Source organism: Epinephelus fuscoguttatus, linkage group LG5 (assembly GCF_011397635.1).
Source record: "Epinephelus fuscoguttatus linkage group LG5, E.fuscoguttatus.final_Chr_v1".
NCBI classification, from domain to species: domain Eukaryota; kingdom Metazoa; phylum Chordata; class Actinopteri; order Perciformes; family Serranidae; genus Epinephelus; species Epinephelus fuscoguttatus.
Genome location: NC_064756.1, coordinates 34,462,812 through 34,600,072, shown reverse-complemented (window position 1 = coordinate 34,600,072; position 137,261 = coordinate 34,462,812). Strand labels below are relative to the sequence as shown.

Genomic DNA, 137,261 nt, shown 5'->3' with positions numbered 1-137,261 from the left:
AGGGATGCACCAGACAGAGAAGCTGGAAGTCTGAGCGGAAAAAAGCGCATCACACAAAAACGGTGACCATCCTCCAGACAGTGTGCACAGATCCACACATCCTTACCTCCTCAGTCTCCATCTGGCATCCTTCAGCATGCTCTTCTTCTTGCCCATCTCCCGCTGCAATAGCAGCTGGCAGCGGATAATGATGTTTTGGGACGCTGCTCGCCGGGATACAACTCCGTCCAGCGGGTGACACGGAGAGGAGGATAGGAGGAGGTGCTACGCCACTGAGGCACAAGTGACATGAATTCTGGGAGTATGAGTCCGGATTCAGAAGTGACCTGCTGTTGCCTGTTTTTCTGCCAACTCATGAATCCACCTCCGTTTGCGTGCAGTCCCGACGTAGGGCCGGAAGGTGGCGACATTGTACAGAGAATTAGGCTTGTATCTCTGTACATTGATCTCCAATTTTGGCTTCAAAATGAACAATTAGTCTCCAGTTTTAAGGGAAAGATCACTCCCGGTACCGTTGTAACAGTGCTATGAACTACTCGGAAAATTGAGATCGTTTCTATGTGATATCAACACGCCAGTATGCCAGAGAGCTGCTGGATGACTAATGTTAACTGAACGACTGACAAACCTATTTTAAGCCCAGCCTTGGCCAGTTTGAAATGTTTTAACTTACTCATACTCGTACACAGTCATGTTTTAAGCTAGCGCAAAGGTAGTGCTATTATAATTCTCTCTCATATCTTGCCTTCCATCACCAGAAGGGCTTAAAAGCAGTTACAAACCATATTGGCCTTAATATTCTCTGGTCAAAATGTAATTCAAGGTTGTAATTCAACCAGACACGATGAAGAAACGAAGTTCACTCAAGATTTTGCAGTGTAATGTCCATCCCGCAGGACACGCCTGTCCCCCGAACAAAGATGGCGGCGATCTCGGTGACTTCGGTAATTAGCCTTAGCTTAGCTTAGCTAATTAGCAGTTATCATAAGTTACAGTGGCATCCCCTGACTCTTTACTAATGGTCTAATGCACTTTGTTGTGCCGCCATCTTGAAATGTAATTAAAACACACTAAAGAAAATAAATGCTATCTCTAAAAGGCCATAAAGTATAGTTAACATTACGCTAACTAGTTACATTGCTTTGCTAACAATGGCATAAAGTTAACACTCACCACAGAGCAAACTAAGTCATTCATTACAAATACAAATAGCAAGTAAGTAGAAAGAAATAGGCTAATTAACCTTTCAGCTCTCCCATGCCATTTTAATTTCACAGAAAAGCTCATAAGCTCATAAGCTCTTTTAAAAGCTCATAAGCTCTTTTAATTTAATTGCTTTCGGTTTCTACAAAAAATTACAAAATAAAAGCCTTAAAACAAAACACATTAGTCACAAAAAAATCAGGTATGGGCAGTGTTACATATTTACAGTGGAAATGCAAAGGCTAAAATATAATGGTGTTAAATTATATTAGTGAGGGCCACCAGCCTTTCTATTTTTTCAACACGTGTCAAATGTCTTTAGATTTACCAGCTGAGTTGATTGCAGCTCTTCCTTTTTTACAGAGCTATTGCTTAAGATTACAGTAAGATTACCACACTGCCAGGAAATAGCATCAAATACTTTTTTTTCTTCTATAACATGTCAGTGTTCCCTGTTGAAGTCATTCAATGATCTGCTTTCTAATGCAAATCCAAATGCATTTTTAGGTGTTTTGGACTTGGCGTGCATTGACTGCAGGATTCCTGCTCTGTGCATCTTTCCCTGCTTTTGAATGCCATATCGTCTACTCTCTCTGCCAGCCAGTCAGCTTCCTGCAGCAAAGAAGCCACCTCTGCAGACTTGGGGACATTAATGTCCCCTGTTTGGTCGCCTCTTCCTCTTGGTGTGTTAAAACAAGGATGCCTTTGAGTCTCCCTGCCCAGCTGCACAGCCACATTCACAAGCACAAACACTACCTCCCTGTGTAATCACTTGCTACCCTGAGAAATGACAGAGGGAGTTTAAAAAAGAGGGAAAAATCAGGGTGATAGTGGTGATTTGGGGAACACTGGGGACCCTGGATAAACAAATCTAGGAGGGAGGCACGTGTCAGGATTCAGCAATGTTGTAAGATATCTAACGATTCCTTTTCAGGAACTGATTCTTCTGCCAAGTTCAGGTGATGCCCCAGAAAACTGCATCAAAAAGTGACACTGAGGTGTGGCCTATTTTTTTCTCTCTCTGTTGATGCTCTGAAAAAAGAACCGCAGATGTCGCTTCCTGGAGTACACTGATGGTGTTCAGATGATTGCTCATCACTATCTCTCTCTAGCTCTCCTCCTCCTTCCTCTATGGGTACTGCATTTGTGTTCACAGTTCTCTCTCTCTCTCCTCTCCCCTCCCCCTTGAGCAAGCACACACATACACACAGAAACACACACACATAGAAACTGATGTGAGTTCCCCTATCTGTCAGAGCCAGTTCCTCCATTTAAGATGCTGACTTGTTTATGTTGAAGGGACAAGTGAATGACTTTAGTTAGCTCTTTCACTCTACTTTGAAGCTTGTTCGAGGCTTTTTCTCTCAGCATGTTTGCTTTTTTGTAGGCGATGGGAGCATGAAGTCTGTTTTGTTGCTGATTTGTGGTTGATAGATGTCTTCAGATAGCAGAGAGAGAGGGAGGTTGATCGACACACAGAGAGGTTTGATAAGCAGGGTTTTAGGTGACTGTCGATGAGTGGTAGGTGGGCAGCCCTCAGCCCCAGCAGCTTTCCGTCCTGTGCCCGTTCTAGCTGTCCTGGGCACATAAACACTTAGAGGACACAGAGGAAGAGAAGGAGGAGGAGGAGGAGCAGGGTCAACCATGGAGCTGTAGGGACATGCTCAGATGCCCGTGCGGATCACCAGTGGAGGAGGAGTGCCGCTCAGGAGAAGAGCTCTGCGATGAACAAGACCAAGAGGTAATTTAAAAGAAGAGAGTGAACCAAAACTGAGAGTCTGGTGCACTCAGACCCACTTGCAAACTCAGTTTCTGAGTGAGTATGTGTCAGCAGCAAGTGTGTTGTGTGCAGCGAAGATGTGTGAACATTGAGGTTATGAGATGCAGTGTGGTTTGTGCAAAGGCTCTTGACAATTCGAAGAGAAATGAGGGCATTTAGATTTATTTTCCGCTTGGTGTGTGTGTGTGTTTTCTGCAACTTATTTAAAGCTAGATAGTGTGCAATGAAAAAAAGAGAGAGTCGTTGTGGTAAGTTGCACATAACACACATACACACTCACAGACAGTCACAGCTAAAATGTTTGACCTGCATATCAGTTAAGAGTATCAACATCTCACATTATTTGTGTGTACTGCACACAAGCGAGCTCTGACATTCAACAGTTACACGTGCCTGTTCAGTGCTGCCTGCTCACCTTTCCATGGAAATGTGTTCTGCTTTTCTGTTATCTTCAGCTAATCTCAATTTACATGCCACAGTTATGCTTTTTTTTTTTTTTTGCATTAGATCTTAGATACTGATGAGTATCAACACGTTTAGTGGCCCTGTGTTTTTAGTGGTACTTTTTTACTGCTGTAGATGTGACCACAGCTCTTATCAGATTGCCTGGAATGAAAGGGTTGGGTGCCGAATGTTAAGGTAGTCAGATGCGTGTTGTGTGTGATTTAGCTACCTGAGTTTAAGGTGGACTGCTAGAGAGGCCACATCACTGTGCTTCCCCTTCAGTGCGGAGGTTATCTTACAGTTTGTTTGTATTTTACAATTGGTAACACGCATTTCTCAAACTGAGTTCACTTTTTAAGAACTCTCTTCACACAGTCAGCACAACAAAGTCAATGCATTCAGTGACACATCTCTCAAAATCCATGAATTGTCTTATCATTCTAACTCAAAAATTTGCATTCAAGAAAATAAAAGCACAAAAATACATAACAGGAAATTACCTAAAACTAGACTACAATATATGCTCTGTTACATCTATATCTAGAAAAGAAATTTTAAAAATGAAATGCATAAAGCTCTAATTGGGACATACAGCACTGAGCGTTATTTCCTGTGATGACCGCTATAAAAGATGAGGAAAGACAGCAGGTGAGGAAGAATCCAGAAGGTGCTGTAATTGTATGGGACAGTTATTTCCCTGTTAAAAGTTTTATTGGGAGGGGAGTTTCCAAGGACAGAGGCCTCTTTGGTAAATTGTGATTTGCGGTATTGGGCTTTATGAATAAAATTGAATTGAACTGATGCTTGTCCTCTCCCACTCACAGAGTGGTAAACAGCTCATCCTAGGAGGGCTTCACTTTCCCTCACCTTACTCTCCATTCCTCAACCCCACAGAGGAGTTCTTTTCTTTTAAGACCACCAGCCACATGATGTGATGTCCCTCTAGGATGCAGATGTCTGGGTGTCTGGACATATCCGCCAGGGATGGATCAGGCATACATAAAGATTCCTTCCCAGTATTGTTGCAAGAGAGGACATAAGGTGTGATATAGATGAGGCCTTGTGGCCAAATGCAGAAGACAGAGATTTCTATGTCTGTAGCTGTCCTATACAAGAAGTCACTATGTACAGTTTTGTATCACATTACTGGAATTACTTTAGTTTCACTTTGTGCACGTGGAATTACAGCAATCTGCAAAAATAGCACAACAAAGCCTATTGAAGCACTTTTTAATCATTTCTGTGACATACACTGTAAGGAATCACAATAACTGCAGTGAAGAAGTTACTTTTGTTGAAATGGAATATTTCAAGGACAATAGCAACACATATTGCAAGGCACCTGTTGTTAGTTTCGTTTGCGTCATTGTGCGATGAGTGTCGTTCGTGTTGCTGTTTTGGTTGCATTTGTGCATTTTGGAATTAAAATTAAAAACAATAAACTGTAAATCAGCAGTTAGGGTTACTGGAATGCAAAAGGCGATTGATGATGATGATTACTGTATGGTTTGCTAAGATGTGTGTGTGTGTGTGTGTTACATCAAAACATGACAAACTAAATTAATTCATCCTGCTGATTTAAGCAAAGGGAAATAAGAATTACTGATCGGCCAAGTGCTTGTGTGTGTGTGTGTGTGTGCGTGTGTGTGTGTGTGTGTGTGTGAGATACTGACGGTGTGTGTAGTTGCACAGGTAGCCCATTATTAAATTGTCTAACAAATTCAAGGCTTCAGTCTTAAACAGTCACAACATTTGCTGCCATTTTTCTAATGCTAACTACAGTGGTTGTTACAGTGGCCTTATTGTTGCACCAAAAGGATGAATGGCTCAGTGCAGTAGATGCAGAGGGAACAAGAACGCAGGTTGTGAGAGGGGAGAGAGAAAAAGAGCAGCTCACAAACAAGGCCTTCAAAGGGCCCTGGCTTCAATTAATCAATTAAGGAAAGAAAGAGAGGAATTTGCATATCCCCCCGCCAGTGTGAGAGTGAGAGAGGGAGAAAGGGGAGGGGGGGACTGGATCTGTAGCCAGGAGTCTTGACACGGATGGGAAAGGAGAGTGAGAGGGGGATTTCCAAACAAAAAAAGGAGAAGCTGTTTCCTGAATGCTTTGAATAGAGCAAGGATGAAGGAAGAGGAAAAATGGGCGAAGAAGTAGTCAGAGAGGAAAAGGAGGTGTGGAAGGTCATCCTAAAACTAAATCAGTCATATGACGGACCCAGACCCAAGTTCATTAACACTTAAAGAAGACACTTGTTAGGTTTTTCTCCTCATTGTCATTCACTATCAAGTTTTAGCAGTGATGTGTTTCCATGGATGCAGCGGTACACAGAGGGGGTAGTTACTATGTTGTGTATCTCACTCCTAGGAAAAGGTAAATGCAAATACCCAAACAGTAACTCCTGTTGTATTCAGATTTGCATGGCAGTCCACCACACGCTGACTCTATTTACCAACAGCTCTCTGACTCTTAAGATGGCCAGGCTGATTACACAGAAAAGATACCACTGCCTGCTGTGCCGTGCATTACCTGCTCAGCACTCTGGGGGAAATTCCCTGACAGACGTCATGACATGAATAACATTTCCCCATCAGCACTTCTGTTTGTAGTAGCGAGTGTGTCTCCTCATATGTGCGGCCACGATGACAGACAGAGCTGGATTCACTCTGAGTCAAACAGAAAGATGACAAGTCGTAAAGGGCATTGAGATAGGAGAGATATCGATCAGAAGTCAGGAAATTAATTGGCCAACTGTACGATAACAAATTAATCATTTAAGGTTTTTTTATTTCTATACATTTACTTCATTAGTTTGCAAATTATTAAAAATAAATGTAAAAGATAAACATGGCGATATTCATACATTTTACAGGACACAATAAAGAGATTAAAATGGGAAATTTGATTCATCAAGCAAAAAAATGTTCCAGCCTCACCTTTAGTTCTGGGACATCTGGTAGTCATTCACCCAATCTATGATATTTTTAATCTTAAAAGGATGTAATAGATTACTCAGTAAAGACTGATAATTAGTTGACAACCTCCAGTCATATATTAATGAGTGCATATGTTTCATTTCTGCATTGGGGGTGACACATAAAACTGGGGGGTGGGGGTCCTCCCTCAGAACATTTTGAGCATCAAACACTTAATTTCCTGCATTCTGGTGATTTTTTGTGTGTCCATTTTGGTCTTTTCGGCCTTAATTTATGGTAGAAATGTCTTTAATCTTGTCAAAGTTTAAAAGTCCTCTGCTACTTTCATGTTTTTGTTGGAGGGGACAAATGTACAGGCTCTAACCATTGAGGGGCATGTGTAACCTGCATCTCCCCTGAAATCTACACCAATGTACGTTGAATTTTATGAAGGCACCAGCCTCTAGAGGTGGGAATTGTGGGTTCATCCCTCCTGAGTATGTCAAATGATGTTTAGTTTATACTGTACTTATTTGAAATTTCTAGGAATCAGCCAAATGCTGTTGCACTGTTGTCAGATGAACACCGTCTTAAGGAGCTTAGGGAAAAAAACAAGCTTTAAGCTGCTTAAGTCTTTTTGACATTGTTTACTGGTTGGCTAATTCTCTCAACTACCAGAGAAGTCAAGTTAAGTCAGTATTATTTATATAGCCCCAAATATCCCAAATTACAAATTAGCCTCAAAGGGCTTTACAGTGTGGACAGAACATGACAAACTGAGGGTCTGAGGACAGAGAGAGACACATTTAATCTTTCAAGTTATCTTAAATCAAGGACATCAAAAACATGTGATGAGATACAAGTTTTGCACTGGACAATAGAAGTCTAACAGGTGGCTGAGGTATAGATAAAGTGAACCCAGGAACCTCCATGTGTCATGAGGCTTACCTTTAACAGTAAAACAGCTCACAGTGGTACATACTGTGCTGTTTACTGTTAGTGTTTTGAATGCAGTAGCCAGCTGGTGTAATGAAGCGAAGAGGAGGAGGAGGAGGAGGAGAGGTGGGGTTTTGTCCAGCAGGTTTCCAAACCAGCCATTGGGAGCCAGACTACTGGGATGTAGAGACATAGGGTTGTCACTCACACAACCCTCCACCCCCCCATCAGGGTGTCTGAATTCAGGCATGGCTGATGGGGAGATGTGTGGTGTGACAACTGTGATGGGCTGGATAAAACAGCAGGTACAGGCAGGAGAACAGCTTGTGGTATAAATAGATGAGTTAATGTCATCACATACGCCTGTATGAATCTGTGCATCCATGAGTGTCCATCAGTGTTAGAAGAAGTACTCAGTTATTGTATCTAAGGAAGATTGCAAATATAATGTGTAGAATTACTTTGTTACGAGCAAAAGTCCTGCATTCAATTTTCAAAAAAGTGCAAAAGTATCAGCCTCAGAATATACTTAAAGTCACTAAAACTGAAAGTACTCATTCTGCAGAATGGCCCATTTCAGTTTAATGTTTATACTGGATTATAATTATTAATGCAATAATGTGTTTAATGTTAAAGCTGGTAAAAGTGGACCTAACTGTCATTACTTTATGTACTTTACATGCTAAGTAGTCTGTGAATCTCCCCAAGGATCAATAAAGTTTTGTCTTAATCTATAATTTTACATAATAGTTTATTTGTTTATCATATTTTGTAACATTAATCTGAATCTGCAAAGTAAGTAAAGTTATCGAATAAATCTAGTGGAGTAAAAAGTACAACATTTGCCTCTAAAATGTCGTTTAAGTAGTGGAAGTATAAAGCAGCAGAAAATGGAAGTACTCTGTAAAGTACAAGTTACTTTCCAGCACTGCTGTCCATTTATATGTTGTACATAAAGCAAAAGGTTTTGTGTGGCTGGAGTGAGTGTGGTTGCACATGTATGTTGAATTATGCTTTATGCTGTGTGTGTGTGTGTGTGTGTGTGTGTGTGTGTGTGTGTGTGTGTGTGTGTGTGTGCGTGTGTGTGTGTGTGTGTGTGTGTTGCTGGGGAAATGGACTGTGCTCGCAGACACGCACACATACGCACACACAGGTTGAAAGAAGGGGATGCAGGTCTGGTCATTCAGGGAACTTGTCGCCAGTTCTCTGAACTCAAAGTGTTTCCTGGTATTATCATGACATTAGCCGCATAGAGAGCGACAGTTTCACAGCATTACACGACACACACTGTTTCTACATGAGGACAAAAACACTCAAGCATGACAGCTTTGCAACCTTTTTTTAAAGGAGACAAACAATAATAGGGTTTCATTTAGACTTAAGCTTTATTTCAAATTTGGCAGGACTAATGCATCAAACCCTTTTCTTCCAACTAAAGCAAAGATACCAGTTTAAATGTAAAAATATACAAACAGGGTCAGTTACTGATTATTGTGAAATACACTCAGACGTTGCTAAACGGAGCCCCTGATGTGAAGAGGAAGCATTAATCGCATCGTGAAACGAACGAGTCTCATTTGTCTTTTTAAGGGCGTTTGAAAAGCCCTTAAAGAGTAAGTCCAGAAAAGAAGTGCTGCTCCCTGACCTCCATTGGTTGAAAGTCACTCAGTATCAGTCCAACTTCACAGATGTGGTCTACATGCTACCTTTGACCCTCTGTCAATCTTTTTAGATATGGGTCTGTAAATGGGTGAGTGAGTGATATTTACTTCTTAAGCCCTATTCGGACGGGATTAGTTTTATATAGGGACGTGGGGTAAAGTAATAATTACCAGAGATTTTAGTCCCGTCCGAATGTGCCATGTCAGTAATCATTACGGCACGATGTCAGTAAAGATTACCGCGACTTTTACCTTCTGTAAAAGGGTCCCGGACGATTACCCCAGGTAATACTAATCCCGTGCGAATAGACCAGCAGTAAATATGTGTGTTAGGGCTGTCAAAAAAAAAATCGAAGTTAGAAATATATTCGAATATATATATATATATATATATATATATATATATAAGTTCGAACCTAAATTTGATAATTTGAATATCATGAATAATTAATTTATGCTATCAATAATGTTGTATATCACGGCAAATCCCGTTCGGGACGCAGAGGGAGGGAGAGGCGCCGACGGAGGAGCCCGCTGCGCCAACACCACCCACTGTGCTGTTCGCGATGTGTGACCTGTTCGGGGAGACATACAGAGAGAGAGAGTGTTGCACCTGCTGCCTCCCTGCCTACCCTTTTGAAGAAGAGATGAAACGTTACCAGAATGAGACACCACTACGAGCCGACCAGGATCCACTCTTGTGGTGGAAAACTACGCACTGAAGTATCCAAACATTGCTCAGATAGCGAGGCAGAAGTTGATCATACCTGGCACTTCAGTGAGGTCAGAACGGGTGTTTTCATCCGAGTGTCACGTTCATATTGCAATAAGCATCTTATTTTTTGTGGGGGGGGTTTTTTTGTAAAAAAAATAAAATAAAATAAAATACTAATACTAATACTAATAGCCTACTAATACTAATAATAATAAATTCTAATATTATTCGAACTCTACTAAATTAATTCGAAAATATTCGAATTCAATTTCATGGTGCTTTTGACAGTCCTATCATGACGGCAGGAGGGGACGGCGGTACGTGAATAGATTTACCCCTTCCACTTGTGGTAGTTTTACTGATATTTCTTATCCCGTGCGAATCGGCCATTAATATTACTGACGTCCTGTGGTAAAGTGACATTACCCCACGTCCCTATATAAAACTAAACCCGTCCGAATAGTGCTTTTGACAGTTTTAGAAACCTAAGGAGGAAAAACCATTTAATGTTTAACGAGAAGAAAAGAGGAAAACAATTACAAAAGTGTAAGAGATGATCAGTGTACTAAACAACCATCACACAAGGTGACATTTGCTTTCTGCAGCAGATGTTTGTCTCCTCGACACAGAGCTGCAGTAAATAATAGCTTTAGCTACAGTGTATGCCGCAAACGCTGCTGCTCTTTTGTGACTGCATACAGGTGCTGTAAGGAACTGAAAGACAGTACAGTGCAATATTGTACTTTTTCAGCCTGACTTTCACATTTTTAGTGTAAACTCTTTAAAAGCCAGCATTAAAACTACAAAGGCAATGGCCAAGTATTGGCAACTTAGACCAGAAATGTTCTCAAAAGTTCTCAAAAAAGTTGTCTTAAATTTAAAACCATTTAATAAACACAACAGTGTTGCTATGTTTTTACAATTCATTCTTTAAGATTCAAGGACTTACAGTAGTCACTATAATTGTAGGCTACATACCCTATTAATTAGGCCTACTGTAAAGTTCCAAAGAGTGTGTGTGACCAAACAAATATGCATCAAAACTCTTCAACAAAAAGCTTTTGAAAGAACAGAGCAAGTAGAAATACAGTCCACCTGTCTGCAGCAGGGCCAGTTCTTCTTTCTTCTGAAACCTGCAGCACTTACAACTGGACAAAATGTCTGTGGAAGTACAAGTGTTTAAGCTCTTTGACAAATAATGAACACTTTCTGGACTGTTTTACCACTATACGTCTGCCAGGCAGTTTCAGGTGGAGAAATACAGAGCGCTACTCAGTTGTTTGCAGTTGTTCTGGCAGTGCGTGATGGTTCAGACAACTGCAGCGCTGTAGAACAGCTTATCAGATGAAGGGAGCTGCATTTCCTCAGATGCTGACCTGCACTACCTCACCACACTCTGCTGAACTTATTTCTAGGTTACCTATTCTCTCTCTCTCTCTCTCTCTCTTTCTATCTCTCTCTATCTCTCTCAGGAAGTCCAGTGAGAGCAGGAACGTGGTCCAGCGGCGGAGGTATACATGTCCCAGTCCTCAGGACATCACCCGCGCCCTGCAGAGCCCCAGCTCTGCTCCCAGCGCCAGTGCTGCCAGCCTGGATGAGCTCATACAGCGCTGCCTGAACTGCTTCGGTCAGTCTCTGTCCCTACGTGTTGGCATGCGTTCCCAACGTTTGTCATGTGTCTTTACTCTTCATCACAGCCAGGTTATATAAATGAGGGATGAGGGAGAGTCGGGGGGGGGGGGGCAAAGGGCAGTCTCATACAATCAAGCTTTGTTCTGCTGAGCTGCAGTGGCCAACTAGCTATTCCCATGCAATGCTAAACTATACAAATGTCCTGGTTAATCTAGATAATCAAACATTTTGTAGGGAACATTTTTAATCCAAGGTGATTAATTATTATTATTACTATTATTATTGTTAGTATACATATTTTCTTAATGTTTGTCTTTACCCTTGTTTTTTTAAAGATAGCTATTCCCCTAAATTCATACTGTCTTTCTCTAATTTCAAACAGCCTCTAAATTAGGGAGCGTATTATTTTTTTGTTTTATACAGTATCAAAGATGTATCTCATATAATAAGCAAAAGGCAGGAAAAACACCCACGGCAGGTTGTTATTTCATTGCAAGTTTAACATAATCTGATACTTAGACATGCAGGAAATTTAAGAATGTCCAATCTTCCTGAGCTGCATGTCTCGGAGGTGTGATAGAAAGACAAAGTACTTGGAGAAAAAAAACATAATGAAAATGTAAAACCCACTTAAAAGAAATAGACTGACTGAAATGACCCAAAATGAACTGAACTGCCTGACCTCTGAACCACCGTGCAGCCCATAATTTTTTGTTGTTGTTTTTAACCACATTAATCCCGTGCTGCTGTGTATTGGTTGCAGATTCAGAGGGGAAGCTTTCCAGCCCCAGAGGGTCCCAGCTGGTCCACATGACTCTCATGATGCACAGTTGGGTCGTGCCTTCTCAGATGTTCGCCCAGAAACTTCTCACCCTATATCCTCCACTGTCACTCAGTGCAGCACTGTGGTCCCACCGGTGCACTGCTCCCAATCACATGTCCACGTTCATTAATCAGATCAGCAAACAGGCATAGCTTTGTTTTGCACTCATTGTCGGCAAAGCAGATTTGAAGTATATATCCCTGCTGGTGTTTAGTTTAATGTTGTGCCATATCTGCGCAGTTTGTTTAGATCCTTGACTCTGTTTCTCACTTATAAAGATTGTCCCTCAGACAAGAGAGGAGTGAGGCGGACACAGATCTGCCACCTTATCAGGTGAGTAGGGGCACCAGGAACATGAGCATGCTGTAAGACAAACTGCAACAGAACTGGTTATCCTGCTCTATTTCCGGGTTGTAAGCATATTTTCTGTCCTGCTTCGTGGCAAGGCAGTGGATCAGCCAGTTCCCAGCGGTATTCGAGGCAGACCCCCTCCTGGAGCAGACAATGGGGGACCTGTGGGAGCTGGTCCGGTCAGACGGAGAGGAGACGCACTCGCAGCTCATCGACACTTCCTGCTTGTGAGCCATGTTGTGATTTGATTCAACATCATGCCCTGGAGGGATTATAGTTTGCTTATTTGGTTACAACTCAAACAAGTTTTCCTATAAATGGAAAATTGAGTTTTTATATAAATAGAAAAAATGTCCTTTTTTTGATGTGTTGCCTGGCTTTCTTTTCCTAGAAGCCCTCATGTGAACATATTCCAGGCACCCTCACCCTCTGTGAAGAAGAGGAAGGTGTCTTTGATCTTCGACCACATGGAGCCAGATGAGATGGCCGAGCACCTCAGCTACCTGGAGTTTAAGAACTTCTGTAACGTTTCAGTAAGTTCAGTGAACAACTTCTCACTAGTTGCTGTTCTCACTCTGCTTAATGAGGACTCGACATGTTGCCATGGCTTGTAGAAATGTTGCTCAAACACTGACAATAAGTCAAAGTGCATACAATGAAGATTTAATAATGCTTAACTGACCAAATACCAATAAAATGCCAAATGTCATAAAATATATCGTATAATATAAAATCACGTGCTGTAGTCAGTTTAATGGCAACATCTTCCATGTCCTTTGAAAATATCTTTGGCATCAGTAATAAAACTTTTGAGTTGCACGATTGTGGGAAATCCCTTTGGGTGATGAGTAATATCTACAGCAGTATAAGTAGTTAACTTAGTGTTTTGATAAACTGAAGCATTTCATCTGCAAGATCCAATGGACAGAGCTGCAGAGCACCTACATTTTATCAAGGCTTACTTAGTTACACATAATTAAGAGCAACCGCTTTGAGTGACAGGTTGTCTGCCAATAGCATCCTCTGCTTCCCGGACAGATTCACCCCTTGCTCTTCCACAGCACCAGCTTCCTACCCAAATATGGTCACTACTGGCTCCAAAAAACTAAGATGGCAGAATGCCAAATGCAAGGCTTCAAAACAAGAGTTCACAAACCAATGGGTCTATGGTCCTCTTCCACGCATGGATGTATAAAGAAAACTGGATACAGTGCTGGAGACGAGTCCCTGTTCATCCCTGTGAAAGCTGCTCAGTAGTGCATGAAGCCAGAAAAGCTCAATTTCCATGGTATAAATTACGCTGATCTTCTGCATTGCAGGGCCCATAGAGCAAGAGCATTAGAGACTTCTGCTAGCCAAGCAACTAACTTCAGATTTAGTGCTCCGCTAACTTGAATGGGGATAAAAATAATTTAATCATGCGACTCCTCTAAACTTTAAAAATGTTATCGGATCAAATGAATCAAATCCCGATAGTGAAACAAGTAATATCGTGGGGGTTGTGACTGATTTACAGTCATGTCTTTCACAATGTAAGCCTATGAGGAAAAGTCTTTTTGGACCATGTGGCATCATGTGATGGACCCCGAAGTTGTAATTCCATTTTTGGCCACTATGTAAAATTGGCTTCAAAGCAAGGCGCTGTTTCAGGGGGCTTGCATCCACAGAGTGTCCCATGTTGCTCTTCCAGAGCCCAGAATAGACAAACCTAAAACTGACTCTACATAGGTCCATTTGCGTCCGCCATCTTAGTTCCTACACATCTCAGACTCAGACTCTTTTTTTTTCTTTCAGTAGAGAAACAAAATGTGATCAGCTCTTGCAATCATCTGGTGACAGATTTCCACCCTGCTTGAACACCTGAGTGATAACAGTGCTTAAGTTGTTACCTGCCTGACCACTGCAATCTTATTGGCCAGTTCTTGGACTACCGCAGCTACGTGGTGCGAGGCTCAGTGAGGGACAACCCTGCTCTGGAGAGGTCAGTCATGATGTGTAACGGAGTCTCCCAGTGGGTCCAGCTGATGATCCTCAGCAGACACACGGCCCAGCAGAGAGCCCAGGTCTTCACTAAGTTCATTCATGTGGCTCAGGTAATCTAACTGAGGGATCAAACATCACAAAAACTAAGCTAAGCGGCTCAGACGGATTTTTGTTTGGCTGCCGATATCTGGACTTGTTTGTTTTTGGTGGAAGGGAATTTATGTGCTGTCACTCTGCTCTTTCCTCTACAGAAACTTCGAGCTTTGCAAAACTTTAACACTCTAATGGCAGTGACTGGAGGCCTCTGTCACAGCTCAATCTCCCGCCTCAAAGACACCTCTAACCTGCTGCCTCCTGACATCACTAAGGTATTTCAGATATTACACATATCCATGAGTCAATCTGGTAATGACTACCTCACTACAAAGATACAGAGATGATGCTTTTCTTTCTTGAGCCATTCTCCTTCTTGGACTTTTTTTGGGCTTCGGTGTCTCTGTGTCATAGTCATTTTTTTAACCAAGAAAATTATTTTGTCACCTCTACCTTCTCTGACTGTGAAGATATATCTATATATATTTTAGCCTTACTGTTAAACTAGTACAGCATGTGTGCAAGTCTCAGAAATCAATTTAACTTGTAACATAAGGGAGAGGAATAATAACAACAGTGTAGGTGACATTTAAACACTTGTTTCCTTTTGGAGGACAGTACTTATAACTCTCCTCTTCATGTTTCTAAGTCTTGTCCCACTGAAAAATCTGATGGGTTGATCTTGCTTTAAAGAAATCTAGGAACTCAAAGTAAATATAACTATTAGTCTTAGTTTCGTTCACTTTATATCTAAATGTTAAGTTAAAATTTGTTGTATTTACTTAGCTTTTTGAAGTTGTTGCAATTTAAAAATTACGTTAACTTGTTCTCTCTTAGTGTTAGCAACTTAAGTAAACCAAGTTAGTCTGACTTAACTGAAGAGTTGTATTAACTCAATAGAAGTTAGGAAACTGGTTGCCTTAGATAAATAAACTCAGCAAAGAATGATTATTTCACAGGTTATTTTTCATTTTAACAAAATGCCATTCTGAACATCTTAAGATGAGGCCAGTGGAAACAATTGAACTCCACAATCCGGACAATCTACTTTGATATATGGTTGGTTGGCAACGTTCCATCATACTATAGATATCATGCATATGCTCTGAAGTAAAATAAACAAGACTACATTATAGGTGTTAACATGGCGATATCTATATCTCTATTCTGCTGATTGCAAACTAGTCAGTCACGTTTGTATATTCTTAAATATGTTACCAAACCTGAACACAAAATACATATTTTACAGGCATATTTATCTCAGGCAATCAGTTTACTAACTTCTACTGAGTAAACACAACTGTTCAGTTAAGTCAGACAAACTCAGTTTAGAGCTGCTAACACTGAGAAACAACAAGGTAGTCACTTGTCATTCTTAACTTGCAACAGCTTCTCAAAATGAAGGAATTAACTCAGTTTTAACTAAACTTAACAATTAGACATATTTTAAACATAATTCAAGAACAACAGTTTTATTTACTTACCTTTTTTTAAGGCAATCTGGTTCCTAGATTGTTTGTTTTTTGTTGTTGTTTTTTAAGTAAGATCAACTTGTCAGATTTTACGGTGTACATTGTTACAAAAAATGACACCACTGATTCCATTAAACGCATAATTTAATTCAGTGTAATGCAAGGCAACAACTATGTTTTCAAACTCGTTGGCTATGTGAACATTGCTCACATGATCCAAATTTACTGTTTATGGGCTCAAACAATAAAGTAGGGTCGCCTGAAAATGTTGGAACATTTTTGTTTTTTATGTATTGACATCAAATTTTTGGACCAAATGTTCTTATTAGTTTACTTAAATTTTTGTTTTTATTTTTATTGCTACACCTGAGTCTTAATAACTAACTACAGAGACACATGACAGTCTCATTATCTCTCTTGATCTTTATCTTCTCTCAGGCCCTGAGTGAGATGACAGAGCTGCTCTCCTCGCGGAGCAACTACATCAACTACCGGCGGGTTTATAACGAGTGCAGTGGCTTCAAGGTGCCCATCCTTGGGGTCCACCTGAAGGATCTGATCTCGCTGAATGAGGCCCTGCCGGACTACATCGACGATGACAAGATCAACCTGAGCAAGCTGCAGCACCTGTACAGTAACATCAATGACCTGTTGGCCATTCACACCTGCACGCCGCCCTTTGAGGCCAACAAGGACCTGCTCCATCTGCTCACGGTACGAGACAGAAACCAGGAGATGATTTCTGACAATTCAGATGAAAAGATTCCACGAGGAACATCTTAAATTATGATCTTTTAATGCTTCAGCTCTCCTTAGATTTATACTACACTGAGGATGAGATATATGAACTTTCATACACCAAGGAACCGAAGAACACCAAGATCCAGGTCAGTAGAGCTACATACTCTCTTTGAAGTTGAGCTCTATCTAACTCCATCAGACTCACACTTGTTTCAGCCTCTTTTCACAAGAGGAGGGACATTTGTGTGCTCTCTGTGGGTGTAACATCTTCTTCAAAACAAAAGCACAGACTCGGTGCTGAAATACATCAGACTCAGCCACATCAAAGCGCTGTACGTTAGGGAAGCATGTTATGTGGTGGGTGTGCTCTCTTTTGTCTTGTTTCTCACATGTGCAGTCCTTCGTGTCTCATCACTGCATCTATCGGTCCACAGCCTGTAGCTCCAGTTAAACCGCCTGCAGTGGCAGAGTGGGGTTCAGGGGTCACCCCCAGGCTCGACCCTGACACCATATCTAAACACGTCAAACAGATGGTGGATGTGAGTATGTGACACTGCAACAACCTTCTGTCTTTCACTTCCTTATTACTCGGCAGGCTAAAGCAGAACTAACCAACTGCTCCCTGTCAAGTGCAACTGAACGTCTGATTGCTCTGTTGCCCCCTGCAGTCCATAATGAAAAATTACGACCAGAACCAGGATGGTTACATTTCACTGGAGGACTTTGAGAAAATAGCAGCCAACTTCCCCTTCTCCTTCTGCACTCATGAAACTGACAGGTGAGGAAGCTGCAACACGCACAAAGGCCTCTCACCATGACGTGGCTGCAAAGACAAAGAAATAACAAGGTGTTGAATGGTTTATGAAAACCTCAACTCAGTTACTCACTTTGGTTGTTGCACTTTGGAAAATTTTCTGCCCAGGGAGGGACAAATCAGCCGTGAGGAAATCACCTCTTACTTCATGAGGGGAATGTCTATATGTGCCAAGCTGGGCTTCAACTTCAATGCACATAACTTCCATGAAACCACATATAAACGGCCAACGTTTTGTGAGACTTGTGGAGGCTTTGTAAGTATCCACTGCATCCATGTTTGTTTTTAATACAAATGGCCAATCAAACTGCAATGTCACATGTGTTTTGTCTGTCCTCCTGTAGCTGTGGGGAGTCATCAAACAGGGCTACCATTGTAAAGGTAAGATCGCAATCCATGTCATTTCGTCCTTCATCAAAGTGTAACCAGGTTTTGAGATATCTGTGTTTGAAATTTCTGCAGCCACCTGCAATCCAACCAGAAAAATGTTGGCATTGTGTGTTTCTGTAAACCAAAGATATGTTACATTTGCACATACTTATGTAGTGGATATGCTGAAACTTTAGGTTTTAACATAACACTGTGGTTAATGTGTGATTATGTTTAGGTACGAAGACCACTTGGGTATGAGTAAGAAAACATCATGTTTTGGCTTAAAATATGTGGTTTTGGGGTCACAATCCCAGCAGGAAATGCAGACAGGTCTCAGTAAAAAACATTAGATTTTCTTTGCCACTATCCCAGCAGGAAAAGCAACGATGTTTCAGTAAAAGAACAACCGATATTCATGCCACAAGTCCAGCAAGAAAAGCAGTAATGGTTCAGTAAAAACCAATCAATTTCCATGCCACTATCTCAGCAGAACAAGCAGTGTTTAAGATTTTTGTGTCACTATCTCATGAGGACAGGCAGCAACGTCTTACCAAAAAACAAATTCCAGCAGGAAACGCAGCAATTATCTTAGTAAAAAACAACCAATTTTTTTTCCACAATCCTGCAGGAAGAGCAGTGATGTCTCAGTACAACAACCGCTCTACATGTCACTATCTCACAGGAAATGCAATGGGGTCTTGTGCCACTTTCCGTGCTGAAAAAACAGCAACTGGTCGCTACAAAACACCCATGTTTGGTGTTGTTTGTTGGTTTTGAACAGTAGTCCACTTGATAGGCGTTTCATCCAGGTGACGAGCCATCCACTCTTCTCTTCACCTCCTGATGACACAGTCAGCTCATTTGTTATGTCACTTTGGAAATGATGATATGATTAATATGACACATGCAAATGTAACATACTTGTGGTTTGCAGAAACGCACAACGCCAACATTTTCCTCTGGCGACTGGACTGTCTCTTGTAATGTAAAAGTAGCTCAAAGCATTTAATCAACAGACCTTTAGTAATTTGAGTGAGCTGATGTTTAAGTAGTAGTGCTTCTTTAAAGTCTCAGAATGTTTTTCTGTCTCTCAGACTGTGGGATAAACTGTCACAGACACTGTAGAGATCTGGTGGGGATGGAGTGCTTGAAGAAACACAAAAACACAACTGGGTCCTGTCCGTGCACTCCGGCACCTGACTCAAAAACCAAGGGCAACAGCTGGAGTACGTCCTTTCTCCATCACAATGCCACAACAATATTCCCTGCCTATAAAATGACCTTGAACCCAGTTCACTGATGTCTTATTGCTCCCTCTCAGGTTCAGAGGAGGAGACCTTTGTTTTCCCCCAAGGTGAAGAGACAGAAAATAACCAGGGCACCCCTCCTTGGAAAAATAACAGCGGTGATTCAACGCTGTCGGACCGCTCCACTCAGACAGATCCTGGAGTGTGGACGCCTGAGAAGAAGGACAAGAGGGGAAACCACCACAACTTACTCGTGCATGCATTTCCAGACAGAAGGGTAAGACAGGACGAGTCCCTGCAAGACGATTATATAGTAGGACAGAGTTTCTCAACCTGTTCTGTTTTCTGCTCTTATGGGACAATCGATTAAAGCCTGTATGTGTAGAATTTCTGTGTGATTATTGCATCTCTTATTCTGATAGTTCGTTCTGAAGTTGTGATAACATTTCTTAGAAAATGTAAACACACTGTGGCTATGTTGTTTTGCAGCTCTTTACTTTTTTAAAGCTCCTACACAGGTGTCCTCACTTGACCCCGACTTGAAATGACCTCCTTTTCAAAAAGCAAATCTGTCTCATTTACAATAGAGAACTGAGAAAAGTCGCCTCTGTTAACTCAGATAAGGTACAGAGCCCACAGTTTGGGTTTTACAGAGCTTTAAAGTACAAAGGAGGTGAAGGGAATTCTGATTTTGCTTATAAAAGAACTCAAGACTTAGATTTGACGAATTCTGAGCTGTAATGTTAGCTAGCTCAGTGGTGCTAGGTGAGCTAGCAGTAGATGCATGCTTACTTCTGCACAGTGATACGGTTGGCAGGTGTGGTTCGGTAGTAAGAAAATAGTTCCTATAACAAACTGCTCACAGCAAAGTCTGTGGATTATTTTACATAACCACGTCACGATTTCTGGAAAGAGATGTTGCTGTTGAGTTTTTCTAATGTTTTTTTTTTGTGTGTGTGTGTCTGTGCTTTGAGCACCACAAGCTTGAGTGCCATCTAGTTCCATTATATGGGAGAGAAGGCAGACATCTCTACGGCTGATATCTCCAACACTTGGCAACTCACACTAAAACAATCTAGATTGATAAATAGCACTACAGTAAAAGAAAAAAATGTATTTTTGATTTTGGGGTGGAGGCGGCACGGTGGTGTGGTGGTTAGCACCGCCGCCCCACAGCAAGAGGGCTCCCGGCTCGATCCCGGGCGTGGGAGCCTCCCTCGGACCCTGGGGTGATCCGTCCCTGTACATACCCTCTCAGCAGATAAAAAAAAAAAACTTTGCATGGCTCTTTACCATTAGTGTGAAGTCAGACTTTATACAAGTTTTCCCATTAGAAATGAAAAGGTTTTTTAACAATAAAATATTGTTTCTGAAATAGAGAACTTAAGAATTTTGTTGATGTTAAATTTGTCATGTTTTCCAGGTCAACACACTGCCACACAGAGCCCGAGGCTGCTCCATGCCTGTTTCCTTCTTGCAGGAGAAGATGGAGGAGCTGCATCTCTACAAAGACAAGAGCAGAGAGCCGGACTGAGCGCTCCATCTTCTGACATTTCCCCCTCATGGACAAAAAACATCCAGACACCACCAAGTCTCTGACAAAGCTGTGTCTGACTGGTGTTGAACTGATGAGATTTTACTGGCCATTCACATCAGAATGCCAGGAATTATATGTATGGACTCCATCCTGTTTTAAGTGTGGTTATGAAACGCTTTTATTATTTTATTTTTGTCAGTCTTGTTAGTTTGGCAAAGTGTTTAGGCTTCAAACATCAATTGTCCTTCTGTAATTTATGAACACCTCATTTTGTTTCTAGAATAGGTGCCTTGGTTCTCTGGTGCTAAGATTCAACTCCAATCCATACAATCATTTATGGCAACAGACATAAGATTTTCCTGATCATATTTACATATAACAAAATGCAGGGTGGGAAATTAACACTAACCTTGTGGTGGCGAAAAGGCTGAGAAATACTTGACCCTTAAGATCATGGTAGAAGCAACAACAATTCTGGTCAATTTCAACTTTGGCAGCTATATGAAAACTCTGCTCATGAATCTGGACAGTAAGGTGGCAAAACATTTTTTAGACGACTATTAGTTTGGCTTTGGGTGATGTGAAGATATATGCATGAGACAATTTATCAACCAGTAGATATTCTTATACCATTCATGGAGGTATCTATGCCTTTAAAGGGATAGTTCAGATCTTTTGACATGGGGTTGTATGAGGCACTTATACATAGTCAGTGTATTACATACAGTAGATGTCAGTTAGCAAACTCTGTTTGGAGAGTTTCGCTCAATTTATTTGTTTGTATTATTGTGTGACTTTGCTGTATAATAGGGTTCATTCAAATTCACTTAGGTCAAACAATAAAACTAACTGATTGAGGCAGCGGTAGACCAGCAACTCTGTTCAGCAAGCCAAAATGACTGTTTTTGACAAGAGCATGGATGGTAAATGAAACCATGTCAGCTTCCCCGTCAGAACAGGCTGTCTGGTGGCGAGGTTAAGTGCCGAAATACTCCAAATATTGCATACGCTTTAACTGTTTTTTTCAAGTGGGACTTTTTATGGCCAAAATACAGTTTCTTGTTTCCCCCATCTACAGCAGTATATTGCTTCACTTCAGCGTTGGTACTTCATCTCCATCTACTGTAGGTAATACAGTGATGAGACAAGTACCTCACACAGCTCCATTTAAAAAAAATCCAAACTATCCCTTTAATATTTCTAGTTATATTAGGCAACCATTTTGCAAATCACTGAAGCCTTCCTAATGGTAATATTGGATTAACTGAATTTTTTACATGCTTAACTACTTTCTCATTTTCACCTGGTCAGAAAATGTTTATCAATATTTAGATTGCTACCGCAATGTAAAACTACATATTGTGATATCAGACTTTGTCCATATCACCAAACCGTTTAGTTAGTAAATAGTGAAAAGAGGTGGTTAAGTCTGATCCATAAACAAATGCAACAAGCAGTGGAGAATGTTTATTTCCTGCCCTGACTTTCAAATTTCTCCAACAGTTCATTCAAGGTTCAACAGGACTGCACTGGAATTATACGTATGCTACAAAATTGGCAGTTTTTTTTTAGCTAAATGCTTCCTTGTTTTGTCCACAATGTCAATCTTGTTGAAAATAAGAAAGATACAAATCACTCAGTATGTGTTGTGTCTGACTTTACTTTCTGGCAGCAAACAAAAGATATTAACATCTCCAGGCGTATACAACTGCATTTATTGTATAAAGACAAGACAGCTCAGGATAACTGGTCAGATTTTCATTTTCAGGTAAAAAAAAATGAGTTTGACATCTGGATTTATCTACTGGACTCAATGAACAGCAATCACAACGGGATAAAAAAAAAAAAAAACCTGCACATACATCTACTCAAAAGTGGCAAAATATTCTTCTCAATCAAAGACTGGATTAACGCTTAAATACTACAGTATCAACACCTATTAAAAAAATGTTCCTTAATGTTTGAATTCTATTGGGAGTAAATAAAATGTGCTCACTCAAAAACTGAAAAATAAAGAGCAAGACAGAGGAAAGGGTTGTGAATGTAAAAAGCATGCATTTTGTTCTTTGTTAAGCTTCTCAAAACAAGCAAAAGTATTCAGGCCTTGCAGTATTTTTCCTGCCTTGTCATGTTTTCGCACTATGCATCCTATAAAATATACAATAACCTCTTCAATCTGTAGGAAATGTGGAGTTTGCAGATCAACATACATCCACATTAAATGCATAATAGATAACATTCATTAAATGTTTTGATATCTATCATCTACCACCTCACGGTCACTGCTTAGAGTAAGACTTCATTCAGTTAAAAAAAACTGAAAGGACAACAAACTGTATACAGTTTTTGTGTACATGATGAGGGATGAAGATTACGGTGTTAACCCAGACAGAGACAGTTATGGTTGGGACTTAATGTGAGACTGTACAAAAATCGATTTGCCTTCGAGGTCAGAGTGTTTAGGACACAGGTGGATGCAGGTGCAGATACAAAGCAAAGCTACTGGGAACCAGAAGATGAGCCTTGGCTGCCCTGTCCAGGGTAGCTGCCATACTGGCTGTAATACTGGTTCCACTGGTTCTGGTTCTGGTAGTACTGCTGCCACTGCTGCGCATACTGGAGGGAGAAATAGAAAGCAAGCAGTGAGAACATGTTTACTTTTTTTTTTTTAACTTCCCCCAAACTGACCCTGTATTTATACTTTTGCACCTCCTTATGGCACAGTGGTTCATTTTCAGAAGATGGAATACCTCACCCCAAGGCCATCTCATGAGCGTCACACAATTAACACCTCCTGCACAATTTTAAGTGGCTTCAAAAAGTTTGTGGTTTTTCTCCTTTGTGCAGGACAGTGGCTGTGGTGATTCACATTTATATCTGTACATTTGTCTTGCAATATCAGTTGAACTCTACTAGTAACCTAGCACAGGTCCACTCTCACTGACAGCTTCCTAACTCCCCCACCCTCTTACGCTTGATTTTCAAATGTGTATAAGAGGCGGTGTTTGAAAAGTCGATGACTACCTGCTGATATTGCTGGTTGTAGCTCTGTTGCTGCTGCTGCTGCTGTTGTGGCTGCTGCGGCTGTTGCTGGTGGTGGTTGTACGTCTGTGCAGTGGCAGGTGCCTGACTGTAGCTTTGGCTGTAGCCTGGGTACTGACTGTAGTTGCCATAGTAATTTTGGCTGTAGCTGCCCTGGTTGTACCCTTGACTGTAGCTCGGGCTGTAGCTCTGGGAGGTGAACCAAGACATGAAGGAGAACACATTAATTTTTTGTATTTATTTTAGTTTGTTTTCCTCAAACTTCATACATAAAGATCTTGTTATATACCTGGTTGTATGCTCCCTTGCTGTAAGGAGCCGGGCGGTTGTAGCTTCCACCTGACTGCTGGCTGCGGTTATATCCACTGCGTGCATCAGAGCCTCCATCACGGTAGCTGTTGCCCCAACGATTCTGGCTATAGCTGCCACGATTATAGCCTGCCAAGAAAACAAAAATTATAGCAATATACACCACTTTACTGCAAACATACTAGCCTTAGTTGTGCCTGTTATGTATTATTACGTTTAAATCACAGAATATAGCAAGCGATCATACTATAGCTTTAAAAAAAATCTAGATGAATACAACGTATAAGGTATGCCGACAGCTCCGCTCACCTCCTCTGTATCCACTGCCTCCGTCTCCACTGCGGTTCTGGTAGCCACCGCGGGACCCATCACGGTTGTCATACCGCTGGAAGCTACCTCCACCGCGGCCACGGAACCCGCCCTGCCTGTTGTCAAAGCGTTTCTCGGGGGGTGGGCCAGCCTTGCGGCCCTCCTCATTGTATTGCTTCAGCAGGCTTTCAGCCTCGTCGCGCTGCAGCTCAATGAACGTCACTGCCTCCAGGAAGTCGCAAGCCTCAGGGAGAGTAAAGTTGGCTTGGAGAGTGACAGAGGTGACCACAGGATGAGGAGAGAGAGACAGCCCATCCAGCAAAAGATGGATGGAGAGGCAGAGAGAGAAAGAGAGGGGGGCAGGGGGTTGTAGTGAAGACCAGAGCAGTCACACCACCGGAAGACAAAATGAAAAATAATTATGACCATACAGAGGCAGTGGAAATCATAGAGAAACTAAGAGCAGATAGATGAAAGCAGATGGCAGGGTAGAGGGAACAAACATCACCTCCAGGGGGAACATGGAGGAAACATTTGTTTAAGCAGACAAAGTAGAGGGAGTTCTGTAGAGGTGGGGAGGGGGACAAAAAGGACAACTAGAAGGTTGGTGAGAAGAGGAAACAGCACTGCAAACCAAGCACAGCTGATGCAATGCGGTTACAAATTAACTTCCAACAATTTCAGCACGTGACTGCTTGTAAGTTTGCTATTTGGAAATGTTCTTTTCAGGGAAGCAAATTGTGCAATATTAACTTCACTATGACTTGACCTCAACAAGGCCCATGTCTCAGTTTGCAGTGCATTAGAAGTAAGCTGTATGGCAAGTGGCAGAAAGAGGGCAAAAATAAGGAAGAATCAAATTCATTGTGACTGTTTTTAAAAAAAATAAAAAATAAAAAAATAAATAAATGTCCAGGTCTGATATCTGGCCAAAGGCTATGATGGGGGAAGGGGGGGAGGGGGCATCTTCCAAGTTTGATTTTAGAGACAACACATAGAAAAGTAAAAAGTAGATCTGGTGTTTTATTTGTTGTTTCCACAGCATTCCTACCTTTCATTTCTAAAACAGCATGATCGGGCACATCCTTCCCCTGCTCATTGGTTTGCTTTAATGTTCGTTCTTTTAAATCCTCGTCCGTGGGACAAATTACAATAGCCTTGCGTTGAAAACCTTCAAAAGGACGCATTTTTCGTCTCCTTGCTGATCCATATACATTTGTCTAGCAATGGTGACAAGAAAGAAGTAGAAGCTTGTTTGTTATTGTTTACTTGTAATGGCTTTCCACTGGAAGGAAGCTGGAACCCTGTAATAATGAAGTGAGAGAGGTTTGGCTTGGATGTCAGTCTACGGTTTTACTCAAGTCCTAATGGCCTCTCCTCACTCCACAGACTTACCTCACAGTCTCTGCATCCAGGTGCCCCGTGGCTGCTGAGGAATGTTAATTACTGACACAAAGAGGGACCCCACAATTATTCACACTGACGACACTGCACAGTTGCTCAATTACTTAACATTTACGAGTTTCATACCATCTAATAAAAAGATATTCAAATTGATATTTAAGTAGTTATTGTGCTTAGCGATGTCTTCATGCACTGACAATGTGTTGCTGTAAATATGTTTTTAAGTGTTAATACTGAATTCCATTCCATTGCAAGAAATTGCTAATGCAGGATGCGTGAGCAATTTGTCGACCATCTAAATCTGTATCGATTATCTATGTCACATGATACAATGTGTGTTGCCCCTGCCACATATTCCAAGTGTGCCCTGTCGCACTGTCACTAAAACGTAATCAATATTGATTCGGCTTATTCATTCAAACTCAGAATATTGGTTCAAATTCTTTGCATATTATTAGATAAAGAAAAAACACATGGTGAAAGCAATCAACACCAAAGGCAAATGTAGACTGCCATAAACTGTAATTTGCAATACATTAGAATAATGGGTGATTTGCATGCGTTAAATGATGGAAGCTATAAATATTCTATATCGTGCCATGTAATACTCGAGTTAGTAACTCCAATATTAGCAAATTGTGAGGGCATTATGGCAACTGGGAATATAAAAAAAGCAGCATAAAACAAATCTTTGCATAAAAATGATTTGTGATTATATCTGTTCCATCACTACTGTCATTTATCAGCCTTATACATCAGTAATGTAAAGTTTGCTACAAGAACATTTGGCTTCATACACCAATATCTTTAAGTTTAAATTTGTATTTAAGAAGGCCCTAAGAGAAGTCTGTCAGATTCACGATGTGTTCTTGAACAGCAAGATTGTTTGCATCTGTGTTCTTATAAGGATGAATCCTATGGTCCTTGAAAGTTGAAAGGGCATGCCAGCTGATCTTAATTAGCATAGGTAGCACCCTGCCACTCCCATATAAGGGCATTAGACTGCAGGGCCGTGTGCATATCCAGAAACTGCAGAAGAGACTGAGAGATTTTAAGTCAAGAAGTCCCAAATGAAAGTTTGAAGAGGGAGGAGCATCGGGAAAAAAATGGTTTTAAATGAAGGTGCTTCTGCAGAGAGTGAACACCAAATGAGCCATCTTATTTAGCAGCATCAGGAGTGGATATAAAATACTCAAAAGGATGCACGGGATCCTAAAGAAACGTTAATCAACCACCTGACCCGCAAACTGCAAACCCCATGCATTACAGTAGCAATAATTTCTGGAAGGATCAATTATACATTAATAGATGGCATGGTTCCATTATCATAACTAGTGTGAACTGCAGTGTTAGTGTAGTGCTTGTTTTAAAAGACCATGATATTTAAAAAAAAATAATAATGCAAATAACTTTATAAATTCTACAATATATTACTGTAATATAAATCCTATTATATTACACAACTGCGGAAGTGGAGAAAACGCAATAGCCAACTATTGTGCACAAATATGTCGGCACAAAATGTTCTTACAAAATGCTCTTGAGTGTGATTCTGTTCTTATCTAAGAACAAATCCCAAATAAGAAACACCGGTGAATGTCAGAATTTTTGTGAAAGCTGCATAAGTGAGCACAAAGTACCTGCTGCAAACATCACTGTTCACTGAACGGTAACCAGATGTTTCTACATCAACCAACAGATAATCAACACTACAACATTAATCATTTTAGTATTTCAGTAAAAGCTGTTCTGTAGTCATGTCATGACTAATGTTTTTATCATTACAACACTGTAATAAACTGAAAATAGGATATGAAATTTTTTTTTTAACATTACAAGTACTGCATACTCCTATGACTTTCTCTCATTCACCATCATTTCATTAACATCCACATCAACCACATTCCTCTGACTATTCTTACTTTTTTTTTAGCAGACAATTCTTTCTGAGCTTCCCAAAGTAAATCTGTGAAACACTACAGATCTCATACTTATTAACAAAAGCATGCTAAATCAAAAACAACTTGCTATTCTGAGGGGTCCCCCACACTTACCTCGACTTACCTGATCTTCATACGGACTCTAGTCCCAGTCAAGACAACAACAGACAGATATAACCTACCTGCGTATACTCACAGTGTCCATGGAAAAGCCAGTATGCCACCAGACCTACCTACCTTTTTAATCACATTTGCTGAACCAAGGACCTGAAAATCTAAAGTCTGTTAGTCATTACTTACCTTCAGGGTCAATTTATAAAAAAACACACTCAAAAGTTCCATGTATCTCACTTAAAAATAGCTTTTAAAAAAGCTATCAACTCTGTCTTATTAAATTAGCAACAGAAGGTGTTTTTCTTACTCACCAGTCAGAGCTTACTTGTTTCTCAACATCTTTACATAGTCATGGTTTACTTGTACATTGTTGAAATTCACAAGACAAACAATACTGTATTATGACAAGAAATAGCAAGTGCAAATATACTGAGGGATGAAAACATGAAATATTCTGTCACTTATGAGAGCCATTAATCATTTTCTTTTACAATACATGACAAGCAAGTGACAAGAGGTTGATCAATGCTTCTTCTACTCTATAATACACAGAGCCTCCCTGAAAGATAAATAAATAGTCCATTAGAGAGAGTGATCATCAGGGCACATTGACTGACTGTGGCGAGTATCAGAGCATAGTGTGGGTGAGAGGGCAGTACCTGATCTAGGATGTAGTTGCGTCTCTTGCGGGCAGCAATCTCAATCAGCCTGTTCAGACACTGGGTGGCCTGCTGAATCAAAACATCCCAGCGTCCGGAGTAGTTTCTTTGGCGACGCAGACCCATCACCTGCAGAACAGAGTCAAATAAGACAACAATGTACTGAAAAACCATGTGAATGTTTGTTTAGTTCAGGAGGTGGTGCCCCAAACCTACCTTCATCTTGTCCATGATGGCATTTGTGCCCAGGATGTTGTACTTCTTGTCAGGGTTAGTCTCCGCATGCTTTATGGCCCAAGTGGTCTTTCCGCAGGCAGGCAGGCCAACCATCATCAAGATCTGAAAAAAAAAAGAAAAAAAAAAGAAAACCAGTGAAGTTTTACTTTTTAAGTCCAGTTTTATTAGGCCTGGGATGACATGCTTATCTCCAAGTCACATTTCATGTCAGTTAGCAGCATTGTGTACTGCATAGGAAAATGGTAAATACACAATTAAATGTTTTTATGGTCAGATTTTTAACAATTTTATTCCAGACACTTTATGTCCTTGCTCTATGAGAGGTGCTATAGTAAATAAACTAGTGAATAAACTTACTTACTAAAATGTACATGTAGAATGGATTAAATAAAAAATATATTGAGGTCGAAGTAAATTTAAACTGCTATATTCAGCTATCCCTCTTCATCAAGCTACTTCAGTGTTTCCCACACACTGAGTGATTTGTTGGGGCTGTCACAATATCAACACTGACTAAGTTATGATCTAATTTTTTTTTTTTTTTTACTATTTAAAACAGGTCAAATTTTATTCCATTGTAGAGCTGTGCGCAGTGCACTAATTCGCTCAGCCCCTCATCCTGCTCTTGCTTTCTCTCTGTTTATCCGACCACAAATGAGACAAGAATTAGCTAGCTAGTCACCCCAGGGTCCCTCTGCCTCTCCCTGCTGCTAGGTGAGCAGGCAGAAGCTCCAGACATGGCGCTTACAGTAGCTGCTGTAGCAACTCCACTTCAGCCACAGCAAACCCCAGCACTGGGATTAACAGCGGTTTGGGTCTAATCTGTCTAATGGCAGCAACAGAAAGTTTGCTGATCCAGCAAGAAGTTTGCGCTTGAAAGTTCCATGTCCTTGGCATCCGCCACTTTTTGTTTTCTCACTTTGACTTTGTTTTTCTTGAAACTGACATGACGTCATGCTAGCCCTAGACTGCAACAATAAAGCTGGTGTCTTATTCCACCTCTGTGTTTAAATGATGTCAATTCAGGCATTAAAAAATAGATAAAAAAAAAAAAAGAAGATCAATTTTTGTCTCCACCTCTAGTTTCTATTAAATTCCACTTACAGCCAACAGGATGTATCATATAAATGTGGAAAAAAGGAACGAAAAACTAAAAAAGTTTGAAAGAGTGATAAATGCATTTTATATGAAATGTACATCATTATTGGGCTGAATGTGTTACAATTACAATTTAACTTTTTGTGAGGGAAAAAAAACATATTGTTCTGTAATTTCAGCACTTTCTTACCTCACATTCAGATTTGCTGGCAGGTCCCTTAGTGCCTCTGATCTTGTTTTCCATGCCAAGATCGTGGATGTAGGTGTATCCCTCTGGTGGGGGGAAGTATGGCTGTCGCTTCTGTCCAAAGTTGAATTCAACAGCACAATTCTTCACAAGGACATGAGGGAACAGGGCACGGCCTGCCAGTGCCTCCTTGGTTGTACGGAAAGCCACGCCCAAGGATACTCCATTCTTGGAATAGCTTATCTCCACCTCGTCACCACTGTCAAAGTCCTAAAATGATCATGTGGCAGAAAAAGGCATCATGAGTTTTGATTGTTAATACAAGGACAAAACAACACAAGTAGTAAAAAAAAAAAAAAAAATCAGCCATCAATCAATCAAAATGTGGGCCTTTACACCAAATTGCTTTGTAATATGAAGGATGATAAATCTGTCATTTCAAATGATCCATACATGCTATTAAATGTTGTAACTGAATTACTACTTACAATAAAACAGCCAATGACGTCGTTTTCACCAAACTTCTCACCAAAGTCTGCGAATTTACAGTCAGCAGACTTCTTTCCTGTTCCTCCATAGCCAAAGGAAAAGGCCTCCTCACCTAAAAAAAGACAGAATATTTTTCTTTTAAGTCAACCCTTTCTTTTGCAGCATAGTATCATTTATGTGAAACATCATATTGATTGACTGGCCAATCACTTCTCTCACCAAGCTGAGTGCTGCAGTGGTTGAGTGACCATCCGATCCTGACCACATGCGGATCTGGCTCACTACTGGGCAGGTGCTTTACAGGAATTTCCTCATTGATCTGAGGAGCCAGAGACAAATCAGGTCAAAAAGAAGTCTAAAGAAGACAGTCAGGAAATATCCAGTTCTGTATAACAGCAACAAGTCATCACATTGGAAAGTAGTTCATAAACAAGGACTTAAATGTCACTGGTGTGGTTTTTTGGACAAATTCCATAAAATAACCAGGTTATAACTGAGTTCAAGATTAGGCAGTAAGGAATTTTGGAATTTTAAAATCTTCCCCAATGTTAGTATTGTGCAAATACATGGTGCTTCTACTGACATCAAGAAGGCCAAAAGAACAATGTATTAAAATGTAAAAAGATACTGTATGTTTCTAGGATAAACAAAGAAGCTGCTCATCCACTGTTAAAATAAAATAAACAGAACCTGTTTCATGTATCAGGGACCATTATGTTACATGTGGACAAAGAATACAGAAAAGTTTATTTATAGTAGTTCAATCAAGCTCAGCAGAAGAGTTTGCATCAACATCTTATTGGTTGTATGCATGAAGGACAAGTCTATCTAGTTTTAAACCACCTTGACATTAAAGGAAGACACTTATTACAAATTACCTTCATCTCATAACAAACACGGCCCTCGGTGACACCATGTGTAGCTCTTGCTCCAGCCCACAGGTAAGCAAACCCTTCGATGGTCAGTGGATAACCGCTGTAGCGATCTCGGGACACTTTGAAATGCAGATCACAGTTGTCTGGGGGACAAAATAAAAGCCAAAACAGATTTTTAAGAACATTTTTAAAGCTGGTTTAACAGCATCAAGTACTTTAAATGCAAAACATGATTTAGACCATAGACTGTATAATAAAGATGACATGTCAGCTCCCCAAAAGTCAAGCCAAAACAACTCAATCACCCCCTGGTGGTGGCTGCAGTAAAGGTCATAAACCCATGTTAGCAGATGGGACACTGGCCAAACTAAAAGACTAAAGTACACATCACACAAAACAAACATTTTAAGTAGTTCTTGCTACGTTGATATAAGTTCATCTTTCTGAAAGTTTGGTTTCAATTGTTATTTGATGCCATATCAAGAAGATTTGACAGCTGTGTGTTCCTAACAGTGCTTGCGATTAATGCCTTTGCTTGCGATTGGTCAAATGGGTGTATGGTCGGGATGTTGACCCCATAGATCAACACTGAACAGAATCTGGCTCCAAATTATGTCACCATTGCAAGATGGTGGCAGCTGTAGAGCTGTGGAGTGGGAGGAAGTGGAGAGCTGTTGCACATCTTGATATGCAGTCGTTGATATAGACATGCATTCATTGCTATAATCTAAGCTGCACAACTGTATGACGTGAACATATGAATTGTCATTTAAAGCAGCTTTGGCATTGAAATGCTTCTCGTGCATTAAAATCAGTGCTTGCAGTTCCAAACCAGCAGCCTCTTTGGATTCATTCTTCTGAGACTCCTCAGTCTTTGGCATACACCTAACTACTAACATGTCTAGCTAAGTGACTAACTGAAATAGTTGAACTGAAACAGAGATGCTCATGGCGAATGAAAGCCAGCCAGCTCACATTCAAAGAGAAGCTGGGATGCCAACTCTTAAGAGATGTGACTTCATTTTTCACAAGTGGTCATTGATTGAGCAGAGATGCACTTTATCCTTTTACTTACATGTATCGATCGTCACAAGAGTGTCATCTATGTTCTCTTCCTCATCTTCAGCAGGGGGCTGTGGTGTGCGGGATCTGTACAATATCAGCACAGTAAGAAGTCAATGCTTTCACTGACAAATTTAATATTTATAGACCAGTCAACCACTGTGCATGTCCCTTATTATAAGCCTGAGGAAAAATAACACAATTTTAGGATGAGCATACCTCTTGTCCTCACGGTGCTCATAGTAGCCGTAGCTCCTGCCCTCCTCATATGGTCTCTTGCGGCCGTAGTTTCCACCTCTATCAGATTCTGTTTTGACTTGCTCAGCCTGACCTGCACCATCTTGTCCTCCCTGTTGCTCTGTCCCATGACTATCCCGCGGTGTGTCTCTATCAGCCTCGGGTTCATCTTCCGTTTTCACCTCCACTTTGATTTCTGAAATGATAAATGGACATGAAAATGAGCTACACTTTGAGTGTCACAACTGTTCAAATCAAGCTTGGTTTAAAAAAAAAAAAAAAAAAAAGCTTTAAAATAATGTGGTAGATGTTTGTAATATTATTTCCCATAGTGACTGTGACTTGGGCTGGACAAAACATACATTACCGCACTAACTACGGTTGAATATAGACCTCCCTGACAGCGTCATCAAAAATATGATGTGGTTAAGTGATTATTACAAACCTCCCAAACTATTAACCATGAGCTACTGCACTCCCTTAGACTGTGCAACTTTACCTCATAAATTGATATATTTTGATTTATCACCACACATATTCCATATCCAGTTGTCAAAGCCCTGCCCCTGTCTCATCTTCTGCTGACACCATTGTACCATCAATGAATTAGCATGATGGGTGTCACTATTAAACACTTGTATATCTATGTGGTGTCTACAGTATTAATCTCCTTCAACTTCATTTATATCCTCACTACTCTCATGGCAAACATTTCATGAGATAACCAACAATGTGTTTTGTAAACTCACTGAAAGTGACAATTTGAATTTACAACATTCCACAAAATGCATATGTAGACTAAAACATTCTACTGACCATGCCTCAAATTATTTATTTAGCTGAAAGAAAATGCTGAAAAGTCACCTTGTTTGTTCTCAACGCTTTCCTGTAGCTCTTGCACAGGCTTGGTCTCGTCCTCAGACCTCATGTCAGATTTTTGTATATCCACATCTGCTGTAAAGTCAGGCATGCTGTGACCTGAGTCTGAAGCTGGTTGACTTTCATATGGCTCGCCTTCTGCCTCCTCGTCCTCGTAGTAACCACCTGAATCTCGACCTTCATCTTCCTCTTGGGGGATATCACCTTCACCATCACCATCACCATCACCTTCACCATCACCATCCCCATCTCCATCACCTTCGCCGTAGTCCTCAGCTACTTCTGCATCTGAAAAGGGGAGATCCCAAGCTTTAGTTCTCAAGCCCGTAAGGACAGAATCTAAAGCCATGCACTCTGGTTGAAGCAAGTTCACTCTGACCTCTCTAAATTAAAGACACAGAAAGGGCAATGAGATTGGAAGCAATTGGTGAAATAAGCTTCATCAAATCATCTTCATCTTAAAGATGGGTCTGTCGCAAGTTTATAGGCCCGTTTCCACTGAAGAAGTTCCTGGTACTATTTGGGGGGCAGGAACGTCCTCTCGCTCGGCCCTCTCAACCGCTGTGTCTCCACTGAGAGCGGAGTACGAGGAAGGTTCCTGTAAAGTTACAGGCTCTGGATGTGACATAATCGTTGCACGACCATTTACCGGGGCGACGTAGGGATGCCGTTAGCTGTTAGCCCTTAGCGGTGTCTGTAACTCACTAAATGGCCCGTGAAAAAAATATTTTTTCCAGCGGATGTCTTAGTTACAACATGATTGAGCTAACTGGAGTAGTTTCATGTCGTATCTGACAACGGGAGGCTTTTAACTGTTAGCTGTTAGCTGTCCCTGTCAGCTGATGCTTTCTAGACATCGTGATTTCCCAAAACTGAATAAATACCACACACATCAACACAAAACTGCTTTGCTAGCTCAATCATGTTGTAACTAAGATATCCACTGGAAAAAAATATTTTTTTCACGGGCCATTTAATGAGTTTTTTTTACATGGCGGCGGATGCTGTATGAACGAGCTAACCCTCGTCTGCCGAGTTTTAAAAATGCCGGCTATTTTGTTGCTTTCTGTTGACATCACATCCTTTCTTGAGTATATCCAGTCAGCACCAAGTAATCCTTCGGGGCCGTTCTGAGTACCTACTCCGACGCAGGGACTTGTTTAGCTCCCGTAAAAGTTCCGGAACTCTGTCCTTCGGGGATGGTTCCTGCGGTGGAGACATGCACAAACAGCCCCGGCCCTGTAAAATTACGCCGAAGTTCCTGCGGTGGAAACGGGCCTAATGTGGGTAGAGGGTGCACATAAGGTCAAATCAGAGATAAAATGCAAGACCTATTATTGATATCAGAATAAGCTTACTTTATAAACATTATACACTCAAAGCCAATGATTTGAATACCACACCTGCACTCCAACTGTCTTTGCCTCACTGGCTCACACACACACTACCAAACTACTGCACAAATACATTTACTTAATTGCAGTATGTACACTCTCCATACCCATACATGTCATACTACTCACCTGACTGTATATACTGAGCTTTAAAGTATTCCTATTTTTACCACTGTCTATACTGAACATATCGGATCTATAGTGTGTGCAACTTATTGATATCATGCCTCCACTTGTTAATTCTGTGTATATATATTGTCTAACTTATAGAGTTACTTGTAAAGAAACTCCACTTACTGGTGCATTGAACTCAATGTTAACTAAGACCAGAAATCTCTGGAGAATAGAAGACTGTGTCAGTTTTCTAAACTGCACTCATGCACTGCTTTTTACACCACACACTCAAATTTAACACAACATAATCATCAGGTTGTCTTCTCTCTCTCTCGGAAAAATGTAGTGATTGGAGTTATTGTTTTTGACAAAAGGCCAGCAGTTTAAGACACTCGAGACACCACACACACTTCACATGCTGTGTTCATCAGGGTGTTCTCTCTCTTTTACAATATAAAACAAAAGTGCCTTGACTTAGGTTTTTTGACCACGCTACCTACCACGGCAAGTATTGGATGTGCACCTCTGCTAAATCTCTATGAAGCTGACTGCCTGACCAAGGACTCACTCACCATGACAAACTTTGGCTGCAACTAGAGACACACAGGTAACTTAGATCAGCTATTAAGTGCTAGCGGTGGGAATCACCAGAGGCTACACGATACTATCGCAATACATAGGCCATGATACAACGTTCCTGCAATTTTAAAAGGTGTTGCAATACGCTTAGTATTGTGATAAGATTTGTTGCGGTATCGAACCTTCTTTTGTTTTAGAAAACTTTAACAGTTTTATTTAATAAAATAAAGTAGTTTGTCTCTTCATCTCACTGAGTCCTTTTTATTTGTAGCTAAATTTATCTAGTAAACTGAAAAAGCAACTGATTATTTTATTCTAGTAGGCTACCAAAGGTTTGAATTGTATTGTTAATAATTTAAATAATTAAAAAAAAAACTATACTAGGTGTACGTGTATGATGTTGCCACACAAAAATATTGCAATACTGTGCTGTATCGATTTTTCCTCCACCCCTATTAAGTAGAGTTTGATACACAGACACATTCAAAAGACTTTCAGACATTTTCAGTCTTTTTAAAAGAGTTTTTCATGTCTTTTCCACTTATTTATACTTATAGGTAGAAACTCAAGTCCAACCTGAACATGTTATTATTCAACTTTGAAGCCAGCAATTCAGTAAGTAAGTAAGCCCACCCCCACCTACTTATCTATTCCTACTAAATCACTGTCTTTTTGCATATTTAAACCTGAGATACAGAGATACATCAGCTTCTAAAAAACGTTGAAATATTCTACAATATTAATATCATTCAACTTCTCAATGACATCTCTACTAATAGACCCTTTTCCACTTTCTTAAGCTATTCCTATGACTTTCCCGTATCCTAACAAATTAAATCTAACAAGTCATTATAGTGTCAGTTTTTCAACAACCTTTGAAATGTTCCACATTCTTTGTAAAATATTGGTGAAGTCAACATCTAAAGCCAGCTTTGCAGTGCAGCTTTAGCTTATCAGCAACCAGCATTCACTTATTCCCTAAATCTGTACAGTACTTTGTACATTACTGTGCATTTTCCTGCGTTCTGCATGTCTGGTTAGATGCTTGTCTGCATTTTGTTGTCTAAGCACCTGTACTCTGTGCAATGACAATAAAGTTAAATTTTAATCTATAATCAAAGGCAATGTCTGGCAAGAGAGCCAAATATCTATTTAAGAAACAACATCAAGCGGGCTTACCTTGTTGTTCTTGAGCCTCCTCTTCATCTTCGTTTTCTTCGTTGTCCTGGTAGTCCTGGCAGTAATCATCCTCCTGCTCCCCCTGCTCTGAGGCATCCGCCTCCAGAGCGGCTTTCAGCCTCTCCACTAGGTCTGCCTTCAGGCCTCTGGTGTCCAGGCCGCGGCGCTGGAGCTCCTCTTTTAGTTCGTTGACTTTCAGTTTCTTCACGTCAATACTCATTGTGTCTGTTGTCTGTTTGTTGTCTTTATTTGTTTGCTAACAAAACAGGGAAAGTAACAAATAAATGCAAAATACAACTTACAACACTGCGTCTAACTTTCAAATCAATATCTAATGGCGGCAGTGTCTAAGCCAAACAGGCTACATTAGCTGTTAGCTTAGCCGGCAGCGCTAGGTTGATGCTGCACCATTTTACCTGGTTCCTCTACATGTCTATACAAAATGTAATCACGGTGTTGTGATAGCTTATGCCTATATAATTATTTTACACGTGGGCATATAAGCTAACTAGAATATTTGTTATTCGCTTCAAGTTGTCGCTACGTAGCTAACGTCGGCAGCCGTATTAGCCTAACACTAGCTAACGTAGCGACAACCGATGCCGGATAAGTAACTTTAACTTAGAAACTATCCAAGCTACGAGCGTGTCTCTGATTTGCGTGCAATTCTACAGTCAGTGCATAGTTGGCTCAGTGTATAATATGGTTATGATGCAAAATAACCACAAAATAAGATAAAGGCCTACCTCCTCTCACGCGAGTTGCGCGGGTCATCCGTGAGTGAAAGATGAGAGTGTCGCTGCTGCCCTCTAAGGGTAGGAACCTAGATCGAAACCTACCACCGGAAGTAAACAAGAATGCACAGGTTTAGTCAAAGATACTAGATTACGTCTTTGGTTTAGTCTACCACTATTTAAACACCGAGGGACACTTGTTGTATCTACCAAAGACCGTTGCTGTGATGCCGTGTAATACTTAAAAAGACAGACGTGAGGAAATACCTACACACTGGCAACTTGGACCACTCCAAATTAGGAGGTAGTACGGTGTTTGCATTGACTGAATTGTGGGTAATGTAGTGTTATAAACCTACCAGCCTGCTGAGCATTTCGGCGTAACACCTCAGTGGTGGCAAGTAACTAAGTACATTGACTTAAGAACTGTTCTTAATTAAAAGTTTAAGATACTTTAAAATAGGCCTACTTGTACTCTTTATTGCGGATTTTCATTTTCTGCAACTTCATACTTCTACTCCACTAAATGTCAGAGGGAAATGTGTACTCTTTATTTCACTGCATGTCTATCATATTAACCTACATTGCAGATTCAGATTTTCAGAACTAAATACAATCAGCTGATAAACTATGATGCATTATTGTACATAAACTACCCAGCAGTATTTAATGTTGTTAAAATCAGTTCCACATGTACCAGCGGTAATAATAAAGTGATGAACACATGATTGCATCACAAATTATAATCCAACAATACAACATAAAGCCTGTTATTCTGAAATGGGCCATTCTGCATAATGAATAGGTTTACATCACACAGGGTTTTTTTTTCTTCTCGTATTTATACTTTTACTTCAGTAAAATATCAGAGAACTTCATCTCTGCATATATTATTACATATATGATAGGTATTCTACATTTTAAGTACTTTAACTTTTTGTACTTTAGTATTTGCTGATGCATACACTTTTGAACTTTTACTTGCGTAAATGTAGCATGTAATGTGAGTATTTCTACATTGTGGCCTTACTCCTTTAAATACCCAAGTCCTTCTCACAACACTGCCCGACTGTAGAAAAGTAAAAGTCATGAATTAAAAATGTTACTGAAGCAGAAAATAGAAATTACCTCAAAATTGTACCTAAATATAGTATTTGAGTAAATGTATTTAGTCATTTTCCACCACATAAATAGATATCATATAGTTTACAGTTTACTTACATTAAATGAGGTACCATGTAAAGAAATAATTTGGAATGATACCACCTGGGAGTGATTTGGGCTCAATTCCTAATTTTCAGTAAAGTTTGTATTCTCTTTACTTGCGTGTAAGGGGACAAAAAACTCTTGTTACAGACAGCATACCATTTTATTTTACACCATACTTTGTACAGTTGTCACCACATCCAATGCATATGAACCATAAAAGTGATTTACAGTGTTAATACAATATGGGGACTGAAGGGCCAGACAGTCCTAAAAATAATCAGAGCGTGTGACTTGATGTTTGTTTGTTTTTGTTGTCCATTTTTGGCCTTCAGTCAAATGCACAAAATATTTCTCATTTGTATATATCTCATTAAGCATGAAAATCAGAGTTTCCTATGAGATTAATGTCAGTGAGGATCACTGGAGCTGTCATAAAATATATTAACTTTAAGGATGCCATTACATTTTATAGTAAATCTTTATGTACAATCAACTTTATCATGGTCATGCAAGATCAACCATAGATTAACACTATGAATATCATAGTAATACCCCTTTACAACTAGCTGCTCAAAACATGAGCTAATGTAATGGCACCCAAATCCACAACGCACTGATATGCTTATTTCCACCTCTTCCATCCAACTTAATGGGCAGAGGACGGTGTGTGAAGCAGGATCATACTCCAGCTGTACATGGCAGTACTACGTTCATGCACACTTGTCCCTTCACACACAGACCAACAAACAGGATCACACCATGTAGCAAAGAACTAATTTAATCACTTTTTGTTGGGAACAGGAAAGGACAGCAGGTGCCTGTTGATCTCTCTCAGCTGAGCATCTAGAGTCTCTGTAGTTAGCGTTAGTTCTGCTATTTGAGTCTGTAAGCTTGTGATGGTCTCATTCTGCTCCTCTTCTTTGCGACGAGAGTTAGCAGCCTGCCTGCTGTACTCCAGCACCATGCATCCACCACCAATAAGGAAGATGACTGTCTCTCCCAGCAACTCTGCACCCAGCTCTGCAGCCGCCTCCTCATTCAGGGGCTTAATGGTGGAACCCCGGAAGCCCATGATCCGCATCTTCGTTCTCATCTCAACCCAGTGGTAAACTGTGAGAACAAAGAACAAACTGTGTGCAGTTCAATTTTGACTTTTGATATGTTATTTGAATGTTTGCAATTTTGCTTCAGATGATATCAAGTAAATAGTTTGAAATACATGTGAGAATGCAATAAGATGCATTTGTTCACATTCTGTTGGGAGTGTACAGCTGACTGTGTAGTGAGCTTAAAAGAACACTAAACCTCTCCAGCACAGTTTATTGGCATTAATTCAAATAAGTCAGGAATCATTTTGTAGTCTGTAACTGATGCCAAGCCCTTAACAACCACCACCAGCTGTAAAATATAAGATAAACTTCGACTGATCCCTAGCACAGACATTTGGTTGTTGCAGCAACACAAGGATAGCAATACAGATGAATATAGAGAGTATACAAAATAAATAACGAGATGTATATTACACTAAAATGAAGCACTGGAGGCAAAAATGTCAAAGTAAAGTCACAGTAGTGTGATTACTGATGTAAAACATTTACATTAGTATATAATAGTGCACTATGATAAGTATGGCTTATTAGACATAGAGCAAGGTGAAAGGAAGCTATATATATATATATATATATATATATATATATATATATATATATATATATATATGCTATAAATATTATGATAAAATAAAGTACAGCTGTATAAAATAATATGCCAGAATGTAATATATAAAGTATCGTATGGGTATAAAAAAAATAGTCTATCTCAATTTTTACAATGAGATAGTTCTTCGAATTATCAAATCCAATGTGTCTCAGTTTAAATGAAACTGAAAATGACTAGCTAGAGAGAAAAAGGCTTTTGTATTCCGTGCTCTTGAGACAAGCTCTCTCCTAAACATACAGTTTGAATAACATTATATCACATTAGGTTTACCTTGTATTTAAGCAGCGTTTAGTACGACTTAACTGACAAGTGTGTCTAAACAAGAGGGCACAGTGCCTTTTCAAAAGGCATTCAGGGTGCTGGCTTCATACAACCTGTTCAATGACACACAAGACCCGCCCTCTTCTAGCTTGCCTGGCTACTACTGGTCGAGCCGATGAACCCGTGAAAATGATTGGGTAAGCGGTCTCGACAACTACAATCTCATTGGCTGGCGTAGCTCTCCTCGCTTTATCCCTCGTCCGGGTGTCTGACACTGCAACTAGCGGTCATTGGTAGCCGTTAGCTCGGTTACTCACTCTGTGCCGGCGGCAGGCAGATGTAATTCTTAAAGAACTCGCTTCTCCGAGCTCCTGCTTTTATTCTGTTCGCTACAGGCTTGCTCAGCTGCCTCACTCCGAGGTAGAGGAGCTTGGCGATAGGGAAGGCACCAACAACCATCTTGGCGGAAACAACTCGCCAGCGTAGGGCGGGACACGTAGGACGACGCGATGACGTTAAATGATAGACAAACCCACCCACGTGATAATGACGTTTGCACCAGCCATAAGCAGTGCCGTAGAATACAGGCTAATTCAAGGGCTCTCGTCACAAGAAAAATCTTTGTTTTATCTCGGCAAAACACCTCTGAAAGTATATTTTATGACAGAAAAGCTTCACTTATTCATTTTTTATGAATAAAAAGAATAGTCATTGTTATTATTATTATCATTATTATTATTATCATTATTATTATTATTATTATTATTATTATTATTATTAAAACTCAACATATTTGTCTGAACTGCTAAACCCAGTTTGCCCTCTGCCCTCAATGTGTACCAGGCCAACACTTTATTAGTTGAGTCACTTTCTTTAAAAAATGTGGACTTACTTGATAGAGAACCCAGGCAGACACTGATGTTTCATGGGTAAAGGTCATGTTGATTTTTGATTTCACAATAAGTAATGTAGCCCGGTGACAGGGTACCTAAATATTGGGTAAGCTTTGGTCCTTATCTGATTTTAACACCAACATTATTTAGTGGTATAGTGGCACTGTATTCATTTTAATAATTCTTTAAATGCAGTGGTGGGAGGCCATATTGGGATCTTTTATTTCAGTAAAAATAGCAATTCCCCAATGCAGAAATACTCTGTTAGAAGTAAAAGTCCTGCATTCAAAATATGTATCAGCAGTAATTTTACTAATTTTACTCACGGCACAAAAAAGGTTTCATCATGCAGTACGGCCCATTTCAGAATAATGTATGTTAATTTACGTATAGTTATAATGTATAAATGTGTATCATGTTGCAGCTGGTAAAGGAGGGGTTTGTTTTTTGTTTTATGCTGGGTAGCCTGTGAATTTCACCAATGGATCAATAAAGACTGATCTTCATCCATACCAATACATCAATTTATTTATTGATTATATTTCGTGTTAAAATATTTTGATGTGGTCAAGTAAAAAGTACAATCTTTGTGTCTAAAATGTAGTGGAGTAAAAGTATAAAGTAGCAGAAAATGGAAATACTCAAGTACATAGCCAAAAAATGTAGTCTAATGTAGTAGGCTATAGTACTTAAATAAATGTAGTTTACTTACTCTCCATCATTCCTAAACTCCTATCTGGTCCAGGCATTAATGTATGACATATAAGGTTTCAGGTAAAACAAGAGCTGCTGAATATTCAATATAGGCCTACTGTAAAGACACAACCATAATCTATATCTAATCTCCACTACATCCTGTATTGTTGTGATGCTTGTAGCCTACCACAGCCTACCACTGTATAGGTCATACTGCACATGCATCATGTATTACAACCATTTAAACGTGGTACTGTACAGTTACATGGTCAGTGTTTCATAAATCTTTATCAAAGTGTTCATGATAATGTAAAACAAAATAAATTTGTGTTCATGGTTATCCATGTCCATAGTTCAGTAGGCCTATATTTTAGCATATGTAATAATAATGATAATAATAATAATAATAATAATAATAATAATAATAATAAATGAATTGTATTCATAGGCGCATTTCATAGCACTCAAGGACACCTTACAGGACATGACCTTCATTCAAACTCCTAAGTAAAAGCATCTAAATATAGCCTACCAAAAATAAGAGTACTGATTATGCAGAGTGGCCCATTTCAAAATAATATCTGTATTATTGGATTTTGATTATTGGTGCATTAGTGTGTTAATTAATGTCATTGTTGCGGCTGGGTGGAGCTCTTTTTAATTTCTTTATACACTGCGTGGTAAATTAATCTAGCCCATAAGTCTGCCACCACTTATAATGGATACCATTACCGATGAAGCTGTATGTGCCTGTGGTAAATTATGTAACGTCGCCTACAGACTACGTCTTCTTTACATACCCGTCAATTAAAAGTGTTTGCTCAAATGCGATGGTATGCTTCACCTGAGCCAGCTGTGGCAGAAACACCTGGCTCGGGTTACAACAGCGCAGAGAGCCAGAGGGGCTGGACTCTGAGCCAAAATAACTCCGCTCAGTAGCTGCGGAGCTATGACTAAATGTCTGGAGCAATCGCCACAAGAGAGAAACACAGAGCGAGCAACCCGACTTCAGAATCAGGAAGACAAGGAACTTTGAACAGTGCTGTACTTTCCTCTCGACTTTGGGACAGAAAATCATCAAGGTAAGGAAGTGTTTTAAATCACTCCGTAGCGTGCGCACCTATCTGCGTGGGAAACACTGTTAGAGGTGAAGAAGAATGTTTGTCTTAAGATCTGCGTTGTACGACTTTGAATAGGTCTTTGGGTGTAGAGATTTTAAAAAGTCGAATTTGTTGGTGTTGGTAATCTCAAGTTCAGTACAGTCGTGAAAACGCCTTTTTCCCCTATGAATGGTTCTTTCCATGGTTCTCTCGTTCATTGTGAGGGGTCTTGAATGCGAGGAGGAGCTTGTTCTCAAACTAATGAAAATCAGATGTTACCATCCCTGCCTGGCATGCCTCGCAGTCTGCAGCCACAGAGGGAAAGCTTCAGTGCAACAGCCAGCTGCTGGACATTGATTGACCGATGTGCAGCTCACCAGTTAACTGACATCACATACAGCCAGAGCAGTGATTTATGGGGCTTTGTGACATCATTAATAGTGATTTAATAGTGATCTTATCAGAATGGTATCTTCATGATTTTTATGCAATATTATCTTTGAATGTTCCCCTTATTGTTGTAGAGGAATGCTATTTATGGTGATTTGAAGTTGTGCTGTGATAAAGAAAAACATCCTCACATTAAGAGAGTTCCTTATGCATTGAATCTTGTGACTGCAAGTTAAAAGTTCAAATGTGTCAGTTATTTGCTTAACCTATTAGCAGTGCTGCTAATCTGTAAGTAGACCAAACCTTCCTGCTGGAGCAGGATTTAAATGGCCTCTATCCAACTTGTGTGTGTTGCTCTGGGTCTCAAAAACCAGCTGGGCTGCATTGTGTGATGCGCTTGCTGTAACCTGTCTCCAACAAACTTTTTCTGCTGTCACCAAAACACCTGTAAGTCAGCTTTCTTCGAAGTCATCAATGCATGCTCATACATGCAAGCAGGTAAACCACCTGTCATTCCTTGGTCATGGCCCTGCTTTGTGCTCTTTGCACCTTGGTGTGAGCATGGCACAGTGCAGGCACCAGACTGGGCATGTAACTTGCCAGAAATGTCTGTTATGTTGTGTCGCACTGAGAGATTCCAGAGGCACATCACATGCTGTGGAGAGCAGTTTTGCTCTAGAGGTGGAGGGTAGCTGGGATCGTGCTAGAGGCTACTATTCCAAAGGAGAGTCTGCAGAATCAAGAACCAAAAGAAGACTTAAGACGACTTGTATTGCTCACATATTAGTTGTTATCATGTCAAAAATGTCCTTTGGTCCATTGTTTGTGTACCCTTAGTGTCTGCAGAGACTGATTGTTATTCTCAGCTTGAGAAGGTCACAAGAGCTGCAGGTTGTCTTAGGCATGTTGTTTTTGGCAGTGACAGTTGCTGTCTTGAATAGGATGTACTATGTGTGTTTGTGCTTGTGCGCATGCATGCTCATTTGCTTGTTCGTGAAAGCAAAAGGCATTTAAGTGACTAACTAGGTCAGAGGTGCGGGTGTATGCATCATAAAAGTATTTTGGGTGGAGTTCTTGTGTCTGAGAAGCTTACTGTTGTTGGAGTGTGTAATTAGATGATATGATTTATCTATAGACGTTTATGGTAGGTATATTTCAGCATGGATTTCAGCACTCAGCATTAGTCATTTAATTAAACAGGTCATGTAATTGGGAAAATGTCAATACAGCTCATTACTGCATTGTAGTTTGGTCATAGTTTTATAATCTGTCAGATCTGAGGTGATGCAGTTAATTTTTTTAGGAAATCCTCTTTCCGTAGTTGAAAGATAAAAACCATTTACAGTTTGATCCCCTTCCTAGAACACCATGACACCGAATTACAATGTTTGACACAATAATTTCATAATACTTCCAACTTGTTATTGTACAATTAGCCTTAATCTCCTGTCAAAATCCAGGAATGTCCACAGCCCATTGCAGATGATTCCCATTACATGAGATAGTGGTGAGCCAATGTAAACATTTACTCCGATTTTATCTTTGACATTCTACTCATGGCATGACAGTACCATTAAGGGATTTCAGACCAATGACACTGTGGATATTGAGGTGTACGAGAGCTGTTCAGAAAGCGTCTGGAAATTCATTTTTAAGTGTTTTTCACTGGAACCAGAGAGAGTGTGTGTACGGTAAGAGGTTCATTCTCCTGTGGGACATTAGTTAATTTGTGTTGTCTGAATGATGACACACAGCCAGATTTAGTTTTTTCTTTTTTTCCAAAGAAAATTGAAAGCAAGCCACAGAGGGAAGTGTTTCATTGTGTCTGAGGATTTTGTTTCTAATGTTTAGTCTGAGCCAAGTTCCCTACCAGGAGTGGACAGAGACAAGGCCTGAAAGTTCTGAAGGAAGGATATGAAGGAGGGACCAACAAGAGGGGGAGGAAATGAATGCATGACTTGTAGAGTTCAGCAGAAACTAGAGAAACAGTTAGATGTGTAATCTGGAATTGTTGGAGGTCATAAAAGGAAAAGGAGAGAGGGAGGGGCCACTTGTATTCTTGGTCAGACACACCCTGGCATTCTGCAAAGCTAATGATTATTGTCTTCAATCCTTAAATGTCCCTGATGCTTCCCGCAGGATCTCTCTGCTTTTCTGACTATCCGTTTACAAAGTTTCTGAGTTCCCAAATGCTTAAAGTCCAGTTTGCAAAGGCAGTTTTGTTAAGTGCTCCTTCGTGGTTTCATCTTGTGGCTTCCATCTTGGCTCTACCACTCGAGAGAGCTAATTGTTGCATGTTAAAATGGTTGAACCAGCTGGCACTATAATCACAGTACTGGAAAGGAACTAGACAAAAGTGCACATGACGTTTTCCAAGAAAGTTCTCTTTAAGAAAGCGACCAAAGTGCAGCTGCAGATCAGCAAGCCTGGAATAGACAACAGCACCGCTGCAGTGGCCACAAGCTGTCAGTCCACTTTAAATTTTCAGATGATTTATGTTTCTGTGTTTCAGTACTTCAAGACCAACACACGCTTTCTACTGTGTGTGTACTTTAAGGTATAGGCTAAGTTGCCTCTGTTGATACTCTTTGTGATAACTGCATGTATAGTGCCTGTTCTAAAAAGATATTTAGTATGTGTTTTTTTTTTTTAAATATGCTTCTCTTCTTGAAACCTTTGTTTTACAAGGTCAAGCCCAGGCTAAGTTTACCTTACTGCAGTTTGTTTGCTCAGTAATGAAATATGCTGATAAGTAAAGCAAACAAAGTCTGGATGCAAATTGCAGGCACAAGCTGTCAAATTTTCTTTTTTAAAAGTAGACATAAAACAAGATTATTTAAAGATTCTAATCTATCACCCAAAACCAACATCTAATGGCAACAAAAGGTAAATCCAGAGTCAAAATGACAACACAACACAATATAATGGGAAATAATAGAACAAGAAGTATAAAGTGAAATGGGAAGTGTAGCCTATTCGCTGTGAATGATCCATTTAAAATAAACTGTAAGCTGACAATAACTCAGTTAGCCATTTTGAGTATATGCTTATACACCTGTTCTTTTAGGAGGTACTTACTGTTAAGACACATTAACAATGGAATAAGGCTTGAGTAAAGAGAAGAATAAATTTGATAAACAAGTCAAAAATATGTATTAAATAAATAAATAAAATATAGTTTTGATGGTGTATTGACAGTGTGCCAGTAAAAGTAAAAGTTGTCACAGTACCAGTGAAGAGAAAACAAGGAAGGGGTTTGGTGAATGAATTGCTGGGCAGGAAGGTGAGAATTCAGTGAGTGAGTGATCGACATTTGTGAGTCAGTTAGAGTGTAATCTCTCTTTGCGTTAGTTGCTCATGACAGAGATAAGCGTCTCAGACTGTGTGTGAGGTGAATGTGTCACTGGGAGGTGTGGTGAGGAATGTGAGTCTGTGACCAGGCCCAACTGAGACATGCCAGTTTCCCGCTACAGTACAGCTCAGCACACAGTGTGAAGAGTGTTATGTCGCTGTGCTGTTCACCTTAATCTGATGACCCAACATAACAAACGTTTCACTGTGGCCCTGGCTAATGTTCAACTGCTGGTGGGGGCTAAGAATGATGTGTTATCGAATGTTGTTTGAGCTTGGTTTAGTTTTGATGATGTCTTTGTCCACTAGTTGCATCAGGTCTAATAACAGTGAGTCAGGTTCATCTATATTTTGCCAACAGGTCAGTGCAAGTATTAAGTTAAGAAATAGGTTCAGTGTTAGGTTTAGAGATTAAAAGTTGGATAAATGAGGTTAGAAAAAAATGTTTGTGGCAATTAACACCTCACAAATTTAAATTGAAGACTTCTGAATGGCTTCTTCTTCTTCTAAGGCCTACTGCAGACTCCCTGTGAAAGGAGCCTGCTATGTCTTTCCCAAAGTAAGATCAATAGCAATGTCATCTCTGTTCATCTTGTACAGATAGAAACGATACAGTCTGTGATGTATTTAATGTAATTTAACAAAGAGCCACAGGTGGAGGAAACACCATTGAAAGGAAAATAATACCTTTCAAGCAACTACAAATCTGTCATACACTGGCCTCCTATGTGTAACATGTTTCCTTTTCTATATAAGAAAGACACAACTTAAGAAGACAGCTTTGGAGTTGTCGGAAGGTGGTGTGTGTATATCTTTTTTATGGTTTAAGACATACAGCCTATAGTAAATAAAGGTTACTTTGGTATCTCTACCTGAAGAACATGTACACAAGGCACGTTAAGGCATAATGCGTACAAGAAAACAGTAAATTACAACATCTTCTTTCAGAGTAATGTCTGTAACACAATAAGCACAACAAATCAACAGTATAATACAGTTTAAGAGTAGCCTTGGTTTGCTTTTGAAGTAGGAAACATACCAAAATAGCTCACTGAAATGTTGAGTGGTCACACAGCAGGCCCAGCAGTTGAATCATCAGCAACAGTAGATTCCTTGTTCTGCATGGGCCAGAGACTGACCTCATCTCTGTCTGTCTGTGAAAATATACCTGCATGGTCATTAAACTGGGGCAGGATTGTAAATGGTAGACAGGTGTGTTAGGGTGGCTGAACACACTTAGATAAACATACATTTAATTTTTCTATTTGCCCGAACATGCACATATGTATTGTCTAATGGAAATAACATATTAGGTTTAGACTAACCAACGAAAGGTTCTCCAAAATATTAAGGCTTTACTGTATTTAAAAGCGATGCACTAATATTTTGTATTTTAAGTTGATGAAGAAGATGTCATGGAGCAGTTAGCTTTTCTTGTTTTATTTGGATGTTATAACACTGGGAAATTCATCAAGGTATTGCACTTAATTTTAAGGTCTCTACTAAATCCCAGATGAGCTATGTCTCTGCCTAAAGTATTTATTTTTTCAATATCTGATAGCTATTGCTGTCACATGTAGAGTATATTAATAAGCAGAACAGCAAACCAGGAATTTTTAGCAGTGACTTATTATTTCCCATGCATCTATTTAAAGTGATCATTAGGTATGCAGTGATTCTCTAGCCTTAACACATTATTTGTTTACCATTTTGCATCCAGTTTGGATTAACTAACATGCTGACATACACAGCTGTCTGCCTTATTACTATAAACTGTCACCCACTTCCATTCAATTAGCTGTGAATGACACCTGTTTGTCTGTCTGTCAGAAATTTGTCTTTTAAACAAATGTTTAACATGTGATGTTAAACAGGAAGTCCTGGCATGACAGATAATGTGGCTGAGTCATCAAGCAGGACCAGTTTTCCTAAAAGGGAAAAAGTTGTGATGTCACTTAGTGGTGTGATCCGAGACATCAGTCCTTTCAAGCATGCATTTTAAGTTGCCAAAGGACGCAAACATGCTGACTTGTTCAGACATGACAGGCTTTCAGGTTGTGTTCACAGAATGTTGTGTCTTTTGTCAGAGCGCCTGAAGGGGTGATGGCTGGGAGCCTGTAGCATGAGAGAAAGGGTAGCGTTAAACACTCCTTAGTGTTTTCAGTTTGAAGCTACAGAACGTCTGATTTTATTGTATCACACTAAAAGTCGAAGGTTCAGTCAAATGGAATGAGAAGGAGCCAGAGGGCAGAGGGTGCAGCCAACCAATCTTTGTTGAATTTTATCGCTGATGTGGGCATGCCCAGGCCTATATGATGTTTTAAGTGCTGAATGGGAATCAATCTCATGAGTTTGTAAAAAAAGTCAGTTGAATGTTGTGTGAGATTGTTCTCCTAACAGCTGTGTTGTGTTTCCTTTTTCAGGAGCCGGACACTGCTACCTCACAGCCATGACTTCTCAGACGAGCTTTGGCAGCAGCGTGCTGTGTGAGTCTCTGCAAACCCTTGATTTGTCATTGTCTAGGTCTCTGTGTGGCTCAGCATGTATTTGTGCACATGGAAGTAGTATGCTATGCTAATTGTCTGTGGTGCTTTTATTCAGTCCAGACGATAAATGATGACCTTAATGCATCGCTGGCTACAGCAGATGAGTTATCCAGAGAGTTCAACTCCCTGCTGAAGGAGGCCTCCTCCAACAAAAACACCACAGAGTCTGGCTCTGAGGTACACACACATACACAGACCTCCAATACTAATTTCCTTGTTGTAGATGTTTGTTTGCAACAGTTTGACACAGTTTTATTCTGTGTAAGAGTGTCTCTCTCATAGCTAGCCTTCAGCATGCCACTAGCTTCTGATTTTTCCAGTAGCAGGCTTCTTTCATCAGTTTTTCTTTAAAGCTAAAATGTGTTCCTGGGGTTTATTTGTTCATATTCTAAGCTAATGGGTATCTACAACTGTACTGGCCATTAAAAGTTGAAGGAGCAGTGTGTAAGATTAAGGGGGATTTAGTGGCATGTAGCAGTGATGATTGCAGATTGCAACCAACTGAAAATTCTCTAGAATTTCTTCAGTGTTCATTATTCACGAGGTTTTGACAAGAGCAGAATTATCCACAGAGGTCTCTTCCTCTCTAAAACAAATGGACCAGCTGACTCAAACCAATTAAAACACTGAATAAAGCAGCTTCACGTTACAAATCAGTTTTCTCCAATGCTCTCTGGCTTGTCGGAGATGTTCCTCTTTTGACTTAAGATCCAGACTTCTTGTTATATTACCCAAAATTAAACAATAGTATTACATGAGTCTTTTCCATTGGCAATCTGTCAGAGACCCTTTTGTGCAGGAGTTGTTGAATGCCAACAAAGTAAGTGTTGCGTTATCTTTGTTAAAATGAAGTAATTTGCACATCTTACTACCCAGCACAGCAGTATAGTCATTCCTTGTAATATTTTCTTCTGACAAATGCATTTTCTCTTCAGACCAGCTCCTCAGTCTACAGAGAGAAGCCTCAGTCCACCCTCCTGTCCAACACCTCCATCACAAGGGAGTCAAGTAGCAGTAATAATGGCAGCATCAACTCTAAGCCATTCTCCCCCAGTTCAACAACTTACCGCACTTTGGACTCTGTCCTCTCCAGCAATAAAAACACACCGTCCTCCCCCTCTATTTACACCACCAGCCCATCCTCCCCCTCTGTTTACACCACCAGCCCACTCTCATCCCCCAAGATCCAAAGGAACTCACGCTCTCCAGTTCCTCGATCTGGATCCGACAGCTACCCATACAGCCAGCAGAGCCCCAGACAGTCACCTCACACCCCAAGGCGCAATTCCCCCTCTCGTTACGACAGGAGCCCACGAGGCTCAATCAGTTACATGGACAGATGCCCTTCTCCAAGCCCTACAGCATCTTCTTTTGACCAGCCACCTTGGTCTCCCCAGCTTCACTCCTCCTCCAACCTGCTGAGCCCTCGTGACAGCAACTCAATGGGCCGTAGGTCGCCTCGTTCAGACAGAAGCCGCTCTCCTTTGTCTTTTGATCATCCCATGTCCAACACGCTCCCTCGAAATTTTGGTGGTTTCAAGCAACCTGGTAAGTGGCTGTAGTTAAATCAGTTAGACAGAAGTTGTGGGCCAACTAAACCCTGCAGAAATATGTAATTATCATGGGAATAAATAAATTGTAATTCCACTTCAGTCATTTTGAACTAACATCTCATGCCAGTTGGGAATCTACCTGAAAGACTAGCATACTATTCATAAAAGACACATTACCTCATTCCTGAAAAAGGGATACTTTTGGAAACAAAAGCAGTCTACTCCTTGGCTGAATGGTACAGTTACAGATGTGTTGTTATGTACATGATGACAATGCACCATTTGAAACAGAATTTCTGAACTGTCCCTCAGTGTTGGTCTTTTCTCTTCTGGTGATGAATCAGTTTTTTGTGTTGCTTATCTTGATACTTATGTGTGTCAAGTAGGGTAGGATTTACAATGCTGCCAATTAGAGTAGTGGTTTATGAAAAGTTATATTTTATGTTAATGAACCACAGTCTGTGTTTTTGCTGGAGGCATGCGTGGAGCTCTGGAAGCCAGCTGTTAGTATGACTGAACTTTGGCGAACACAAAAAAATGCTATCAATGGGCTTCAGAGATATACAGTTTAGTAGACTCTTCAGTTCAGACAAGAATATAGAAAAATACCCCCTATTTTTAAACATTCAAAACAAAGCTTCGCTACAGAAATACCCCTGCAAAGAATGTAATTGCTCTGGGTTTAATGTCACAGTGTTCTTAAAGAGATTTTTCGACTATACAAACAAAGAGTCTTGGAGAAATACTGGCCTATAAAGTACCATTCCTTTTAAGCTTCCTTTTGTAATGCTTTCCTCTTTCTGGCACTGTTTTGTTTCTTTTGCCCTTAATTTTTTTCGCTATCTCTCTTAATCTCTCTCCCTCCCTCTCTCTCCCAGACGAGGGGGTGCAGCGGCAGAAGAGCCCTGGCAAGTGGAATGAGACAGATCTAGACGTGTCCTACGAGAAGAAACCTCACCATACCTATGACAGTTGGTTGATTCTGCTACTTTCTCAACTTTTATTTTGTATGTGATGTTGTGCAATTACAAGACCTAAGGAGCACTGGCAAACTGCCTGTACTGTATGCACTCTCTGTTTTCTAACTTAACACTTTCCTGTTGAAGAGACAGAGTGGCTACGGCCGTCTGTGCCAAATAGCAGCTGGAGAGAATCCAACCTCGATGGCCCTCCTCCAGTCCCGAGCCCCAAAAAGGTGGGTGGTGTTCACAGAGAGGCTTTCAAATAGGTAGGCCTACTGTGAGAGATTTATTTAGATGGCTTCTGTTGTCACTCAAAACTTTTTTCTTAAATCCATGTTAAGCCATTTCCTGGAGTTCTTGAGGAGCTGCAGATATCCTCTAAATGGGAGTTACTGCAAGTCATGTGACATTGTTTTTACAGATAAGAACAGGATGAAGTGGCTTATAGACTGAGGGTGGGGATAAGAATTTCACTAGCCTCTTGAACTCAAAAACTTAGTCATAGCATTGTTATTTTTAAAAGACGCATTAGTCCATTTTTGGCAGGAAACCAGAAAACCATCAAAACTGCTAAAAGCAGTGTAACACATGGTCAGTACCATGTTTCTGGTTTGTTAAGTTGTCTCAGGAAATAGTTGCCTACCTCCAAATTGTACACCTGATAACTCTAAGTAAAGCGTTCATTTTCCTTTTGGCTCAAATAATAATTATTATTATGTATTACTCTTTGGTGCTGAGCAGCCTATTCCCTGATAAAATAGTTCATATGATAACTTTTTTTTTAAAGATTATTTTTTGGGCTTTTTGCCTTTAATAGCAGGACAGAGTGAAATGGGGTGGGAGAGAGAGTGGGGGTTGACATGCAGCAAAGGGTTGCAAGCCGGAGTCAAGCCTGCGACCGCTGCAGGGAGGCATCATCTCTGTACATGGGGCGCCGGCACTATGCTACCGACACCCCAGTTCATATGATAACGTAAGAAAAAGCACATACGACAGTTTGTATGATATCTAACAAATTAGCATCCCACAAATGACTCTGTGTACATAACATAAAGTTACGTAGATTAGGTTTAAGTAAACAAAGTTTGATAGGTTAGATTTAGGCTAGTAAAGTTACATAGGTTAGGTTTAGGAAAGTAAACTTATGGAGGTTACGTTTAGGTAAGTAAAGTTACGTAGGTTAAATTTAGAAAAAGAAACAGGTCGACAATGTGCTTTAAATAACTCAAACTTCACTTGGTTTCACATGGGAAACGAACACTCGTCTCCTAGGGGAGAGTCCTGTATTTGTTTGACTCATCCATCTTTGCAACCTACCTTCTTAAGCAGACTTTCCCTGTTAATACTACTTCCATCTTTTCTCAAGTCAACACATTGGTCACGTGATCACAGCCTTCCTGTTGACATGGGTTTTTATAAAAATGACTGCCTCACAATTAGGTGGGTTATATGAATTGTGGTGCATTGCTTTTTGTATGTATACGCAAGAGTGCAGATGTATGTAACAGTAAGAGTATGTAAAAGTGCATGACAGACAGCCTGTGCTGAGCAAGTAGGTTGTTGATGAAAACTGAGCTACACAATACATTTGCTGTACACAGTCATCTCATTCAATGGATTGGGATTAGATCAGAAATGATCCCTTCTCTTTCTTCTTCCAGGATCCTCGCTCTCAGCCACTCAAGTATTCCCATGGATCTCTCCCTCGTAACACACGTATAGCAGTACCTCCAGATGTTTCATCCCCAGTCCACTCCCCTTACCACCCTCAGCCCATCATCTCCCGTATTTCCATTCCCCCGACTTCTACTCAGTCTCGTCAGCAAAAGCCCATCCCTCTCTCTGTCATCATGCGTCTCCAAAATCCCCACTGGGGAGCAATGGCAACCCGCCATCCCAGAGTCCTGGGAGGAGAAGCTGATATGGCACCTTACCCACCACCTGTACCCATCCCAAGGGAATTCTTTCATCAACCTGTGCCCCTCCCTCTGCAACACCCACCTGAGCTGAGACAGCCAGCCATATACAGTGATGGTATTTAACATCTTCAAACACACTCTGGTACTTACCACATTCGCAGGATCTTTCATCTACTAACTTTGCTCTACAACTGTGGTTTGGTATCTTTGCAGCGCTGAACTCAGGGGATATAGATGCAGAGTTAGAGCGGCTCGACATTGTTCATCACCTGCCTGTGATTTCGGAGAATCCCAGCATGCCAGAGGACAGAAGGGAGGGTGCGCCCCCTGCTCCCCGGCCCCTCAGCCCCACCAGGCTACAGCCAGTGGTGGCTCCTGAGGCCCAGAGCCAGGAGATTCCCAACCTGGAGGAGCTGCTCCGCATCCGGGCAGAAATCCCTCGAGCCCTGAAGAGACGAGGCTCGGTGGACCACTCACAGCCCATGAAGAGGGCCTCCCACTACCAGCCCAACCAGTACAAAAATCTCATCGACAAGCTGTTTCGCAGGAAGGAACACCGCCACAGGGGGGAGCATGGTAGCGAGACTAGTGGCTCCTCAGAAGAGGAGGACTTTGCTACACCTCCTGCCCGTCTACCTGAACCCTCGGTGCTTCCTGATTTCAAAGTAAGAAACTGTCTTAGAGAAACTAATGAAGTAATAATCTCTGGTCAAACATGTGTCAGATTGTGAAAAAAGCCTCTAAATTGGTTGAAATGTGATACAGCCACTTATTAATTATTATGAATTCAACACACTGCAAATCCACATTTTTTTATGTCAACTATTCTCATTATAAAACAGCTACTTTTACATTTTATTTTAAAACCCTGTGATGGATGTCACTCTCTGCAGTCAAGTGTTTTACTTTATACAAGATGGGATCCTTTTTGTCCCTTCAGAACTACCATTCCATCCTACGGCAGTCCAAACGGGAACACAGAAGTTCTGGGAAGCGAGCTCGACTCAGCCCGCTCGTCCTGCTGTTGGATGGAGCATTGGTCGGAGAGCTGGAGACAGTGCAGAGGGCCGTGCAGGAGGTTTGTGTGTATACTACTATACATATACCTTATATATACTGCCACTGAAACAACTACTATTACTCTGCTGCTACTGATAGTGATGTTAATCATATCTAAAATACTAAACCAATTGCACCAATAATTCTATATTTTTTCAATAAATATGAAGCTTTGATTAAATAAGGGAAGCAAAATCATCAGACAATGGTGAAATCAATTCAAAGACATTTGCAAAAAAATAAATAATGTAAGATAGATAGATAGATAGATAGATAGATAGATTAGAATAATCACAATAGTGCACTTTGCAGTTGTTCTGGCAGTGTTTGCCACGAAGACGAATTCCTTTTAGCTTACATCAGCAGCCTCCATAAAAAAATGTATAGGGTAAAAACTCATTCAACTCAGTTCGAACTGTGAACTCAGACAGCAGAGTGTGGTGTTAAAGTTTATGCTCCAGTTCTGGATTTAGACTTTGAGAAGCACTGAAAATACTTGTGACATTTAACTTTAATTCTCTGAAGGAAGGTTTGCTGAGCCTGCATTCCCTTATTCAGCAGACCCCTGCTGCTTCTTCTGTACAGAGAAATATATTTGTCTGGAAGTTGCTCATGCAGTACTTCTATTTTAGCCGTTGGGGGTTAAGAGCTGGCTCCAGGTGATTCTGACAATAGTTTTGGAAGGAAGATAAGCGAATAAAGACAGTTGAAGAAACACCTCTTTGGCATCATGCTTTCTTGATGAAAAACAATTTAAGAATTCTTGTAGCTGATATATCCACTCTGCTGTAAAATGTCCTCCATAGGTGCAAGACCCTAGCCAACCCAATGATGAAGGCATCACTGCTCTCCACAATGCCATCTGTGGGGGACATTACAATGTGGTGGACTTTCTGGTTCGCATAGGAGCCAATATCAGCGCACCTGACAGCCACGGGTGGTAAATACCTGCTTATTCTTTTCTACCTCTTTCCTCTCTCCAGTGGTGGAATATAACTAAATACTTGTACTCAAGTACTGAACTCAAAATTCTGGTGTGTAGGATTTAGTGGCATCTATTGGCAGAAATGGAGTATTATATTCAAAACTATGTTTTCATTGGTTTATCACCTGAAAAAATAAGAATCGTTGTGTTTTTGTTACCTTAGAATTAACTTTTTATATATCTAAAAATGAAACATGGAGTCTGCCATGTTGTTTTTACATTAGCCCAGAACAGACAAACCAAACACTTGCTCTCGATAGGGCCATCTCATTTTCGCGTTTAACGTTGGCCATTGTAATTCTGCAACCTTACCGCTAGATGCCACTAAATCCTGCACACTAGACCTTTAAGTTAGGTTTTGTATGCAGGACTTTTACTTGTAGTGGAGGATTTCCCAGTGTGATATTAGTACTTTTACTTAAGTAAAGGATGTGAATAATTCTTCCACTACTGCCTGTCGAATTGTCTTTGGCCTCCTTTGAAGTTTTTGTGTAACACCGTATACAAAAGGTGTTATGTCAGTGTGTTTTGTTAATGGCATTGTGGGGTTCATGATATTTTCAGAACAGCAACCCTGTGCTGTTTCATTTGTGAACTGTTTGTTCTTTGGCCCGCAGGACTCCGCTGCATTGCTCAGCTTCTTGTAACGACCGGCCTCTGTGTGAGTTTTTGGTGAGGAATGGAGCTGCAGTCATGGCCATGACAGAGAGTGACGGTGCTATCGCCTCCCAGAAGTGTGACCCCTACGCTGTTGGGTATGAGGAGTGTGAGAGCTTCCTTAGGGGTGAGGCAATTACACCCACACATGCATCAGCACACACATTCATGCACACACACCCTATGAGACTGTACTATTAAATGCTAAAAGTCAAACATAATACAGTGAATTATAAAATGACATCATTTGACAGTTGGTGTATTTACTGAAGCTCTGACCTTTGCTCTTTTAACCACTTATTGAATGTGATGGGTTTAAGTCTAGTCTGCCATCAGTCATTCACACACATCCACTTAATAAAGCTGATGCTAAAATACCCATCGTAAAACTCAAAATATATTTATGACTCTTAGCCAACATTTTCATTTCAAGTAACTTAAATGGAACATATAGGGTTCTGTAATTATATGGAATTTTTTTGTAATATTTGACATCCTAACATATGACCATTTCATACCAAAGCTGCATGTTTGCAAGGCTTGAGACTATGAAAGTCTGTTTACAACACATTGCATGTGTTCTTGGGCAAACTGTCTATGTAAGTAAATCAAGTACTGTAGTAATACTTAAATGAAATCCTTCACCCTCCCAAAAAACCGTATGATTTGTATATTAATTACTGACCCAGCGTTGTGTTGAATTTGTGAAGAAAACTTTGTTGTTCTCACATCTCAGGTAATAAAGAATTCAAAAACAGAGAGAATTCTTGATTAACAAAAGTCACAGGGGGCTGCATTTAAAAGCAAAACTATATCAAGACATCCATTTTACAAACTCTCAAACAATTAATACAGTATAATCCAAGTCTCATTTATCCAGTAATGCACTCAGTACTAATCAAACAGAGAGCCCTTTTTTGACAAGGAACAGAACTAAAAGTGAAACTTATCTGTGCTCTCTTCAAAGCCAGACTCCATTGACAAAAACAGTAATATTACCTCACTGAACACAGGAGCTGTTGGTCTACCGCTGCCTCAGTTGATGGTTTGCTTGTGTTATTGTGTGACTGTAACAAGACAAACTAACTCAGAGGCAGTGGTAGACCAGCAGCTCCTGTGTTGAGTGAGGTTAAGTTACTGTTTATGTCAATGGAGTCTAGAATCTTTGAGGAGAGCGTTGAAAAGTTTGACTTTTAGTTCAGTTCTCAGTCAGAAACAGGTATTTGTTGGGGGACTACTGGGCATACAGCTGGATAAATGAGACTTGGATTATACTGCATGAGTTGTTTGAGAATTTCTAAATAGATGCTTTGATATTTTTTCGCCTTATTTTATCTTTTCTTGTTTTTGTCAAGAAGCATCACCGGTCTCCCTGATCATCAGTTCAAACTATCATTTTTTGGTACAGTCAGTGTTAATCATGTCAACACATAATGTTGTCTTTGTAATACCAGGTGTGGAGGAGGCCATGGGTGTGGAAAACAGCGGGGTGTTGTATGCTCTGTGGAGCTACCCGGCCCAGTCGGCCGATGAGCTGAGCTTTAAAGACGGAGACATGGTCACCATCCTGCGGAAACCTGAAGGGTCAGATTGGTGGTGGGCCTCACTCTGTGGCAGGGAGGGCTTTGTTCCAAACAACTATTTTGGGGTAAGATACCAATTTCTGAACAAAGGGTTGAACAATTTTCTTACCAAAATGCAGAAAAAAAACATGACTGTTAATGGGGTTTTTTGTTTGTTTCTTTCTAGCTTTTCCCAAAGGTTCGACCAAAATCTCTCTGCTAAGTGGTCTCTTGATGATGGTCAAACTGGTGCAGAGGACCGTCTGAAAAAAACTGAGCTTCACAGCTTCACACTTGTTGTTTGACAGGAATGTGTCTGTGTGATTATGAAAAGGCTGTATTGCTGCAGGGCTTGAGAAATGGTTTTGATCTGTCAGTCAAGGAGAGTTGAAGGAGAAGTCTCAGTATTCATTTTGGCCTCGCTGACAGGGATAAATCTTTCTAGAAGACATCATTTGTACTGGCTCTGCTGCAGGATATTTTTTCTAGTAAAGCTACAACTCTGTGCTATGCTAAACCTCTTCTGTCAAGCTCTGCCTGTCTATCCAAAGGTCACAAAACGGCGATATTCACTGCTGTTTTTGCTCAGCTGTGTTCCAGTCAGACATTGACTTTTCTGACTCATTGGCTGGTTACTAATCAGAATGCAAACAGTGACTGTTCAGTCCATTCATCAGCGAGGTCAGTGTAGCTGTATGCTGTCAGCAAACCCATGATTGCTCAATTTAGAAAAGGGCTGCTTCAATCAGAGCAAAATCAACTTCTCATTACTGGAGCAGAGTTGTCTGCAGCTACATCAAAGAAGCACCGAAAACTGTTAGAGTTGTCAGGAGTTGACATGGAGCTGTTATTCTTTTATGATATTGCTAAAGTGTTCTCAGTGTACATATCATTGTTTTTGCATATTATTATCCAATGGATTCTAACAGAAAGTACATTCATGATTTTACAGGCCAAATATTATTTTTGAAGAGATGTTTAATGTGGCTGCAGGCTTTCCATATTTTCAAATGAGCCTCACCAAAAATGTAACGGGTCTGGCTGGTTTAGGTTGAGGCCCTTCATGCTGCCTGAATAAGTCAATTTCTATGGAAACATTTTTTTTTTTATGACAATGAAAGTGGTCTTTTGTAGATACGTGTATTTTCACAGAGGTAGAATGGATGTTTGGTGATGTATTGGTTTTGTGGGTTGCTGTGTTTTTTTAATCAGTTTTCAGTGTAACGATAACTGCTGTGCACTTAACCACTACCCTCTCAAGCATGGGCGGATTATGAGACAATGGGCCTCTGGGCACAGTTGTGCAAAAGGCACCCCAGGAGCAAGACACACAGATTTTATAGTTGTTTATCCTCTTTTTGATATTTTGCATCTCTTTGTAGTCATTATGCATCTCTCCTTAGTCCCTTTTACACTGCCTGTTCTAGGCAGGAATGTCACGCTGTTATTCACGCCTCACCATTCTTTATTAACAGTATGATTGCGGTAAGGGGAGATAAAGTTGTCTTACCTTTAAGCGGGCAGTGAAGCTAATAACAGTGCAGAAGTGACGTCTGTGTTAAAAGGAACAGCAGGTGGGATGGGACCACAGACAGGACAGGTGTGGCATTTTGACGTTGTGTTATGTTTGTGACCCACCATTGGAAGATTTAAAAAGCAGGTAGCAGCAGTTAGCAGCTAATTAAAAAAGACAGTGAGGTCCAGGACCGCTTTACCCTCCAAGCAGAGGGACGGTAAATGATTGTTATTGCTGTGTTCTGCCATTGTTATTGAAACTGCTGGCGACTTATATGTCCCACTGGAGGCTGTTGTGTTACATGTCACTCCCATCATGCCTCTTTTGCTTCCAAGATACCGGCATGCTATCTAAAAACACACTCGTGGGTGGCATGATGCTGCTGGAGTTTGGTTCTATTTAAAAATGCAAAGGCGGCCTAATTAAAGGGACTTCATAGCCTTATAGCATGAACTCTGTGTAAAAAGGGCTACTGTGTCTCTTTACAGCCCTTTTGTATCTCTTTGTAGTCGTTGTGTGTCTCTTTGTTGTGTTTTCATGTTTCTTTGCAGCCATTAAAGTCTGAGGGGGCCCTGAAACTCTGGGCCCCTGGGCCAGTGCCTGATAGGCCCATTCAGTAATCCATCCATGCTCTTAAGAGGCGCACAGTAACCAAATGTTTAAATACTGAATAAATACATGAGTCACATGTTTTTGGCTTCCGTTGGAATTGTTTGTCCAAGTCAAGTCAAATGTCCCTTACTGACCAGCAGGTGGCACTGTATATTCAAGTATGAATTCAGCACCAACTTCATGTTTTTGTTTGTCAACACCACCTGCACATATGACTAATGTATGTTGTAAAACATCATTTATTCAGGCTGTTTTGTGAAGCATCAGGCCTGTATGTTGTGTGTTATATTAAACCCTGTTAGTATTTTATTTCTTCTTCTTCTTTGAAGTTATATTTATTCTCATGTTCTTTCTCCCTTTCCTCTTTTACACCACAGAGAACCGGAGTGACTGCTGTGATTCTTAATTAATCAATTAGCTGCACTATTATGCATGGGGGTAATTACAAAAAAAAAAAAAAAAATACACACGATTAATATATTTTTTAATTAAGTCTGACTCAAGCCTTTTGATCTGCAGACTATCTCTACCCCACTGGTATTAAGAAAACACCAACGCTTGCATGCTTCATCACAATCCCCGAGGAAGATTAGTGTCAACATTGTTTGAAGCTGACTACTGTTTAATGTTTTTCTTTTTTTATTTTATGTAGATTATTAAACATACGGTGACAATGATGATGATGACATGCACATTCATAATTTACTCACACACACACTGTGGTGTGTAGCTGTGGTGAGCTAATGCAGTGTTTCAGATTTTCTGGTGAATAATTCAGATGATTTAAGTGAACTGAACTGTCCACTGGCCCGTGGTAGCATATATAATGTTCTGCTGAAACAGATCTCCTCTTGGCCTCGACTGGAGGGCCATGGCGACGAAAAGGAGCATACACTGCAAAATGCCCATGTTAGGTCTCATCTTTATTCATAAAACATTGCATTTCTTCGATTACTCAACCAAGGAGGTGCGATAATGTGACTTATATGGCTGCAATTTCATTTAGCTGATTTCTAGGAAGAAATTCATAAAAGAATCAATTCATCAGATTGAATATAAACTATTGTGGAGAGGGATTTTTTTTCTTCATCATCAGAGGTTTTTATTTTATGTACCTTTGTGGTTTCGATGATAAAAAAAATATGAGACACAGCTATTTAAATTGGTGGTTCCCAGCATAAGGGTCACAAGATGATTAAAGTCTAAGACCTGGTCGTTGCCTTTTTATAAACCCCTAACCTCACCTGAGTGCTGTGGGGGTACATGCCCATAAGCATCCCAAACACAGAAAATAAAGGGAAAACAAAGGCAGAGGGCAGAGCATCTGCAGAAAATACACCACCACACACTTCCAGTGGGTCATTATTATAACTGAGAGCAATTACTCTTGTATAAGTCTATACATTGCTTTTTGAGGAAAATCCTGCATAGTATGTCTACAAATAACTGGTAAATATTTGCTGCAGAACACACAATCTAATGCAATACACTACAGTGCCACAACAACTATTACATCTGTGAATGTTTCTTGTTGAAACTGAAAATTAAACATTGCTTCCCTCTGAGATCTGTTTATTACAGAGCTGTTGGGTTAGACTGCTTTATGCAGAGCTCTCCATTTTTCTGATCACTGAGTCATAGACATGCTCCTGCCTGCAAGCACAAATGCACATTTTCCTTGGGCCCTCTCTCCCTGTTGCTCTTTGATAGTGCTGCACTGAAGAAAGAATTGTATCTGCGGCGGTGAACAGTTTTGTGCTGAACAGTAATTCTGTTCAAGCAGAACTCATTTGATGCCTCATTGAAACCCCATTATAACCACGATGGAGCAAAATGAACTGTTATTGACGTGGTCTGCAGCCAGCAGGTTCGCAGTGGTGGAGGAGTGGGGTTACTTGCCCAGTCTGCGGAGTGGTTGCACATTTTCATTCTCATCTTATTCTCATTCTCCTCACTGCATTCAATTTTGCCTCACCACCACCCACACACACACACACACACACACACACACATATGCACTATGATTTCAGCAATGCTGGCCATTATTGGAGCCAGCCCTTTTTGGCCCATCAGGGTCTGACAACCCCACTTGACACGACAGGCCAACCCTCAACTGCTGCGGTCAAATAAACACATAAGAGCACTAAGAGCAGACGTGCTTTACAGCCATAAAGTACAGAATAGAGCTGGGGACGTTCTGCAAAGAAATAGCAGGGCTGAGACAATGACACAGCAGGATGCGAAAATTGAATGATGAGAAAAAAAGTGTGTGATAGAGGGAATGGAATACCTTACTGAGTGCCTCAGCGTTTTCTGTTTGATGGGATACGGTCCAGAGGAATGAAAGGATAATGTATAAACCACTCGACCATTACATGTAATGTGCTCCATTTCACCTGCCCTGACTGACAGCAAGTAGAATAAACTATTACGACCTGAAGTCACAAAAAAGAAAAAGAAATAATATTTAAAGGAACAGTGTGTAAGATTAAGCTGGATTTAAGGGGATTTAGTGGCATCTGGCAGTGAAGACTGCAGACTACAATCAGCTGAAACTTCTCCTGGTCATAATTCCTTCAGTGCTCATTATTCAGGAAGTTTTTACATGGAGCTAAATTATCTGCAGAGGTGTTTTCCTCTCCAACAAAAACAAACTAGGTGTTTGAAACTGGTAAAAAAAAAACAAAAAACCACAGAATAAAGCAGTTTCTTGTTACAAATCTTTTTTATTTTAGTGCTGTTTGACTCGTTGCGATGGGTCGCTAGCCCAGCACCTGCTAATGTGTGCTCTCCTATTTTCTCTGATAACTTAACATGCAGATGTTTAGGAGGTTTTTACCAGGAGCCACATTATCTGCAGAGGTCTTTTCCTCTCCAAAACAAATCAACCTGGGGATTAAAGCTGGTAAAAACACTGAATAAAGCGGTTTCATGTTACAAATCAGAGGGGCTGCTAACTATATAGGTTGATTCAAATATGGAGGTGCAACATTACACACTACATGGAAGAGGACCCACTCCCTTTGTAAATATAAACAGCTCATTCTAATATTCTAATGTAACAACAACGCAACAATTCTTATTTTAAGGTGATAATACACTAAGGAAAACATACTTATTATGTAATATTCAATTTTTTGCCAATATATCCCTCTAAGTCCTTTACACTGGACCTTTAAAAATGATGTTCATTTCATATTTTTCTCTGTGAATATGGAGGCAAAAATAAAAATATAAAAAAGCTGGAAACACTCGAATCCATACACACAGACATTGCTGCAGACATGACTGGGGTATACAATGTCTCTGTCAAAAGATGGCAACCAGTGGACCCACGAGTCATCAATGTTGTATGTTTTTGCCTTTTAAGTATTGAACAGATTCCCCTCTCAGTTATACTTCTGAAGAGATTGGTTCTGTCAGACCAGCAGCGGGAAAGTATCTTATAATGTAATCTCAGCAAGAGCTATGCTTCATTATTTAGGGTCAACAAACAAGTGTGTATATGTGTGTTGTTTTTTTGTGGCTCCACAGGGCTATGAGAAAAGTTGGGTGACGGATGCAATCATACCGCGTGCCATGTTTGTTCTCTAATAGTCCAGACCAGAACTGGACTGATGTCTTCTTATATTTGAGAGTATTGTATGTGACAGCCAGCAAATTGCCTCGAAGGGAGACCCTGTGTGTGTGGATTTGTTTGCGTGTGTGCATGTCTACATTTTTGAATGCATGCTCCACTCTCGCTCAGACACTGAGGTGGGCAGACAGATTTGTGGCCCTGCAGAAACAGAGCTTAACTGAACCCCTGCATCAAGGGCACATGCTAAAACTGGGGAAACAAACAAACAAACAAACAAACAAAAAAAAAGGGGGGGGGGGGGGGCGGGAGGGGTGTTACAAAAATGTCCACTCCACTTCTGCTTCTTTCTGTCTTTCCCTACACCTCAGCTATTCTAGCTATGCTCTGTGCTCCTGTGGAGCAATGAATAATAGAGGAGTGCTTGTCCTCCCTCGCTCCCCCAGTTAATCAGAGCTCGCCTGGCTGCCCTCTTCTCTGCCACTCCTTACTTTAATAAATCATTCAGGCCTTCAGGACAACAAGTCCGTCAGCACAGGCTAAGCAAGGGCCATACTGGTAAAAACCCTGCCTTCTTCTCTCACTACAACCTCCTCCTCCTCCTTCACTCCAAACCCTGAAACAGCCCTGTCTCACTATCATATCTTTCCTCTGTGTGTCCTTCACTTTTTCAGTTGCCCCATCTCTTGTGTCCTCATCTCACTCTTTTTTTCTTTTTGGGAGACAAATCAGACTGGCAAGGAGTCCCACTCCATTTCTCTTCCCCCCATTGGTCTCTCTCCCATGGGGTACCATTTCACTTAAGCTCTCACTCTGCCAGAGTTCGACCCAATGCGTAATGTTCTCATTCCTCATCTCTTTCCTCCTTCTCCTCCTTTGTGTCTCTCTTCTCTCTCTTTGCCCTCCCTGTCCGACAAGAAATTCCTGTCGGGGATGACGTCACATGGATGTGTCCCCAATGGATGCTGCTGCATAGAGGGTCATAACAGGGATGGATACAAAAAACACTGCAGGATGTGCGGGGAGAGACATTTTCCCCTGCAATTTTTTACATCTAGTCGTAACCACAGTTAACGATTTCACTATTCAAGGGTTTAGGTAGTTTAATTTGCAGCATTTAAGCAAAGCAATGTGGGGAAAATCCCATCTGTAAAATTCAGTAATCCAAGAGCTATTTTTTGTCATGACATTTACCTACATAAAATGGCTCAACCTCTGTTTCAGTGAGTGAAATACTACATTTCCCAGAATTGATTTTCTCCACCTGCTGTTTTGTGGGTTACACATCAAGCCTGTAAGTAGTAGGAGCAATTTCATAATATAGTAAGGCCATTGTGATCACCTGTGACTCTAAATGTTAGTGAGAGAATTGCACTGTGGTCTACCGAGGTTATTGATGATGAAGAAAATGATGGATTCTTGTCCGTATGTGACTGCTGAGCAGTAGTGCATAAAATGATGATACCAGAAAAACTAGCAGCAAAATGCTTATGCTTTCTGTTGATGTTTCAGAGTCAGGAAAACTGAAAAAATACAAGGACTTCAGTCAGAAACACACTCACAAAGAGCCAGTACATCCAAGAGTCAGTTGTGATTGGTTCAGAGTTATGATGACGTGGCATCAATACAAAAGCTCATTGTCTTTTGTCCAAGCTTACAGTCTTTTGCCTCATTGAAACTGCATGGTAAGGCATAGCTCGACTTGACTCTCTTGGAACAGTTCCTTTTTTGGCTTCTGTAAACATAAGCTGTGAATAGAAACTTGTATCTGGCACTGCTTTTGGTGTCACCTCAGTCAAGGTTGCATGCCAGCCGAGCAGATACCAGAGATGGAGTTGGTACACTGCAGACCACTGATTGGTCAGAGAGGATCGCCACTGGAATCGCCTTTGCTCATCACAAGTCATCCTCTACTATCAGTAGTGACAGCAATCTTTTAATTCACTAAACTCAGATTGTAAAACTGCATGTGTCTGATTTTCAAGACCCACTCCTGAACCGGAACCGTGACATGCAATACTGCACCCACCCCACCACCAGCACATAAGACCAATTAGTTCCACAACCCAACTCAACCTACCAGTGTAAGATCTGTGGTCCGACCTAAGATCGCAAATCCTATAACAACCATGTGCCGTTTAAATAATTTGGTTAGGTAGCATGTTTAAGTGATCATTTTGGGACACCTCAGAGTTGTGGAACTTAGATATTTTTACAATGAAGGTAATTCAGGAAATACAATTTAAATGTGATTTTTGTGCTTATTCTCATCATTTTGAGCAGTACATCTCCACAGTTAATGTGCCTGTTAGTAAAGCACCCAACTGAAGCAGCTCTCATATTCCAGTGCAGAGGACAGAGCTGACACACAAAGTCAGCTGCCAAAGGATTAAAACATTAAGACATTACATTAAATTTGTATCATTATGGTTCCATTTTTAATAAATTTATCATTCAACACCTGCAATCTCACCCCCATGTTCTATTTTCACCAGAACTGAACCCAGAAATAAAATTAAAACAAACCATCTTTTTTGCCGGTTATCCATCGGGGTACCCTACCCAAAGCAGGCTCCACTGTTTGGATGCCAATGAATGGTCCAGCCAGAGAACACAAAGTACTTGGTACCAAAAACGAGTCGAGTTGAGCTGAGCTGAGCCATACCAAAATTCGGCATTTGTACAAAGCTGCAATAAGCATGTCCAAGGGCTGTAAACACAGAGATGAAATTGATCAGTCTTATTATCTAACTAACATGTAACAGCTTTCTCTAATATATGGAAGTATTTTTTTTTAAAAAAGCCTTTGTTTGCTCCCTATGCTTGAAAAAGCTCACTGTTCTCGATTCTTCTCCCCTCCATCCATTCATCCATCCATCCATCCATTCATCCACTCTCAGACCCTCTACGGGTATCATCGCTGCGTGTGAACAACCTCTGCATTTACCTCTGTCTCCTCTCCTCTCTCTTTTGGGTGTTCTCAGCCTCTTTGAGTCCTTTACAGACTGACTGCCCGAGCAGCAATTATTCTTAATCTGGCTCCATTAACCAAGCACCCCCCACTCCCACCACCTCCTCGGCGGGAAGGTATTAATCACTTTAATTGCCAAAAAGCACGAGACCCCCATCCTATCCTCCATCTCTCATCCTCTCTCTTTGGATGTCTCCTCCTCTCTCTCTCTCACTACAGTAGTGCACGAATGACTCAACTCTCAACGCTTTTTTTCTTCATCAAGGCTCTCCTCTCATTTTGCACATCTCATTCCTTTAAATGGACACTCAAGCAGTTATTTAATTATTTACCACAATTTCATTACATCGAAATCCAGCAGCAGCTCTCAAACGTAGTGTATGTGCATGTGAGTGTGTGTGTTCATGATTGTGTGTGCTGAATAGTCACCCTGGTATGTGTGTATGCCCTGGTATTTTCTTGCTGTCTGATCTGATTAGTGGCTGTTCCACCGTCCCTTTCAAATGTTCATAACGAGGTGCTGTTCAAGTTCACTGTGAGGTTAATGAATAAAAGGAGGAAGATGTGGGAAATTTTGCTGCATCTGGGAAAAAAATGTACCAAAGGGCACCAAACAAAATGGGGGGGGGGCTTTGCAGTTGACTGTGGAGTGCAGATGAGAGTTGCGTAATACCACCATTTTGTGTGGTGACCTCAGTTAGATAGCGTGGTCTGCCTTGTCGCTGTTCACTGTGGTAGAATGTGGATAAGACCTCAGATGAACTTTACAAGGGCATTTTTCAACATACAAGAAACAAATCATTGAAGCTGAGATGACCACCCGAGCCATGTATTTTAAAGTGCAAAACTATGAGCACATTACATAATAACAATGCACAATACACAACAAAAACCCACAACATATAAATACAAATTAAAAAGCTTTCCGCCATTTATTCTCTAATAGCATTAAGGCAGTCTAGGAGGCTCCACAACCTAGAAGGCCCATTAGTTATGAATGAGAAATGGAGTTGGACATCATCCACATATAAATGACATGTAATATTAAATCTGTTTATGATCTGTTCCAAAGGCAGCAAAAGACAATAACAGAGGACCCAAAATTGCACCCAGCAGGACACCACAGGATAATGGAAAGGAACTGGACACAAAGTCTCCAATAGAGACAGAGAAACTCTTGTATGAGGGAAAGGGGGAGCCTGCCTGTACTTTAGCTCTGAAGGAACTCACTGGACCCATTAAACCACAGACAATTTGCTAGCTGTATTGGCTCTTGCAGAACATTACAACGGCAACATTACCAAATCTCATGTGAAGAGGAATGGATCAGTACATTGGTGAGGTCAATGTCATTGGTGCATGCTACCAGAGTTAAGTACGTTGCTAATCGACTCTGACTGGCTGTGTCAGAAAACAGATCAATATCAGGCAACATCGAAGAGTCCTGTAGACAGTCTGGGCTTTTCTGAGGTGCGCTCTTTTATTTGATGTAGATCTTTTTGTCAATTCACCAGAAGAACAAAGAAGGCATGCCCTACTGCACAATCCAAATCTTTGTCAAAAGTCAGCATGTAAGTTGTTAGCTCAGAGATAATTGGTTTTGTTGCCCATAGTGAAGGTGATTTGGAAACAGTAATATGCCATTGCAGGAGGAGGGAGAATATCAGCCTAAATAGCCAGCCAATGGCAGGCTTATATAGCCACAGTTTATATCCACTGAGTCAGACTAGAGGTTTCAGCAATGTACAGCTTCATAAACTGCTTTCACTCTGCTCTAAATAAAGGGATAAACATTCCTCAATACAGGGGGGACTTTTGGAGGAATATAGTCAAAAAGATATTATTAGCAAATGTGAACAAAAGTATTGTATTTGTAATTTACAAATATTCCACATAGCGTTACAGGAAGTTATTGTAATAAACATGAACAGAGTTAAATTGTTGGTGTTTAGAAACACCATAATCTTTACACTGTGAAAAACGTTCCTCCAAATAACTTAATGTTGTTCAGTCAATCAGTTCAGCTGTTTATTATAATGCTAAGCACTTTGAAACGCTTATATTGATGTAAAAAAAAAACTCGGCTCATTAGAGAAATAGTACATAAAGTCATCACTTCACTTAGCACGTCACTTCAAGGTGAATGCTGTGATTTGTTAGTCATAAGGAAGAAAATAGAAGAAAGTAATGCAACATGCAGATTACTTCAGTCTTTGTACTCAGTGAATAATGTTGGCACTATCCAAACATCAGTCAATTCTTTAAGTCTTTATGATCTGCATAAAGTTTTGCTCTCAGCCAGATAACATTTGTTTATCAAAGTTTTGCTAAATTACCATGTTTACCTTATCCCCATAGGCCTAATATTTTATCTAGCATCTCCTACCAACCATCTGGTCGAGGTTTGTTCCAGGTTGGTGTGTTGTCTGCTCGCATATCCCTCCTGAGGATGGATGTTAGAGAGGAAAGAAACTGACTGTGACTGCGCCAAAAAGAGACGGAGGACAGATGAATAATCCTCTGGAAGCTCAGTCCTATTTCAAAAGGATCGAGCTGCTGAAGCAATCACAGTTAGGCCGAGCTGGGGGCGGTGTCCCATCAATAAAGTGGACAGGACTGTTACTCTTTGGGTGGTCACTTTCCTGAACACCCTTCATATCTTTCCATCCATCTCCTTTTCAATCACACTCTCTGTTGCCCCACCATTAAAGTGATACTCCACACAAAATCTATCTTTTAAGTATCAAACACTCATTGCTTGCAGGCTTGAAATGTGGCTGTAAAAAGTTTGTAGTTACAGTTTGGGTTACAGCTGTGGTCTGCCTGAATTATGTCTGGTCTAATTAGTTTCATTTTTCATTTGATTCCAAGTTTTCACTGCAAAATGTTTGTTCTTATTCTATACATGTTTCAAAGAGTCATTGTTTCATCAAAATATGACTAAAGGACATTGTTTTATATATGATTTTAGTTGTTCTTTTATCTCAGACGTGTGTTAGGATGTTACATACCTTGACATGTTTTGGTGGAAACTTCCGCCTTCCTCAGAAGTGTCACTTGGTGGTGGTTGTGACATGTCTTTATCAGCTAATCTGTCAATCAGCTGATATTAGGGAGGCGTGACCGTCCTGTTGACAGATCAGTTGATAAAGACATGTCACAACCATCACTAAGTGACACTTCTGAGGAAAGCGGAAGTTTCTGCCGAAACATGTCAAGGTATTTAACATCCTAACACATGTCTGAGATAAAAGAACAACTAAAATCATCATCAGAGACTAAAGATATAATGAACACCATTGAGACATTGTTTTATGTTATGCTATCACCCCACATGTTGTGTAGCTACACATTTTGTTATATTGCAGTTTATGCTAAAATCATTCAAATTCATTTCCCTCATCAATCTACCCACTCAGTACTCAGTAATGACAAACATTCATCAAAAAGAAAAAGCTGAAGCATCACATTTAAATAAGTATTCAAACCCTTTGTGAGAGCACTTGAAAATGAACTCAGGTGCCTTCCATTTTTCTTTATCATCTTGTTTCCACACCTCGACTGGACTCCACCTGTGATCAATTCAACTGATAGGGGAGGAAGGCCTGAGGAAGATTTAGCAGATTATAATGTTGCCTGTAAAGAAAAATACACTATTTACCATGTGTAAACCTCTTTTATGACCTGCAGTGAAGTATTCTTGCACCTGAGTGTTTTTACCTGGAAATGTGCAAATGAGGTCCCTCTTAGGAAACTCAACAAATAGGAAGGCACACACCTGTCTTTATACAGTCTCACACCTAACAATACACATCAGAGAAAAACATCAAGCCTTGAGGGGGAAGGAACGGCCTGCAGAGCTCAGAAACAGGAGGAGGAATGTTGAGGAACCGAAAATATTTCTGCTGCATCAAAGTTTCTTGAGAGCACAGTGGCATCCATAATTCTTAAATGCTCCACCAAACAGCAACTGGGGGAAAGAGGCCTTGGTAAAAAAAACGATGAGAGGTGACCAAAAACCCAATGGTCTCTCTGGCTGGACTCCAGAGGTCCTGTGTGGAGATGGGAGAAACTTCCTGAGGGACAACCATCACTGCAACAGTCTGTCCTCAGTGAAAGACACATGAAAGCACCTAAAGGACTTAAAGCCTGTGAGAAACAAGATTCTTTGGTTTGCTGAAACCAAAGTAACATGTTGGCCTCAGTTCTAAGCTGCAACATGACAAAATGTGAAAAAAGGTGAATGGGTCAAAATATATTCTGAATGCACATACATTAAATCCACATCTCAAGTGTAACACATCAACACCGTCTGTGTTTAGTGATGTTAAATCATTTTTCTCAATGGAGAAACTGATACTGACTTTTTTTAGGTGGCTAGAAGACATTTTGATGCTGACCCCATCTACAGCAGTACTTAGCTTCTAAGGAGGTACTGTTGCCTACTTCCACAAACTGGGGGCGTGTCTACTGTGTGTAATACACTGACTATCAATAAGTACCTCACTTCAAAAGATCCAAACTATCCCTTTAAAGCAAGCCTCTTCTTTTCATCTCATGTCATACAGAAAACATCATTTGATGGACACTTTGAGATGAGACTCAAGATGCTACTCTTGAATCAGAGGTATCTCTCAGGTGTTAACATCACAACAAGCTGCTGTTTTGACTTGTTGGTCCCCAAACTCTCCTCCTTGACAGTGCATCACTTTTTGTCCCCCTCACAGCTCGCCGTGTAATCAATTTGTTGGTACATTAATCTCTCTCCTCCTGAGAAAACCTCACCCCTCCACTCTCTCTTTCTCTCTGTCTTCCCTTAGGTCTCCCTCCCCCGTTAATTCAGACAGACCAGCACTCCAAATATAGAGAACAAAGCTATCTCCAAGCATGTAAATGATGACACTTTCTCAGGCATCCATGATCACTGAACCATGCATCCATATTCAGACTCTGTGTGTATTTATGTAAACCTGCCTATGTGGGTTGGGGGGTGATGCCTGACATGTGAATGTGTAGGAGGGTGTGTTTGTGCATCTCACGCTGAGCTCTCTCCATTTTGATTGTCCTTGTATCCCTTTGCATTTCTTTCCTTATGTAAGATAAATAATTCAGGCCTCCAAAGGCAGAGAGCGGTGGGTGAACATTCATGGGGGAAAAAAATGAAAGAGTCATGAGCCCCGACTTTCTCCATGTATTGTTTTTCAGGGAAGGACAGAGTACAAAGGCTGCATTTCTTCTGTAGTGGCGCGTAAAACCCAGCCGTACTGCAGCGTGCGCACGCGCACACACACACACACACACACACACACACACACACACACACACACACACACACACACACACACACACAAATCAGCCCTCATCAGCTGTGTGCAGCCCAGACGGGAGATTGAGCTGCTGCATTTGCATTTTGCCCAAAGTGCTTGGCACACAAACAGGATCTCTTGTTAGTCCTTGTCTGTAGCAGAGATAATAGATTACATCTTGCTAAAATATCGATATGTCCCTCAGGGCTGTTTCACAACAAAAACACAACAACGGCAGGCTTGAGAGAAGAGCATTCTGGACACATGTTTTGGGTATCTGAATTGAATAAATGAAATGTCATAAGCCAGCCACACAGGTTCAACACTTTCGAGCAATAATTATGTTTTAGAGTGCCAAAGTGATTTTGTTTCCCCTCCTCATTGAGTATTGGATTAGCTGTGTTTTCCCTATTGAGCTTCTTACCACCTCAGGCTCTCTGCTAATACTACACTCCCCCTTCTCTCCCCCCTTCATCCTCCCTCACAGGGTTTGCTGAGGTGGCCATTCATGTAGAGATGTTGCAGCCACAGCACTCCAAAAGAAAAAAACACAGGCTTATTAAAAATATCAAGCCTCACTCTATTTGCCTGCAGCTATTTTCATCTCATCAAACATGTTGTAATTGGACTTAATTTCAAGCAATGTTTTGCTTAAAACCCCTACTGTATGCGTAGATACACTGCTGCATGTGACCGTCTGTCATCTCATCACAAGGTGGTTGTTGCCTTTTCACCTAGAAGTCGTCTCAATCCCCTGTTAGCTCATTATTCTCAAATCGGCTTATGGAAAATGATTGACAGGTGAGGAGATAAGAGTCTTATTCTCACCTAGTGACACTTCCCTCAGCATCAGACAGTGGCACACAACACACACACAAGTTGAGGCTGGATAGTGGTGACGATGGAGAAAGGCCCATACTTGAAGAAATCACGACTTTCAGTTACATTAGTGAAATAAAACCACTGATGCAAAATTGTTTGTCTTGGCCTCAACTGTTAAACTCAGGTACTTAGTGATGGATCATGATGTCCTTTATAACAATTAAATACTGAAGGTTATTTTAAGCATAAAAAAGGAAATCAGCTCATCATTTTAAAGGGACAGTTCACCCCAAAATCAAAACCACATAATTTACTTCATGCCTGTAGTGCTATTTATCAGTCTAGATCATTTTGGTGTGAGTTGCTTAGTGTAGGAGGTATCGGCCGTAGAGACGTCTGCTTTTTCTCCAATATAATGGGACTACATGGCACTGTGGTTCTCAAAACACTGAAAAAAATGCATTTTAAGAACTCAACAGCAATGTCTCTTTCCAGAAATCATGACATAGTTACTCAAGATAAGTCACAGACCTTGTTGTGAGCAGTTTCATGTAGGAACTATTTTCTTTCTACCAAACTACACCTGCCAACCATATCAGCATACAGAAGGATGTGACGCTCGTGCTCATGACTGCTTACTTACTTACTTACTTACTCCTCTTCATCCCCTATGGGACATAAGGCTTCAATGAGCACTCTCCATTGCATTCGGTCCCTGGCAGCACGTTATGCCTCTCCCCATGGAAGGTTCATCTGTTCCAGCTCTTGTGTCACAGTTCTGCGCCAGGTGGTTTTGGGCCTCCCAGGTTTTCTTTTGCCTGGTGGTGTCCATCTTAAGACGACTTTTGTGATGCGGTCCTGCTCCATCCTCAACACATGTCCTAGCCATCTGTGCGTAATCTCCTTGGTGATGCTCCGGCTTCCCGTTTTCATGTACAGTTCATTGTTAGAGATCTTATTAGGCCAAAATATTTGACATGTTTGTTGGAGGCATCCATTATGGAACACTTCCATTCTCCTCATGTCTGTTTTGACAACTCGTCAGCTCTCTGAACCGTACAGCAGAACAGACTTTACATTGCTGTTATATCTTCATTTTAAGGCTGTATTTTTTTTTATCTCCAGATGGGACGGAGTTGGGAGAAGGCACCCTGAGCCTTTCCCAGCCTTGCTTTGATGTCTTTTGATGCCCCACTGTCCTTACTGATGAGACTGCCCAGATAGGTGAAATCTTCCACAAACTCAAGTGGTTCCTCATTAACAAGGATGGGTGCTGTGGGGATGGAGTTGACACACATCACTTGTGTTTTGGAGGTGTTGATACTGAGTCCAACTTGTCTGGCAAAGTTGTTCAGCCTATCAGTTTTAGCCTGCATGTTGTACTGGTTGGTTGTTAGAAGAGCAAGATCGTCAGCGAATTCAAGATCTTCCAGCTAGGAGAACAGAGTCCATTGGATGCCTCTGGGTCTGTCTGCTGTGGTGTTGGTTGTGATCCAGTCTATGGCGACCCGGAAGAGGATCGGCAAGATGATGCAACCCTGTCTCACTCCGGACTGCACGGAAAACCACTCAAAGAGGTCATTTCCCATGATGACACTACACTCAAAATGTTCATAGAATGTTTTTATGATTGAGATCATCTTTGATGGTATTCCATAGGAGTGCAGTATCTTCCAGAGGGTGTTTCGTTGGACACTGTCGAAGGCCTTCCTGAAGTCCAAGAAGTTGATGTAGAGGGGCGTGTTCCATTCCAAGCACTGCTCTATGATGTTACGCAGAGCAAAGATCTGGTCCATACGTCCTCTTCCCTTCCTGAAGCCTGCTTGCTCCTGTCTAATCCTGGTGTCAATGGCTGTCTCCATGCAGTTGAGAAGGACTCTGCAGAACACCTTGCTTGGAATAGACAGAAGGGTGATTCCACGCCAGTTGTCGCAGATCTTAATGTTGCCTTTCTTGGGGACTTTGACAATAATACCTTTGGACCAGTCTTCAAGGATGGTGTCACTGTTCCAAATGTTTTGGAATGTCAGCCTTGAGCATCTCAGCATGAATAGCATCTATGCCACATGCCTTGCCACTCTTCAGGGTTTGGATGGCAGCTTTAACCTCAGCAGAATCAGGGGGGTTGGTGTTGATTTCAGAGGAACCCTCTGGTGTGCTGAAGCGGTTTCTGAGTTCCAACACAAAGTCCTTGTTTTTCTTTGGATACTGGAGTTTTGTAATGTCCAGTTTCTTCTGCCAGTGGCCTTGTGGGATTGACTTCTTCAACTTGAGTTTAATGGTGGCAGCGATTAGGTAGTGGTCGCTACAGGCATCTGCACCCTGGTAAGCTCTAACATCTTGCAGTGACCTGCGCCATTTACCATTAATAATGATGTGTTCGATTTGGTTGATGGTCCTATCATCAGGTGACTGCCATGTGAGCTTATGGATGTTTTTGTGTGGGAAGATGGTACCGCCGATGACCAGGTTGTTGTTCATGCAGAAATCAACAAGGCATTCACCAATGTTGTTTCTTTCGCCACATCCATGCTTGCCCATTGCCCTCTCGTTTTTGGAATTGTTGGTTGCCACTTTGGCATTCATGTCACCAGTTAGGAGAAGAATGCTGTGTTGGGGTACCTTTGAAACCGCCATTTGCAGTTGTTCATACCAGTCTTCTTTGACCTCCTCCTCAGCCTCGTTGGTTGGTGCATAGCACTGTAAGATGGTGAGTTTACAGAACTTTGAGTTGAGGTATACTTGGATCAGCCTTTCACTTACTGGTTCCCACTCCAGCAAGGTTTTGGCCTTCTCCTTGGAGATTAAGATGGCTACACCATGTGTGTGGGTGTTCTCGTGAATGGAGAATGGAGGATGACAGACCCATCATGCCGGACTTGACGACTGGAGCCGGTCCTGTGACTCTCAATTATCCCCAGGATGTCCAGGTGGTACTTTTTCATCTCACTGAGGACTTGTGCTGTCTTGGTGGTCTCAAACATGGTTTGGACGTTCCATGCTCCAATGCAGATCTTGGTTTTAGGCCCTAGTAGGCCCTCTTTCGCACTCCTGACTTCCTTTCGGATTCCATCAGAATTTCGCTCGTGACTGCACAAGATGTAAACATTAATGGCGTCCTCATCGACTCAGTGGTGCTTCCACCACTGAGCTAGTAAATCCCTGGGAAAAAATATTGGCTACATTGTTCAGTGCGATCCAGCAAGGTGTCTTTTGAATTATACTGTTAAAGAAAACTGGTCAAAACACAACAAACAAATTTTGACAACTGGGTGCATGACAGCTAAAAGTCTGATAGCAACAAATTGGGAGGATGCAGATTAGCTGAAACAGGGACTGTGGCTTCAAGCATTTCACATCTAAACTTTATGAAGTTTACAATGAGGACCAATAACTGTGGGAGGTCATACTGGATACTATTTGTAAAATACCTACCTTTCCAAGAATCTTGAGATGGACTCAAGAAGCGACATGAATGATCCAATATTTATTTCTATTTTGTCTAGTTCATCCTGTAGATCCACAACTCACCCTCAACCTTCTGTAATCACTACTTTTTTTTCATTTCTTTTCTTACCCTGTTTAAGTACCTTTGCAGATATGTGAGTTAAATATGCTGTTTTCTTTTTTCTGTTTGTTGAGAAAATCAATAAAACTTCGAGAAAAAAAAGCTAGCTCAGTGGTGCTAGATAAGGTAACAGTACAGTAGATGCACGCTTCCTTGTTGGGTGTACTTTGGATAGAAAATGGTTCCTTCATGAAACTGCTCACAACAAGGTTTGTGGAATATCTTGAGTAACCAGGTCATGACTTCCGGAAGGAGACATTCCTGTTGAGTTTTTTTTAAATGTATGTTTTTGGTGCTTTGATCACCACAAATCAAGTGCCATCTAGTCCCATTATATTAAAAAAGGCAGACATCTCTATGGCCAATAAGAGGAGGTATAGGTTAGAGGTAAAATATGTATGTTTGATTTGGGGTGAACTGTCCCTTTAAGAGCGGGGATCACAACTATGTCTTATGAAAAGGTCACATACTCCTGAATTTGGGGAATGTGCACATTTTTGCATTGTTTGTTAGGTGCTTGTATGCAATTTTGCCTTGTTTACCTTGTTTACTCTTTTAAATGAAAGGCTGTTTTGTTTTTGTATTTCTTTGTTCAAATTGTTGCTGACATTTTCATGGTTTTAAAAAAGGGGCCAAGGTCATTATTCAAGGGCCCCAGAATTCTTATAGTAGCTGCACGCATATACACAGTATATTCCTATCTTTACTATCATTGGCTGACATCATCTCTATTTTGTCTTAAGCAAAATTGTGTTCTTGTTAAACTTACCTTTTTCTTGTTTCTTTTACAAACTGGCAGCATGTGAATGCAGAGAAGGATTTCAATATATTACATCTGGAAGTTGAAACAACACTGAAACCATAAAAGTGAAATTCTATTGCAGGTTTTACGAGCTGTTTTATGTATTTATGGTCAAGCCTCATCAGAGGAAGACAGTGTTGCTTGTGTAATGCACAATCAATATCAGCCCTACATTAACAAAGCCATACATCGGCATTACCCTGTGCAATATCATTAGTGCCCTCATCTCACCCCCCCACCAAATCAATCCTCCTATCTCCTTCCCTGTCCTTTACTCAGGGGGAGGGCTACAGGAAGAGGAGAGAAGGTGAGAGAGAAGGAAGGAGAAAGAAAAGAAAGCGATGGAAAACAGAGTGATGGGGAGGATGTGCTCAGACTAAGGAGAGTGTATTGATCCCTGCTTCATGATGGACTGAGAGGCCGCTTGTCACTCTGACAGCCAAAGACAAATGGAGCATCAGATAGTCAGCTTTGCGGCTGTGCTGACCGGCTGGAAAGAACCAAAAAACAACAACAACAAAAACAAAAAACAGCCGAAAGGTTAAACCGTTTCTGGGGGAGGGGGATTCTAGCTAAGAGCAGTGCACCTCATTAAATACTCAGCGTAAGCCTTGTGGATTTCATTGATTGCTGGTGTCCAGCAATGCCTGAGCTTTATCCCACGTGGCCTCCCCCTGAAAGAGGCGAAATGAGCATGAGCCTGAAGCAGGGATGATTGTTTTTTGCATCTTGAGTCTATTTCTGACTTGAGATCTTAATGTGGGCTGGCCCGGGAAGCTAAAGTGGGTCATAGGGTGAAGTAGACATGAAAGGGCTGACACAAAGTGGAGTCATCCTTGCTGGGGGGCATCTCACTGCCTCCGCTCTGGTATAGCACATAGAGCACACAAAGCCACTGCATAACACTACACCTCCCTCACTCTTTGTTCCCCCCGCCTCTTTGTTTTGATCGCTGCCTCTGTCCATTTTTATGTTTGCCTTATGCAGCAGCATCAATGACATTTTCATCTCATACTTGCACCTTGCTGCACACTGCGGATATTTCATTCACATCTTGCATAGAATCCTAGGATCCACTTGCATCCCAATAAAAACACATTTTTAATGTTGCTGAGGCTAACCTTACACCACCCTGCTACATCCTCTAGTCTTAACCCCAATCCTGATTCCAACCCAAAATCAAGCCCTACTAATCCTCTTAAAGAAGTAAGAAAAGGCAAAATGTCCTCACTTTGCATGTGTGCGTATCCTCACGAGGACCTCAGAGTAATTGAAATACAACACACACATGCTCCAACAGGCTTTAGGACCCAGTGTTTGCCCCGTAATAAGGTAGTAGAGCTGTGGAAAGGCAAATAGGAGAGGGAGAGAGGTGGAAGAAGAGAGAGAGGTGGAAGAAGAGAGAGAGAGGAGAGGAGGAGAGCAGTATTAGTAAAGTCAGAGAAAAGCTGAGAGTGGCAGAAGAAAGTTGACACCGTGTAAGATGCACTGCAGCCGCAACAAGGATTAATGAGAGACCTTCTCCTGCCTGCGAGGAGGAGAGAGGGAGCCGAGCAGGATGCGAGAGAGGATGCTGTGCAGGGGAAAGGGGAGTCTTTGACGAGGCATGCATACCGCTGCTGCTGCCAGGCTGCACAGGTGTAATAGATGCATCCGCATGCATTCACAGCCGCATCAGCAGCACAGCTCGACGGAGGGATGCCGACAAGTTTGACTCTCTGTAACCCAACGCTCACATTCCGTCCCTCGCACAAACACGTGTAGGATGCATACAATCTAGACGTACACACTCACATATAGGCTACTCACACACCTTCTGCACATGCCCACGCTAAGCGCAAGCACATCAGTGGATCCGTGTGTAGCAGCGTTCAGTCGTGTGGATGGTTAAAACCGGGAAGCTCGATTCCCCCGTTTCTTCTCGGAGGATTCATCCCGAGGACAGGACAGGACTGAGCAGGACGAGTTTAAGGTAAAGGTGAGAAAATATTTAAAGGAGCAGATGTGAAACCTAAAGCTGTGTTTTAAATATTTTCTTTGAGTGTATTGTTGATTTATAACATTTCAGTGCTTTAACGTCAGGATACTGATTCTTTCTCCTTCACCCCCACACACACCTTTGTGAAACAGCATTTGCAAATCTGTATGATGAGTTAGAAATAATAATAATAATAACAATATTTGTGAAAACATCGCTGTTACCCATACAGAACTGCCACCCGCACAATAACAACACAGATTGCTTCACCAGTAAAAGGTTTATATCATCAATTATAATTATTTCATTGATTAATGTAATTGCAGCAACCAAACACAGTATTGTTATTTTTCCATTGTTCATTATTATGAGTATTATTTCTAATACTACTACTATGCTTTAATACTTACAGTTAAGCTCCTAATTCTAACATGTAGGCATAGGCCATTTAAGAGAGTGTTGCCGTTAATGTGGGTTTTGATCCCTTCTAGCCAACATGTTTTTGAATGGAGGTCTTTGGGCAAATGCATAAAAATATGATTATCTAAAATATTATACATAAAAACTTGGTATACATGTATGAATTAGAATTTTTTTTTTACGAAAAAAAATGGAGGCAGTCTATGGGAGAGTGTGTACAATCATCAGCATCTCAAAAACCATACATGCCTAAGCAATAATACTTAGTAAACAGGTGCTACATGGGGAAGTGTTGGACCTTTTGAAGCATGGTAACAATAGCTCCACCTTGTTGCCATTCAGAGTAGGGTAACACCAAGCCTTTTTGGCTAATAATGCATGAACTGTGAGGTGTTGACAAAAGATTCTTGGCATAAAAGTGCCTATATTGAAGGTTTTATCAGTAGCGCCACCATGTGGTCAGTTTTGAAGCTCTTAATGTGGACATTTTTCACACACCCACGTACGTGCAAGAAGAAGTATGCTTTGACTTCTGATTTGTTCAGCATGTTGAATCAGCAATCACACGCACATTCAGATATTCAAGTTTGACTTTAATGTCAATAGTGGGTTTTTTTGGATTAGGTCTTGCATTGGATATTAATCTCTGTTTTGACATAAGACCCTTTAATTATTGATTCAAGGCAAATATTTAGAAAGGTGATTTAGCAAATATGATTGTGTTTCTGATGTCAATTATCTAAATTGATTTCTTTGCGAGAGATACATTTTATATTCCTGTAATGTTATGAAAATCAAACAGTAAATTAATGTTCTATGAGTATATTTGTGAAGATATCCATTATATGCAACATACTGCTTTGGAGTGAAACCCCAACAGCAGCAGAGCAACCCCCTCTCTACATACACACACAGCTCTGCTCCATTGTTCATGTTTGTATAGCTATTTACTGCTGTATTACACGCCTGGTGTGCAGTAATATAAAACCATAGCACGCCCAGGCAGCATTCCTTAAACCTCAGACAACCTGACACATCCACATCCCTTAACACACTTTCATCTTTTGTTCAGGAAGAAAATCTGAAAGTCTTTCAGCCAGAATCTGAGTTGTGAGATCACATGTGAAATGTAAAATGTGAATCAGGGAATAGTATAAATAATTGCTTTCAAAGGACACGCATTTCTGATTAAGAGCAGGTCCTTTCTACACTCTTAACCTGACTGTGCTATTTGTGTGTGTGTGTAGTTCACTGCCAATTAGAGGCCAACAAATATGCCCTCCCTCTGTGATGATGATGATGAGACCATGTAATACATCATTGCTCATGTAAAGATCTGTTAGAGGCTAATCACCTCATTCAGCTCATTGCTACACACACATACTTGTTTTAGCTACTTGTGTAGACATTTCTGCCGTTCCCTAAAGGCTTACATTGGCCCTTACCATAGCTGTGACATAGCTAAATTTGATCCATACCCCAAATAGCCTAAGTATAATTTCAAGCTTATATTAACCAAACCCATGTAATCCTAAAACTTCAGTGGTTTGCCTTGTGCGAGCTTCTTGTTCCCAGATTGAGGGTGAATTCCCTCCATATCTGTATGAACAGGGTTTTTTTTCACCACATCAAGATTATATTAGTACACACACACAGACACAGATAAACACATGCAGTCATTACACTGCAATACAGCTGATGTAAAAACTATAATTTCCACCCATGTTGAAAACACAATTTGGCAACCCATTTGCCAGAATAAATGTTGGCTTGGTACGTTTTGCAAACCATGCTAGCCTATATTTAACATTTGCACATTATTATATAGTGGGTTTAACATTCCTTTACCTTTCAACAATGCTATGGTTAATGTGTCGTTATATTTAGTAACAAAAACAACTTGGTTATGGTTATGAAAAGATCATCATACTTGTTTTTGGTATTGGAAATGCCGTGGATGTCTTGCTAAAAAAAAAAAAAAAAAAAAACACCTGGTTTTGGTGGCACTGGAAATGCCCCCATTTGCTGTTTGTTGATCTCAAACAGTGCTCTGCAGTACTATACAGTTTGTCAGCCATCTTGCCTTGGTGTCCATTAAGTTGAGAAAGTACGGGCAATTTGAAATATGTGCAAATCTGTGTTGGTATACAGCATGGTGTATGTTATTTGGAATGTACAGTTGTATATAACACACATTTAAGTAACCTTTTCTTGCATGGTCAAATATTTCTTACAAAGCAACATCCACATGTACACATCCATGCATGTAAACCCTGGAAAATAAAGCAAACGGCAGCTGTAGAAGATACTGAAGCACACTTGACACACGCACACACATATACACTACTACACAAACAACATAGCGTTGTAAGATATAGCCAGTCTCTGTACAGTGTGTCCTATGATGCTCACAGATGCACATAAGAGAACACTGAGTACAACATACAACACACTCTGCAGAGATGCTGGAGCCATTTGCAACATATTGCAGATGGGTAACTTCTCATTCCTCGGGCCTCATTGCACACAAGCACCAGCTGTGAGAGAAGCGTGCGTGTGTGTTTGTGTGTGTGTGTGTGTGTGTGTGTGTGAAGTGGGTAGTTATGTATGTGAGCATGTAGGAGGCAGGGCATGGAGGGCTTCAAAGGGTTTGTTTACTGTGTCTGAAAGGGCAAGATGATGCAAGGCTGCAAAGGACTGCATATGTGTTTGTGTAGTTATGTGAGGGAAATTAAATGACGTGTGTGTGTGTGTGTGTGTGTGTGTGTGTGTGTGTGTGTGTGTGTGTGTGTGTGAGGTTAGAGCGGGGCACACCGTGGACTGATGAGCTTGCACTGTCATACACATATTCTGCACAGGGGGGTTCAAGTAAACCCAGCGCCCAGTGTGACTGTGCTCATTTGTTATTATGGAGTAATTCTGTCGAAATTATCCATCCTTTGCAGTCTAATGTGACAGTAATACATCCTTACTGGAAGGCACCGCCACGCTGGAATTATCCCATCCAGTTATTATCAAGCCGAGCAGAGGAACAGTACTGAAATGGCAAATTAGCCTCTGCTTCATTTATCCTGCAGTGAGCTCTCCACTCCATGGTGAATTTGTTTCCATAGGAACATGATGTTACTTTGGGCTTTGCGAGCTGTGCAACGCACTCTACGTCGCCGCCTGTTTTTTTTTTGTTTTTTTTTTTGTGCTTATCTTTTCTGTTCAGTTTCCTCTCTGCTCTTGTCAGTCACTCAGCACAGATCAAGAAAGAGAAAGGGTGAGAAAAGGATTTGGAAATGCAATCAATGAAGCCATTTAACCGCCACTTGGGTTTTCAGATTTTTTTTTGGCATATCTCGAAGCTTGCTCTGGTCTTATCAGCCTGACATCGCTGTTCTTCAAGATGTCTTTTTATTAGTACTACTAGCGTTTACAGCTCCAATTTCCTACAGCCAGTATGCCATTTCTTTTCCACAAGTGTGTTCACTGTATCTGCATCGCCTCAATCTGTATCAGTTGAAATATTACAGCAATTACTTCCAGCTCTGTGCATGTGTGCGCTGAGAGGCAGAGGGTCAGTGTGTGTCAAAAAGACTGCAGAGTTGCTGAAAATCTACACAAGAGTCAGCAGCAACAGTTCTCTGGTTTTGCAACAGGGGTTTAAGAGCAATATTTCACTTTCGTTGCACATTTCCACATCTTAAGAGCAAGCTTTCATTTCATGCAGCAAGTAGAAACTGTACAGAGAAGAGACAAGTTTTTTACAGTGGCTTTGCAGAAAGTACTGGCTGGATTATGAAGAAGGGAAGGAGTCATATCAAAAGCAAAAGAAGATGGGTGGATGGAAGGAGCTGAGTGTATGTGTGGTTGTGTATGTGTATGACAAAGCACCAGACTAAGAGGGAGAAAGAGAAGAGGAGCTTTTGTAAAGTGTCGGCGGTGATTTGCAGCGGCGTCCTTGCAACCTTCCCTCTACCTGACTGGATGTTTTATGAGCGTTGCAGAATCAGAAAAGGAGGCAGGCTTATAATACAGCTGACAGAAGTCTTTTTATGGTGGATGGGCAGAGGTGCAGGAGGGAGGGGGTGTTGTAATAAAGCTGAGTGCATCTCTCCTGGAATGAAGCTGCAGCGATTGGGAGGGGGCAGAAGAGAGAGGCAAGGCTGGTGAAGTGCTACAAATATTAGTGAGCACAAGTGTGTGTGTGCAGTATGCACCATATGTCCAGATGTGTATGTGTGTTGTGAGGGGGAGGCAGTTTGCTTAGAGCTGTTGCTGACGTCAGTGTGTTGAACGATCACTCAGCTTGTTCATTGTTAGAGGTACTAGCCCGCCATAAAGGGGTGGGTGAAGAGGAGGGGGTTTGCATGGTGAAGCAGTATCAGCGTGCAGAGCAGAATGCAGCCCTCAGCACCACGCCAGCCTGAAGACACCCAATTATTCCAGTTTTTTTTTCTGTGCTATGCAGTGAAGCGTGCAACAACGAGTCATTGAATTGATCTGGAGCCTGTGAAGCACTCGGCCATGCAGAATGAATACTTACTGATGAGATATTATGTAGTTTGTTGGAATGACACTTTTCTATTCCACCAGGAATGAAAAGGCCCTTAACGCATAATACAGAGACCTTTTTCCATCTCTTCTCACTTGTCAGCTCACAGTAGCATTTTCCGTCTGTTCAGTTATGTGCTAATTTTAGATATTCCCAGTTTGGAACACATAAACTCAGTCATATGTGAGTCAACACCACTAGGTAATGTTTTAAGTCACTTATCACTTTCATGTTATGGGGCAATCAGGCGCATATGTCCAACCATCCATGCATTTTCTAAGCAGCTTATCCTGTGCAGGGGTCGCTGGAGGCTGGAGCCTGTCCCAGCATGCATTAGGTGAGAGGCAGGGTACACCCTAGATAAGTCAACATATAACACATATACACTAAGCTAGCTAAATTTGAAAACATTATTTACATGTAAAAATGACACACTAGCAAGTCCTTTTTATGAAGATTTTCACTGAAACTGAAAGGCCTCAACGATATGAAAATCTCTTCTTTGTTCTGTAATTTCAGTTAGCAAACAAAAAAACTAACAATTTTGCAGTTCAAAGAGGACCCAAATGCAGGACAGCGGGCAGGCAAGTGGATTAAACAAAAAGCAAGCTTTAATGTAAGCTGGTACCACACATTCAAAACAGGCAGACAACAAAACTGAAGAAGCAGGCAGAATTAACTAAAAGTACAAAGGAAAACACACACACACACACAAAAAAACTAAACACAAACCAGAATGGCATGAGGATGAAGGATCAAACACAGACAATCTGACACTGAAACAGGGAAAATACACAAACTGAATACACGATTAAAGGAGGATGTTAACGAGGAGTAGGTGACAACTAAGGTAATGGGGAACAGGTGAAACAAATCAGGGCAGAGGAGACAATCACAAAGGTGGAAAAACACACAAAGGCAGGAAGTAAGATGTGACAGGAAAACAGTAAAACAGGAAATAACAAAATAAGGATCATGACAATCTGTGCATCCCAAACCGGACGCTCCTCACTCCCACTCTGTCTCGGACTGGAACTCCGTTTCTTCTTACCTTCAGCTGAATAAAGCACCCTTCATTAAGTTGCAGGGTCTAAATGCAGCAGCAAGCTTTGGGACAAACTTTCCTCTCGTCTGTGGATAAAGGAACTGTCGTAACTTTTTGTAACCATAGCGAAATATAAAACCTATTTATGTTCCTCATATGTTTATATCACTTATATTTTATCTGTAGGCTATGTGCTGCTGTTTACCTGAATTTTTATATTATTCTTTTGTCATTAAAATAGCCTAAATACATAAACCTAAGTAAACAAATAATTAGAAATAAAACTTACTCCTAAGCTTCTTTGGTGGCTTTTCTTTTTCTTTTGTAAATATGCTCTAGTTTTAGCTGCAGTTCCTGTAAAACTTTAGAATAACATGACCATGACTATTGTTTTCTCGAGATTCGAGAAGGGCCTATATTTGTTAATTGTAGGTGTTAATGACTGTATGACATTATTAACTGTTTATCTCAGTTTGAGCAGTTCACATTTGTAAGCTCTGTAAGCATAGTTACACAGAACTTTGTTTGTACAGAGCGTCTTCCATGATGAACATGGCATGTAAGTAAGTTGACATCAATGCAGACTTGCTGTTCCAGGGTTTTATTACCCACTTCCACTCCTCACTAGTTGCTTTGGGATGCCGTTTAATGTGGTGGACCCTCCGCGTGAACAGGTAAACAGACTAGAAGTGAGTAGGGAGAGGGTGTTTCAGCTAGTTAAACCTCCTTTTTTGTCTGAAATTAAACATTTACAGCCAATTAAATTATTCTCATTACCATTTTTTTGTCATCGACAAGTTTAAAACAGCGATATGTGGTTTTATCCTATTTTTAGGGTGCCAGTTTAACAACTGGCCAACAGATTGATGTAATCCTTTTAAGCTAACTCTGGCTCATTTACAGATTTTGCCTTTGATGCACTGTCCCTGTAATATACATTAAGTGGCTCATAAAAACTATGTGTTAACAGGACAAATAGTATATCCTGCACTACAAAAATAGCCTACAGCCAAACAACAACAGCTTTGCTGTTTGATCGACTGTATTGACATTTCAAATGAGCGATCACAGAGGAAGCCAGAGGTGACAGCAGGTTTACTGCTCCTGAATGTGTCTGGTCTGGCTTCCATCGTAGTTCAACAAAAGGCTCCGTTTTCTTTGTCCACACTGAAAAACACTGTTGACATTTTCAGGTTTATATACTCAGGACATGCCATCTTTTCAAGTCCAGGGCCAGTTTAGTGTGGAAGGTTGGATGGTGGACCAAAACTGAGAGAAAGAGGTGCAAACGTAGCCTGCCTTTAGTGTGAACTCTTTCTATTTCTCTTGCACGCATCAGCAAATGCGGACCACTTTCAAATAAGGAGAAATACCTGTTTGGTTGTTGTGGATTTTTAAGCAACTAGAATGTAGAAAAAAGTAAAATGACATTTTCCATTTAAAACTAGCATCAGTCAGTTTAAACTGCTACGGTATACTGGAGTCTTGCATTTTGCTATCATTAATTGTCAGGCCATTTGCACTGCAGTAACTAACAATGTGCAGAGGTAGTGTGGGGCCCATGTTCAGTGTCCCTGACTGCTTTTAGGTGAGGTTAGTTGGCAATTTCTTCTCTGTATCATAGTTTACTCTTTATTCTGGTATTATGAACTTCATTGCTGGAACAAACTACCAAAAAAAAAAAAAAAAAAGGGTCAGTGTCCCTGACTGCCTTGAGGTGAGGTGAGGTGACACTCACTTCTCTGATGGATTTTAAAGTTTGTGAATGTTTTGTGTGAATCAACTGTCTTGTTTTGATGTTGTTCTATGCCATTTGTTAAGTTTGATCCTGATCTCAATGGGATTTTCTGAATAAATAAAGTTTATCTAGTGTGTTGATACTGTAATTGAGCCAGTCCTGCCTGAATATTATGTTGTAAAAATGTGGTTTATGGAGAATAAGTTCACAGCATTCACCTTCATTAATTAATGTAAAAAGATTAGATATCATTAGAGCACAAGTCTGCTTTTGGTGTGCACTAAGCATGTGGACACCAGGCTGGAGGTTTTAAATCATAGTAGTAGCTTTAAAACTCAAATTAGTTGAAATAGTCTGAATTTATAATATAGTTGTGGGAGATTAAATAATGTCCCTGACATTACAAATTGCAAACTGGATTGGGGCAGTTTTTACATTTCACACACTAATTAAGGTTGTTTTTTCATTTTCATGTGTTTTGTTTTGTACTCGTATTTATGACATTGTGGAGAGTGTGTTCACATACTTACATTACAGGGACTCACCTTCCTTCTGAGGACAAAAAGCTGATCTCTGCAAGGTTAACCATTTATTTTTGGGTTGATCCATTTTTCCCCCTCAGGTTCAGTCAGGGCAGTGTAACCTCCATAGACAGCCTTTAAAATCACACTGATTTGCTACTGTAAATGTTATGAACTTACAAACTGTATCTATATTGATTGATTAAGGCCCACAGTTTCACGCTGAGACTCCCAGCTTCACTTTGGGGATTTCAAACTACGGTGAGCAGCAGAAATTCCTGTACACTGCTCATGGAGCCTTCTTGAAAACAATTTTTGCCCATTTTTGCTATTAGTCAGTCTGTTAAAAAACAATTTGTCTGACCACTGTCCTGTCAGCACCTCAGGAGCTGCGCTGGCTGAAAGGACAGCTGGTTCTGAGGACAGTGACGCTGTGACGAAGGTCAGAGTTGGTGTGGACTGAATGGACAGACACGTCAGTGCCACTTATGGTGCACTGACGTCTTGAATTTGACGTGAATCTGTGGAAGGTGTTAGGTTTTTGGCATGTAGCCCAAGTAGTGTGTTTGTATGTAAGTGAGGCATTATAACTCTCTGGTCCAAACTAGAACCTTGTTAGCTCTGCTCTAAAATCTAAATATCTTGTGTGACCTTGTTCTTCTCTTAACAGACATCCTCATCCTCATCAGAGTGGATAGAGAGCTGCCTGACTGCTCATCTGTCCCGAATGAAACTCTCTTAAGGTGGACGGGGTACATTAAAAGAATTACATGTCCCAAAGGGGCGCTGTCGTGGCAAGCAGCAAACCCACGGCCATAAATCAACACTGGAGAACTTTGATTTCTTCATTATTGCTTCTTGCGGCAACAACAGAGAAACAGACATGTTGGCAGGCCTGCTGACCTGCGGATGTGCACCATAGGATTCTATTTCTGGAGCTTCATTGCTTTTACAGATTAACTGCCCTCAAATATGGCCCCAATCCGTTCATTGCGCCACTAGTTCGACTGCTGCCAGAGGTTGCGCATATTCAAGCTTCAAAACATCCCACTGTGCGTCAGTCCAGTCATCTGAAGCCTGCTGCCTTTAGCCTGCTTTTTTTTTTTTTTTAAAGCAGTGTCAGTACGAACAAACACATGACAGACAGCCTGAAAGTCATTTTTGTTTTTCTCTTCGCAATCATTTCTCAGCTCACAAGTCATTTCTCATTTTCATCCAAAACAGTTGAAAGGACAGATTGACGTTCAAAGCTTTAATGCTAATAACGTGACACTGCGCTTAGATTAAGACTTCATATTATATTGCAGGAGACATTTTTCATGAGTTCCTGTCCTGAGGGCAAATCACGCTGAAATCCCATTGCCCAATGTTTTCATTAGCCTGTCTGGGGCTAATCAAGGTCCTCCATCATCAGAATTGACATTACCATATTGGATGAGAGAGAAAGTAGCCAACATTAGCATATTCATGAACACTGACGCACTCAATCATGTGAAATGGAAGACATGGGGCAAACCCTGAGCCATCAAGCCCTGAAACAAATAGCTTATGACATGTGAGGAAAAGAGGATCTTGAGTCCTCCAATGCATCTTCAGCACATGCCATAGAACACAAAAGAAGGCTACCACTGGCACATTACGGATATTTCATAAACCTGGCATGTCTTGTTGACCTCTGGCCTAAAGCCTATAATAATAGAGAAATTAAAGAATAGGATTAAAGATGGATTATCACTGAAAAACTAAAGCCACCAAAGCAGCTGCCTTTGCATAAGTCCATCGGACACTCTTCAGGGAGACACTCTGCGGACTGATTTGTAGATTACATTTGGTTGTTGATGCGGTGGCCTCTTGTGTTGTTGGCATTAAAAGAGAGGGATGGAGAATCTAGATGAGCTGGAGCACCCTCTTCTGGGAGAAAACCCCAATAACAGTCGCGCATCAGGGCCAGGGCTGGGACCCGGGACTGGACAGGCCCCTGGCGGGATGTTCAAGGGCATCTTGGTCAAGTGTGAGGAGGACAGGGCCTACCCTCCTTTAGCGTGGAGGAGTTATTGTGGACATCCTCCTGAGCTTCAGCAGCAGCAGCTACTGGACCCTTGCTCCTTGCCTCGCACACTGGAGTCCTTCTACCCATCAGCACCCATTTGGGGCCATGCTGACTCCCTGCTCAGCAAAGACTACCTGGAGACCACCTTTGTGGACATTCGGCCCGGTTCCACACTGGAGAGGAAGCTGCTGGCTGAAACGCAGGACTTCCACAGTGTGGCCTACAGCATGGATGATGAGGATGACCTGCTTCCCGACTCTGACGTAAGACATCCCACAGTTGTGATGTTGAGAATGTTTTTTCTCGTGTGCTTGCAATAGAGTTTGTGTATTTTAATTCCAAATAGTAAAACCAAGCATTCATGTAAAAGCAAAATAATGACAGTGTCATAGGAAAGCAGTGCAATCCCTTAATGCAGATACTCACTTCAGGTGACCGGAGTATATTTTTAATTAATTTCCCAGCTGATTACGTATAGTAAAACAATTATTTTTATATTACAAGTATGTTTTGATATTTTTTTATGTTTGAATATGAAAATGAAACATGAACAGAATGAAATATATCTGAACACTGGATAAAATCAGGTTAAAATTTCTACTCTATCTTTTTGACCAGTCAGAGCACTTTTACACTACATGTCACAGTCACCAATTCACACACACATTCACACACTTGTGGCCGAGGTTACCGTGCATGGTGCCACCACCTGCTACTCAGTAACCATTCACAAGCTCTCTCACATCGATGGAACAGCCATCGGGAGCAATTCGGGGTTCAATATCTTGCCCAATGAGGATATTTCGACATGTGGACTGGAGGAGCTGGGGATCGAACCACCAGTCACCCGATAAGTGAATGACCCGCTCCACCTCTGAGCCACAGCTGCCCTGCCCGTACATTTTTAGACAAAAATAAGACACTAAAGGTGACTAGGCTGACAATTCTAACAAATAGATATCAACAGCATTAAACTTTCCCAGGAGCATTCTCACATTAAGGCAATTATTTTTTGTATCACAAGTTTTCTAAATCTTATGTTTAAATATGCAAATAATGCACTGGCTAATTAGATATGTGCTTTCTGCATCAATTTCCATAAAATAAATCTAAACTAAAATACATTTAAATATGTATTTTGGAAGTTTTCTTTCCACTACTCTGAAAGAAGACATGTTACGGAAGCAAAAAAGCTCAAAATCTCAAAATTTACCAACATTTGAAAAAGCTACGTTTTTACCTGGGGCGTCATAGGGCTGAAACCATCGACTGCATATGAGGCTGAAAGTAACAATTATTTTCTGGATTAATCATTTCATTGTCTTGTCTATTAAGCTCTCAGAAAGTAGTGAAAAGGTCCCAATATAATGTCCCAGAGTCAGAGGGAACGTCTTCTTCTTCTTCTGTCAAACCCCAAGATAGTCAGCTTGGTACAAAACAGAAGAAAGCAGCAAATCTTAACACAGGAGAGGCTCAATCAGGGAATCATCATTTCATAAATAACTGAAATGATGAAGTGATTATCAAAACACAAATAATCATCGTATCTGTCCATCCAGTTTCCACCATATCCTTTTTTTCTTTTGCTTTGGAGAAGTTTTACATAAAAAAGAGACACTCACATTCTCACTACAGATTCAGGGATCAAAGAGGAACTTAAAATAGACATATGAGCAATGCATTTCAGCGGTAGGCAGCAATTGAATGCTTACTGTCAAAAAGCCAGATTACATAAAGCTCCAGTCCTGCTGCGGTGCAGGTAATGACACTACAGTAGCGATGGAGGATGCCAGTTCTATTTCATAGATCACTGAGCAAAGCCCACCCTGGAGTGAAATGTAAATTAGCTTTAAGAGTCTTACAGTGGTCATTTGATGTTTTAGGAGCCAACATCAGAATGTATACACTGTAAATGTCACAAGTAAGTGGCCGCTGGTTGTTTAGATCATTATGAAAAGTCTCTCAGCAAGGTTATGTCAAAAGGTCCAATTACCCACTGTGAAATAAAAGGCTAAAAAGCTGCTTTACAATTATTACTTTGACAAACACCCAGTGGTACCATTAAAATCAAGAGGCTGTTGCAAAGTTTAGGTTAGGAGTTTGCTCCACAAGGACAAAAGAACGGCACGCAAAATAACTTTTTTTTTTTCAAGCTCATTTTGAATGCTGGCAGTAGTGCAGTGGTGCAAAGGCGCAGGCCTGTGGGAATAAAACCTTGCAGTGACCTCAAAGAGGCACAACACAATATCTCCTTCTCCTTTGTTTCACTTCAAACACTCAGTTAAAGGACTCAAAGCGGCCCCCAAAAATCTGTTATCGCTTTTTGCTGAATTTACACTGTGGACTGATCAATATGTCGGAGCAGGAGAGATGACTGCAAGAGTGTCTCGTCCTGAATGACTTTACATATGGGCACGGTGTATCTGGCTTTTGGTCCATTTTGAGATTTCCCTCCTTCTTCGTGTCAACAACAAATGCTCCAGGAAGATCTCTCCTGATATATGAGAATAATTCAAGACAGGACAAATCCATAACAACATCAGAAAGAACAGGCATGTGCAGTGAATGAAATCAGGAAAATCAAAATAACCTTGTGAACTAATCTTTAAAGTACTGTATGTAATAATGCCCTCTGATTTATCCCTGTCTGATCTTCTTTAATGTTTTAAAGCTTGTTTTAAAGGGTGCTGGTGTGTGGAGCCTTTGTTCCAATGTTACATGAGCATCTATAGGAAAATGCACAATTATTTCACTCGCAGAATAAAACAAGCAGAGTAATATGACAGGGTCGGAGTGAGAGAGGAAGTCAGATTGAATATGCAGCTGTTTCAAAAAGATGCATGAGTCACAAATCGCTTGCGGTCAGCAGAGCTAGTGCACATCCAGACTAACCTCATTCAGTCACATTATCTTACAGGCACCAGCAAAGTTTTACAATTGTTGTGGAGGACGTGAACACAACATAACAAAAAAAAAACATTTTTAATACTTCCATAAAACAGTAAGCAAGCATTAGAGGATATTATCTTTGTATTTTAATTAACCTTTTAAAATTAATTAGTGAATAACTTAGCTTTGAGTCTAAAGGGTTAGTTCACTCAAATTACAAAAAAAATGTATTTCTCACTTATCCATAGAGTGGTATCTAGCTGTGTGCATAGTTTTGGTTGTACCTTGATAAAACTAACAAAAATAAGTAATAGTTATAATAAATTAAATTTACAAAAATCATGAATGCTTTTGTGAATTTGTAGCATATGTATTTGTTGAAGCAAGTTTATAGTTTTATAGCTGAATAGCCAAGCTGAACAAATTTGAAAGTTTTTGTGTCTCTGATAATTTTCAACCCACATATTTTGCATACTGCAAATCCTTTCTCTGTTGACCGCTTCATAGTTTTTGTACTTGGACAAAATTTTGTTCAGTGTATTTTTTTCCAACCAACGCTCAGTAACGTTATGTAAGTTCTGGTTCTGTCCTTCAGTTTGATTAGATGCTGTCGGATAGGTTCAAACACAGTGGATCTGGGGAATTCAGTGTCGACTCGCAGGGAATGAATAGAGTTAGTGTTAGTTGATTCAGGAAATAAAGGGAAAAGAACTGATTCGTAAAAACTTTTTAAATTACTTACTTTTTAATCTTTGGGCTTCAGGGAAGGTATCAAGTATTTAAGTCAAAAGGCTCAAGTCCAACTGAAGGCACGAGTCAGTAATGTTAAGGCCCAAGTGGAGTTGCAAGTCTAAAGTCATCAACTTTGTGATTTCGGTCTAAGTCCAAGTCATGAGACTCGAGTCCACACCTCTGATATTTACTATATACCATTAAAATCAAGAGAAATGGGTGGTGTTGGTGGTGTTGAATTTTTTAAATGTAATTTTCAGTTGCTGGGAAACTAAAATAAATCAATATCCAGTGCTTTGGTGTGGAAGCAGAAATCTCAAAACCTGGACAAACAAAAGTAAAACTATCTGCACAGACAGACACTGTCAGGGTTTTTTTTGTGATGTAACCTGAACTCAACCTAAGTGCACTCTGTTTGAATCCCAGGACTCATCCATTGATGACTTCAGTGATACAGACAGTGAGAGCAACTTCCCTCTGATGATCCCGCAGGACTACCTGGGTTTGGCCTTCTTCTCCATGCTCTGCTGCTTCTGGCCCTTGGGCATCGCTGCCTTCTACCTTTCACAGAAGGTACACACACACACACACACACACACACACACACACACACACACACACACACACACACACACACACACACACACACACACACACACACGTAAACACACTCAGTCCTGAGCTGACAAGATGCAACCTGGCACTATAGTTCACAGCCACGGGTGATTTCTTACCCTCTGCAGGGTGTAGACCAACAACAAATCCAGTGTCTTACGTGCTGTGGACATCATGGAATAGAGTTCAGATTGGGAGGGATGACACTTAGATTTGCACAATTATGCTATGTTATGTTATGGGTTCTGAACAACCAAGGAGAAATACGCAAGGATGTTTTGTACATCTAGATCACCTTAGAATTACAGCTCTCTGTTAACAGTCTCTTCCTTCCATAATACAGTGATTGGTCCTACTGATCAAGTATGATTTTTTTCAAAATAACACGTCATAATCTTTTTGGTGTCATTTTAGATCTGTTATGTTTTATTGGATAAACGTGCCTATATCAGTGTCATGACTCCTAAAAACAATTGGATTTCCACAACCTCCCCTGTGATAGTAACCAGCTCAGATAATAATAATAAGAATCAGAAACTAGTTTGTGTAGTAGTATATTCAATAATTAATTCCATGACACTCCTCAAAATGATTGCTAGAACCTCTGATCTATATACCTGGTGCTGATTAAACAGAATAATGGCAAAGATACTTAAGAGTTAATAGCAAACACTTATTCCATATCTATGTGCCATGCTACATAGCAGAAACAACCCCATAGTCAAATCTTAATCTAAAGGTAGTCGTACTTCGGCTTTAGGGCAACTTGGATGGGGAGATAAGGTTTGCAGAATCAGTGACTTCTTTTAAATCACCACTTAAAACCCATATTTATAGATTTACTTTTATGTGACGTTGTCTTTATTTTTTATTTTGTCTTTCTGTCGCTTTAATTCTTTCAATTTGTCTTTATTCATTTATTTACTTTTGCATTTTTGTATTTTTATCTCCTTGTTTTAACTTTGTCTTAACTTAACCTGAATTTCGTCTTGTTTATGTTTGGTAGGACACTTTCGCTTCCTGTTATGGTATCATTATATAAAATTCTGAGTGTCCTGTTTCTGCTTTTGCTTTGTCTGTCAAGGCACTAGTAGTAGTAGTATCATTATTATTTTTATATAAATGTAATAAAATATTATCATATTTCCAATACCAGTTTATAAATGCATATATTTTTAGGCATATGCTGCTAGCGCAAGGAATCTAAGGAGCCACCACATTGGGAAAAAAAGCCTCCTACTAATATAGATATCTCTTTCTCCTCTAGCAGTCAAAAATCAGTCTCACTTTTTTGTTTTATAGAAAAAAAACCCCATTTTCTTTTCCTATAAAACATGTCTTAATTTGATCGATGAGATTATCAATCTCTTCTAAGACAAAGCAGGTGGAAATATGGAATAGACCTAAAGGGAAAGGGGGATAGCATCACTGCACAAACATTCTCATCAGTCACTATTACCACTGACAGTGTGGAAAAGCCCCTAACATCTTTATCCCCAGTCACCAGAGACCCCTAGTTCATATAGGCATCTTTCCAGCAGTGCAGTGGAGAAAAAAAAATCCCATTAACGCTTTTGCAAAGCTAACTGGCAGCAAGCTGCAAAGGGCCTTTTGATCAGATCAATGGCCTTCGTTAAGGTTTAATTAGAGTCATAACAGGAAGGCTCAAGGTGATAGATTTCCAATATTGTTGAGTGCTACCTAAAACAGGGGTCAGAGTCAATGACAAGGACTAGAGGGAGAGAGGGAGGAAGGAAGGAGGAGAAAGTGATGAATGAGGCACAAACGCCGCGAGTGATTCAGAGATGGAACATAATATGGGCTTAGCTTGTGATTGGAATGAGTGGAAGAGGAATGTGGAGGCCGTAGAGGACGTTGACAAATGATGAGGAATGCTCCTCTCTCCTCTTTTTTCCCCCTCCCTCTAATCCTTATCTCACTCTCCTCTCTCCTCCAGACCAACAAGGCATCCGCTCAGGGGGATTTTCAGGGGGCCAACGCAGCATCTCGCCAGGCTCTGTGGCTCTCAGTGCTCTCCATTGTGTTTGGAATCATAACGTACATCTGTGCCATCGCCGCACTGATTTCCTACCTGTCTGGAAAACCACCATAAAAGCAACTCTTGCACAAACACACACACACACACACACACACACAAAACAGACCTCTCACGAATTTCATCTATATCAACACAACATATCACCTGTAAATGCAAAATAATCACAGACTTTGTCTTCAGTCATGTTATATCTACACCTGTAAAAAGGACAGGAGATGTGGTGTATAAATTATAATCACTTCTATTTGGATTAAGACATAGTTCAGCTCAGAGCACATTCCTCATGTGTGAAGAAAAATCATTGAAAAAGAAGTTATACGATATCACTCCTTATAGAAGATCCGGTCTGTAAATGTGATTTATTTTGTCACCCGAGGATTTAAGTTACCTGCCATCCTTTAAATCTGTGCTGTAGTCGTCATCAGGTTACCAAATTAAAAAAAAAAAAAAAAAAAGACTTTGAAAACAAATTCAGATGTTATCACAAGACTGCCGATATCAGACTAATGAGAAGCAGAAAGAGAAGTGAGGGGACATGTGACTTCGTCTGCCTGGGAGGAGCTGAGTGGAGGGCGGTATACGGTGATGGAGTCTGCAGATTTATGAGAAGGTTGCAGCAAGGACGTGGCAGCAGCTAAATACTGATGGACCTCACTGTGGGAGTGCCTGAGCCAGTACTGTTGCTTGTGGTGTGAAAGCTGGGGACAGCTTTAAGAGCCTCAGAGCTGTTTTTTTTTATGAGGGGCCAGAAGCAATATTCTTTCAGAGAACCGAGAATTTGTTGCTACTCCTCTGGCCAGAGAGAGACCCACAGGGAAACACTGCACTGATCAACCCATCCTGGTTTCACATTCAGCATCACTCATTGTTTACCTACAGAAAGGACTGATTCTGCTTTGTTTAATGCCAAGTTAATCTTTATGTTTGAAATACACAAAAAACTAAATGACAAATACATATAGTGCCATTATATAAGATAATATGAGGAGTTGAGGAGTTTTCAAAAGAAATGCAAAGTCGTGATGTGAAGCACTGGCTCTGTATATAGAAATAAAGGAGTTGCTTCTGTATACAGTGCTAGGAAATGATGACATAGACAGAGAGGTGCAGACCTGCAAGTAAAAGTGCCAAAAATATGGAAGAAACTCTAAGGATGATCCTTTTATGAGCTGTTCCATTAATAGAAGCAACCAGGCTGCGACTCCACACTCTCCAGATATAGATTCTGCTAGTTTCGCCTCCAAAAAGACGTCTGAAATCCTGCAGGAACTTGCTTTTTGCAGTATGACAAACTTGAAAATGAAGTTGTCTGCTCAAACTTACGTAAGCAAACACAGAAACACTTTGTTCGGATGAGCAAAGGGGTGGAAAAATGTTGCAAAAAGTAGTCTAGCGAGACATCTAGCGCTCAGCCATATGATGCATGAGTCAGGTAAACCATTTCGGTCACCTGCATGGCCAGTTTGTAGTTCGCCATGTGCAAACCTGCTTCAATCACTTCCTTTATTTGGTCCTGAATTACTGCAAAAAATGCTCTAATGAAAGAAAAACTCTGGCCATATTGGTTTGAGCTTAAACGTGCCATTAACAAAACAGTGAACAAGGGAACTCAACGTAAATATTTAAAAAAAAAAAAAAAAAAAAGACTGTAAGGTAAAAGTTGACATTTTCTATTTAGATGTCTACTTTTTATAGAGTCCCTGGCTGAACTGCAAATAACTCACTTTGTTTTCTGCAAACCCAGTGTTGTATCAAGACTGAGCTGATAATATATAATGATCACTGTAGATGGTATATGTAGACACACCTCTGATATCTCAGTGTCTAACCCTCGTCAGCTATCACTGTTGATGTGCTATGATGCAGCTGCACTGAGTCCACACAGTTTTGTACAGTTCTGACAATCCTGAACCATCCTCTGTCCCACTGGACATTTGTGTCAATGATAAAAAACTACCGTTTGTTGCTACAGCTGAATTACCACAATTAGTGATTTCTTTGAACATTTAATGTTGGATTACCACGACTGGTCACGCTGTCATGCAGCTGGCTGCAGTCAGATTTGTCTCACTTTGTATCACTTGTATAGATTGTCAAAAAAAGGTGAAAGGTTTGAGATTTATTAGTACAAGAGATATTCAGCTCACATTCTTGTATTACATGTAAATATTAAAATAAAAGTCAATGAATCCCAATAAATGCACTTGTTTAACATTCATCTTTCCTCTTTTTTATTTTGCACCCTGACTTGACAGTTCAATCTGGTCTTCTCACAAATGCTCAACTGTAAACCTCACTTCAACCACAGCACAGCTAACTACAACTGAGCTGAAGCAAAGGTGGCCCAAAGTGGTTACTAAATATTTCATTACAACATTGGTGTTTGTATTCATTGCTTTTTCAAAAGACTAAAAAAAAGAGAGAGCTGCTGCTTCTTCTTCAGAGGGTTTTGGAGTATCGCCGCCTGACCGAGTCTCTGTAGAACTGAAAGATTTTCTCTGATGCTTTCTGACTGACTGCTATACACTGCTGCAGCTGTAGAAGATGAAACACAAAGATTAAAGACTACAGATAGTCTGAATAAACATCTCATCATCATCAGACCTGAAGCACATCATTGGCAGAGCATGCAGATAATGACAAAACAAATACGGAATTCACATATTAGATATGATCCCAAACCCAAATTTCACAGTTGCACATTTGCTCATTCATTTACTGACCTCAAGAACTGAAAAAGATCCTTTGGTTGATGACATAATTACTCTGCGTTCTGTACTGTCAATAGCAAAGGTCATCAAAGCTCGGCTTTCCTGGTAAGATTGGGAAAAGACAAGAGCAAATGAACACATTCAGCGAGGACAGTGATGGTGCTGACTGTACTGAAAGCACATGCAAATGTGTGAGGGGTGCAGAATGGAGTTTTAGTGTCAAACTCAGTTGCATATCATCAATCCAGAATGTTCACAATTTGATTTTAATTTAAACACTAGCAGCTGTTTGTCAGTGTGCTTTGGGGCAATTTTACACAACACAGATTTACCTTCTCCTGAGCCGCAGTGGGGTCTATGATGATTTGACCATCTGCGTCGATGGCACATGTCACTCCACAGAACAGGCAACTCATAGGCAGGCCCGCATCCATAAGAGCCATACAGGCAGCATTCAAAATGCAGGACAAGAGCTGAGGCACAGGTAAGGAAGAACACTCAACAGGAAACAGCATCTGGGCATCATTGTAATGCACAAAGCAACAAAGAATTTTCCCAAAGGATACTGAACCATCATCATGTATCAGCTGAAGAATGAGTGTGAGGGAGGAGCGAGGATGAAGTGACAAAAGTAGAGATGCTTCGCAGGTTTCCCGCACACATTGCTCTTGTGACCGCTCCTTTACACCTGGAAAATTAAGAAATGTTGGGATACACACTGAATTCAGACTAGAAAACTGGCTCATTTATTCTACCCTGTGGTGTGTTGTGGTATTGCAGCTTATGCACAGTAGAGGAGGACAAGGTTGTTAAACAAGTCGTTACTAGTCTCCTAAAACCCTTAAATTTCCTCATTCCCCTCTAAAGAAGCTTGTACAAACATGTCTTCCCAAACAATGTGACAATTTTCATGTTTGTTATACAATGCCTCATTTCAACACTGATTTGTAACCAAATGATCCAAAAGTATTTCTGAAACAAAGCTGTGCTACAGAATTAAATAATAAATCATCACTGTTACAAGAATATTTAAACTGCTTACATTGCATTAGAACAACACTGAGGAACTGCATTAGATGCCCAATAAGCAAATTAGAGATGAGATAATCACTTACTTGGCAGTCCCACTTTGGGCTGTATCAACACTTCTAGCGTTGCCCGGTCATAGATTTCTTTACTGATTTTGACCTCTGCTGGTCCGTACACTCCAGCCAACACACTTGTGTCTCCTTTACATGACAACAAAGACAACATAAATTAGCTGAAAATGCATTATTGATCCAGGTGGGGAAATCATGTTTTGCACTAAGCACATCTGAAAAACAACAGAAAACAGACAATACCAAATAATAAGAAGTCGAGAAGGGATAAGCATAAAAAAATTTCACTATATAGAGCGCTAAAATAGCATTTTGAAAAATACAACACCAATTATCTTCAGATAAAGGCTTTCATGCAAAACAAAATCTTCCCTGACAAGTTAAACTAGCAGAAGCTATGTTGCTTCATCAACAGGGATACAGTATGATGAATGATGGCCTGTCACTGAATTAACAAACTATTGGTCCTGTATTTGCAAACAGGGGACTTAAATCTTACTTTAAAAAGAAGTGAACATTGAAAGCCTTGGTTTGATTTCAGTTCGCATTTTATGTGTTTATGTTTTCACCATGGATGTATGTTTTTTCATGCTTTACACACCCATCAAACAGGAACAAACACCTCAAAGGCTTTTACAAAATGTTCTGTTGCAGACAAGAGTTTCACAATAAATTCCATATATGATGAACTGAAGGCGAACTTTTAGGCTACATAGTTGTACAAGCCCAAACAATTTATGCTTGACATTTCAGTCACAAAGCATGTTACATTTTGTACCTAAGTGATGAACCACATTAACTCTCTCCTGCAGCACCAAATATGTGATTTTACAAATAGATGTCTGGTTGTACTTTACACAACTTTCCATATATCTTTTTAAAGTCACATTTCTAAGATTCTGTTACATGAAGTAAGACCGCAGAGTACTGACAAAAATTGCGTACTTATTTCGATAAGTTATGTTACCTGCAATAGAGTATAACCTACAGACATACATGATAAATTAAAATCTACAGAAATTTAAGCCAACAAAATGTAACCAAAAGGGTTGCTGTTGCTCATTGTTTATACTTTATCAGTTTATCTTAATTCTAAACATTGGATATTTGTGAGTAACTTAGAATAATGAAGGATGAGCAGAGGCTAAATGTAAATAAGTACATTAACTTAAGTACAGTGTTCAGTTCTGAGGTACCTGTTCTTTATTGAGTTTTCAGTTTATGCTACTTTACACTTTTACTCAACTATATTTCAAAGGCAAATATTGTACGTTATACTCCCATACATGTATTTGATAAACTCAGTTACTTTGTAGATTTAGATTATAAATACAAAATATAAATCAACTAATAAATTTGTGCCAGCAATATATGAATTATGAATTAGCTACATCAAAGTGATGAATATATTATTGCATCACTGATTATAATCCAGTAATAGTATGTATCTCTCGAAAAGAGACCATGCTTCATAATGAGTACTTTTTTATTGATAACTTTCAGCATATTTCGATACTGATACTTTTGTTCTTTTAGTTACTTAAGAGTTTAAATGCAGGACTTTTACTTGTTACTGAATACTCTACACTGTGGCATAAATCTGGCTGAGGCCAAGACAAATTTAGACTCAGTAGGCAACTACAGGGTTGAATGAAGTGTTGAACTACAGTAAACTACACAGTCAAACATACTTGACTGACTTAAGCGCACAAAGCTTTGCCCGATGCTGTTCATCATAAAGTAGGTTAACATATGACCGAGTCCGGGCTGCTAGCTGCCTCCTACAGCACCGATGGCTCCGAGTAATGTTTCTGTGTCGTTACCTTGAATGAAAGACGCTGACCCGTCAGGTCGAGACAGTAAACTCTGTTCACAACCAAACTCTCTCAGAGTAACACTTGGAGATCCGCACACCTCCATCATGCTCATGGCGGTGGACGATCAGTTAGTCGCGGGAGAGTGATGTCATTTGTTTTGCCGTTAGGGGCACTGAATGATGACATATAAAGAAAGCGGTTATGTCTAAATTCCACTAAATTTACCCTTACTGATACCTCATAATAATTATATTATCAGATATTAATACAAGTATTTATTACTGCGTATTAATTAATTTATTAATTATTAATAAATAAATAAAATAATAAATGATATCTTCAATTTTTCACCGGAAGTGCCCATCTTATATGCAGTAATTTTAAATAACAGTCTGCTTTCTTCGCCTTTAACCACATTTTTTTGTATTAAATAATATGATTCCAAAAATAAATATCAGGGGGCGTTAACAGCAAAGTACAGAGCAAGTAGTAAGAATATTAGATAACAATAATAGGTCAGGTTACGTCTGTATCGATATGCTACCTTTCGGAAGCTCGTAGCCGCTAGCTAGCTCCGTGATTGTTACATCTATATTATTCAATCTGTATTAATATGTGTAATACTTACAGTGGAACAAAAATATATATGGAAAAGTATTTACCGGAAGTAATTATGTCTGCATTGACGTGGACTTGGCGAATTTCATGTGCCACAGCTCTTGTGACCGCTTCAAACTTCAGCAGATTTGCCATTGACCATATTTATAAAGACTTTGCCTTATTGTGGGAGAATGTGGTATTTTGCTTTTATAGAAGTCAAAGTAAAGAAAATATGTACTTCATTATAAATTTGTTAATTCTGTTGGCAAAGTTCCACATTCATAAATGTTAATTCAACAGTAAAAAACCTAATTTTATATCTTTTCTCCATGAAGTTGTACATTATATTAATTTGATTTCTGGCTCCAACAACAGAAAGGCAGTTAAAACTGTCAACATATGGTCCTCTTTCTCCTTTTAATAACTTATAAGCCTCCCCTGGCAAAGCTTCTTTTGTCCTTATCTGTATTTTATATGTTCGTTCTTTATTACATATATCTATCTCTGTAAGTCACATCTGGACTGTAAACCACTTTTTGCAATAAAGATGACTTTAATAAAAAAAAAAATTTAAAAAAAAAGCTCTTTTGACCGCCTGTGACCACCAGAGGGCTAACAGGGTACAGCAGGAGTACAACCTACAACACACACTGCTAACTCCAGGAAACTGCAGCCAAGATGGCGCAGGTGTCAGGGGCGTGTTGTGAGGCGAAGTGGGTGCGGGAGCATCTTTCTGGGAGTGTGGAAGGGTAAGATTTTTTTAAGAGATTTAATCTAAACACTAAATTAGCACTTTACCCATATAGTTGTGCGCCATGGTCACAAACTATGGAACTAGTCATAGAAGAAAAATATACAAACTATACCGGGCTATCGGCGAACCGCAAGCTAACCTTAGCTATTGACGTCAACTCTAGCTGCACTTTTATGTACCTTAAATAACTGTTTGTTTGGCTTTATTCACAGCTTGCATACTATAACCTAGCGTGTAAGAAGCACAGCGTTTTCTGTGTTACAGTGTGTTTCAGGAGTACTTTATTGATAACAATTTTAAAGGCGCAACTTTAGTAAACGTCCTCAGTTTTGATATTAGGGTGAACTGACTCTTTAAAGCCCATTGCATATGAAATCTACAGCTTTATTTCTTCCTCCGCATGTGAACCTTTCGTGACGTTTTCATATTGAGATGACATGTTTTACTGTTCCCTAATTTAAATGAAAGATAAGTTAAGTTGGCTAAATGATGCCACTGTGAAAATACTTCATTACAACTAAAATGTTGTACATTTAAAACCTTACTTAAGTAAAATCATTAAATCATTAAAATGTACTAAAATTATGAAAAATAAAAATACTCACTGTGCAATAAAACGTGCCCTGTCAGTGCTTTATTATAACATATGATGTCTCTTGATTTTATATTACTCTTGCAGTAATGTCTATGTTGCATTTTACTGCTGTAAATGTTTGAGGCTGTGCTAATTTTAAATCCTTTATATATTATTGGGTAGTTAAATTTACAGCAATACATCGTATTTTATAAGGTCATCATATGTTTGTAGGTTGGCTTTCATGTGATAACTATGCATCTCTAAAAGGTCAACTTTTCATGGTGTCGGAAAGAAACAGCCTTGTTTTCAGCTTTGTGATGATGACTTTTCCAGCTGATCCAAGAGAGTTGTCAAAGAGTTTATTTAGCTTAAAAAGTAAGAGAATTTTCTCAGCACAAAAAGGAACCCTTACATTGAGTACAGTGATACACTGGCTCATGTAGGCAGTCCCATGCAGGAAGGAAAACAAAACCAAAGAAAAAATCAGTCAATCAGCAACAAAAAATAACAGTACAGGCCCAGAAATGACAAAAATACCAGTAATAAAGAATAAATAACAGTACAAGGTTGCAACTCTATTTTCTGGACGACATCATAAAAACCTCTGATTATTACAGTCAAGACACAAGACAAAATATCATTTTCACCTACACTAAACCAAAAACTAAACCTTAATTTGCCTACCAATGAGTTAACCTGTCCACTCACAAATCAAAATCACAAATGTTATACCTGAATTGTCTGATGCACAACATGATTATTTGTGAAAATGTTTTTGGTGTGTCTCCAGGAACTTGCACGTCACAGTGCGCAGGCGATCAGATGGCCGCATGCCTGTGGTGTTGTGCAAAGACTGCAAGCTGTACCACTGTCCGTTCTGCCAGCCGTCTGTCTACAAGCCAAAAGGAGACTATGCAAGGGTTTGGACACATGTAGAAATCCACCGAATGAGGGCCTTGCAACATGGAGGTCAGAATACAAGCTGCTACCTGAGCCTGCAATAAATACAGAAAGTGCACCCTTTAACACAATATCCACTTTCATGATTTTTTTTCTTTGCAGAGTTTAATATTCATGTTTGCCAACTGCAGTGCAGAGGAGAAAGACATTATCACTGTCCATACTGTTCAAAGACAATTATAACCCGGAAACAGTTTGAAAGTCATATGGAAAAATGTTTGGAGATGCAAAGATCAACAACAACAGCAGCAGCCACAGGTGTCCAGTCTGCTGCTCCACCTTGCACTCCAGTTCAGCTAGCTACCACAGTTGGGCAGGGTACCTTCCTCCTGCTCAATGTCACTGCCCCTTTTCAGCAAACTATCATGATGGGACAGTCCCCTGCTCCATCTGAGCCCCCTGCTCAGTTGAAATCCACAGCAGTCCCTCTTGTTGAAAAATGCGCATCAAACCAGTGTCTTGCTGCACCTGACTGCCTCACTGAACCCACAGTTACAGAAGGCCATCCTGCAGCTCCACCTGACCTGTCTGTCTCATTGGACCACCCCTCTACTTTAACAGACAACCCTGTTAAGGAAACACGAAAAATATTCAGAACAGTGGTGAGGAAAATAAAATGTCCAATGTGCAGCCTATACTTAAATAAAAAAAATCTAAGAAAACATAAACTCAGAAAACATTTCTGTCAGTCAATTTCTGAGAAGGACATAACAGCCAAAGACCATCTTAGGAGTCAATGCATTGACTCTTATAATGGCATATACGCTGTAGCAAAGTCTTACAAGGCCACTGCTGTACCAGTTCATGTCATCAAAAAGAGATCAGACAGCGCACACAAAATGGTGTGTGGAGAAGAGCGGTGTGAGGCTGTTTCAGATTTTCGAAGGAAGAGTGGCTTGCCTTCTAGACAGTGTCCTCATCTACAGTCTGTTGATTTTTGTTTCACTCGAGCAAGAAGAGAAGACTTGAAACCTTGTGTGTTGAAGGAACTGGTTTCCAGTAAATGGATTGGAAAGGACATGGGGGCTAAGTGCCTTAACTATCATGAGCAAGCGTCTCAGAGTAAAGCCCCACTTGTTACTCTTGTGGATCTTGGTGGAACTCATTGCTTGTTTTTGTCTGTGTTTGAGCCCGAAGTGTCACAGTATAGCAAGTTGGGGCGGTTATTTGTGACATACTTTGTAAAGAGAGGGCTGTGGCATTGTGAGTGTTCTCAAGGGAGAATTTCCTGCTTGCACAAATGCATAGCCAAATGGTATCTCTTCCAAACCAAAAAAGAGTTATTAACCTCAGATGCCAATCAAGATGCACCACTAAGCCTTTCTGAATTCATGGAAGACTCACCTGCAGAGACCTCCTCAGAAAATTCAACTGGAACTTTGCATCCACTAAAAGAAGACGGACTAAAACAGATGGCAAAGTACATTTATAACCAAAAGAAACTGCCCTCTGAGTTTCCAGAAGACATCACCCAGTGTGAGTCTGATATAGACTTCCCAAAGCATTTGGTTCCGGCTCAAACTGTCTGCCAAGAGTGCCCAGGTGGTGTTTATTTAACAGAGCCAGTGCTCATAACCAACAAAGCGAGAGTCATTACTTCAACAGGAGTGATGGAAGGTTTGTCTGCAAACACGCACCTATTAAACTATAGTCTTCGTTTTTGGTCTGGCAGTCCCTCTAACACATGTTTTTATGTCTTCCAGATAACTCAACGTTTTTCAAACAGTGTCCAGATTGTGAAATGGTCTACCGTTACCAGGAGTGGAGTGAGGGACTTCACAATTACAATGACCACATAATCCTAAGTCTGCAACTGTGCATGCTTCTACAAAAGTCAATCAAGGTACTCTTGTATTTCATGAAAGAAGTGTTCTATTTCATATCAGGTCAACACGCCACCGCATGGGTTACTCTCTCCGAGTGTGAGCTGTTTAAGGAGACAATGTATTAATCACATTAACACCTCCGCCCTGCGGGTGCAATCAGAGCCTATATCTGTGCTGTGTGATCGCCTGTTCAGTCTCTTTTTCTCCTCCTGGAGCGCGTGAGTATGGTTTTCAAATTGAAACATGTTATGTGAAACTATCAATAGCGATACTTTTACGCCTTCTTCCTTCAGGAACAGCTTGTTGCTGCAGTAAGGTAGAGTGCGCGGATCATCGGATCGTTTTTGGAGTTGTATTTATTGTGTGGCGCTGCGGGGAGCCTCTTTTCCCGTGAGGGAAAACGCTACCTCACGTGGCTGAAATTGTTTGTTGTGGTCTTAAACCAGGTGAGTAGTAAGAAAGAAAGGAAAAAAGAGACTTACTTTTTCGAGCTGAGAGGAGCCGCTGCGGCCACGAGGTCGTACGCTGCCTGAGGCTTTATCCACACCTGTATTTTCCTCCGAGTGACTGTCTTGGCGTGCCAGACCATGTCACAGGACGGCGATGGCGACATTTTCCCCCTCCCTCAATTCCCCCTGGCCAAGGCGGTCAGCAGGCGGAGGATGAGCTGGAAACAGAGGCGGCGCGCGGTCTGCCACTGGTGGAAAGATGGCGCACGCAGAAGAGGAAGCGCCCGGAGGCGGAGTTTGGGCAGCTGCAGGTGCAGGCAATACAAGATACCCTGCAGGAGCTTGTTCATGCTCAGCGCCCTTTGGGGCTGCATGACGTGAGCAGGCCAGCCCCTGAGGTCTGGGATAAGGATCCAGATGTGCTTTCTGTTGCAGCCGCTGACAATCTGGACTACCTGCATGACCCCCAGTCCGAGGAGGATGTCCAGTCGCTCTCTGATTTGGGGGATGGTTCTTCGCAGGCTTCGGAGCCTGAGTCTCTGTGAGGGATGTACCAGTCTCATGTTTGCGCTGGGGTCATGGGTCCTTTCCGGCCGTCTCTATGGCCTCCAGGGCACCGCAACCTGTTATCCGAGGGCCCCTGGCTTTCTGAAACGCCTACCCTTCCATATGCTCCGTCTGTCGCACCTTCTGTCATCTATAAGACACGGGGACTGGTTCACTACAGTGGATCTGCGAGACGCATACTTCCACATTCCTGTACACAGAGACCACAGGAAGTACCTCTGTTTCTTCTTTCAAGGCACTGCGTACGAGTACACCGTCCTCCCGTTCGGCCTGTCCTTGTCCCCTCACACCTTCACAAAGTGCATGGAGGCGGTACTGGCCCCTCTCCGTCGCCAGGGTATTCATATCTTGAATTACCTGGACGATTGGTTGGTTTGCTCCCCAACAGAACAACAAGCCCGGCTTGACACCTCGACGGTGTTGAAACAAATCGAGGACCTGGGGCAGGCCTTGAACAGGGAGAAGAGTTGCCTTGTTCCATCCAGGAGGGTGGAATATCTGGGTTTGGTTATAGATTCAACCTCAATGAGAGCTGTCCTGACCTTGAAGAGGACAGCGGTGCTGATGGACACCTTGTCACATTTAACTGTGGGCGAGCACATAACAGTGTAAGCATGGCCGGAGGCTGTTGGGCCTCATGGCGGCAGCATCCCAGGTGGTGCCCCTGGGGTTGCTTCATATGCGACCGCTGCAGCATTGGCTTGCCAGGCACAAGGTGAGCCCCCACGAGGATGGCCTGAGGGCTATCCCTGTGTCTTTGATTTGCCTCCCAGCAATTGCAATTGCAATTGTATGGTGGACTACGGCCCTGGGCCTCAGGGAAGGAGTTCCACTGGGCCCAGTGTGCTCAAGGGTGACCGTAACTACGGGTGCCTCAGAAACAGGTTGGGGGGCTCTGTGGGAGCACCACCCAGCCCGGGGCCGGTGGGGTCCCTTTTGGAGGGGGGCTCACATCAACCTGCTCGAACTAGAGGCAGTGTATCGGGCCTTGGTGTATTTCCGTCCCGTGATTCGAGGGAAGCATGTGTTGGTTCGGACCGACAATTCAACCGTGGTTGCCTGTATCAGCCACCAGGGAGGTCTGCGGTCATGGTCCCTGCATGACCTGGCACACAAACTCCTCCTCTGGGCTCATGCTCAGGGTGTGTCCCTGAAAGCCATCTACTTGCCGGGGGAGGTGAACGTGGCAGCAGATCTCCTGTCCAGGGGCGGCCCCAGGCCAGGGGAGTGGCGACTTCACCCACAGATTGTGGAAGCCATTTGGTCTCGATTCGGAGAGGCCCAGGTAGACCTGTTTGCCTCAGTGGAGACCACCCACTGCCCGCTGTGGTACTCCATAGCGGGGCTGGTGGGAACATTGGGGGTGGACGCTCTTGCAGGCCGGTGGCCCCAGGGTCTGCTATGCGTTTCCTCCGTTTCCCCTCATACCAGCCGTTCTGGCCAAGATGGGGATGATGGAGGCCAGGGTTCTGCTTGTGGCCCCAGATTGGCCACATCAGCCATGGATGGCGACCTTGCAGAGGCTGCTGGCAGGAACCCCATGGTGTCTCCCAGTCAGGCCGGACATGCTGTCGCAGGCTCAAGGGCAGCTCCGGCACCAGAACCCAGGGATTTACAGGCTGCGTGTCTGGCCCCTAGACGGGGCCCGCGCTGCAGCTTGAGTCCTGCTGTTATGGCTACCCTGCAGGCAGCCAGATCTCCCTCTACCAAGGTGCTTTACGCTGGTAGATGGAAACGGTTTTGCCAGTGGTGTGCAGGACAGGAGAGGAGGACCCCCCGGTCCCCTGTGGGACACGGGGGGTCCTCTTATTTTTACAGACACCGTTGGAGAAAGGGCTGACAGAATCCACCTTGAGGGGTTACGTGGCGGCCATATCTGACCATCACATCCCTATTGAGGGTAGGACAGTGGGCTCACAGCCCCTTGTTAGCCAGTTTTTGAAGGGGGCTAGGCGTATATGGCCACCAAGGTCCCACATGGTCCCATCATGGGATTTGCAGTTGATGCTGCGGGTTCTGTCGGAGCCTTCTTTTGAGCCTTTGGCCAATTTGGGGCTGGAGCTTCTTACCCTCAAAATAGCCTTTCTCCTTGCCATGGCCTCAGCGAAGCGGGTGTCTGAACTGCATTCCCTGTCTGTGCATCTGTCTTGTCTGAGATTAGGAGAGAGAGAGGGATCTGCCATCTCTCTCCTGCCTAATCCATCTTTTTTACCGAAGGTGCTCCCTCGCTCTTTTGTGTTGAGGCCCTTGGTTCTGGAGCCCTTCCATCCTCCATCCCATGAATCTGCGGAGGCAGCCCAGTTGCACTTGGTCTGTCCAGTGCAGTCTCTGAGGGTGTACATTGACCGCACACGCCCCGTTAGACAGACCGATCAGCTCTTTGTGTGCTATGGGGAAGCTAAGCTGGGCCAAGCTCTGTGCAAACAGCGTTTGGCCCGCTGGGTCGTCGAGGCCATAGCTCTGGCCTATGATGGTGCTGGGGTCCCTCCACCTAGGGGAGTGGTGGCCCACTCCACCAGAGGGATGGCTGCCTCCTGGGCGCTCTTCAAGGGGGCTCCCTTGGAGGACATTTGTGCGGCGGCCAGTTGGGCCTCTTCTGGGACCTTTGCAAGGTTTTACAGACTAAATTTTGCTTCATCAATGGCCTCTGCCATTCTGGAAGCAGGCCAGTGAACTGTGCGGTCCCTGCCATGCTGGACCGTGGCTTCAGGCCAGGAAAGTGTGTGTGGTCCCTGCCGTACTGGACCACGGCTTCAGGGTTGGTATTCACCCGGTGGTTGTGTTTCATTGATTAAGGAGGTTCTGTTTATGGGGACCTTTTCCTTCTCAGTTGAAAATGTTTTATTTCACAACAGGTGGCCTTCATCGGCCTTTGACTGTTTTATCACAACCTGAGGCTTTCCTCAATAAACTATGTTCTAAACCGAACTGTTGTTCAGAGTGTTTTTGGCCTCACTACACCTCCTGCCTGACCTTATTTGGTATACTTTTGACCCATACGGTGTTGACCTGATATGAAATAGAACGGATGGTGTCAGAAGGTAACCGTGGTTCTATGAATAAAGGTCAACACGCCAGCTTGCAGTGTCATTCAGAAGGCTGGTTCAGCCTCAGTCGGAGAAAAGAGACTGAACAGGCGATCACACAGCTGTATATATAGGCTCTGATTGCACCCGCAGGGCGGAGGTTAGGGCTGCACGGTATATGCGGTAGACGGTAGAAATGATATAAATTTGGCACAGCGTCTCTCTCTCTCCTCTCTCGCCATGCGCACATGGGAGTTGGTTTTCGGCAAGAGAGTTTGTCATAAACCTTTGGTAATGTAAACCTATGTGACGCTAGGGGCTCCACAAAAAACTCCACATGTGAATGTGTGATAGTTGTGGTATCATAGCAGCCTGTCACAAGTTACAGCGTGATGATTAGAGGAGAAATAGCAGAGCATAAAGGTCCAGGTGGAAAAAACACAAGTCAGTCATTTAGGATTTTGCTAAAAGAAGGAAATTACCTTACAAAACCCATTCAGAAACACTTCTATTATAACTTTTACACTGAAATTTATACCACGATATATACCGTTACCGTGAAGGGATTCGATTTATACCGTGATATAAATTTTAGGTCATACCGCCCAGCCCTAGCGGAGGTGTTAATGTGATTAATTTGCTACATTGTCTCCTGAAACAGCTCATCCTCGGAGAGAGTGACCCATATGGTGGCATGTTGACCTTTATTCATAGAACCACGGTTACCTTCTGTAACCATCCGTTTTGTTTTGTTGTTGTTTTTCTCAGAGAGATTATTATTTGACAATGTTATTTTAAGTCTGCTTCTCTTTTGTTTTAGAATCACACTGCTGTTGATGGAGTGGTGGAGGTGCTAGAGCGGACAGTAGGTGTCAAGTCTCCATGTGCCATAGAAGTGCTTCAGGCATACCTCCACTTCGAAGCTCTTACAAGTCACAACTGTCCATCTGTAATCATGATGGATCTTTATCAGAAGGGGGTTTTCAACATGGCAGGTGAGTATGTCTTGTATCCCAGTGGGTACATGTACTGTGAATTGAATGTTAAAAGTACATTTATTATCATTTGAACAGCTTTAAAGCTTATTTTTCTGATAGCCACAAGAGGGTTTCATACTGATGCTCTTTTGCTAGTATGCTTTTAGTCTTCCCCTACATAATTGTGGTATGGGTAAACAGTAATATTTGTGTATTTTCCACAAAATCATTTGTGCAGGGTTCGAGATTACAGGTCTGTCTGAATCGAGCATTGGAGAAGTAAATGCAGAGGAACTTTGGGATTCAGTGTGCATGGGGATAATAAGAAGCAGCCTGGTTGCTCGTAAGTATTAGTAGGAGAATTGTGAATCTAGTTGACATTTTTACAGTTCACAATTGTATCTGTATCTGTATTTTAAATTTCAGTCTAGCAATGTTAATATTACCTTTAGCATTACTTTCAAGCTTTGAAACCTTGGTTTCCATCTACATGTGTCAATTTGTGACATTTGGACCAATAAAGTTATAGTTTGATATGGGAATCTGTTGAGTTTTACATTCGGTCTGCTGGAATAGTGTGCCAGTAAACCCGGAACTCCGTTAGCGCTTTTAGCACTTCGGGTTCTCTCGTCAAAAAGTCAATACGTTTTTTGAATGGGATTTTGGTAAAATGTCTCAAATAAGGTCTGTGGTTAACAAAAGCTTAAGCGAGTTTCAGGTTTTGTTCTACGACATAAAACACGTCAGTAAATACCCCACTTGTGAATTTTGAAGCTTTTACGTGTCGTAAAAAAGGCGGTTGCTAACAAGTTGCTTAATACGACTACAAACCCAGTCAGGGATGTTAAACGTCATCACCCCCGAAGAGGCGAGAGTGCTGGCAGTCTGCCATTACAGATTCTTATTTAGCTTAAACAGTCCGATTTCCCCATTATATAATTTTTTTTAAAATAAAGCGGCCGAAATCAGTTGAAAGCTTAGTGGCGGTGACGTCAAGAGTCATGTGACCGTGGAGTAGTCATGTAGTCGTTAAAGCCTAACATTAGCTTTTTACTTCTGGCGATCGCATTTAAGCTTCAAATGCGATATGAAAGGTGTTCATATGTGAAGATTATCTCGCTGAACAAAACCTGTAAGTATCATAAACTTAGGTTAGCCACAGAGCTTAATTTCTGACATAATCCAAAACACAATGCAAAAATCACATTCACTTTCTCTTCCAGGAACCACTGCAATGCTAAACTTCCGGGTTTTGACGTCAGCCCTGGCACACTCTATGCAGGCAGTTATTACAGGAAATTAGTGCTAAAACAATTACTCAATGGGCAACTACTTGCATTTTGATAATCAAGTAACTGTTAATATTGGTATTAATAATAACTGGTAATATTTTTTTCAGCAAAAATGCTAAACCTTCATTGCTTTCAGCTCACAGTTGTTAGGATTTGCTGCTTTTCTTTGTCCTACAATATTTTTGAGTTATAAACTGTTGCTCAGATAAAACAAACAGCAAGGACATAAGCAAGTTCCGATGGGTAGTTTTCATTATATTATAGACAATACAATTCAGTGCAAAAATAGTCTGCAGATTATGATAGTAAAGTGAACATTTTGGGGTTTTGACAGTTTGTCAGACAAAAAAAGGCTTAACTAAAGATGTGTGCTGGGGTTTATTGAATTGTGTAAGTTATTTTTTTTTGTTATTTTCAGACTTTCCACATTTAATTGAGAATGAAATAAATCATCAGCTGCAGTCCTACAGGAAATTAAGCAAAGTTGAGTGTCAATATGTAGGTTCATGTGGGTGGGTCATCTTTTTTTCCATTTTATCTTTTCTTAATACAGGGAGTTCAAGTGATGTTTCCACCTCAGATGATAATCTCAAGGAAGGTGCAACGTCTGCAGTCACAACCCTCCTCACTCCAGCTGCAAGAAAGAGGCTGAGCAAGCAAAGAACAGAGGAGTGTCACAAAGCTGTAACTAGATATCTTGTGAAAGAACTTCATCCCTTGTCCACAGTGGATTTACCGTGGTTTAGGTAAGTTTTTATTAACCTGGACTTTGGATGCACAGATGTGAACATTTATATAATCATAGATCATCCGCATTTTCATTTCTGCCTTCACTCAGAGAGATGACAAAAATGCTAAACCCAAAATACCAGCTGCCTTCCAGAGATCAGCTCATGAACACACGGATGCCATCATGGTACTCTGTAGAGAAGAACCATGTAATCAAAGAGTTGCTTCAGGTGTCTGAGGCTGCAGTGACGTGTGACTGGTGGACAAGTTTTGCTCAAGACCGCTACCTGACAGTTACTTTGCACTTTATAATAAAGGGCCAGATGAGGCACAAAGTGCTTCGTACAAAGCCAGTTTACGACGCACAGGCAGACACAGCAGTGGCAGAACAGATAGGTGGCATACTGGAGGAATTTGGTGTCAGGGACAAAGTTGTTGCAGTGACAGTGGATAATGGATCCAGCATGGATGTTGCCATCAAGAAGTCACAGTTTAGGAAGCTGGGATGTTTTGCCCAAATACTTAGTCTTGCTGCACAGAAGGTGTACTTAAGCATCACTGTGACCAGATGGGCATCAAGAATAAGAGCTGTTGTTGTGTGGATCAAAAGGTCTTCCACAGCTCAAACTGTTCTTCAGAAGAAACAACAGCTCTTGAGTGAGTATTTGATATTTTCTGTTGTTCAGATACATGGAGTGTGTAATTAAGAGAATATACTACTAAGGGGTGCGTCTGTTTTTCAGATCTACCGCAACACTCTTTAGTGCTTGATGTCCGAACACGTTGGGGTTCATTCTACCTCATGATTGAGAGGTTTGCAGAGCAGTATGCTGCCATACAGGCCACCACCACAGATCCACAGATCAAACAGTCTGTTGAGAGGTAAATGTAATAAAAGTTACTAGGAAGATTAGAATACAGTATCGTTAGTTGTGTTGAAATAACTTGTATTATTACACTTAAAGGCTGGAAACACTCACAGACGACGATCATCAAAAAGCAGAGGAGTTCATTCGGATCATGAAGCCTTTGTATACGTCTTCACTCTGCGTCTCAGCTGACAAGAGTCCAACTTGTAGTCAGATATTTCCTATCCTGAAAAAACTGATGGCCAACTTTGAAACCCAGGATGAGGACTCTCTGTTCACAGCCTCACTCAAAGAAAAAGCCCGGGATGACCTGTCTGCAAGTTACAAGGTATGAACAAAACAAAATAATTGTGCTGATAAGTCATTAATACAACTTGTAAAAGTAATCAGCATTCCAAAATATGGGATTTTCCTTTGGGTAGCAGCTAATGATTACTTTTATTATCTATTAATCTGTTGACTATTTTCAGAATGAATTGTTTAATCTGTAAAATTTCACAATATAGTGAAAAATGCCCATTACAATTTACCAACTAAGAGTCCAAAGGCCTACTGTCACAAGAGATAAAGAAGAGCAACAAATCATCACAACTGAAAAACAAGAACTAATAGTGGGGTGGCATTGCTAAACTATCGTTCATTTTGTGATGAAAGCACAAAATTTGGTACATGTGTTGGTGGATATATTTCAAACAAATCTGGATATTGGGGCATCGCAAAAACGCACCCTAGTTGCCGTAGCAACTATTTATTCAATAAAATTAATCAAAATATTTAAATGATTCATTACAATATTTTAAAAATGTAAATATGTATTAAATTAAGAAAAATACAGTTAGACACACTCACAGTTCACATTAAATTAAGAACAAGTGCAAATTCGCAATAGCTGCGACCTCATACATGCATGCATCCACACAACATGCATACCACACAACCTCAAGAAAAGCAAAATTTTCATTTTGAAATGCTTAGTATAGTGCCACCTATGAATGAATCCTGATCATTTTTTCTGGCATAGTTACTCATGGTCTCTACTTGCAGTATGCAAATTTCGAACATTTTTGGTCAACTACTTTTTGAATTATTCAAGAAAAGCTTTGTGGACCGACCGACTGACCAACCAACCAACCAACCAAAAATGGCTGCCAGTGGTTACTGGCATGGAATGGTATGGCTATCCTATAGGTGCTGTTTCATGTTTTTAGTGCCACAAATATAATTTAGAGGCATATTAAAGTGGAAAAAGCTTTATAAAAATGTAAAAGAACAGAACCAGAGCTTTTTAAAACGTTTTATTAGCTTCTCATTCACAGTTTACGGCCTCCAATTTGGCTTGTCTTCCTGTGTTGTTCCTTAAAAAGCAAAAAATGAAAATATTTTAATCATTTGCCAGATTAGTGGGGAAGCATAGCTCAATATCTTTCTAGAATTAGTAGCCATTCATTTTTTGGATGAGGATTATGTGAAAACTTTCCAACCGATTTTCACAAAACTTGGTGGAGGCATGTAGCATGGTCCAACTTAGAAGCCATTACATTTTGGAGTGGATCCAATTAACGGGACGGGTCCATGGGCAGGTAGGATTCAATTGCCTGCTGTGGTCACCAGGGGGCGAGTTTATGATGTCCCAATATCCAGATTTGTTCTAAATATATTTGTCAACACATCTGCCAAATTTGGTGCTTTTATCACAAGAATGAACAATTTTATAGCTATGCCGCCCCACTAAAGAAACTTATGGTCCGTGAAATCCAAGTTGTTGTTGCCTCAAAGTTTTCCTCCTCTTCTTCCATTACTAGCAGTTGGCAACCATTGGCAACTAGTGTAGGTACAGCCACCTACAATTTACTTTTCTACTGAGGCCCATATTGACTGTTTTTCTCTTTAGCCTTTACCTATGATGTTCAAAATGTGTACATCCTAAAAATAACATATTCTGTTACATAGTTACAGTTGAAATAAAATGTTTACCTTGATGGACAGTTCACTGCACTGCTTGTTGCAGGAAGCAACTGCCGCTGGCTGGCAGTTGGCTAGCTGGCTTGTAGTGGTGGTGGGGTAGAAAGTGTTTGAGACACTGTGAGTGTGTCTAACTGTATTTTTTAGCTGCGACCAGCAGCTCTATAGGTCGCTCTGTTGGTTGGTTGGTTGGTTGGTTGGTCAGTCAGTCCACAAAGCTTTTCTTGAATAATTCAAAAAGTACTTGACCAGAAATGTTCGAAATTTGCATACTGTAAGTAGAGACCATGAGTAACTATGCCAGAAAAAATGAGATTGTGTGGTATGCATGTTGTGTGGATGCATGCATGTATGAGGTTGCAGCTATTGCAAATTTGTGCTTGTTCTTAATTTAATGTGAACTGTGAGTGTGTCTAACTGTATTTTTCTTAATTTAATACATATTTACGTTTTTAAAATATTGTAATGAATCATTTAAATATTTTGATTAATTTTATTGAATAAACGGTTGCTACGGCAACTAGGGTGTGTTTTTGCGATGCCCCAATATCCAGATTTGTTTGAAATATATCCACCAACACATGTACCAAATTTTGTGCTTTCATCACAAAATGAACGATTGCTAAGCCGCCCCACTATAAAGAACTACTGGCATTTTTGCTTGAAAGAGTAAGTGATTATAAATATGGTTTCAGGTTTATTTTCTATCGATAGACCAATCAATTAATAAAATTATCATTTCAGCTCTAGTTTTGTTTTGTTGTCTTGTCAAATTCTCTATGAAGCATCATTCTTCTATGTAGAGAAGAGTATAAAAATGTGTTTATATGTTTCTAGTCTCCAAGGGAGACTTGACAGCTGCTGGAAAAGTTGTGAACAAACTGGGGAAAAAAAGTCAAATTAGATTTTTAAAAAAATTCAAGACTACTGACAGGAAAATCAAAGCTTTCTGATGCCATAAATTATCATGAAACACAAATTTTTGCAGCCTTTGATACAGTCAAAATGGCGACACCTCCTGGGCAACCCTAGTTATTACATGTTTGTCTAATATTTTGTCCACCATTAAAGGTAGGCTCAAATAGCTAACCTGCAATAAGGTTGAGAACCCTTGAGCTTAACAACAGAAACACCTCTGTGTTTAATGCAGCACCGTTTGACAACACCACAAACTGCATCCTCCAAAATGGTCATGAAGTTGAATCAACAACTCTCTTAAACAAAAGTTTCTACCAGAGAAGATTAAAGAATATCTAAATATTTATATCAGATTTCTTAAGAGTTTGAGCAAGGTGTACCAGATAAACGGGCAACTGAGTTTAAGTTTTAAAGAGATAGAATGAAAGTTTAGCCAAAATGATTCTATAGAAAAATATACTGTACCAGTGAGCCTGTTTTCATTACACACTTTTTTTTTTTTTTTTTTACAATTTCTTTGACAGTTGTATGCTTTATTTCAGGATGATGATACTTGGAAGTTCCTACAGGAGTCGAGCGCCATGGATCCAAGGTTCAAGAACAGAATCGACTCAGATGAGATTTGGCACAGAGTGCAAAATGCTGCGGTTACAACCTCAGCAAAGGTACAATATTCTCTTTTCCTTTCCAGTGTTACACTTGTCCTATTAATAGATGCTGTTATTACATGTGTACTCACTCATTCTACCCTGTATGATAGGTTCAAAGTCTCTTCCTGCTGTCAGCCATCTCAAACACTCTCAGTTGAAGTAGTTAAGATTAATTACTTTTTTAACTTATCCATGAATAAATATTTTTCTTTAGGTGTCAAATCAGGAGGAACACAAACTTTGGCATGAGGACAGAGATGCTGAGGATGTATCTGAGCAAAACAAGTATTCAGATGAGGTAATGTCATCTACATGACACAAACATTTGTTGTACCTAATCCTAGTAGTATCGTCTAACACTTATCTTGTTTGTTTCGTTTGCATATGCCAGTCTCTGTATCCCAAAAGGCAGAGGCTGACTGGCCTGGAGGAGCTTTTTGAAGATGAGGACAGAGCTCTGAAGAGCATCACAGCAGCAGAAAAGACACCAATAGCTGAACAAGTCCAGCAAGAAATACAGCTGTACAGAAGCCTGCCTGCTGTGCCCACATCAGAGGATGCTCTGGCCTGGTGGTGGAGGAGACGAGACTCACTGCCTCTCCTGTCTCAACTCTCCAACTCATACCTTTGTATCCAGGCATCGTCTACTCCTCGTGAGAGAGTGTTTTCCACAGCAGGGGACACAGTCAGCCAAGAGAGGTCACACATTCTACCCGAACAGGCAGATATGCAGATTTTTCTCCAGAAAAATTGTTAAAAATCAAAAATTTAGCAAAGCTAAAATCATTTTATTTATGAGGTATGGGTTCAAGTACAGGTCATCATTCACTGTGCTGCTGTGTTAATAGTGATATGATATTATTATGATATACCTAATGTCAACCAGGAGTAGAAACATTTTCTTATGTAAATAGAATATTTTTTAGATGTAGTCATACAAGCAAAAATAAATATTTTTCACAAGGATCATGTACAAAATGTGGGTAACTATAAAAATGGCTTCTTTTCTTGTACTTTTAGTGACTTGTCATTTGAGTTTGCTCTCTTTGAACCTCAATATGACCTTATTATGCTCTTAATGCAGTAATCATTCAGTGGTTCTTACCACAGTACAATTTTATTTCTGTTTGTAATCATCTGGTTGAATAGGAAATTCTAGCACCGACTTCCAACCCTGGTTTAGCACCAGTCTTCACAAGTACAAAGTGATATTGGTACTACAATCAGTTCATGCCTAATGGTACCCAACCAATGAGAGTTTCCCAAACTGGGCTTCATACTGTATGCTGGACTTGAGATCTTAACACAAACATCTTAATTAACAGGTAGTATGTCTTTACAAATGAATGACACAGGACAGGCACAATAGCATGTCCCCAATTTGTTTCAGCCAAAGGGGCGGCAGTAGCTCTGTCCATAGGGACCTGGGTTGGGAACCGGAGGGTCGCCAGCTCAAGTCCCTATCCAGACCAAATGCGGAGTGTGGACTGGTGGCTGGAGAGGTGCCAGTTCATCTCCTGGGCACTGCCAGTGCCCTTGAGCAAGGCACTGAACCCCCCAACTGCTCGGGGTACCTGACTCTGACATCTCTCCATTTTGTGCATGTATAGGTCCTGTTTGTGCATGTCTGTGTATTTCGGACCATTGTGTTAATGACAACGGAGTGAAAAAAATTGAATTTAATAAAGTATATAAAAATTAAATTAAAAATTACACAGACTGAATATTCCATTAAAGGAGTCTACAGGTCAAAGTATTGACAATGAATGTGTCAACACTGAGTGAGAAAGAAAGAAACAAATTTAAACTGACACAGAAAGAAAATGTATTCAAGACATGTTTATGCTGTATCACTGCAGGACTCTGACAGATTGTAGAAGATGAACATGGTCGGTAGACAAACAGTCTTTGTAAGTGACAGAGCAATGCGGAACAGGGTATCGGGTGTAATTACACAAAAACACGTTGGACGGCTTCAGGTATCAAATGATTCCTTGATTAGCTAAGTATGATTATACAGGAAGAGATCTGCTTTGCCTTCAAACTAAGAGTGTGCATTTAAGCCCCTTTAGCCATATGCAGCATTTTTTATTATGCCCCTGTAGTTAAAAAAAAAAAAAAAAAAAGGGCAAGCCAAAATTGCACAGCAAAAATGTTGAAGAAAATCATTACAGTAAGACAGAAGATACAATGGTGGAATGTAACTGAGCACATTTACTCAAGGACTCTACCTAAGTACAGTTTGCCACACTTGTACTTTACTTGAGTATTTAGGTTTCTGCTACTTAATACTTATACATCACTAAATATCAGAGGGAAATATTGTAATTTTCTTTTTACTACATTTATTTGACAGTTATAGTTACTAGTTGCTTTTTACTTTACAAAACAACATGCTTATTTGATATGATGCAGTATTTACTACTTTGTGCCCACTAGTATACAAAATATCTATAACTCTCCACATTGACAAACTACAACATTAAAATGCTCTTACATGTATTAATTGCTGATACAACAACAACAATAATAATAATAATAATAATAATAATGATAATAATAATAATAATAACAATAACTTCTATAATATTATAACGCTGAAACGAGCCATTCTGCACAATGGGTACATTTACTTCCGGTACTTTAAGTATATTGTCATGCTAATATATTTGCGCTTTTACTCAAGAAGAAAATTGAATGCACGAGTTGTTCTTCTAACAGTGTATTTCTACACTGTGGTATTGTTACTTTTACTTAAGTAAAAGATCTGATTACACTGTCGGTTCCCTCGCTGTCTACAGACGTCATTTTTGGTATGGTATTGTAGGTCACTTTCACTCTTATTTTGAAGGTTCACCGGATGTTAAAATTGTTGTGGTTGACTTGACGCGCCGGTTCGACCTGGCAAGCGTGATTGTGGAAGTGGACAGCAGTGTTGCGGAGTGAAAAGCGATCAAACAGTTATTTTTGCATATTTTTCCACATTTTAAGGAGTGTTTAACACTGCGTACAAGCTAGCACCCAAGCCAACTACGGCGGACTGTCCCGATGGCGGCTGTGAGGAGTATGAACAAAATGTATGGACTCTGTTTCCATGCTATTCGTCAGACGGCAGGACTGAAGGCGTCGAGGCTGCTTCAACACAGAGCCTTCGGAGTCGGTGTAAGTTAAAGCAATAACGTGCAACATCGCTGTGAGTTATTTATTTCGCTAGATGGCCAGCATTAGCTAAACAGGGTCGCTTTAGCAGCGACAGGGTTGTTGGAAGAAGTGGTCCGATTTTTGCCTAATAATAAAAGCTGAGATGTCAAGTTACATCATCAGCAATTAGATAGTCAAGTGCGTGTATGAATTTAAAAAAAAAAGGTCATATTTAGGTCAGGATTAGATATGTTTGTATTATGGATTCGCAGGAACGCGTTGCTTGACTTCTTCAGTTATCGCGATGGGTTGTGAGCCAGCTAGCTTAGCTGACAACCTTGCAAAAGCTATGGTGGTATTAGATATATAACAATTCTCCAACGCACCACTATTAGCTCAAACTTAAACTGTCCATATGTGTGTAAATATATATGTTCAAAAACTAATCAGCACCTTGAGTGTCACTGGTGCACCTTGTGTTTTGCTGTTGTGACTCCGAAACTTAGGTCGCTAGCTGGCTAGCCGGCCAATGTTTTAGCAGGCTACATTCCTATTGGTCGAACAAAGGGGCGGTGAGGAGGAAACTTCCGTCATCAAGATCAACATGTACTAGTAATATCTTAATAACACAAATGTGATATGGGGAGAAGGTGACATTAAAACTGTTGTTGTCAGCTCCCATTAAATAAAAATGCACATTCTGGTATTCACGGCTTACTGTTAATCGGTCTCTGAGTCAGCTGTATGTCACAAAAACCATCGTTTAAAATTAAAACATGTTTCACCTTACTTTCTATACATGCATTATTGAGTCAACTGCAGTGTCACAGTGCGATAATCAGTAATCACTGCCGTCCAAATGGTACTTTTACAGTTTTTACTCCACTACATTTACTTGATAGCTTTAGTTAGATATTAGTTACTTTGCCAACATGAATAATGGTACTAAAATCGCTCAGCCATTGAGAGTCCTGTAATGGAAACTAATGAGGCTGAAAAAATGGCTAAAATGTGACAGCCCCAGGGACAGCATCAGCAAATTTATATACAAAAAAAAAAAAAAAAAAAAAAAATGATACTAGTAAAAGGTTTGACACTCACCAGACCACATTTTTACCCCCCCCCCCCCCCCCCCAAAAAAAAATTATAATAAGGCTAAAATAATGCATGAATTTTATATATACATCCATAATTGCTTATCGTTACAAAGACATGGTGCTGTAAATTCTTGAAAATGCAGTATCCATCAAATCCCCCAGTACATGTTAAATCACAATACACACAATCTGTGATTCACAGCTCTTGCACTAACAGGTTTTTAAACAGGAAATGTGGTCATATTCCAGTAAAATCACCTTCAGTGATATGACATACATGTTTCCCATTCAGTTGCAGCAAAGCAGCTGCAGTTTTTTCTTTGGATGTAATCATTAAGAGAAAGATGAATCTTCCTTTTGTGTTGTGTATTTGAGAGAGGGCATTGCTTTGCCCACAGCCACAGTGATGTTATTAATAATTAATGCTTGTATTCAATCTTTCAGGCTGTGCACCGACAGCAGCCCTTTGACTCATCTCTGGAAAAGCCACAGTTCCCTGGAGCCTCGGCCGAGTTTGTGGATCAGCTTGAGTTCATCCAGCCCAATGTCATCTCTGGGATCCCAGTGTACCGGGTGATGGACAGGCAGGGCAACATCATTAACCCCTCTCAAGACCCTCAGGTACAGTCAGCCTGCCTGCACCCCTGGTTATTAAAAGTGGCACTATGACCTCCTCTCCTCCCGACATGCTCTGCTGGGCCAAAGTTAATTTGTTGGTGGTTTTGTGTGTTTGTTTCCTGCTCAGCTCTCCAAAGAGACAGTTTTAAACTTTTATCAGAAGATGACTATGCTGAACACAATGGATCGCATTCTTTATGAGTCTCAGAGACAGGTATGTTTTTTTTGTTGTTGTTGTTGCATTTCCTGGTTTAACAGTTATTGAAGAATGTTGTAAAGGTGTGTGGCTTTGTTGATGTTTCAGGGTCGGATCTCTTTTTACATGACCAACTATGGTGAGGAGGGGACACATATTGGTAGTGCTGCTGCTCTGGACCCAAGCGACTTGGTCTTTGGTCAATACAGAGAAGCTGGTAAGAATCAGACAACATGCGGTTTTTACCTGACATTGATCCTTTTTAGATACAGGGTTTACTTTTTAAGTTTTGATAGTGATTAAAGCAATTGACTTACCTTAATTTTGTTACATCTTATTGTTGAAGTAGTTGTTACGATCATTGCACTCTGGAACGTACATTATAAGATGGTCAGTGTCAGTAGTAATGTTGTATCAAACATAACAGCTCTACTCCAAGCTTGATAGGCGGTTTGGTCTAAATAGATGTGCCAGTGATTGCTTTGGTTTTCAATCATCATGTGACTTGTGAAGTCAACAATGCTTCATTCATTCAGCAACACACCCACATTGACTTCCGTCATTCTGCATTCAGTTGTTCAGTCATTCGGAAAATCTGTCCTTAACTGTAGATCACATTATGTAGAGTCAGCAGCAAATGTTCTTTACAACTCAAATATAAACATCTAAAGTGCATCTAGAAATAGACCTGTATCTTCAACAACTTACATTTATCTAATATCTTAACCTCCCCCAACCTGTCTCACCCTATGTATGCTCTCCTGCCACTGTACACCCCCTTGAATGCAGTCTCACCCTCTGTAGTCCTCTCATAACCACTGCATCACTCTTCCAACTGCATTTTCACCATCCATATAACCTCTAGAATAACGTCTACCCTCCAGCCTTTTGGCTCACATCCCCCCTGCATGTCCTTTCAGTATAATAACCCTCAGTTTTCCTGGTTTTTATGTCTTGTAAGTAACAGTCTTAAAATTCCTATGCTGCCCTGCAGGAGTGCTGATGTACCGTGGTTTTCCTCTGGAGATGTTCATGGCTCAGTGCTACGGCAACGCAGATGACCTTGGCAAGGGCCGGCAGATGCCTGTCCACTACGGCTCCAAAGATCTGAACTTTGTCACCATCTCCTCTCCCTTGGCCACTCAGATTCCTCAGGGTAGGCTGTACATCTATGTGTTAACCTGTCTGATCTGTAGGTACATACACCTGGAAACATATATTCATGCCTGATGTGTCTGTTTCAGCGGCTGGAGCTGCATACGCAATCAAGCGAGAAAACCTCAACCGTGTTGTAATCTGTTACTTCGGAGAGGGAGCTGCCAGCGAAGGGGATGCACACGCTGGCTTCAACTTTTCCGCCACCCTTGAGTGCCCACTGATATTCTTCTGTCGTAACAACGGCTATGCCATCTCTACCCCCACCAATGAGCAGTATAGGGGAGATGGCATTGGTAAGAAATCTAAGTGTGGTCGTATGCAGTGTCTGATATGAAATCCTCAGCTGCTCTTATGAACATGTTTCATTTTTTTCTGATTGAACAGCTGCTCGTGGTCCGGGTTATGGCATGCTGTCCATCCGTGTTGATGGTAATGATGTGTTTGCTGTGTACAATGCTACAAAAGAGGCACGCCGCAGGGCTGTGGCTGAGAACCAGCCCTTCCTTATTGAGGCAATGACCTACAGGTTAGTTGATGTTGGAGTGATGTGTGACCATTCAGACTGAGGTCATTACAACAGTTGCTTGATGCACTGAATTGTTAGTCCCGATTATAATGATTAACTATTTTAGTTTAGTTTATTAAGTTATTTAACAGCCTCGATCAAACACACAGAACAAAAGGAGGGAGACAGACAATGGTATAACCTGGTTGCTACATTTTTTAAAGTACCCACTTTTAAGTACTTTTATTGATTTTTAGTAAAGTCCAATATTAAATCATAAGGAGTGGATGGAGTGACAGGATTTGAATGGGTTGCATTTTTAACAAAATGCTTTTTGAGGAGAACATTTTATGGAAGGTTGTAGAAAACATGCTCACGGCTAAAATGTTTAAGTCAATTGAGGAAGAATACTTCTTTTCATTCTCTAGAATTGGACACCACAGCACCAGTGACGACAGCTCAGCTTACCGTTCGGTGGACGAAGTGAACTACTGGGACAAGCAGGACCATCCCATCTCGAGGCTGAGACATTACATGGCGGCCCGAGGTTGGTGGAGCGAGGACGACGAGAGGAGCTGGCGGAAGAAATCTCGCAAGATGGTGATGGAGGCGTTCGAGGGGGCCGAGAAACGCCTTAAACCGAATCCTGAGCTGCTGTTTACTGATGTGTACCAGGAGTTGACGTCCCAACTGAGCAAGCAGAGAGAATCCATGCGGAGGCACGTGAGCCAATACAAAGAGCACTACCCACTTGACCTTTATGATAAATAACTGTGTTCATAGGATGGAATGAGTTGCTATTTGGTGACTTAATGTAGGAGTGGGTGAGAATTGAGACTAAACTGTTGCACACCTTTACACCCTTACTGTATTCATAAAAATATAGTTTTGATATACAGTGTGTCATTTCTTTCTGCACAGCTAAGGAAGAGGAGAAAGATTGTGCTTTCGAAAAATATTGTACTTCATGCCTCTGGGTTTGGTGCCTTAAGTTAATAGATTTACTGTCAGTAGTAAAGCTCCTCTAAAATGCTAAATCACACTTGTGTCTCAGTAATTCCAAGGTCACCCCTGTTCTTCTTTAAAGTACAGCAAAATGGTGCATTTGTAATGCAAAAGAAATGTACAAACTGAGCAATAAATGGTGAAAGTTTACTCCTGTTGTGTTTGTTCTCTCACCTGCAACTGTCCTCTCCAGTGATCATGGTTCTAACAGGTTTCCTTGTGTATCATTGAGGTGACTGACTAACTTTCCTATACGAATTGTTTTTTAGTATACACACCCAAATTTTAGATGGGTTTGTGTGCTGCAATGCTGTTACACTATTATAAATTCCAGAACTGTACACTTGTGTCTGTTTTGTGTTTTGTGGAAAATAAACTCTGGAGCTTTCAGTTGTCTTGGTTGAATTATTTTTATTTGAATTCAGTGGAACAAAAGGAAAAAAGGTGTTCAGTCTGACTTGGCAGTGAAATATCTTGACCCACTATGCTCATATTTCCATTATAAATGAACAACTCTGCATTTGTTCATGCTACAAGTTTGAGTCCATGCCAGATGTCAACAGCAGACTGTATGAAACCCTCAATTACACTTCCTCTTGCTGCATCATCTTGAAAAAGGACAGTGAAAGGGACAACGATGGAAGTAAATAAGCCATGGCCTCAGCATGTTGCTGCAGTCAGTCTTTCCTCTCTTCTTTTAAATCGGTATCTTTTGCTCACCAGTCCTATTCAACAAGTCAGCAAGGGGCTGTGAATACCCCTCCACAACTTCTTCACCTGTTGGGGAGAGCGCTGGTGAATCAGAATCAGATCTTTATGCACACACAGATTCTCACGATCCTCCTCCTTGATGTCAAATGTCTGAAAGCCTGCGTTTGCCTCCGGAGAAACCCCCATAGCCTTCAAGCACATCCCAGCATAGACGTCGTCGATGGGGAAGAAAGGAATAATGCGTGAAACTGAATGAAAGGGTTGCAGCAATGCTCCAGAGATAAGAAAACCACCTCCACCAGCATAAGCAGGGTATGGGCCTTCATAGAAACTCAGAGGAATGTAGTATTTGCTTTTGGGGTCCCTGAGGGGATTTGCTGTGCTTATGACATGTCCAACATACAACCGAGAGGCTTTTGAAGGCTCCAGAGAGTGCAGATAGCTGATTAATGCGGGTGTGTTAACAAATACATCATCATCTCCACTAAAAACAAAGGAGGCATGAGGACAGTATTTCAGTGCCCACTGGAGGAATGTGTTCACTTTGAGCGTCAGATTCAAGAAAGATTCATGAAAGTCCCACTGCAGGATGTCCCCAAAGTATCTTGCTTCAAATGACAGCAGTGGGCTGAGGTCAGGGTCCTCAAGTGGGGAGCTTCCCACTAGGAACACAGTGCGCACTCTCAGTCCACTCTGATACACCCCCTCTCGTCCCCAGGTCTCCCGCACCGCCTGTCTTCGCTCAAAGTTTCCAGGACTTGACTTAATGGCAATAAGCAGGAAGGTCCGGTTGTCTCCTTTCCCTTTAGAGAAGCACTTGTTGGGTTGATTGAGCAGAACTGGAGGGGACCTGCAGTTCATGCCCTGCAAAAAGTCCTGGAATAAGGCAAAATAGGAGGTGAAGTCATGCACATTTGTTTGCAGAAGCTCTAGATTTGTCTCCCTGCAGCCAGACCAATCAGAGTCATGTCCAAAAGGATTATCTCCCTTGTCCAGATTCCTGAGGGACGAGTGCAAAAGGCGGTTCCAGTACGCTCCATTTTGAGGGATGGTTTGTCTGAGGCCATCAGAAACAGACACATTGTGGACATTGGGGTGAGGTGTAGTGAAGCTCTCCTGCTTGGAGGATGGTGTTTTTCTGTCGTGGGCCTGGAGGCTGACATGCTTGAGGTGGTCCTCTGGTGCCGCCCTGCGACTGTAGGTCACCTCTAAGTGTAGGGTTGAGTAGAAGATCAGAAATAAAGTGACAAGGACAACCAAAGCACTCAAGGTATGAAAACGTCTCATTGGCTCGAGGTGAGTAAACCAAGCTGTGTGGTGCGTTGCTCTAGAAATAGATCATCTTTCAGGGGAGATGGTCCCGGGACCTGGTGTGTTATTGTCTTCAGGTGATGCTCTGGATATACCTGCCAACAGAGGTATACAGGACACCTTAATGTAAATAACCAAATTGCAAACCTTACAGCCTTGGACATTAATAGAAATAACTATCAGTTTCAATTAGTATTCAGTGCAAACTGTTAAATATACTGCCAGGTATTCTTGTTATTTTGTCAAACCCCACTTACAGAGCTGACACAATAGATGAATACTTGTTCACCAAATAATACACAGAGATGTACATATTGAAGTTAGTAAGAGTATGGTTATTTTATATTATTGCCCTATGACAATCATCACAGTTTTCAATGCTAAGAAAGGATTTTGAGACAATGGGCCTCTGGACACAGATATGCAAAATGCCCTACTATGTTTCTCCATAAGAGCAAGACACATAGACTCTGTGGTTATTTTGTCACTTTTATTGTTATTGCTTACATCTCTTTGTAGCGTTATTCATGTTTTTGTAGGTTTTGTGTCTCTTTTTGTTTGTGTCTTTTGAACATTTTGTTTCTCCTCTTTGTGGTTATTTTGTGTCTCTTTACCATTCCTTTGCATCTCTTTGTGGTCAGTGCTTATCAATTTCAACTCAATTTAATAAGCTTTATAGGCATACCATTTCATGTGTGTTGCTAAAGCACAATTACACTTAAAGACAGTGAACTCAATCAGCTATAATTGAATATAATAATAGGTAAATAAATTATTAGAGAAACAATAATGATGTATTACTACAAAATCAGACATACATGTTAAAGATAAAAATCTCATTAAGTGAAGGAGTAAATAAAAAGGCAGTGTGATGTGATGTCAAGTCAATAAAAATTTTATATATATATATATATATATATATATATATATATATATATATATATATATAAATAAATAAATATATATAATAATAATAATAATAATAATAATAATAATAATAATAATAATAATAATTATTATTATTATTATTATTATTATTATTATTATTATTATTGTTGTTGTTGTTGTTGTTATTATTTTTATATTTAAATTTACATTTAAATGTCCTGGTGGTGTCTTAATTTGTCGCAGGTGATATAGTCTTGAAAATGAGATGGCCTGCAGCTGAGCTCTGTCGGGACGCACCTGAGCACAGTCTTCTCCCCAGTGTTTAATTAGAAGCAAACCGGCTTTGCACAAACAAAGCAGTTAAGTCCTGAGGGCTTCAATTTAACAGCGTTACAGTAAATTAGCAAAACACCTGAAATATATTAACTTATGCATAGGAAGGGAAACATGAAAACGCATATGGACAACTTATATTGCATCTTTGCCAAGGTATAGGTCTAAAATACGCACGACGGATTTCATTTAACGGATTTAATTAAAGCGCGACTCGATTCAAAATTCGATACGCCTGTCCACAGGTTGCAAACAAGCTCACCGTTACAAAGCCGGACACCGGTAGGTGAGAGCCTTTACCTGGCGTTAAGAGAGTCACAAAGAAGATAACAATTCCACATGCAAGTTTTGGAAACCACTTACTAAGTCCAAGATGATCGCCCGTCAAGCAGAAGCAGAAGTTGAGGAGTCAGACACGGCAGAAGAAAATAATATCCTGGAGCCCTCAGATCCTACCGACAGCTGAACAGATGCACAAAACCGCATCGTTTAGTTTTCCACCCCATATTTTCCTTTAATGGAATTAAAAAGGCAATGTAAGTACATACAGGTGCAGGTCCGTTTATAAGATCAGGCGATCAGTTCACACAGCACTGCAGGCAGGTGGAGGCCACGCCCAGGATGCTGAATGTCTCAGACAGGTTTATTCAAACGTTTGACAGGAAACATCACTGATGTACAAATTATTTAAGACCAATTGTCTCTTGACAAAATCACCAGGAGAGTACATGAGCACAGTGTTCAGATCAGTAAAGCTCCGTTTTCTTCAATGTATTGCATCTCGTGCAGGCTTTTTCTCAGCCTGGTTATTTATGACAGAAAAAAAAAAAAAAATCAATCACAAAAAACAAAAACAAAAACACACTCACACTTGAGAAATAACTCCTATACAGTGGAAAGCGGCTGCTCTAGTTTTCTCATCCTTATCAAACCATGCAAATGTTCACAAAGGTGATGAGCTCCTTTCACCTTCGTTCATAAAATAAAAGCACTTTAAATGGAAATCCCCAAAACAGTTAGTAAATGAACTGAGAACACGTCTAAAAGCATCAATGTTTTCTTCTTTCATCAAATCTAGCTGTTCACATCCTGAGAATTTCACAGCGTAAGGCAAAGGGGGTATTTGCCGTGGAATAACCTCAGATACTCTTGGCCTCTGCTTGGAGAGAAGCTCTGTAGCTGAGATGAAGTGCTGTTTAATTAGAGGTGCCCTTATGTGACCTACAGTATACTGAGCACTCCAAAGGACCAAAAAACAATGTGAGTGCTTTAGTCTGAATTGGCATTTTGGTCAGTTAAGTTGACTCTAGAGCACATTATGGGAAAACTTTTGTTTGTAAATTAGCATCCTCTCATCCATTTCATTACAAGAACAATAAAATAAAACCTTTATTACACTAGTGTGCTGGTATGAGTATTTGGTATTGCAGCCATTATGAATATTTTAATTAATGTTGGGCCAATACCTGGATCATAACAATATACAACTAATATACTGTGTGCTGTGTGCACACTGGGGAAAATAATGTTCATAGCACAATTTTTTGGAACATTAAGTTGAGATGATTAAAAAGGAAAGGAAGAAATACTGCACATGATGGGATAGAAACAGTGTCTGTGAGGGAATATAAGGGGATAGTGGTCAAACGGTTAAGATTGCTGCTAGAATGGATGTGAGAGGCTTGAGGCAAAAAAGAAGGATGCATGTTGCTTGTTGAGGGCTTGAGGTCACAAGCAGGTAGGGAAGTCAGCGAAGGTCACTCTCGTCGTCCTGTATGGTCTTCTTGATGCGGAGAAGCATGGTGGTGAGCCACTGGTCCAACCGTGAGATGGTGTCAAATTCCTTCACCTAAGAAATAAGCAGTAACTGTTACCAAAAGCCCCAAACAGTAAAAGTCACATCATACAGTGTGGCATTTTTGTACTGTTTTTTTTATTACTCAATATATAATTAACAGCACAAAGCAATATTTGGACATCTGTTTTTTTTAATGCACACCTGTAATAAAGAGATATTAATCTATCAGGTCCAAGAAATACACATTCTGATTCAAATACATCTATAAAGACTCCTTAGCTTTAATTTTTTACTGGTATCCCAACACTTCACTCAGATAATAATCTTGTAGTCAAACTGTCCACTCACCGAGTCAGTATAGGCATCCACGTTCTGTTCTTCATAGGCATCTAGAAGTTTCTGATTAGGTAAAAACAATAATGCTGTATGTCAGAAAGGCTTCCTATAGACAAAAATACACTCTGATTGTAAAAAACAATAATTTGAGATGCCATAACAACAGGCTATAATGCACTGCATGCCCGGAAGAAGGCTTGGACAGTATCTTGGTATCACTGTATACAAGGGTTTTTAAAAATAGGTAGGTATGAGTTTCACAACTGTCAAAAGTACAGAAACTGATAGAGATGCTGTGTTGAGGCGATGTAATGCACATCATGTGCCACCAGAGGCCAGTCTCTACTGGTCAATCTCTAGACACTTGAGTTTAATCTGTTATCTGTGTTCACTCCAGTATGAAACTCTAGTGATTGCAGTGATGTATCAGGTCAGTCCGATCAGCTGCAGCATCGTATCAATAACTGATATCGAATCGGGGGGGGGATATCTCTGAGGAAGGGATCTCTTCCTCAGAAATCCCTCCTCACTCCCTAGAGCAGAATTAAGAGCTTTTGGACAGCTTTAAAGATGAGACACCAGAATGTCTTCTGGTTCAAGCGAGGTTAGAGGAGCAAGGAAATATCAAATAAGAGCCTTGGGATGCACCCTATGAATGGTGGGAATAATGTTACAGCACCAGTAAAAAGCTGGCCAGCAACGGCAGAGAGAGACAAGGGGGAAAAAAGAGTGTGCAGAGCCAGCATATTTTCACATCTAACTCTGTGAATGAATGGTTTATTTCGCCCAAACCAGAGTTGGTGATGGTTGGAAAAATGGACAGACGAACCAAGACAGTTTAGGTGAGTTTTGTTTGTGTGAGGTTGAAGTGAAGTGTGTTTAACAATGAGTTAACAAAGCAATTAAGTTAGTCTTAGTTCGTTATTTTTCCATCTTATAAGAAAAACAGACAAACATTTGTGATTACTTCTACAGTATGTAAACACCAGCATGTCTTTCTAATCAGAACTGTTGAGGGCAGACTTTAACTGTACCAAGATGAGTGGTGTTTTGCCCATCTGCCTTGCCATTTTATATCGAGAGGATTATTCAGTGTTTTTGTTCATTTGTTAATTTCAGAGCCAAACTAACACCAAAGCCTACCTTCAACAGCTTGCATTCTCGAGAGTCTGAAAAGGCTGGAAACATTTCTTCGTACTTCTGCACAGCGAGCTGGGTGACAAGAGAATGAACATTAGGACAGTGGGCTCATGTTACACTTGCTGTACATGGACACAGAATCAAGTGTTAGGCTTACTTTTGCATTCAGCATGTCTACACAGAAGTGACAGAGCGCTGCCTTGAAGAAGTGATCCTTGGCACTGTATTTCAGGAGCGTACTGTCCATTGCGTGGGTTCCAACCTAAAAATCACAAAGTACAATTCACATTTATTTTGGTACCACAGCCCACAAAAGCCACTGATAACATAATGGCCACAGATGAGCTTTCCTTATCTCACCTGTTCATAGATCTCAATCGCTTTTGGGTACTGCTCCAGCTGAGCTGCGTAGGTTGCTACTTTCAGAAGGCACTTGTTTGCGGAACTGCAAAGGAAAATTGAGAGGCTTCTAAGTCCACATCATGTATTCACACATATCAAGGCTCAAAGACCATTAAGTTACATAGCTGCACAATCATAAAACAAAAGTGTAAAAGGAAAAGAAACTGTATTAATTACTTTTTTTAAAGCCTACAAAACACCACACCCCAAAAGCAAACAAAAGAGAATATTACTCATCCAAAATAGTTACCTGGTGGATTCTTCACCTTTGTAATAATCTGCTGCCTGCTCATAATGAGCAATGGCCTGGAATGGAAATTGGACATAAGGCATAAACAGAGTTTTCCCCAAGAGATGATTTGAAGGTTTAAACAACAGAGACTACTAGCTGTTAAATTAGAAGCAAGAATTTGCCCTTGAATTAAAGTTCGGTGTGTGTCAGATTTAGGGGGATATATCAGCAGAAATTAAATATAATAAGTATGTTTTCTTCAGTGTATAATCACCTGCTTTATTCTATGTTTAGTGGTTTGAAACACTAGGTCTGTTAGTTTTGGAGGATTAGAGACTTCTGTGGATAATTCAGCTTCTGGTAAAAAACCTCCTGAGCGTTTGAATCTTAAGTTATCACAGAAAAAAGGTTAGCACATATTAGTAGGTGCATGGCTGGCAGTTGGAGAAACACTGATTTGTAATGTGAAACTCTTTTATTCAGTGTTTTTACCTGTTTTAATCACCTGCTCCGTTTGTTTTGGAGAGGCGGAGAACTCTGCGGATAATTTCCCTGACAGTAAAAACCTCCTGTAATTCCAATTTCTACAAGCAAATGTTTTGCACATGTGACATATTTAATATTTAATGTTATTACTGTGTTGTTTCCCTTAATCCAAGATAAATTTCTCCCAAGGGAGACAGTGAAGTCACCTTGACCTTGAACAATAAACAGTGAAGGAGTTTTAACTAGGAGAAGTTTCAGCTGGTTGCAATCTGCAATCCTCACTGCTAGATGCCACTAAATCCCCCTTAATCCTACACACTGTTCCTCTAATGCATAAAATAATAAACATGAAACACAGATATTTATTCTGACCTTGTCGATGTCCACCATCTCTGTCTCATATATTTCAGCAATGGTGATGTGATGTTTGGCTGCGATGGTGAAGCGCCCCTAAAAGCAGAGAAAAAAAAACAAAACAAGGGGGAGTAACATCAGCACAACAGTTGCGTAACATAAAAAGGCTTTTGAAATTCAATACTTTAAACAAGGCTTCCCTGTTTGTAGACTCACCATATCAGTGTATATCTCAATAGCTCGGTTTAGGCAGTTTATGGCCTCTGTTGAGAAATATAAAATGTTTTAGACACATGACATAAAACTGGGTCACTGCAATTATTCATTGAATTCACATCACAAAAAAGAAAAGAGTAAGTATAAACTTGTAGATCAACTAAATTAGAAGTGGTGAGAGGGTTAAAGGCAAGAGTCCATTTAAAAAGATTCCTCTGCCTAAAATATGGTGGCCACTGGGCTTGATGTAATTATTTATTTACACTTTCCTCTGGTACAAAGCATTTATCTGTCCACATTCCCATTTTCTAACTGCACAGTGAAAAGAGCTGTAAATAATGTTGTTAAAGCTCTTTAGACATCAGACACTGACTTATGTACATGGTCCTCTGGAACTGGTAGAGCAGGCTTGTAAAACAGGAAATACACGTGAGATTAGCAGTCATATAGTCCCAAGGGTGGTTATGAGTAATGATTACCTTGTGGATCTGCTTTTTTGAAGGCATTTCCAGCATCTATGAAGTTAGTCGCTGCATCGTGTTTGCTCTGCATCTGAAGGTGAAGGCGAGCAGCTTGGGAGAACGCATTTCCTGCAGCTGAACAAAAGATGCATGCAAATGCACTGCATGTTAGAATACTGACAGACTGAAAAAATCGTAACAAATAAAAGGACAATCATTCCTTCTTTGAATTCAACCTGTAATGATTATTCTTACCACACCAATTTTTGGCCATTTTGTACATGTTGGCTGCCCTCACGTACATGTCACAGGCCTCTTCCATCTTGGAGGAACCCCTGTGTGACAGCACAGGTGTTGAGTTAAACAAGACTCATACAGATTATTGCTGGGTAACATTGATCAAACATTAAGTTTCATAATAGTTAATGACTAGCCTTGATACATTAATGTAAAGATATTTTGGGGCATGCTGCATGACTGAGAGATATTCACTATGTAAATTAACTGTGCTATTCAAGTTTTTGTTTACATATGTGAAGAGAACACTGAAACACAGTGAAAATCCTTAGAGGCCCCACTAAACAATATTACCACGATACTTAAGTCACAGTCCAGTATTATTGCAATATGCTCAGTACTGCAATAACATATATTGGCATATATTGCAATTTATTACCTTTTTTTCAATTAAAAATTGTGTCAACAAAGGAAAATCTTTTCAACATGTGTTTTATCTAATAAGATAGTTTTCATTCTGTTCATCTAACTTTGATAATTTTTACTGCAGAAAAATGTAATAGAGGACTGAATGGACTTTATTATTCTAGTGGTCTACAAAAAGTTTAATTTGTATTTGCAATATTATAATTAATATAATAAAAAATGGATTGTCGTCAATTATGTAACTATACACTATTGCTATGCAAAAGAAAAGGCAATACAATGCTGTATTGACTCTCCACCCCCACTCCTATTATATATATGTGATGCTACATTTGTTCACCATACTGTGCTAAATATATTGATATCAGAAAAAAAATAGCATTATCAATATCATGATAATGATACATATGATGATACATTATGTTCTACTATATAATTACGATTATTATCACATTGCACCTTATGCCACACCTAGTGATGCACAATAAAATCGGTACATCATTGGTATCAGCCGATATTGGCTTTAAAATGAAATATCAGAATTGGTCAACAAGCTTTTATTTAATTTGCACAGTGAATAAACATTACATATATTGAAAACTATTGTATTTTATGTCTCCATCTGTTAGTGTGCCATCACAATAAGAGTATACATGCATAATATGATGTTTATTCCACTACGGAAGAGACGTAATAATCACTAAAATTAGGTGGCGACATTGGTATTGGTTATCAGTCCAATGAGTTGTTATATATTGACATATTGGATATTGGCAAAAGATCCATACCGTACATCCCTTACTGTATCTTATCCCATACTACAATGTTACATGTTACAGTGACTTACGCGGTTATTTACTACATTGTATTTCTATTATGTTGCTACAATAGTAGAGACAACAATGTCACTACTTAATCACACTATATACTATTCTGGTTTAATCTATTTACATATATACAAGACTGCTTTGAAAAACTTCTCTGTTCATCTGTACTTGTACCTGTCTTTCTGCTTCTGCAACACCTGAATCTCTCCTCTGGGAATCAGTAAAGGATTAACTTATCTTATCTCTGGGCACTTTTACAATTTAAGATGGTTTTGTATTGTTACATTCATGCTCACAGTAGTGGTGCATGAACTTGGCTTAACTTACTATCTTACTAAATCTGATGCAATTCATAAATCCAGTCCACTCTGCTGTTGTAAACAAATGTCATTAATGGAAATGTGTTATGCACCTAAAGATAGGAGTGACTTTACAATATTTCCCCAGTAGATGGGGTTATAGCATCAACACTGCGGCTGGTACTCCGTGTCCTTCCGATATGCGTGAATTACTTAAAATGTATTGTAAAACGAATATTTTCCATTACAAGCCCATCTGCACATTGCAGGACTTGGCACTGAGTAACTGAGCCCCGTTTTCTGCTGCACACAACCCTGTTTTATACGTGGTTATTCTCTGTTCAGCAGTGATCTGAACGAAGATAACGCCACATTTATAACTTAGCTGTAATGCAGCGTTTAACGCTCGCATTATATAAACCACGAACTAGATACGAAGTAGCACGGTGGTGCAGTGTGTTTTTGTCCTGCCTTCAGATCTGCTGGTGTCTGGTCAGCTAGCCATCTTCCGCTTACTTGGCCTTTAGCTTTGACGAAATTTAGCTAAACGTTAAACAGAAGCTAACTGACACACTCACCCAAACATCGCCCCGAAAAACGACTGCGATGATTTCATTTTCTTCTCAGCCTCGGCCATTAAAGCCGTTGCTTCTTTTTCTTTCCCACTGTTGTCCATTATTCGTGTGTCACAGCTTTAATGTTGAGGGCAGAATGAGAAATTGCGAAAGTTTAGTCAACAAACTTGCTAATCAGTGCTACCGTAGCAGCGGGTTTGCTTTGCCTTGTCACGTCACCAGCCAGACCATCACCCCTGTCATGTGACACTGGACCTGCCGCCTTCAGGTGCTATTCGTAAGTTCCAACCTCAATCTACTTCAAGTTATAATTAACAGTGGTGGTAGAATTACTGAGATATTTTACTTCAGTAAAAGTAGCAATGACACAGTGTAGAAATACTGTTGTACAAGTAAAAGTCATGCATCAACAATTTACTCACGTAAAGGTACCTACGTTTTAGCACTGAAATGTAGCCTACTTAAAACCAAAAGTGAAAGTAGACTACTTGTTATATAGAATAATGTATACTATGGTATTACAATTAGAGATGCATTAATGTGT

The 137,261-nt window shown here is 40.6% G+C and overlaps 10 protein-coding genes across 13 annotated transcripts; 5 read left to right on the top strand and 5 right to left on the bottom strand.

Annotated features, from left to right (window-relative positions):
* Positions 1 to 2,448: 2,448 nt before the first annotated feature.
* On the top strand, positions 2,449 to 22,643 carry rasgrp4 (RAS guanyl releasing protein 4). Its single transcript, XM_049575601.1, has 17 exons — positions 2,449 to 2,944; positions 11,125 to 11,279; positions 12,048 to 12,159; positions 12,378 to 12,440; positions 12,554 to 12,685; positions 12,850 to 12,991; positions 14,378 to 14,551; positions 14,693 to 14,809; positions 16,445 to 16,720; positions 16,813 to 16,893; positions 17,182 to 17,286; positions 17,416 to 17,525; positions 17,670 to 17,817; positions 17,906 to 17,942; positions 19,028 to 19,159; positions 19,255 to 19,457; positions 20,604 to 22,643. The coding sequence occupies exons 1-17, from the start codon at positions 2,928 to 2,930 to the stop codon at positions 20,712 to 20,714; spliced, it is 2,115 nt and encodes a 704-aa protein (XP_049431558.1). The 5' UTR covers positions 2,449 to 2,927; the 3' UTR covers positions 20,715 to 22,643.
* On the bottom strand, positions 22,411 to 37,678 carry hnrnpul1 (heterogeneous nuclear ribonucleoprotein U-like 1). Its single transcript, XM_049575600.1, has 16 exons — positions 37,571 to 37,678; positions 36,825 to 37,080; positions 33,544 to 33,846; positions 32,662 to 32,875; positions 32,456 to 32,529; positions 31,384 to 31,523; positions 30,725 to 30,824; positions 30,505 to 30,617; positions 30,020 to 30,286; positions 28,711 to 28,833; positions 28,495 to 28,623; positions 25,429 to 25,597; positions 24,378 to 24,641; positions 24,049 to 24,197; positions 23,742 to 23,948; positions 22,411 to 23,333 (listed from the first exon to the last, which is right to left on the bottom strand). Exons 2-16 carry the CDS (start codon positions 37,042 to 37,044, stop codon positions 23,217 to 23,219), a joined length of 2,589 nt encoding a protein of 862 aa, XP_049431557.1. The 5' UTR covers positions 37,045 to 37,080; positions 37,571 to 37,678; the 3' UTR covers positions 22,411 to 23,216.
* A 1,227-nt stretch (positions 37,679 to 38,905) lies between these two features.
* Positions 38,906 to 41,231, bottom strand: opa3 (outer mitochondrial membrane lipid metabolism regulator OPA3). The gene is made up of 2 exons (XM_049576357.1): positions 41,065 to 41,231; positions 38,906 to 39,877 (listed from the first exon to the last, which is right to left on the bottom strand). Exons 1-2 carry the CDS (start codon positions 41,204 to 41,206, stop codon positions 39,549 to 39,551), a joined length of 471 nt encoding a protein of 156 aa, XP_049432314.1. The 5' UTR covers positions 41,207 to 41,231; the 3' UTR covers positions 38,906 to 39,548.
* Positions 41,232 to 43,206: 1,975 nt separating this feature from the next.
* ppp1r13l (protein phosphatase 1, regulatory subunit 13 like) lies at positions 43,207 to 60,857 on the top strand. Of its 2 annotated transcripts, none has more exons than XM_049576505.1 (13): positions 43,207 to 43,418; positions 49,601 to 49,663; positions 49,779 to 49,900; positions 50,659 to 51,271; positions 52,155 to 52,247; positions 52,383 to 52,471; positions 53,900 to 54,272; positions 54,371 to 54,822; positions 55,098 to 55,235; positions 56,023 to 56,156; positions 56,819 to 56,985; positions 58,313 to 58,506; positions 58,608 to 60,857. In XM_049576505.1, the coding sequence occupies exons 2-13, from the start codon at positions 49,627 to 49,629 to the stop codon at positions 58,641 to 58,643; spliced, it is 2,448 nt and encodes an 815-aa protein (XP_049432462.1). In that variant the 5' UTR covers positions 43,207 to 43,418; positions 49,601 to 49,626; the 3' UTR covers positions 58,644 to 60,857. The 2 variants fall into 2 exon arrangements, with proteins under 2 accessions (XP_049432462.1, XP_049432463.1); XM_049576506.1 differs by lacking the exon at positions 43,207 to 43,418 and adding an exon at positions 45,497 to 45,517.
* An 18,116-nt stretch (positions 60,858 to 78,973) lies between these two features.
* tmem91 (transmembrane protein 91) lies at positions 78,974 to 98,665 on the top strand. 2 transcript variants are annotated; one of them, XM_049576090.1, is made up of 4 exons: positions 78,974 to 79,566; positions 88,507 to 90,149; positions 93,934 to 94,080; positions 96,080 to 98,665. In XM_049576090.1, exons 2-4 carry the CDS (start codon positions 89,715 to 89,717, stop codon positions 96,233 to 96,235), a joined length of 738 nt encoding a protein of 245 aa, XP_049432047.1. In that variant the 5' UTR covers positions 78,974 to 79,566; positions 88,507 to 89,714; the 3' UTR covers positions 96,236 to 98,665. The 2 variants fall into 2 exon arrangements, with proteins under 2 accessions (XP_049432047.1, XP_049432048.1); XM_049576091.1 differs by having other exon boundaries at positions 78,974 to 79,572.
* Positions 98,386 to 101,938, bottom strand: exosc5 (exosome component 5). Its single transcript, XM_049576092.1, has 6 exons — positions 101,816 to 101,938; positions 100,008 to 100,121; positions 99,459 to 99,580; positions 99,225 to 99,365; positions 98,905 to 98,994; positions 98,386 to 98,716 (listed from the first exon to the last, which is right to left on the bottom strand). The coding sequence occupies exons 1-6, from the start codon at positions 101,919 to 101,921 to the stop codon at positions 98,621 to 98,623; spliced, it is 669 nt and encodes a 222-aa protein (XP_049432049.1). The 5' UTR covers positions 101,922 to 101,938; the 3' UTR covers positions 98,386 to 98,620.
* A 1,097-nt stretch (positions 101,939 to 103,035) lies between these two features.
* Positions 103,036 to 118,975, top strand: LOC125888624 (uncharacterized). Its single transcript, XM_049576088.1, has 13 exons — positions 103,036 to 103,158; positions 104,531 to 104,709; positions 104,803 to 106,317; positions 106,404 to 106,543; positions 111,389 to 111,563; positions 111,784 to 111,888; positions 113,391 to 113,583; positions 113,676 to 114,223; positions 114,310 to 114,448; positions 114,532 to 114,763; positions 117,858 to 117,980; positions 118,180 to 118,263; positions 118,357 to 118,975. The coding sequence occupies exons 1-13, from the start codon at positions 103,088 to 103,090 to the stop codon at positions 118,720 to 118,722; spliced, it is 3,870 nt and encodes a 1,289-aa protein (XP_049432045.1). The 5' UTR covers positions 103,036 to 103,087; the 3' UTR covers positions 118,723 to 118,975.
* Positions 118,976 to 120,827: 1,852 nt separating this feature from the next.
* On the top strand, positions 120,828 to 126,075 carry bckdha (branched chain keto acid dehydrogenase E1 subunit alpha). Its single transcript, XM_049576089.1, has 8 exons — positions 120,828 to 121,127; positions 122,648 to 122,824; positions 122,949 to 123,035; positions 123,126 to 123,234; positions 124,012 to 124,173; positions 124,262 to 124,468; positions 124,560 to 124,701; positions 125,109 to 126,075. The coding sequence occupies exons 1-8, from the start codon at positions 121,014 to 121,016 to the stop codon at positions 125,449 to 125,451; spliced, it is 1,341 nt and encodes a 446-aa protein (XP_049432046.1). The 5' UTR covers positions 120,828 to 121,013; the 3' UTR covers positions 125,452 to 126,075.
* Positions 126,076 to 126,155: 80 nt separating this feature from the next.
* Positions 126,156 to 129,601, bottom strand: b3gnt2l (UDP-GlcNAc:betaGal beta-1,3-N-acetylglucosaminyltransferase 2, like). Of its 2 annotated transcripts, XM_049577031.1 has the most exons (3): positions 129,477 to 129,601; positions 129,292 to 129,390; positions 126,156 to 127,802 (listed from the first exon to the last, which is right to left on the bottom strand). In XM_049577031.1, exon 3 carries the CDS (start codon positions 127,681 to 127,683, stop codon positions 126,415 to 126,417), a length of 1,269 nt encoding a protein of 422 aa, XP_049432988.1. In that variant the 5' UTR covers positions 127,684 to 127,802; positions 129,292 to 129,390; positions 129,477 to 129,601; the 3' UTR covers positions 126,156 to 126,414. The 2 variants fall into 2 exon arrangements, with proteins under 2 accessions (XP_049432988.1, XP_049432990.1); XM_049577033.1 differs by lacking the exons at positions 129,292 to 129,390; positions 129,477 to 129,601 and adding an exon at positions 128,893 to 128,925.
* napab (N-ethylmaleimide-sensitive factor attachment protein, alpha b) lies at positions 129,551 to 136,951 on the bottom strand. Its single transcript, XM_049577034.1, has 11 exons — positions 136,721 to 136,951; positions 134,609 to 134,688; positions 134,372 to 134,488; positions 133,893 to 133,939; positions 133,695 to 133,772; positions 132,855 to 132,910; positions 132,563 to 132,647; positions 132,360 to 132,464; positions 132,206 to 132,274; positions 131,075 to 131,125; positions 129,551 to 130,777 (listed from the first exon to the last, which is right to left on the bottom strand). The coding sequence occupies exons 1-11, from the start codon at positions 136,816 to 136,818 to the stop codon at positions 130,676 to 130,678; spliced, it is 888 nt and encodes a 295-aa protein (XP_049432991.1). The 5' UTR covers positions 136,819 to 136,951; the 3' UTR covers positions 129,551 to 130,675.
* Between the last annotated feature and the right edge of the window lie 310 nt (positions 136,952 to 137,261).

Bases quoted from the DNA above. Each gene is read 5' to 3' on its own strand.
- bckdha (XM_049576089.1), top strand. From the start codon at position 121,014: ATGGCGGCTGTGAGGAGTATGAACAAAATGTATGGACTCTGTTTCCAT. The intron at 122,825-122,948 runs GTACAGTCAGCC...TTTCCTGCTCAG, and splicing joins ACCCCTCTCAAGACCCTCAG to CTCTCCAAAGAGACAGTTTT. The intron at 123,235-124,011 runs GTAAGAATCAGA...GCTGCCCTGCAG, and splicing joins TGGTCAATACAGAGAAGCTG to GAGTGCTGATGTACCGTGGT.
- hnrnpul1 (XM_049575600.1), bottom strand. From the start codon at position 37,044: ATGAGTATTGACGTGAAGAAACTGAAAGTCAACGAACTAAAAGAGGAG. The intron at 30,825-31,383 runs GTAATTTGTAAT...CTGGCTCCTCAG, and splicing joins GTGTTTGTTATGAGATGAAG to ATCAATGAGGAAATTCCTGT. The intron at 28,834-30,019 runs GTAAGAAAGTGC...TTTTTTTTTCAG, and splicing joins CCAGCAAATCTGAATGTGAG to ATCTTGATGATGGTTGGCCT.
- napab (XM_049577034.1), bottom strand. From the start codon at position 136,818: ATGGACAACAGTGGGAAAGAAAAAGAAGCAACGGCTTTAATGGCCGAG. The intron at 134,689-136,720 runs GTGAGTGTGTCA...GCTGTCACACAG, and splicing joins TTTTTCGGGGCGATGTTTGG to GGGTTCCTCCAAGATGGAAG. The intron at 131,126-132,205 runs GTAGGCTTTGGT...TTACCTAATCAG, and splicing joins GAGAATGCAAGCTGTTGAAG to AAACTTCTAGATGCCTATGA.
- tmem91 (XM_049576090.1), top strand. From the start codon at position 89,715: ATGGAGAATCTAGATGAGCTGGAGCACCCTCTTCTGGGAGAAAACCCC. The intron at 90,150-93,933 runs GTAAGACATCCC...TTTGAATCCCAG, and splicing joins ACCTGCTTCCCGACTCTGAC to GACTCATCCATTGATGACTT. The intron at 94,081-96,079 runs GTACACACACAC...TCTCTCCTCCAG, and splicing joins CCTTCTACCTTTCACAGAAG to ACCAACAAGGCATCCGCTCA.
- LOC125888624 (XM_049576088.1), top strand. From the start codon at position 103,088: ATGGCGCAGGTGTCAGGGGCGTGTTGTGAGGCGAAGTGGGTGCGGGAG. The intron at 111,564-111,783 runs GTGAGTATGTCT...TCATTTGTGCAG, and splicing joins GGGGGTTTTCAACATGGCAG to GGTTCGAGATTACAGGTCTG. The intron at 114,224-114,309 runs GTGAGTATTTGA...TCTGTTTTTCAG, and splicing joins GAAGAAACAACAGCTCTTGA to ATCTACCGCAACACTCTTTA.
- rasgrp4 (XM_049575601.1), top strand. The intron at 11,280-12,047 runs GTCAGTCTCTGT...TATTGGTTGCAG, and splicing joins GCGCTGCCTGAACTGCTTCG to ATTCAGAGGGGAAGCTTTCC. The intron at 17,287-17,415 runs GTGAGTATGTGA...TGCCCCCTGCAG, and splicing joins ACGTCAAACAGATGGTGGAT to TCCATAATGAAAAATTACGA.
- b3gnt2l (XM_049577031.1), bottom strand. From the start codon at position 127,683: ATGAGACGTTTTCATACCTTGAGTGCTTTGGTTGTCCTTGTCACTTTA.
- exosc5 (XM_049576092.1), bottom strand. From the start codon at position 101,921: ATGAGCATGATGGAGGTGTGCGGATCTCCAAGTGTTACTCTGAGAGAG. The intron at 99,581-100,007 runs GTAAGTGATTAT...TTAATTTTCCAG, and splicing joins GCCCAAAGTGGGACTGCCAA to GTGTAAAGGAGCGGTCACAA. The intron at 98,995-99,224 runs GTAAATCTGTGT...CAATCTTACCAG, and splicing joins CCACTGCGGCTCAGGAGAAG to GAAAGCCGAGCTTTGATGAC.
- opa3 (XM_049576357.1), bottom strand. From the start codon at position 41,206: ATGGTTGTTGGTGCCTTCCCTATCGCCAAGCTCCTCTACCTCGGAGTG. The intron at 39,878-41,064 runs GTGAGTAACCGA...TTGTTCTCACAG, and splicing joins CTGCCTGCCGCCGGCACAGA to TTTACCACTGGGTTGAGATG.
- ppp1r13l (XM_049576505.1), top strand. From the start codon at position 49,627: ATGACTTCTCAGACGAGCTTTGGCAGCAGCGTGCTGT. The intron at 51,272-52,154 runs GTAAGTGGCTGT...TCTCTCTCCCAG, and splicing joins TGGTGGTTTCAAGCAACCTG to ACGAGGGGGTGCAGCGGCAG. The intron at 58,507-58,607 runs GTAAGATACCAA...GTTTCTTTCTAG, and splicing joins TTCCAAACAACTATTTTGGG to CTTTTCCCAAAGGTTCGACC.